This window comes from Leptonychotes weddellii, chromosome 4, assembly GCF_054177405.1.
Source record: "Leptonychotes weddellii isolate Sample4059 chromosome 4, ASM5417740v2, whole genome shotgun sequence".
Lineage (NCBI taxonomy): Eukaryota > Metazoa > Chordata > Mammalia > Carnivora > Phocidae > Leptonychotes > Leptonychotes weddellii.
Genome location: NC_138372.1, coordinates 17,168,998 through 17,310,915, shown reverse-complemented (window position 1 = coordinate 17,310,915; position 141,918 = coordinate 17,168,998). Strand labels below are relative to the sequence as shown.

General features: G+C 52.4%; 2 protein-coding genes and 1 long non-coding RNA gene across 3 annotated transcripts in view; 1 reads left to right on the top strand and 2 right to left on the bottom strand.

The window, feature by feature from the left end:
* Positions 1–31,183: 31,183 nt before the first annotated feature.
* Positions 31,184–91,620, top strand: RUNX3 (RUNX family transcription factor 3). Its single transcript, XM_081817769.1, has 6 exons — positions 31,184–31,255; positions 62,368–62,645; positions 64,504–64,660; positions 72,549–72,653; positions 83,283–83,441; positions 88,557–91,620. The coding sequence occupies exons 1-6, from the start codon at positions 31,192–31,194 to the stop codon at positions 89,084–89,086; spliced, it is 1,293 nt and encodes a 430-aa protein (XP_081673895.1). The 5' UTR covers positions 31,184–31,191; the 3' UTR covers positions 89,087–91,620.
* A 26,047-nt stretch (positions 91,621–117,667) lies between these two features.
* Positions 117,668–126,111, bottom strand: LOC145721205 (uncharacterized). Its single transcript, XR_014144738.1, has 2 exons — positions 125,956–126,111; positions 117,668–120,583 (listed from the first exon to the last, which is right to left on the bottom strand). It is a non-coding gene; the product is annotated as an uncharacterized LOC145721205 (long non-coding RNA).
* Positions 126,112–132,941: 6,830 nt separating this feature from the next.
* Positions 132,942–141,918, bottom strand: part of CLIC4 (chloride intracellular channel 4) — a 72,377-nt gene continuing 63,400 nt past the window's right edge. The window contains exons 5-6 of the mRNA XM_081817768.1: positions 137,206–137,387; positions 132,942–136,487 (exon numbers count right to left, since the gene is read on the bottom strand). Coding sequence (XP_081673894.1) covers positions 136,323–136,487; positions 137,206–137,387 — 347 coding nt within the window. The 3' untranslated portion in view covers positions 132,942–136,322. The remainder of the gene's footprint in view (positions 136,488–137,205; positions 137,388–141,918) is intronic.

The following is a 141,918-nucleotide window of genomic DNA, read 5'->3' as shown; positions in this document are numbered from 1 at the left end:
TGCTCCTGGCATGGGGATCAGGACATCTGGAAAGAGCTCTCCGACGTGCTGTGTGTCAAATGCAGGGCACTCCTCAACTCTGGGCCCTCGTTTCTTCATCTCTGAAGCGCAGGCATCAATCTGACAATCTAGGAGGCCCCCTGGGTTTAGATGCTCTGCCTTCCCAGGGACCAGGGCAGGGGCAACTCAGCTGGCATGGGTGGGAAGGTGGGGTGCCACACGAGGTCACAGGCAGGGAAGCTGGGGGTGGGGCCTGGGTGGTGGTGAGTGCAAGGCCCTGCTGTCTGCACACAGGGCATATCGCATCTGGGCACGGGAGGGCTCTGAGCTGTTCACAGCGGGTGCCTTCAGAGGAGAGCGGAGGGAGCTAGAAGACAGGGGCTGGTGGGGTCCCATAGCTGTCTTTGTAGCCGTCATCATCACTTCTTTCTTTGACCCCTGCCTGCCAGCTCTTTGCACTTGGTGAGTGCTCAAGAAATCGTGTTTTGAATGAACGAACGAATGAATGAACGAATGAATGTCCAGCCCAGCTCCCACCACAGCTGTGCAGAAACCAAAGTCCCCGGGACCTCCGAGATCTCCCAGGCCTGTTGTTTAGCCATCACCCCCCCTCCCCCCCCCGCTGCTCCTGCCTCCCCACCGTCTCAGCCTCCCCCGCCAGGCCTGGCACATGGGGGCCCCTGCAGGGCTTGCTCCCTTCCATGGGGTTATTCTCCCTTTCTCTGGCAGAGAACACCTGGTGTCTAAGCTGGGGGATGCCTGACGAGGAGGGGCTCAGAGTCCCCATGCTCCCCACCTCTCCCGCCCCCCACCTTGTGGTTTGCTTGCAGAGGAAGCAGCAGCTGGGCCCAAACACAAGGCTTAGAGATGTGCTTACTGGGGCCGTGTGGAAAGTTACAGCCACCACCACTGAGGTCTTTGAAGACCAAACTGTTTGTGTTCCCCACAGCTATTTGTGGCCAAGGCGCCCACCACCCCCCACACGCCCTGGCTCAGAGCTGGAGACTGAGCAGAACTCAGAGCACTGTGGCTATCCCCCAGCCAGCCCAGAACCCAGGCCAGACCGAGCCAGCCCGGAACTCAGCCCACCAAGCCAGCTTATCCTAAGCCAGACAAGCCAACCAACCCAACCTATCTAAGCTAGCCCAGTTCTACAAACCCAAGTGACCTATCCCATCCCACTAGCTCTACCCAACTAACTCTGCCCATGCCAAGCCAAACCAATCACCCAACCAACTAACCCAAGCCAAGTAATGAACTCAACCCATCTAACCAAGCCTAATTCAACCAACCAGACCAACTCAAGCAGCCCTACCCCACCCACCTGATCCAGCCCTCTTAATTAGTTAGCCAAACTCAACTGACCCATCCCAAGTCAGCCAACCCAACTTGCTATAGACTGAATGTTTTTCATCCCCCTTTGAATTCACACCCTGAAACCTAAATCATCGATGTGGTGGTATTTGGAGGTGGGGCCTTTGGGACATAATTAGGTCATGGGGGTGGAATTCTTATGATGGCATTAGTGCCCTTATAAAGGCACAAAGAGAGCAGAGCTTTCTCTCTCCACCTTGTGAGGATATAACAAGAAGATGGCCATCTGTAAACCAGGAAGAGGGCCTCCGCCAAGAACCTCACAGTGCCAGCACCTTGATCTTGGACTTCCAGCCTCCAGCACTGTGAGAAATAAATGTTTGTTGTTTAAGCACCCAGTCTATGGTGTTCTATTATAGCAGCCTAAGACTCAACTCAGTAGCCTAACACAACTAACCTAGCTGAGGCCAATTAACCAGCCAGATCCATCTAGACTAGCCCAAACCAACCCAACTCACCCAACCCAGCTGAATAAACCCAGCTAAATAAAGCCAGCCCAATATCCTAGCTCAACTATCACAATCCAACTCACTTTACCCAGCTCAAGCCAATCTAGTCCTCCTAATCCAAGGAGGAGTTAGTCCTCCTAATCCTCCTAACTCAATGCAACTCAACAAGCTATTTTCCCTAACCAGTCCAGTGTAACTAAGCCAACTCTACTAACTAGCCCAATCCAATTAACTCAGTTTAACTAATCTAGTTGAGCCCAGATAACCCAGCTGAACCTGACCTGGGTGGTGGGCCCATCTAACTCAAATCCACCTGGTTTAGGATAAATCCTCCTAATCTAGCTCGTTCCTGTTTAACCCAACCCCCTTCTAAACATACTACCCATGCTCTCGATAGAAGAGCAGTCCAGCTCAGTGAAGCAGGTGCTTTCTTTCTGTATTGAGCAAGGCCCTGAGGAATGTCATGAAGAAGACCGAGGTCCTGTCCTCAGGGAGCCCACAGTCTCCTGGAGTTTGGGAGGAGTTGGCGGCCCCCCTGCCATGGAGTGATCCTCCTGTTGTGGGGGCCTCCTCGAATCTGACCCAGGCCTGCAGCGTGGAGGAGCCTGCAGTCAGGGCTGTGGGAGCTCTTAACACCAGGAACTATGGCAGACATGCCCTGGGTGCGGGTCCTGAAGAAGCAGGGTTTAGACAGAAGGAAAAAGGAGGGAAGGCATTATGGGCAGTTGGGAGGACCAGAGCAAAGGCCAAGAGGTGGGGAAGCCCTGGGTCCTGCCTGATGAGGCTGAGCAGCCGGCTGTGCCCGGGGAGCTCTACGTGGGGGTGGGGGGTGGGGTGGGGACAGGAATGGAAGGGTGGGCCAGCATCAGAGCACAGAGGGCCCCAAGTGTTGCCTGGAGGATTGGATCTCTGTGTCTTGGGCAACAGGGAGTCAGGAAGGCTGCTGAGCAGGGTAGGGTCTGATCACACAAGTGCTTCAGAAGGTTCTTCTTCTTCTTCTTCTTCTTCTTCTTTTTTAACTTTTTAAAATTTTAAGTCGGCGCCACGCCCAATGTGGGGCTCAAACTCACAACCCCAAGATCAAGAGTCACATGCTGTACTGACTGAGCCAGCCAGGTGCCCCTGAAGGTTCTTAAAGAGTAGAGGGGAAGTGGGGAGGGAAAGGCTAGCCTGGGTCAGGAGGACTGAGGACGCCACAGGTGGAATGGAGGAGGAGATCCCAAGAGGGGAACCGCAGCAGAGAGGGGAGAGAGGAAGAAGGGAGGGAGGGAGGAAAGTCAAGGAAATGCGGGGAGAACAGAGAGAGAGCATGCATGTGAGGACATCAGCTTGCAAGGGCTCTTAAAGCTGTCTCAGCTCAGCATACCCCTTTTGCAGATGGGACGCTGAAGGCCAGAAACCAGAGTGTGTCCAGGGCTTGGGACCCAGCCCAGACCATCAGCCCAGTGTTCCGTGCCCAACAAATACTAGAGCCCAGTTCTGGGGGCCATCATAAGGACCCTATCTGAAGGCCCAGCTCCTGAGGTCCCCTTTCTGGAGGCCAGCCTTATCCCCATAGAAATAGCCAATGTCCCAGGGCCCAGTCCCTGACCCAATGGGGAGCTGTAGCCTTCTTAGGAGACAGGGGCAGGCCCCAGGGTTGGGGATTGGGTATCATGGGGCGTTTAGAAGGGAAGTTGCCAGGAGGGGTAGGAATGTGTGGATAGGGGGCAGTAACTGACACTCTGGGTGTGAAACAGACCAGTTATGCCCCCACAAGGGCCATGTCCACTCCACGAGCCCTCCCCGGGGAGTGCAATGTGCCCAGATAGGGGGGAATATTGTCACGTCCATCACTGAGGACAAAGCAGACTGTCTTGACTGATCATTGTTCTGACTTCCTCCTTTGACCCCTGGGGAAGCTGAGGCCCAGAGAGAGACAGAGACTTGCCTAAGGCCACACGGCAGGTCAACGTCAGAGGGGGACTAGAACCAGATGGATGACCCCAGCCCAGAACTGTGAGACCTGTGCTGCCAGGCTACTTACCAGAGGGAGATAGCAATGAGGTGAAGCACAAAGTTGCCAAAGCATGGGGGGTTGGACCTGAGCCCAGAAAGTGCCCCCTGGCCCCGGCCTCTTCCTCCCCACAAGCCAGGGCTTCCCAGCCTGCTCTGCAGTCTGCCATATACCAGCCGACTCTCCAAGCAAAGTGTTTCTGAAACTCAAAGGGAACTATTCCTGGCTCCAAATCCTCCACCCGCACGCATCTGCTAGGCTGAGTCCCATCGATTTCAGCTTTGGAGGAAAACAGCTGCTTTCGCCGTGCTGACAGCACCGATCAATAACAACAGCCCTGCCCCTCGCCAGGCCAGACAGGCTTGTGTGGCTGGGGGCAGGGGATCCATACCAGCCCAGAACCTTTGGATCTCGCCTGTCGCAGCTGTCTGCCTCCCTGCCACCATTAGGGAAGGGAGACCAGGAGATATACAGCCTACTGGTTTGAAGAGTGAGTCCCCAGGGGGGCAGCCAGGCTTTGGGGAGGAGAGGAATGGACAACATGGGACAGGGATTGAGTGTGGAGTGGTGCTAAGAGCCTAGCTGTTCCCAGAAGGTGGGAAGAGCACGGAGCATCTTTGAGAACATAGCCCGTTGATAGAGGAAAACTGAGTCTCAGAGAGGAGCCAAGGGCCATTGGGCCATCTGCCCATCTGGCCACATGTCAATGAGGTCGGAGCTGGACTCCCAGATCTGGGACGCAGCCCATTCTGCCTCCTTAAAACCAGAGCCAACCAGGAAACCATAAAGAGAGGCCACGAGCTGCCATCCTCACTCCAGGAGGACAGACATGCTCTCCCCTCCGGCTCCGTAGAGATGCTATAGCTAGTAGTCCAAGGACGTGGCCAGTGAATCAGACGCTTGGGCTCAAATCGCAGCTCGACCACTTATCTGCGGTGTGAACTTTTGGTGTCTCCATTCTCCTACCTGTACAATGGGGAATACGAGCGTTTCTCTCAGATGCATAGTGTTCAGATTGGCACTGGGTGCATAATGAAGCCCCGGTAAATGTTAGCGGGTATGATGACTTCTCAGCACTTGACAAATAACTGTTGAGTAAATAAATCAGAGGACCCCCCAAGATCACGGAGGGAGTCCGTGGCAGAACCAGGACCAAAATCAGGCTTCCTGACTCCTTGTTTCCTTTTATAAGAGGAGGAGAAAGATGCTGAGAAGGGTCAAGGAATTCATGCACAAACTTGCTTGGAGCAGTGACAAGCCCCCAGCAGATGGCAGACATCATGCTCACTGGGATCCTTCTGCCTGCACTGGGCTCTCCGTGGCCCAGCGTGGGTCACATGCCCACCCCCAAACCAATCAAGGAGGCCCTGGTGGCTAGGTCTGGACTAGGGGCTGCCGGGGGCGTGACCAGGTCCACCTGAGCCCCAGGAACCGGATGGGTCATGAAGCGGGACAGAGGCAACACCTTCATGCCCACAGTGCCTGGAATCTGAGCCACCAGGAAGGGCAAGAATAATAATCATTTCCATGGTTTCCAAGCGCTGCTCAAGGGATGTTCACACCCATCTTATCAGGTGGGGACTGTTAGTACCCCAAGTCTCAGATGAGGATTCCAGGGCAGCACAGGGAGGCTAAGAGCCCCTTAATGATGATGTCTGGGAGGACACTGTATGGAGAGTCCCGCCCAGGAGCTTCCTTGAATCTAGCTGAGAAACGTCACAACGTTCTCCTGTTCAATGCCCGTTAGAGGCGTGTAAATTCATGACGACAGCAGACACTGATTAAGCACTTACTATATACCAGGCGTTGTTTTAAGCACTTTTTACATATTAACTCACTGAATCCATGCAATACTCCTACGTGGTAGGTCCTATCATAAGCCCCACTTTACAGATTAGGAAACCGAGGCACGGAGAGGTTAAGTAATGTGCTTAAGGCCCCACAGCCAGTTACTGGAAGTCTCAATGGAATTTCAAGCACTCACGGTTTTGCCGCACAACAGGGTAGAACACCCCCCTCTGCTTCCTCCCGGTTGGACAGAGAGCTAATGGTACCTCCCGGCCACCTGCCTGCCAGGCCTGGGCGCCCCATGGGCCGCACTGTCTGAGGCTTGATTCCGGCTGACCTTGGCATTGGCTCCTCCAGGTCCACAGCCTGACCCTTGTTTTGCTCAGAAACCCCACACATCATTTCACACAGGAAATTCAACCTGGCCTTCTCACGTCCTGTTCTCAAGAAGAGGGGAAAAAAACCTGTAAAGTCAGTCACCGTGTTGTTTTTTAAACAGACTTTGAAATGTTTCCTGAGAGGGAGGGAGAGCTCGAGAAAAGGAGAGAGAGAGAGCCCCGCAGATAGAGGTGGGAGGGAAACCGTGTCAGAAGGACAAAGAACGAGAGAGAGAGAGACAGGACAAGGCGCTTCTGGGAGGCAGCCGGTGTGGGAAGCTTCAGGAGCAGCCGTGGGGCAAACCTGCGGGCCGGCGGGGTCCCCTGGCCCCCAGCTCCCCTCCACTTCCGCCCTGGGTGGAGGGAGGGAGCCGACTGACCTTGGCGGTGGCCGTGGCTGTGTGCTGGGCTCGCTTGTGGGAGGCCACTGTGACATACTCGGGAATTTCGCAGCTGGAAATCGGCCTCGGCGGGAGTATTTACACCACGGAAACTGGCCAACGGGACAAATCAGGACTTCTTTCCTTTTCTTTTCTTTCCTTTTTTTGTTCCTTTTATCTTTTCTGAAGAGCCAGGTTACCACCAACACACCACCTCCCTGGGGGTTCATTCCAGTCCTGACTCTTGATAGCTGAGTGACCTGGTCTTCTAGCACTCTGACCCTCAGTTTCCCCACCTGTGCTGTTAGAAGACAAATCCCCATCCCACAGGGCTGTTGGGGAACGGAACTCGGACTCCGCATGAAACACCTGCACACGGACACCAACTGACAGCCCCTTCTTCCCTGGGACAGCTCCGAAGCCCGACCCCCTTGGCCCTCTTCACGTCCCCTTTCGGGCTGAGGTTTCCCTGCTGGAGAAAAATGGATTTAAGCCTCACCCTCGTTCAGTAGGAAAGCACTGATCCTCCTGACGGGGGACACTGCTATGTTTCTAAGGCCTTTGCCATTTTAATGCAGTGTGTACTTACTGAGTTCTCTGTGAGCGCGGCATGGCAGGGAAGGGCATGGGAAGGGGATGGGGAGGCAAGAGGAAAAGATAGAGATTTCCTAGAGTCACAGGAAAGAGAGATGAGGTGGCATCCAGAAATGACTGGCACTAAGAAATGGATGACATGTGGCTCTGAAACATGGAAATCAGGGGAGGCTCCCAAGAAAGATCATATTTGAACTGGGTGGTCCTTCCTTCCCTCCCTCCCTTCCTTCCTCCTTTCCTTCCCTGCCCCCTCCCTTCCTTCCCTCCTTCCCTCCCTCCTGCCTTTTCTTCCCTTCCTACCTCTCTCCTTTCCTTCCTTCTTTCCTTCCTTCCGTCCTTCTTTCCTTCCTTCCTTCCTTCTTTCTTTCCTTCCTTCCTTCCTTCCTTCCTTCCTTCTTTCTTTCCTTCCTTCCTTCCTTCCTTCCTTCCTTCCTTCCTTCCTTCCTTCTTTCCTTCCTTCCTTCCTTCCTTCCTTCCTTCTTTCCTTCCTTCCTTCCTTCCTCTTTCTTCCCTTCTCCTCTCCCTCCATCCTTCACCCCTCCCTTTCATCATTCAATTATAATTTATTCATCCATCACTCATCATTCATCCGATATTTCCTGCCCTCCCACCCAGGCTAGGTGATGAGGACACAGGGAAACAACATGCCCGCCCTGGCCTCCAGGAGCTCACAGGCAAGCACAGAAGACAAACCCACAAGCAGCCACTTGCGGTGTGGTGTGGTCCCCTTCACAGGCCGGTGGGATTGCAACCGTGGGGACGGTGAGGGGGACATTCCAGGGAGCAGAGGTCTGGAGGCCTGGAGGTTGCACTAGGCAGAGCATGTTCAGACGTCGTGAGGAGCCCGAATGGCTGCAAGGGGCACAGGAGCTGGAAAGGGAAGTCAGGCCCTTGAGTACCTGAGGCAGGACACCTCTTCATCATCCCACGGCAGGAGCCGCTCCACGGACTGGCAGGATAAGGAGAGGAAGTGGGAGGAGGCGGGTCACTGGAGGCCAGGCTCCCCCACACCAGACTGCCTTCTGAGGAGCTAGGGAGCCGCCATCCCTCTGCAGCGGGTACCCGGGGCCTGGGTGCCCTCAGCATTTGTCCTCTTCCTCTGAAAACAACATCTGGGCTTTCTTAGAGGAACAGCCCCTCCTCCGTGCTCCCTCCAGATGCTTCTGCATCACCTCATCATGAGTCAGACCAGGTCACTCCTCTGCTCCCAATCCTCCAGTGGCTCCCAGCACCCTGGCAAGAGAAGGCCACCTCCAATGAGCTTCAGGCCCTACACAGTCTGGTCTCGTTACTCACCAACTGCCCCTTTCCTGCCCGCTGCCCCCAATAACCAGCTCCAGTCACACTGGTCTTCTCGCAGCTCCCAGATCAAGCCAGCCTGCTCCCACCTCAGGGCCTTTGCCTGTGCTGATCCTCTGCCTGAGATGAGTAAGGGCACAGCTCACACACTCGTTTCATTCAGGTCTCTGCTTGGATGTCCCCTCATCAGGGGGGGCTTCCTGACCCCCGAGTAACTTCCAGCCCGCTCATAGTCATCAGACGGGGGTCAGCGGGGAGCCAGCGGGAGGCGGTGAAGAACCCAGCATCAATCATGCCTGGATTGATGTAGTTCGGCCGCTTACCAGTGTGTGACCTTGGACATGTCACTTAACCTCCCTGCACCTCAGTTCCCTCACCAGTTAAATGGGATACGATCGCCTCTACCCTGCAGAGTTGCTGTAAAGACAGAATGAAATGAGACCATGCACTTGAAACCATTGTAGGATGCTTGACGCACGATGGACGCTCAGTACGGTTTGGCCGTGGTCTTGACCGCAGCTACTTGCGATAGGGCCCCAGCCTTGTCCTCCTGTGTGGGTTCCAGTCTCAGCTCTGCACACCCTGGATATGTGACCGTGGGGGAGTTATGTGACGCCTCTGGGCCCCCATGTTCCTTGCCTGCCAGAGGCAGTAGCCCCTGCCTCACAGGGCTCTCGTCGGGCTGGAAGTTAGGAGGGATGGTGGACACGAAACACGTGGCCTGTGCTCCGCACGTGGGAGGTGCCCATAGTTAACTGGGACACGTGACCCAATAGGGAGGGCCCAAGCTTACAGATGCCCGCGGTGGCTGGATTTGGGGCTAGCTAATGGTGCCTCAGCTGGCTGGAGCCATGGCTGGTCTTACACATTCATTCAACAAACGTTCACTGAGTATCTGTATGGGCTGGACACTGTTCTGCGTGCTGGGGACACAATAGAGAACAAGACAGGCAAAGACCCCAGCCTCTGTGGAGCTTTCATTTGTGGTAACAAGACGAAGTGTCAGAGGATACACGTCAAAGTGCTGGACATGGGTCCAAAGCATTGCAGGAAGAGGCTGGTCTGAGCTGTGGCGCACGGGGCAGGGACCCAGCCCTTGGAGATGCATTGACTGGGTGACATGACTGCTAAAATTGACACCGGAATTCTTTTTTTTTTTTTTAAGATTTTGTTTATTTATTTGACAGAGAGAGACACAGCGAGAGAGGGAACACAAGCAGGGGGAGTGGGAGGGGGAGAAGCAGGCTTCCCACGGAGCAGGGAGCCCGATGCAGGGCTCGATCCCAGGACCCTGGGACCATGACCTGAGCCGAAGGCAGACGCTTAATGACTGAGCCACCCAGGCGCCGACACCGGGATTCTTAACTGCATTACTAAAGGTAGGGCACCCAGAGGAAGAGGTGAGAGTCACCTTCTCCCCAGTAAGGCTCATACACACCCCCCAGTCCCCAGCAATAGGGAAGGTCTGGCTCATGAGTGGACCTCTGTGTCTGTGCTTGCTGCCACCCACTCTCGCTTCTTCTGTAAACACCACCTCTATTCTCTTTTGAGAACTCCCCAACACCCTCTCCCCCAACAAATACACACATACTTTCGGTCCATGTGATTTGAGTGAAAGTGACACCATTCCCCAGCTACGGAGATGAGCGTGTGACCCAAGTCTGACCCGTCAGGGCACAGGATCCTGCATCTAGCCACTGGCTTAGGGGAGAGCACATTACCCATGCCAAGCCAAAGAGAATCAGTCCTGGGACTTTGCCTAGAACTCTCAAGTTCGAGGCAACTGGAAGTCTTTTCCCTGGGATTACTAAACTGATAAAATGTAAAACTTTGGTTGCTGAAGGCCACTAAGGAAAAAGGCCTGCCTGAAAATGAGGCCAAGACAGAGAATAGCATTATGGAGAGCTGCAGAAGGAGAATAAGAGAGCCTGAGTCCTGATAATATTGCTTGAACTCCAGCCATGCCTGAAGCCATAACCCCCCGGAATTTTGCAGTTATATATGGGCCCACAATGAAGCCAGTTTGAGAGAGAGTTCCAATATGGAACTACAAGAGCCTTTACCAATACAATTCAGTCCCAGACAACCCGCTCGGAGAACTGTTGATCGACTGGATCACAACCAGAAAAAAGCAAGGATAGCAGGGGGTTCTTCTTGAAACCATGTTATTTGAGGAGCAGTTGAAGATGGGGTAAACTGGTGGCAAAGAACATGGGTTTTGGAGTCAGTGCAGGCCTCCTACTTGGCTCATATTCCTCAGGTAGCCTTAAGCAAGCCCCTTCACATCTCTGAGGGTCAGTTTCCTCCTCAGTAAAATGGGCACAATAACAGTGTCCCCCTCAAAGAGGCCAACATAAGATAACATGGGTAATGTGCTTGGCTCAGCATCTGGAGAACAGCCAATAGAGGAGCTGACTTAGAGGCCTGGAAGGCCTCAGAGTGGATGAGGGATTGGCATAGTGCTGGACTGGGGCAGGAAGGGGTGGGGGTGGCTAGAGGGCAGAATGGGGGCTGATGAGTGGAAGGATAGAGGCAGACTTCAGTTCAACATGATGAAGAACCTTCCCTTGTCAGAGGTAGCCAAAAATGGCATGGGCTGCCCTGATGGGTAATGAGCTCCCTGTCACTAGAGGTATGCAACCACTTGGAATGCTATAGAAGGGATTCAAGCATTGGGCAGAGGACTCCTGAGCTCCACGAGGGGTGAGGAGGAGTCATGAACCAGACTTCAGTTTTAGCCAAACTGCTTTCCAAGGGAATGTTTAAAGTTTTGTTCTACCTCCAACCCCCTTCAAATGAATCCCTAGGCTCCATCACGCTGGTGTGCTTTGTCTTCAGATCTGCAATTCCAATTTCAGGCTGATTCAGTTCCTTGGATCTGCCTCAAGGCAGGGAGCAAAAAATATGTAGGAACCATTGTCAGGCCATAGAAAGGAGGGCCACCTGGCCTTCTGGCCCAGTCAGAGTCCTAGCAGTTGGCTCAGGGAAAGTCACATCACCTGAGCCAAGCCAATGAAGGTCAATCCCAGAACTTGCTGAAATTATTGAAAAGGAAGCCCTCCCTTTCTGTGGTTTGCTAAGCTTAGACAATGTTAGAACTGCTGGCATCTTTCTTGGTGCCTCCTGAGGAGGGCCTGCTCATGAATGAAGCCAACACAGAGGAAAGGAGAACAGAGAGAGAAAGAGAGAGCACGTGAGAGATTTTAAAGGAACTGGCTCACTCTATGGTGCAGGCTGGCAAGTCCCGAATCTGCAGGGGGGGCCAGCAGGCTGAGACCCAGGGAAGAGTTGATGTTGCAGCTCCAAGTCCAAAGGCAGACCTCTGGCAGAATTCTCTCTTCCTCGGGGAAGTCAGTCTTTTTTCTCTTAAGGCCTTCAACTGATTGGATGAGGCCCACCACATTATGGAAGGTGATCGGCTTTACTCAAAGGCTACTAATTTAAATATTAGTGTCATCTAAAAACTATCTCCCCAACAACATCTAGACTAGTGTTTGACCAAATATCTGGGTCCTACGGCCTAGCCAAGTTGGCACATAGTATTAACCAACCCAGTTGGGTTTCTCTCACTTGAAATGGCCAAGAGTCCTGATGGGAGGCAGGGGGGACCAGGTGACCTTTCTGTGCTTCTCTCTAGCTCAGGCACTCCACCTGGAACAGAGGCAATGAATGAAAGGAGTGTCTTGGAAAGAGCACTGGATTGAAGAGCCAGACCTGAACACAAATTTCTTTTGTTATAAGAAAAAAAATAATGAAGAAGAAAGAGCAGGTTGAAATCAAAGTCAATGCAAAAACAGCAAACCACTCCTCTCTGCTTCTTCCAACACCCCATTGGGTGTTCTAGCTGGAAGTGCAAATCGTGGAGTAGAAACCCACAGATCCTGAACTCAGGAATGGCTCAGAGTAATCCCAACCCGGATACTTGTTTGCTGTGTGACCATGGGTTATTCCTTAGCCTCTCTGAGCCTCCGTTTCCTGACATGGAAAATAAAGACACCACATTATCATGCAAAGATTAAGGACGTGAGTATGTGAATTTTAAGGCCTGTATATAGTAAGTGCTTAATATATGCGAGCCAAATCTGAACAAGGTAGAAAAGCCACTGAACGCATTTACCAACACCCACGTCACCCAATACGCTGTGCCAGGCACTGAGGGAACACGAAGAAATGGAAGCTGACATCTTGGCTACGAAAAGCACAGAAGAGTAGAAGAATGAGGCTTGCAGCTGGGGACTTCCTGGAGGAGGGGCATTGAAGCGGAGCCATGAACAATGAGCTCGAGTTTGAAAAGCGCAGAGCTTATTTCTTCCTGGTCAGTGCAACATGTGTGATGAGAAACAGCAAGAGGGTTACCTGAAAGGCCTCCCTCCACCTCCAGGCTGAGGAGTGTGGAGGTGATGCTACCAGTCCTAGGGAGCTATAGGAGATTGTAGACCAGGAGAGGACCAGGCATTTTGCATCCAGTGGGGCTGAAGATTCACCCCAGCCCTGGCTCCAAGAGTGAGTGGCCTCTGCCCGCGCCGTCCCCAGGCTTCCCAGGGCCCAGCTGAGCAGTGAGAACCACGGAGGGAAGCAGACAGCAGCCGGCCCGTCTGACACCTCGACCACATACAAGACAAGAAGCTTATCTGATGTGCCTTAATGTGCAGAGCTGACAGAGCAGGCGAGGGAAGTGTCTTGATTTCTCTCTTGCTTCTGGCAGCTCTGCCTTGGAAATACCACCGTAGCCTCGCTGGTGGGCGCGGATGGGTATGGGGCTGTCATTACTCCCCACGGAGTGGCAGGCCCCAGAAGGACATGGGGCCCCATGCGCTCACACCATTAGAGAAGCCGGCTCTGAGATGCTGGGAAGATCTTTGTCTCTCCTCTGCATCGCACTGCCCGAAATCCCGCCACCTCAGCTGCCTCCCTTTGGCCTGCTTGGTCCACTCACCGGAATGCGGGGTGGAATGCCATGGATTGGGATTGGAAGCTGGGGGGCGGTGGGGGCGCGCAGAGAGAAGAGGGGAGGCTGGGAAGGTTGTTCTGTGGTCCAGGCCTCAGAGGGGTCATTGCTACTGCTTACTGGGCACAGATTCTGCTGGGGGAGAGGATGAGAAAGCATAAGGATTCGGGAACATGGGGGTCAGAAAGAAGTGGGCAGGGTACCGGGCAGACTGGGGCCCTGGGACTTTTGAAGCCAATCTCTGCCTTCTTTGGCCTAGAGTTCCCCCTGCCAAGCTTCCTGTGCTTCCAACCCCTCTCCTTACCACTCCAAACCTCACCACAGAGCCCCTGGGTCTCCCAGGCCATGGTTCACCAGCTCTCTGGAGAGTCAAGATCTTCAGGGGATTTCTTTTCCCACCTGCTCTGAATCTGGGTATCCCCAGAGGACACCGCCTCCCTGCAGCCCCCCAGGAGAGCCTACCCCATCCACTCCCCACTTCCAGATGCTGCCCCAGACAGTTCCCCACCTTGTCTCCCATTGAACTCTCTGCTCCTCTAGGTCATCCGCCTCCTCGTCCCCCCTCCCCAGTCCCCTGGTCACACCCTCCAGCCCTTCCAGCCCTTGGCTCCCGGAAGGCCATTTTCCTCTCTGCCCCAAACCTGAAAGGATGAATGAATCCATGAGTGGATGAGTGAATACGTGAACATGGTCTGGCTTCAGCCGCCTCTCCTGCCCTACCTCCAGCCCCACTCACCTGAAATCGTAGCTGCCCAGCATCCCGGCCCCCAAATCCAATGTCACATCTCAGATTCTCTCTACAGCATTTGCCAGCATAGATAACGCCTTCCTTCCAAACCTTCGCCTGGACCCCCTCTGTATTCCCAGTCACCTTTCTGATCTCCCCTTCCTCCCCGTCCCTCTGCACCCAGCTTCCTGCCCTTGGTCTGGATCTCTTCACACCCAACACTTCCACGGCCATGTGCGGGCAGGTGATGGTCAAAGTCCTCAGTCTTCTCTTGCGGGCTCCAGAGCTATACATCTACCCGCCTTCGACACTTCCTGCAGGAGACCTGCTCAGACATGGCGGGACCAACCCGAACCCTCACAAGTCTGGACTCCACAGGCTCCGCCTCGTGCCCCTACCACCATCCGCCCAGGCTCCCCGCCACAAACTCAGAGTCATTCTCCGCTCATTCACCCCAGCTTCCTCAATGCCTCTTGACTCCATTCCCCTACCCCCCACTTCTACATAGCCATGGTCCTATTTCTGGCCTTAGTGCCCCCTCTTGGACATCCCCCTGCCTCCGGGTGCCCCCTCACATCTCCCACCCAAACCCCTCCTCCAACCCAAGTAACTCTTCTCAAATGTAAATCAGAGCCTCCCCTTCCCTGCTCAATACCCTACCCAGTACCCTGCATGGCTCCCCATTGCTCACCCAGGGCTAAGCGCAAATGCTGTGCAAGGAACACCAGCTATGTCTTTAGAATCGACCCTTGCTGGGGCACTTGGGTGGTTCAGTGATTAAGCGGCTGCCTTCGGCTCAGCTCATGATCTTGGGGTCCTGGGATCGAGCCCCGCATCAAGCTCCCTGCTCAGCAGGGAGTCTGCTCCTCCCTCTCCCTCTGCCCGCAACCCCCCCCACCGCCCCGCCGCTTGTACTCTCTCTCTCTCTCAAATAAAATAAAATAAAGAATAAAAAAAGAATTGACCCTTGCCGCTGTGAAGACCACCTGTCCGCGATCCAGGCCCAGAGAGGATTGCCAGATAAGATACAGGGTGCCTAGTTAAATTTGAATTTCAGATAAACAATCAATCATTTTTTAGTATATCCCATGCAATATTTTGCATCCTGTATTTTTATTTGCCAAATCTGGCAACCATGGACTCAGAGCCAGCTCAAGCTGTTGACCCCCCTGCCTACCAATGGCCTTGACTGAGGGCTGCCTAGGTTGACCCTCGGCACGCCAGAGCCAACCTACTACATGGGAGGGCAGGGAGACGGGGGTCTTCTAACCGTTGTTCGGCATAGCCTCATCCTTGCTGCCACCTCAGCCCAGAGCACATTTCCCTGTGCCCACGTGCATTTGGCACCCCCCATCCTCCCCACCCCCCCCCACTCTCCACCCGTTTCCACATCTCACCTGCTGAGTGATCTCCCTGACCACCTACCCAATCCAGCCCCTCCCTCACTCTCTGTTCCTTTTCCTGCTCTGGTCTTCCAGAAGCGGGACCACACTTGGCCCAGAGCTCACTTAGGTTTGTTGCTCTTGACCATCTGTCTCCCCGATGAGGACCCAGCTCACTGTCCACCGTGAGTCTCAGAACTGAGATTTGTGCCTGGTACATCGTAGGTCTACTGGGCATGGAAAAAAGCAGTCCATCCTTCCATCCGGCTCACTGCCCCCAGGAGCCACGCGGGAGGTGATAGGATAGGTCTCCCAGGCTCCCTGAAACGAAGGGGCACCTCACAGAGCAGTGTGCACTTGCCAGACATTTCAAAGCGCAGGAGGGGTGGGGCTGGAAGGATCTTTGGAGGGCTGTCACATAAGGGTGGGTGGAAGCTGGGCTACAAATTTGGGAATCCGTGTTTTCACAAAACCCAAATGCACGTGGGTCACAGACGTCTGACCCCAAAACACCCATGTATTGAGACTCTTACTGCAGAGGCCCCTCCAGCACCTCGAGAACACGTTCCTGGGGCGATCATCCCCCAATTCAGGCCCAAATGTTTAGCCCTTCACAGGACAGCTCCTTTCTGTGACCGGGCCGTCCTCCTCTTAGCCTTTCTTTGGGTCCCAGGATCCTTCGGGAATTTTATGAGAGCTAGGGACCCTCTTCGTGGAAAACTCACATTTTCCATGACTTTGTGTGTGGTTTTCAGGACCCCTCCCGCCCCAGAGCTTCTGTACTCAGGGAAAGAATGCCTTTTGTAGGATAGGCCTATCCATGCAGGAGAAGATTGATGAACATTTAGGCATGGTGATGACATCTGGGGACAGAAAGGAGAGGAAAAGACACTGACTCAAGAGAAAGATGTGCCCCCAAATTCTGACAGTGTTTAATTCTGGGTAATAGGACTAGGGCAGTTACACATTATTTTCTTTGGTCTTTCCAACGGCTCAGCATTGAACTCTGATGACTTTTGTAGTCAGGGAGGGGAGGCGAGCATAACTAGAGGGAGAAAAGCAGATGGAGGGGCGACATAGTCCTGGGCCTGAGCAGGATTTCAGCCAGCAAGGGGTCTCAGCTGTGTGTCAGCTTTCTGGGGCTACTGAAACGACCACAAACTGGGGGGGCTTAAAACAACAGAAATGTATTCTCTCATGGTTCTGGAGGCCAGAAGTCCAAGACGAGTGTTGGCAGGGTCGTGCGTCTCCAGAAGCTCTAGAGGAGAGGCCTTCTGTGCCTTGTCCAGCTTCTGGGGGCCAACAGCGTTCCTTGACTTGGGGCCACATCCCTCCAATCTCTGCCTCTTCTTTTCTGTGTTACCTGCCCTTGCCTCGTTCTTATAAGGACACATATGACAGCAGTTAGGGCCACCTGGATGATCCCAGATAATTACTCATCTCAAAATCCTTAATTTAAATCACATCTGTTACCACATAAGGTCATAGTCACCCTTTTGCCATAGAAGGTAATATCACGGGTTCCGGAGATTAGGATGTGGACATATCTCTTTGGGGATCACTGCTCAACCCACGATAGCCAGGCTGGCCTGGGTGGGTAGCTGGGAAAATACCTGTTTCTCCGAGGATGCGGGGCCTCCAGGAAAGCCCTCGTGAGGGGTACTGGGGAGGGGGGCAGATTCAGAGGAGACAAGCTTATCTCGAGGGTGGTTGGGACAGGAACCCTGGGGCTAACCTTCACAGAGAGCCACCAACAGAGGCTGGTGAAGGGAGTGGCGGTGGGGATCACCATGCCGGTCTGTCCTTAGCGACAGGGCCTGCAGATTACATGCACCCCTGACCCCAGCCCTCCCTCCTCCATGAACTAGTTCTCCAGAGAAAACTATACAAATGCAACTCTGATCACGTCACACCCTTACCCCAAGACTTGTCAACACTCTCCTCACCCGTGGTTGCTTTCAAACCCACCTCCCACCAAGCCGGCCCCGGCCTGCCTGTTCAGCCTCTCCTCTCCTCCCTCTCAGCACCTTCCATCACCTCCTGAACCAGGCCAACCTCTTGTCCTCCTCTGTCCTTGGCCCAGCAAGCCCGCTCTACCCAGACCTCGTGCCCCACATGTGGGTCCACCCCCCCCAAAGTATAACTGTCACTGCCCCCGTGAAGACTTCATAACTAAAAGGAAATAATGCTCTGTGAACTTAATTATGGAATGTCTGTCTCCTCTGTCAGACTCTAAGTCCCGTGAGGGGAGAGATCAGACCTATTGTGTTCACTGCTGCATCCCCAGTCCCAGGCTTCTGGTGTGACACATAGTAAGTACACAAGACATAGTTGTTGAGTAAATGAAATGAATGTCTGGCCCAACTACCCAAGCTCCCTCTTCATCAGTGTTTCAGAAAAGCAGGGACATTTCGTTCGATCACGTGGTCATTCAACAAACATTCGTGGATGCCCGAGCTGGGAGCTGGGGACGCACTTCCTGTCTTCCAAAACTCAGACCGGCGGACGGGCCTGGACGCAAGGAGCAAATGCAGCTAGAAGCATGGAGAGGGCAAGGAGCAACTTCTCCGAGGACGAGGAACCGCGGCAGGGAGGAGGCGGGAGGTTAGGGCAGGGGCAAAGTCACTGTCATGGGAAGCAGCAGGGAGCTCTGGAAACACAGTGCGAGGTCTGGAAGGCTGGAGCGGGAGGAAAGGGGGGAAAGCCCAGGGCTTCCTGTCGGAAGTGGGAAGTCAGTAAAGGCTCAGGCAGGGTACCCACCGATTTCCCACCTATCTGGCTGACAGGTGAAGGGACCAGAGGCGCTATGAGGATTCTTTCCAAGGTAAAGTCACCAGTAAATGCAGAGCGGAGAGTGAGCCAGGATCCAGCGTGGGGACAGCGTGGATGGCAGTGCCATTCACAGAAGGGGGGAAAGTGTCTGATGGAGTCCCTTTGGGAGCTGTGACGTTTGCGTCGTCCGTGGGAGCTCTGAGTGGAACCTCTGGTAGGCAGGTGGCCACTTCCACATATATTGGTTACATTCCATTCCTCCCTCAGATCTGCTCTCCATCTCTCTCTACCTGCTCTGCACACCTGGGGGCTGACGCCAATGGCCTGCTTCGTCTGGGCTCTGTGCCCTCTGGCTTCCCGGCCCCTATGGGGCTCAGCCAGCGGGAGGCACCGGCAGGAGTGTTCCTTCCCCGGTCAGCCAGGGTTTGGGAAGTGTCTGCATTCCCTCCCTGAGTCATCCCCTCTACTAGGGATGTTGAGTTCCCGTACCATCTCCCCTCCCTGGTCCCTTCAGGCTGGAAGACGGCTTCCCACGGCTGCTAGAATCTGGGTATATTGGCATCCCAGGCTGGCTCCCTTAACCCTGCCCACACGTCCATAAAAAGCTGCTTCATTGAGGCCCCTCGGTTAGACCTTTGAGGGTACCATCCATCTCCTGCAGGATCCTGACTGATGCACTCTTACAGGGCATCAGTTTCTGGGTTCTTTATCTTGACTCCTTGGCCAGTTGTGCAGTCTTGTGCTGGTACCTCTCTGACTTCATGACCATAACATCCTAGATCCTGGTGTTTGGCAGAGCGACCCTCCCCTGATTGCTCCTCTTTACAGAATCATCTCGGCTTTTCCTGGCCATTTATTTTTCTACATGAGCTCTAGAAACAGTTTTTCAAGTTCTGTAAGAAAAAATCTTGTGGGGGTTTGGATGAGACTTGTTACTAATTAATTTATAAGTTAATTTGGGGAGTATTTGCTGCTTTTAAAAATTGAGTCTTCCCAAACACAAACAAGATACTCCAAACAAAATCTTCCCCACGAGTTAGAAAACAGAAAGGAGTGGATGAGAAGTATGCATTTACCTCCGCTTCCTAGCTATAGAGTGTTGTTGTTGGTTGGCTGGTGGTTGTGCGTTTTTTGGCTTTGAAGGTTTTTTAGGCCTGAGCCTACAAGGTCAAAGAGAATAGGAAAAAAGATAACAACAACAGAGTGTAGGAATCTGGAAAGCATCTGCGTGAGAAGTCACTGACTTGGCAGACCCAAGAGACCTGAATTCCCCATAGACAGAGCTCTGGGGAAAGCCAGGGAGCAGCTCAGCTTCTTACGTGGCAAAATAGCCAAAGAACCAGGGATTGGGCACAAAACATGTGTCTGGAAATGGGGGTAAGGAAGGGACTGAGAACAGCAGGACTATTTGAAAACCTGTAGGAAGTAGTTAGACCCTCAAATCCTCTCCCTCACCCCAGTGGAATCGTTGAGGCTTATTTTTTGGAGAGAGAAAAAAACAGAGGCTCTCTGGACAGGGAGGGACCAGCCACATAAAAGGCAGAAGCTACCACCCTGAAAATGAAGGATCAAGTGGACATAGTATATATGCATTTAGGAGCCTCTTGCCCCAGAACACTGGCAGCCACTCCAATATCCTCCAAGCACATTAGAAATGTCTACCCCACAGAATCTCAGCAGACTAAGGGGAAAGATCCAAAGACACTAAACAAGGAAATGATCAAGCCAGACTCCCTCTATATGAAATCTAGAGCCAGGCAGTCCCACACAATTATACAGAGCTTCCCATCAGAGTTTCCCCACTATTAAATAAAGCATATAGGCAAGGATCATCAGCCATATGAAGAAAGCCTCTACTGGGAAAGACGAGCCACCTCTGTCATGCCGCCTAAGTTCGACCCCAACGAGATCAAAGTCACGTGCCTGAGGTGCACTGGTGGTAACGTTGGGTGCCACATCTGCCCTGGCCCCAAAGATCGGCCCACAGGATCTGTCTCCAAAAAAGGTTGGTGATGACATCGCCAAGGCAACCGGTGATTGGAAGGGTCTAAGGATTACGGTGAAACTGACCATTCAGAACAGACAGGCCCAGATTGAAGTGGTACCTTCTGCCTCTGCCCTGATTATCAAAGCCCTCAAGGAACCACCAAGAGACAGAAAGAAGCAGAAAAAGATTAAGCACGGGGAAATATCACTTTTGATGAGATTGTCAATATCGCCCGACAGCTGCAACACCGATCTTTAGCCAGAGAACTCTCTGGAGCCATTAAAGAAATCCCGGGGACTGCCAGTCTGTGTGCTGCCATGTTGATGGCCACCACCCTCATGACATCGTAGATGACATCAACAGTGGTGCAGTGGAGTGCCCAGCTAGGTAACTACAAAGGGAAGTATTTCAATAAAGGATCATTTGACAAGCAAAAAAAAAAAAAAAAGTAACTTAAAGAAAGCACACTAGGCAGGGAGATCAAATCTTTTGAAAAAAATTCTATCATTACTATCCTCAGAGAGATAAGAGAAGGTACTACATCTATGCAATAAGAATACAGAGTTATGAAATGTAATCATTAGAACCCAAAAAGTACAAATTCAAATTACTATAACAGAAATGAGAAACTCAATAGAAACACTGAAAGAAAAAGTTATCTTCCCCCAAAAGACTAAAAAAACACAACAGGGGGGCGCCTGGGTGGCTCAGTCGTTAAGCGTCTGCCTTCAGCTCAGGTCATGATCCCAGGGTCCTGGGATCGAGTCCCGCATCGGGCTCCCTGCTCAGCGGGATGCCTGCTTCTCCCTCTCCCACTCCCCCTGCTTCTTTTCGCTCTCTCACTGTGTCTCTCTCTGTCAAATAAATAAAATCTTTAAAATAAAAAAAACCACAACACAAAGAAATAGAAAATAAGAATTTTAAAAGGTGTTAGAATCTTAAATAATTTAGAATTTTAGAAAGCTCAACAAAAAGAGAGAACAGTGAAAAAGAAAAAAGAAAAAATGATCAAAGAAAAATCCATGCAAACTACCTGGGAATGATCACCATGAATGTTCCGACCACAGGGCTGGTTAAACGTCCGGAACAATGGATGAAAATAGAACCACACAAAAGCACCTTATTGTAGAATTTCAGAACCCCTGGGACAAAGAGAATATCTTCAAAGCTTTTAGAGAGAGAAATAATAGGCTATTTTCAGAGATTAGAATGTCATCAGACTTATGAATAGCAGCACAAAAAGCAAAAAGACAATGGAAAAATATCTCTGAAAAGGAAAAGTTATTTCAAACATGATTTCAAACTACCCATAAAGTCTGACTGAAATTATAATCAAAAGTAACAAGCTCACAAATAAATCTACCTCCCATGTACCCTTTCTCAGGAAGCTACCAGAAGATGTTCTCCATCAAAAGGAGTAAACCAAGAAAGAGAAAGAATCCAGGAAACAAAGACTCCAGTGTAAGAGGGGCAAAGAGAATGAAAGTGAAAGAAGATGAGATAAGAGTGAAAGAAGATCCTAGGTTGACAGCTGAGCAGCAGGCTAGAGAGCAACCAGTCCAGACTAGAGCAGGTAGGGGGTTCCAGAAAAGAGGACTTCAAAAATCAAAATAAATAAAATACCTGTTGTTATTGAATTTCCTAGTAGGAGATTTGGACAACTCATGGAGAGTTTGGGGATGAATCAGTGGTAAGTACACAGAAAATTATGCAAATGAAAAGCTAAACAAACTACAACTCCAGGGAAAACAAAAAGCTGTACAAGCAAGGAAATGTAATCAAAACATACATATGACTCAGCTGTGAAAAAAGCATTTATCCAGTTGTAAAAAGGCAAATAGTAACAATTAAGCTAACTAAAATAACTATCCTGGGAGGATGGAAAGGGTGCATGGTAAAGAGAGGGCCAGATAGAAGGGAGCCAAATCCTCTTCCCTGGTGGAAGGTCAACAGGTAATGCCTAGAACTGAAAAATCACGATGAGCTTGGTTAGCATGGTTTTTTTGAGAAATAGAGTAAATACTAAAAGAAATAGCTAGAGGAGTTGGAAGTGGTTTCTCTAAGGAGTGGGAAGGAAAGTCTTTTAGAAACATTTGACTGTTTAAACTATGAGTATTTATAACTTTGAAGAAAAAAATAAAAGCTAAAATAAAAATAAAAAGATAGACAAAGCAGTCTTCTCTGGTGGAAATGGTGGAGAGAACAGACTCCCCCTTCCCCCATTCAGCCTAATCCTTGATACATCCTTCCTCGGGGGCACCCCAAGGTATTGCCTAGTCGGGGTTCCACCAGACACTATTTAAAAACCAAGGGCTCACAGCTGAAAAGTGGAATCTCAGGCCCTGGGACAAGTGGTGAGGGAGTGATTCTGAACCCCACCAACTTTCCCTGATATCATGGAAGTTTAGAAGGGTTGAGAGCGGATATGAATTAAGGTACAGCATGTGAAACAGTGAACCCTTGCCTATGAGCACTGAGAGATGCCTTAGAAATCACCTATCCAGTCTGAATAGATAGTTCCCCTACAGGACAGGTTGGCCTGAGGATGTTTTCTGGCCTTGAGTGAACTTTGCCCAGCGGAAGAAACGAGAATTGTTGGAGAGTCATTGTTCGTAGAACAACTCTCAACCAATGAGAGATTAGAGTCGGTGGATTCATACCCCAGCTCCCCGACCCCTGCGTAGCAGCTCCTCATGGTATTCCAGCCAGGTCCTCAGAGGACCCCCAGGTGCTCAGAGTGGCTGCTTGCCCTTGCACCTTGTGTGGATGGGCTGCCTCCCCTTCCTTGTGTCACTTTCCCTCGCTCATCCCTGCTTCCTGGGATCACTTCCCAGATACACTGCTTACACGTATTCCCGAGACTCAGGGTCTGTGTTTAGGGGAACTGAAACGAAGACAATTATCTCACCCCCTCCCTCCACCGATGAGGAGAAATGACCCAGGGAAGGAAAAGAACGTGTCTGATTTTACACAGCAAGTTACTTGCGGAGTCTGACATCACAGAAAGAGCATTAGGCTGTGAGTCACTTGTTGTAGATCTTGGCCTTAGCTACGTGGCCTAGGGCAAGTTCCTGCCCCTCTCTGAGCCTGGTTTCCCCAAGTGTCAGCCTCAGCCTGTAGCCCCACTGACTAGAGGGGCTTTCTCCTTACCTCAGAAAGCCCCTCTTTCTGCAACGCTGCCTGTTATGTACAAATGCTCAAAGCGCCCTAGTCTGAAGTCAAGAAAATGCACACACACAGTGACAAGGAAGCCACAGCCCTGGATGGTAGCTAATTCTCTAATTTCCTTGAGGGTTGCTGAAATTCCTGGGATGCTAGACCGGTGGCATACGAAATGCCCCACCATTTCCCAACCGCATAATGACACCCTCCTCCTTCCTTTTGCCTGGGTCAGCAAATTTGCTGGCCGGCACACCCCTGCAAATGGGGTCATTATGATCGAGAGAGGGAGAGAGAAAGGGAGCAAGATAGAGAGAGGAGGGAAATAACATTAAAGACCAAATCAGTTTTTAAACATTACAACCTGATCCTGGCTTCCCCTGGGGCCCAGCCCCCTCAAGGAGAGCATCAGGGGCTGGGAGCTGGGGGTAGCGTGGGAGGCAGGGGGATGGGGAGGGAGAAAAAGCTTCTGGAATTCCAACTCCACTTCTTCCGACTCTGCAAGCACAGAAGGGTCCCTTCTCCTCTGGGCCTCAGTTTCCTTCTCAGTACAATGGGAGTACCCCCCCACACACACACACACCCCACTTGTTGGAGGAGTAACCAAGGTCCCGGGTATCCAGAGGCAAGGGCCCGGGGTCAGAGAGCCTGGTCACGAACCCTGACCTTACCATTTCATATCCAGGTTATTGGGAGCAAGTTTATCAGTTTCTCTGAGCCTCTTCTGCTCAGCTGTAAAATGAGACTAAATCATGGTGAAATGGGCTGTCAGGGTTCAAATCCTGGTTCCACTCCTCTGAGCTGAATCTGAACAAGTCAGTGAACCCCTCTGAGTCTCAAGATCCTTATCTGTTCAATGGTCAGATTACTGTAAATTAAGTGAATTAATTTACAGAAGCTTCTTGGAAGAATGCCTGGCACATGGTAAGCGCTAGTTTATGATTATGGTTACAGTTGCTATTACCAGGTTTGTGGGGAGAATGTGCGAGAGTGAACAGGGGACAGGGGGCACAGGACCAGCCCAGACAAGCTCACTGAATGGGAAGTTGGTGCCCAACCTGTGGCCCTCCGAGGCCCCCCCTTGGCCAACCCTGTGGATGGGGGCACCCTTCCTGCCACCCTCCCACCCCACCCGTTGAGGAGTGCCCGCCTCCCGCCCCTTTGTGGTCACACAAAGCTGTCCCTCAGCAGGTCTAGGCCCCTGGCAGAGCTCTTTGATGCTAAAAATAGATTATTCCACTGAAAGACTCAGAGAAAAGATGGTTTTATGAGCCAAAAGGGGCTGCAGTTTGGGGTTTTCTTTCTTCCTTTGAGGGGCCCGGGATGCTGGGGGGGACAGCATCTTATGGGCAAGATTTTCCAGGCCTCAGAGGAACACAAGAGGCCACTGGGCTGACCAGCATCTCAGGGAGGATGTGCTGTGGCCGGAGTGATCTCCCCAGCACGCCCCATCCTGCAGCCTGGGACCCAGGCTCAGGCAGCCCTCTGCTGGGGACAAGCCCCTGGCAGCCAGGAGAGTCAGGGCCTCTCCCAGCGGGGCCTTGGCGGGACTGGGTGGTGGGAATCTGCTGGGGGCCCCAAGAACCAGGGGAAGGTTGTGAATCAGCCACATGCCCCCTCCTGCTGCCCACTCTGCCCTCCTCCTCTCCCCACCCCACCCCCACCCCGGTGGCTACCCAGGGCTCTCAGGCCCTTAGCAACTTACCTTGCCAAGTGCCTGCCACGTGCCCTTCCCAGGGGTCCCCCCTCACCTGCACACCCTGGGAAAGAGGGGCTTTGGTGAGGACGGTGAGGTGCTGATGAGACCAACTGACATCACAAGGGATGACTGGGAATCCCAAAGCTGGGATCTGAACCTGGTTCTTCTGACACCAGGTCCCCAGCACCTGGGCCTCCCCAGAGAGGACTTGAAGGAGAGAAGGGGGGTCAAGGGTTACAGGAGACATGGCAGCAGCATGCGTACAGTTGAATCCCCTTCTCACCCTGCGACCCTGTGAGGCCCTTCCTTCGGCGAGCCTCAGTGTCCCCGGCTATGAAACGGGGAGAACCATCTCTGCCTGGTTGGCTTTGTGCAGAGGTGGTAGTGGGATGGGGGATGGGGGAACGGCGGAGATCCTTTAGTTGAGGCCAGGGGACGCTCTCCCCAGAGAGTGGGGGAACAGCCCCTTCTGGGGTGGAATTCAGCCCGCGTTCTCCAACCCCACCCCAGGTGGCCAACCCGTCTGCGGGGTTCCAGTGTTCCTGCACCCAGTAGCGTCTGCCTTTGTAACACAGGACTTATGACCGAACTGTATCCGGACCCAAAGGTGCACTCATGGTAGAATTTCAGGCAGGAGGCAAAGCTTTGAGTAGAGCTGCTGGGGTCCTTGGTGAGGCAAATGCTGTGGCTAAAGACAGTCATAAAGTCCTCGGTGCCACTGAACCTATGGGACCGCCCAGCTGCCCAGGCGTGGCCGTGAGGGGTGCAGCGGAGGGGGGCCCGGGAGAAGGGGGCTGATGCAGGAAGGGGGAGGAAGACAGGGGAAGGGTTTGGTTCTGCAGGGGGCACCATGAGCAGTCTTTTGAAACGAACAACAGGAAAGAGAGGCTGAGGGTGGGGAGGGGAGAAGGAGCCCAGAAAGCGGGCGGAGGGCAGGGTGAGATTGAATCCTGCTTCCTCCACCTGCGAAGTGGGTGACCGTGGGCAGGTCTCTTCACCTCTCTGACTGCCCCCTGGAAACTGGGCATGGTTGGCTGGTCTGAGAGGCCACCACTGGAGACACCGTGCATAAAGCTCTCGGCACGTGCATCCTGAGTGGTAGGTTCTTAGCTACTGATCCTTTGGCTTGGCCTGGGTATCCTGGCCCCTGGGTGGGCTGCGTGGCCTGCAGGCCTCATCTTTTACCCTGAACATGGGCCTATGCTAGAGGAGGGTGTAGACCTGGCTGAGGTTGGAGGGAGTTGGGGGAGGAGGGCGGGGGAACCTTATCTTGATGTCTCTGTGCGGGAGGCCTGAAGGTGGAGAGCCCTGGGCAGCCTGCAGCAGGTATCACACTCCAGCACCTTCCTTGAGCCCAGCACTGTGATTTGCTGGTGGAAAACCAGAATTTGAACTCCAAGGCCAGTGCCTGCCTCAATTCCGCGGCCCATTTCATCCAAGCTGACTCCTAGAGGCTAGAACTTGGGGGTAATCCCTGGGATTGGTTTTTTCCTCATCAGAAAATCAAAGAGAGCCACCCCTATCCTGCAGGATATTGGGAAGGCCCCGTGGGTGCAGGGGCGTGCCATCTTTCTAAAGTTCCTAGACGGCCCACAGCCAGTGCTCCTGATTGGTGACATCACTCCCCAGTCACTGTAGCCCAAGGTTATAGCGAAAGTTTCAGCTCTGCACACAGGTTGAGAAAACAGATTTCATCACCGTTCATAGTAGGTACTTTCTTAACTAATTTCCATGTAACCAGCTCACGCAGTTCACTGGCATTTCTGCTGTTATATGCCAATCGATCCCCTTGGCTCACAGATCCCTTGCTGGAATCCACACCTTCTGCTCCCACCAACCCACTGAGCTGTCGACTTGCCAAACATCGGTTGGGTTTGTTCTCAAAACCATTTATGCCAGTTGGGTTTTCGTGGTTACAAAATGTCATTGGATATTATGCCAGTCTGGGGCCATTTTGCCCTCAGATCCATTCTACCCCCTTCCCCCATTAGGCTCTATAATGCAGGGCTCGGATTCCATTAAGTCAGCTGGTTCCGGCTCCACTCCACCAATAGGAGGCACTGGGAGGAGGTTAAAGGATGGGAGGAAGAGAGAGCCCCTTTGATATTTGTCTAGGGGGCATTGCCATAGTGGCTGAGTCCCCTCTGTGGCTCCAGCAAATTTGACTCTGTTGTACCACGCTCTGCTTCCGCAGGTCGGGGAGGGTGTGCTGGGAACGCCGCCTCTCCCTGCATCTCTCTTGCCAAAGGGTGGCAGTGACTTCCTGCTGCGGCCGATCTCGGGGCTCCTCACCACCATGGTTTGGCTTCTCAGCTCTTCCATCACCCGTGTTGCCAATAACCCCCCAATTAACTTTCCTCTGTTTCCAATACTCAAAGCAGCTTCTGTTTTCCTGATTGGACCCTCACTGATAGCAAGGCAATGTTATCAATGATACGATGCAAAACAGGAGTGACTCTTTCTAGGAAACTAGGTTGAACACCTTGGAAAGACTTGGCGAAGGCAAGTTGCTGAAAATAAATTGAATTTGGTAAGGGTGGGACATGGTAAAAGATTGGGGGAAATAGTAAAATTTAGATGCTACTGGATGCGGATTTCTTCGTAGGCATCTTGACACTCACATTCCACTTCAAAGAAGTCCAAACTGGAAATTGTAGGAGGTGCCTTCTGGGCTGGCTTAAGCCTGAAGACCAAGACGAAGACCATTTAATGCACATTTATACGATTAAAGTTAAAATAAAGGGTTTATGGCACATAAATCCTATTTTTTAATGATTCCCTTCCTCCACCAGATTTCTAGATTAACCTGATCTGATCGGTTCAGAGGCCTCAGATGTTTTTTTCAGTAGAGAACAAGAGGAAACTGCCTGCTGGGAGAGTGCACAGTTGGAGCTAAAGGAAGGGAATTTCAGGAACTGGGCAGCTCCTATGTGCCAGGTGCACTCCCAATATTTTCTCATTTAATCCTTCTTGCGATGGTGAGAAACGGATGCTGCAATTGGCCCCATCTTACAGGTGAGGAAGCAGGCTCAGAAGAATAGCCTCCGGCCCACAGTCTCACAGCTTCAGGAATATTCCAAAGGCAAGCCTCAGGAATGTTCTTTCTGCTTCCCCAGCAGCCTCCAGGGGTTCATTCAGGCTGGCATTCAGGCTTCCAAGGGGGCATGTGGAGATGATAAGCCTCTTTAGGGGTGGACCAAACCAGGCACCCAGGAACACAGTAAACCACCCGCTGTACAACGTGCCCCTGGGCCCAACACAGCCTCTCGCACCTCCTCCTATTCCTGGGCCTAGCCTCAGCTTCCCGGGGAAGGGGAAATCCCTCAGGGTGACCAAGTTACAGATTGCTATAGGGGGACCCACTTTTACACGTGGAAAAAACAGCGAAGCGTGGTAGGGTGGGCTGTTCGAAACTGGAGGTGGTGTTGGTAGATCGGAAACAACTCCTGGGCTGGGAAGCAGGGGACCAGGGTTCCACTGACTCACTGGGTAAGCTTGGGGGAGTCTCTGCCCCTCGGGGGACCTCAGTTTCCACTTCTGTTAAAGAGGGTCTTTCCTGCCATCTCTGTCTCTGATCTGTTTCACAATGTGGCAGACTCCAAAATGTTCCAAATGTAACCAGGGGGCCAGGGCCCCTTGGCAGGCTCCATGCTCCACTGACTCAAACAGCCCTGCGCAGGCCGGGCCGGCTGGTTGGCTCACGGTGGGGGCCGTCTGTCCTCCTATGTGACCGACGCTTCTCTACCTGTGCCTACTCATAACGGACCCCAGACTGCGTCACGGAGACTCTGGCAAGGAAACAATGTCTATGGTGCCCTCACCCGGGTGCCTGTCCCTGCGAGAAATGTGTTATCCCCATTTGACAGGGAAGGAAACTGAGGTCCAGAGAGGGGAAGTGACTTGCCCCAGGTCTTGCAGCTGGGATTCAGCAGAGCTGAGAGTGGAATTCAAATCTGACTCCAGAGCCCTGTGGCTTTTACCATAAACCTGCTTCCTCCCCGGACAAATGACAATCCACACCGCTACTACACCCACCCGCCGTTGAGGAACAAAAGACTGAGCCTGCACGGGGTTCCCAAGGAGGCCCAGGCAGCGAGTTTCCAAGGGCGTACTGCTCCCTGGTGACCAGTGTGGCTGTGGGCGGGAACCAGGCTCTCTGGGGCCCTGGACCAGCCCCTCCTCCTCCTGGATGCCCCTCCTGCTCCCTGTTGGCCTTCAGAGACCACCGTGAGTGTGAGGATGGTTTCCAGGGCCTGCCTCCAAGCTCAGGCTCCCTGGGAGAGGCCAGGGGGCAGTGCCCAGGCGGCAGAGAGCTTCCTGAAGTCTCAGGACTGAGCCCAGAGGGCACTGCAGGGTGCTGTGGGATTACAGCTGAGGCCAGGCTAGTAAATCAGAGGCTGGTGTTCTAATCCCACTCACAATACTCTGTGGCCTTTCACAAGCTGACTTCAACATCCTGGGCCTCAGTGTCTGACCTATGAAATGGGCAAGTAGAGCTTGCAAGGGAAACCGGGAAAGCCACCACACTCCACCTCCCACCCCGGCCCCCACCTAACCGGGCTTCTGGGGACAGAGTGTAGGACTGCATCATTTCCCATGTCTTTTCTTTTCTTTTTTTTTTTTTTAAAGATTTTATTTATTTATTTGAGAGAGAGAATGAGAGAGAGCACATGAGAAGGGGGAGGGTCAGAGGGAGAAGCAGACTCCCCGCCGAGCAGGGAGCCCGATGCGGGACTCGATCCAGGGACTCCAGGATCATGACCTGAGCTGAAGGCAGTCGCTTAACCAACTGAGCCACCCAGGCGCCCCTCCCATGTCTTTTCTACTTCAGAGTCCCTCTGAGCCTTGAACCTTCTGGGACAGGAAGGATTCCAAAAGTGTCCTGATAAAGGGTAATGGCAGGGGTGTGTTTGTTGGGAAGGGGGTGGGGGCGGGTGGGGACTGCCATGGAGGCAAGGAAGCCCAGACACACTTGGCTAAAATGGAGAACCCCAAGGAGATGAAAGTGGGCAAAATGAACAAAGGGCCTTGAATGCCAAACTCAGGGCTCAGAACCCAAGCTCCGCAGAGGGCTCCTTGGCACGGACGGCCCTGCTGCTGGCTTTCACCAGGGAGGCCTCAGTGGGCAGGCTGCACTGGGGTGATGCCACTTCATGTGTTTCCCTTTGTACTTAATCCCAGCTGCCGTAAAATCCCCCTGAAGTGCCACACATGTGGACGCTTCTCCCTGGCAACAGCGGTGGTGGACCATGGCAGGGAGTCAGCCGCAGCCCCGGGGCGGGGGGCATGGAGGGGAGCCCTACCACCCGCTGGTGGGTCTGGTGAGGGCCCTCGGGGCTCCCAGCCCGCCCAGGCCAACACTGGCCTTAATTAAAAATGAGTCTCCTTACAGGATCCAAACCACCGCCCAACCACCCCCTCCAACTGCTTTCAGTTCTGCTCCCGGGCCGCGTGCTGAGGCCAGCCCCACAAATAAAAACCATCACTTTTTCCCCCCCTCTCTTTCTCTCTCTCTCTCTCTCTCTTTTTTCTTTTTTCCAAAAAGGAGAGAAGCAGCCACAAAATCTTCTAAGAGGCTGTGACATCACAGCCCAGGTGACCCCAGCCCAGCCAATGGGCCAAGGCCGCGAGCTGGCTTCTTGCATCCTGTGAGCTGAGGTTGGGTTGACACTGTGAAGGCCTGGTCCCTCAACCACAGAACCACAAGGCCAGGCCCTCGGCCGCCTTCAGGGCCCTGCGCCGGCGCTGGTTGGCTCCTGATCCTCCCCACCCCCGGGCCGCCCTCGCACCCAGTGGAGCCCAGGCTCTGTCGGGGGTGAGCCTCATTCATTCATTCCCTGTGGCGCTGATGTTGGGCCTGGCTCTGCTCTCGCTGCCCTGTGAGCTCCTCCGCCCTGGCCCCTTCCCGCCATCTAATGATACACTCTGCATACGCTTCTGTTGAAAATTTGTGGCTAGACATTCCTGTGGGACTGGGAATCCAAATTCTTGGGTACAAACAGAAACTTACTTTCCTTGGGGATTTTTTTTCTCTCTCTCTCTCGCTCACACACGCACTCTCGCGTTCTTTCCTTTTTTCTTTTTCGTAGCAATAGGGGAAAAAAAAGAGACAAAACAAAACAAAAAAACAAACAAAAAGCGACACTACCACCCCCCTTTTATTTTCAAAAGTAGCTAGGAAAAAATAAAACGACAGCCAACCAAGTCAATCCTAAGCTAACCCCTGAAGGTCTGATTTCTTGCCTTCCTCAGAGAGGGGCATGGCCATGGCATCGAACAGCATCTTCGATTCCTTCCCGACCTACTCGCCAACCTTCATCCGCGGTGAGTAACGACTGCCCAGGGCCCTGGGCTGATCCTTTTGGGTGGGGAGCTGTGGCCAGGCCCCGGACGGCGTCCCTCCACCGACCACCCTGGCTGCCTTCAAGTGCATGGCCTGCCTCCCTAAATCCGCTGAGTCCTGAAAGTCTGAGGTGGGAAGAGGGGTTGGTGGCCTCCGTGGTCTCCTGGAGTGGACTTTTGTGGGACTTTTATCCTCAGTTGGTGGGGACAGTAAGTGGTGGGGGAAATGGATGCCACAAGACCTCAGCGGCCGACCTCGAAGGGTCCTGGGGTGGAGAGGACATGGAGGGTATCCTTGTGACCTGAGGCTTCCTGCCTCACTCCTGGTCCCTGCAGCCCCAGCCCCTGGCCCTCCACCCGAGCTCAGGCAGACACGGACTCCGGGACACACTCAGGTCTCCCAGAGCCAGGCCAGCCTCTGTCAAGATCCACGGATCTGGAGATCTTTCGGAGGACTGCTCCCAGAATTTCCAAGTCATCCTGGGCCGAGGGAAGCAGAGGGAGGAGAAGGAGGCTACAGGGTTTTGTGGAGAACTTGCAGAGCTCTGGGACACACCAAAGCTGGCTGAGCGTTGGGGGAGCAGGCCTGGGGAAGGTTTACAGATTTGGCCACAGGGGAGAAGAAAGTGTTTCTGGGTGGCTTTTGCCTCTATTCGTGGCCTAGAGCAACCCAGAGGTTTGCACTCCGTCCTTCAAAAAGGATAGGGTTCCTGGATCCCCCACTTGGAACCTCTGATGGAGGCTGGAACTCAGGGGGAGACTTCCTGCCTCTGCCTGGTTCTTAGGGCTGATGAGCCCTGGCCTCAGACAGCCCCCTGCTGCCTTCCTCTCCCTCGCCCCCCGGCGGGAGTCCAGATGGGGCTGTGGCACCTGAGCCTGGGGGTCCAGAGGCCCTGAGCTTGAGTCCCAGGTCAGTGGCTACCTTGCCCAGTGGCCTTAGGCAAGTAACGCAACCTCTCTGCGCCCCAAACGGAGGCCCCTCTGACTGTGACATTCTGATCGTCTGAGGCTGGGGATGGGCTGTGTATGAGGGCAGTGCCTCGGGGCTGTACACGGAGATAGGTTCTCCTCTAGAATAGAGGGGCTGAACGGGATCTAAAACTCCAAGGGCTGGCGGGGGCGGGGGGGCAGGTATGGTGTTGCCTTTCCTCAGCTGAGGTGGTCAGCTGAGATACAGAAGTTGGTCTGACTGTCTGCCTTTCTGTCCACTGGCCCGTTCCACTGCTGGCTAACAGAGTGACTCAGAGCCCGTCCTTGGGCGGCCAGCTCTGGGCAGGGACCAAAGTGCATTTGGGTGCTTATTGTTTAAAGGTTTCTGCAAGGGCTTATCTGAGGTGGGACCCCTTCCTCCTGTCTGGAGAGAAGCTGAGGCAGGCTATACAGCAGATGGGGACTTGGGGGGTGGGGGGCTGCCATCCCAAGGTGGATGCATTCCCGCCAAACCTGGTTGTGGCTGGTGACAAGCAACAGCCTCAGGTCTGGGAGCTGACAGCCGTGGCTCCTTCCTTCAAGCTGCTCCTATTATAACGCTATTCCCTTTGTAGTCCCCAGAGCTAATTAAAGGCAGTCTGTGGCAAGAAAATAAGAGTTTATAAAAACCATTTGCTGGGTCTTTGTAATCTGTGTTTCTCCCTCCATGAGCAAGATGGAGAAATGTACCATTTAAAACAAAGGAATCTTGGGAGACAAGACGAAGGAGCTGCCACCTAAGATGGGTTCCTGAGGCCATGGAGCCCCAGAGATGGTAGAGAGCAGCACAGAGTCTGAGCGAGAGGAGAGCTGGTGGCTTTGGGCTCAATATGCGCCCAGAGACAGGAGGCTGCTGGGCACAGCAGGCTGATTCCTGGTGGACAGAGACACAGATGTGCTTTGTAAGCCAGGGGCCGTGGGGACAGCTCCAGGTCTGGGGTCTGAGGGGTCTGTCCACACTGGCTGGCCCCTTCTCTCCTGCCCAACTCCATTCCCTATGTTCTGCTTATAGCACACTTACTTGGGGGATGTGTTGCCCGAGATTCACAGGGCTGCCACTGACAATTCTGTCCCCAGAGAGATCCAACCCCTGGGTGCTAAAATCCTGGGCTCTACACTGTCCTATGCGGGGTCCTTACCCTGTTCTGAGCCACAGATTTTTCTGGAGCCTCAGGAAACCTATAGAATCCTTCTCAGAGTCACACTTTTAAGTGCATAAAACCAAATCTGAAGGACTGTGCAGGAAACCAAATCTATGGAAATACGGTTATCAAACTATAAAAAAAGCAAGTGGTGAGACTGTGACCATGTGCCTCTGTCGTGACACACAGAGCACAGAGAGCTCAGGAGCTCCAGTAACGGCCACCACAAGGTGGTGACGAGGGTAAATGGTGTTTCCAGATCACCTGTGACAGCCCTAATGACACTGAAGAACATCTGTGATTTCAACCGGTGACAAAATCACTGTGGAAAGAGAAGCTGCATTTTAGTTGGAGGTTCGTGAAAGGAAACGTGTCACGTGTTCCCAGCCCAGTGCACAGACGTCCTGAATTCAGTGCAAGCAGGACCTCCAGGAGGCCATGCTGGCGGGGGGGCGGGGTCCTCAGGACCCCCACACGTCACCCTGGGGAGCTTTCAAACACATGCACTCCCAATTCCCAAAGGTACCTCAGTTCACTATGGGGAAGAGGTCTGGGAAGAGGGCGGAGAGCCATTCCCACCACGAAGTAGAGGGTGAGGAGGAAAGAGGGCAAGGCTCAACCCAGAAAGTTGGCAGACTGACGGCCGAGTTCCAGGCACCAAGATGGAAGGAGTGAGAGGGCACGGGGTCTCCTGGGGTGCCCCTGGCACCCCAGCAATTCTCCATTCTTCCGCCTCCTCCTCTGTGGGACTAGTCCCGCACAAGGGGTATTTATTCCTCTCTTTGACAAATGGAGACGCTGAGGCCTAATGGCTTTGACTCAGACATACTGCACGACTAGGGGCAAGTCCCTTCCTCTCTTTGGGCTTCAGTTTCCCCATCTGACAAACACAGGCAATGGCCTTGAGGATGCCCAAGGGCCCATCCACAGCTCTAAACTGCCCGTGAGGCCCTTCTCTGGGGCATCCCCCTCGCAGCACACCCCTTAACTGCACCCACGCGGGCAACAGTGCTCCCCACTGGAGTACCCTTCTGGGGAGGAAACTGGAGGAAATGGGCCTGAACTGCAACACGCAGGATTTAGGAGACCCTGGGGAGGCAAAGGTTTCCATTTATCTGGTAATCCCACAAAAACTTATCAGGGAGTAGAGTATGGAGATTCAAGCTCGGGCCCTGGATTCTGACTCTGCCCCTCGCTAACTGTGTAGCCTGGGGCAAGTCATTTCACCTCTCTGTACCTGTTTCCCCATCAGTAAAATGGGGATGATGATCACACCAAACTCACAGGGCTCTGGAGAGAATTAAATGAGCAGGGTGCCTGGCACAGAGTACAAGCCCAGTAAACATCCTCATTCTTATAATTTCCATGAGCCTGGCCTTGTGCTGGGATCTTGGATACAAGGGTGACTGGGTTAGGCTCTCTGCCCTTGAAGAGCTCAAGGTCAGGTGTGGGAAGAGATGAGTAAACTGAAAATTGCACTGGGGTGTGATCAGTGTTAAAAGGAGGGAAGAATGGGGGTCTAGAAGTTCAACGAAGGGGACTAGCCCACCTGGAGAAAGGGAGAATAATTCCCCTGGAGAAGTGACATTCAGGCTGGGTCTTGCAGGGTGAAGAAGTGACAAAGGGGGGAAAGAACCCCAAGAGAGAGAATGGCCTGGGGCAAAGGTGTGGAGACAGGAATAAGATGACTCTGGGCACCCTTGGGATGGCCCAGAGCGAGCGGAAGAGCTGAAGGACAGCCGGTCTGTCGGTCTGTCTGTCGGGCCACCTGTTGAGCCAAGATTCTCTCAGCAGTGGTTGGGTGGTTGGTCATTAGCTCCTCCCCTGAAGACGCCTGGGAGAAACGGAAAATGGCCTCTCAGGCATGAGGCAGGCAGGCCTGGGTGGAGGCAGGGGTTGGACAAAATGGCGCCAGGCAGCTCTAGCCCAGATGGTCTGACTCAGAGGTCACCGGACACAGAGGAAGCTGCCCAGACCAGAGAGGTCGGTCAGTGTCCTTTCCTAAACTCTGGGCAGTGGCCAACAACGAGGGACTCTCCTGGTTTCTGCACTGAAAGTCCCAAACCCCGGGCACCGCAGGACGGTTGGTCACCCTGAGTGGTGTGCCCACGGCGGTCTCCCCCGCCCCCGCCACCCCTGGGAGATGAACGGACTGACCAGACGGACCGCCAGCCATCCTGCGCCCACTATGGTGCTTGCCTGGCGCCCCGTCTGCTGGGCCCCTTTGACGGGGGCTCCCGAGGCCGCCCTGCACACACCCGTCTCCCCAGACCACCCTGTCTGTCCAAAGTGCCCCCCAGGGAGACATTCCTGGGAGCCCCCCACCCGCCACAGGGTCTGGGCGGGCATGAGCCGGCCCCACACAGTGGGACTGTGTGTCCAGGACTCACCCACGCCCACTACGGCAGCTGGCGGCCCCCAGCGGCCCCACTGGTCACATAGAGGGCCCATTGACGCCTGGGCCTTGAGGCCTGAGGTGGCCGCATCAAAGCTGAGGCTTGCTTGGTTGCCTGAGGGAGTGGGGGAGTTTATGCAGGGGAGGGGAGCTGGGAGAAGGATGCCCCTGAGCAACAGGGCCTGAAAACCTGACCTTCCAGAAGGCTCTGAGAGGCAGGGGAGAGCGGCATCCTCTGATCCCAGCCTTGCCTCTGAGCTAGTCCAGACTACTCAGTAGGTGGGGAAACTGAGGCCTGGGCTCAGAGTTTGGTTGGGGACAGGGGAGGGCCAGGCGGCCAAAACAGCAGTCCTTATTTCTGTCTCCCGGAGATGCCTCATCTGCAGGCCCGTTCTCAAATCCACCACCCAGGGTGTGCCCCCTGGTAGCTGGGGAGTCTCATCCCATCTTCAAAACGAGCTCAAACACCCCCTCTGCCAGGAGTCTTCCCCGGGACCACCTGCAACCACCAAAGAGCCTTGGCCTCCTCCAAGCTCTCAGTCCCAGGGCCAGCCTCAGTGCCCACCTTAGTGCTGAGTATCCTGCCTTACTTGGTGGAAGTAAAGGGAAAGAAGGAGGGAGGAAGGAAGGAAGGAAGGAAGGAAGGAAGGAAGGAAGGAAGGAAGGAAGGAAGGAAGGAAGAGCTTTAGCCCCTGGTGGAGCCCGGGCCCTCTGTCACTGGCCTTGAAATAGCACCTCCCAAAGGCAGCCCCCAACCCACCCCATGTGAGGGGGGGGACTGGGAATTGTGGGCCTGGGGTGGGAGTGAGACCCAGTCGTACCTTGAGAAGTTACAAGAACCAGAAACAGTGAGCCAATGCAGGAAAATATTGGAGCTGGCAGACAGTGCCACCTCTCATTAAATAGATGGGGAAACTGAGGCCCAAAGAGGAGTCTGGTCTTGTGTCAGGTCGAATTCAGCAGCAAGAAACCAAGTTTTCTTGTCTACCCAGCAACAGACCTTCCGCCTGGCACATAGCATAGGAGTAAGGCTGACCAGGTTTTTTTTTTTTTTTTTAAAGATTTTATTTATTTATTTGAGAGAGAGATAATGAGAGACAGAGAGCACGAGAGGGAAGAGGGTCAGAGGGAGAAGCAGACCCCCTGCTGAGCAGGGAGCCCGATGCGGGACTCGATCCCTGGACTCCAGGATCATGACCTGAGCCGAAGGCAGTCGCTTAACCAACTGAGCCACCCAGGTGCCCAAGGCTGACCAGGTTTGTGCTGTTGTGTAGGCAACGCGTTAATTCACCTCTCTGAGCTCAGTTTCCCCGTCTGTGAGATGGGGCTGGGAGCACCGACCTCCAAGGGAGCTTTCACGGAGTGAACGGGACCTGCTCTGGAGCCCCATGCATGGGCTGGTGGGCAGCAAGGGCTCACTCAGCAGTCTGTCCCAGGCTGGGCTAGGGCTAGACGCGCTGCGCCTCCAATTCTATCACTTGTCAAGGTAGGTGTTCTCAGGGCCAGAGACCGGTAAGCATGGAGGAGACTATAGAGAGACTGTGAGGCCCCTTGTCGAGGGCTCTCTGGGATGGTGGTGGAGAAGAGAGCGTTGTTTGGGGACAGGGCAACATAAAATGTGGTTACAAGCCCAGGCTGCAGCCGGGCACTGCCACTTCCCTGCTGTGTGGCCTTAGACAAAGCGCTTCAACTCTCCGAGCTCAGTTTCCTCATCTTTAAAATGGGGAGAACAAACAGTAGCCAATTCAAAGCTGGTTGGGTAGAGTCAATGAGAATATATATTATGTGCTTAACGTAGGGTCTGGTGTAGAGTCAAGCCGTCCATAAATGCTGGAAATTGTTGCTATTTAATGCCCCCACCCTCCACCCCCTGCCTCCTGGGAAACAGCCTGTCTGACTCTGAGCGGGACAAGGAAAGTGAGACAGCTGCTTGTCTCCTCTCAAGGCCCAGCTTACTGGCCACCACCACCCCCCACCCTCCCCACCCCCCGCAGATACCTCCCTGGATCCTTCCCCTGTCCCCTCCAGGCCTGGGGAGTGCCCTGCCCCACCCTCACTCACCGCCCCCCCCACACACACACACACTTGTGGAGAAGGACCACCCAGTGTTTCTTGCTAAATGGGTGGAGGAAAGGGAGGATGAATGGGCAAGCAATTGAATGAACCAGGACTGACCAGCCTGGGAGGTTTCCAGCGGGCCTCCTCACTTCCCCTTTGCCGGCTGGCTCATTCTTTGAAATGGCTTGCTGGTGGGAGCCTGAGCACTCCCGTCCAATCGGCACCACGGCGTGAAGGTTTAGGTTCCTCTTTGGGGTTTTCTTTTGCGTCTGGGAAGTGTTTTTGGCAAAAGGTTCAGACTTACATGTGGGCGGAAAGGGTGGATGCCCATAACTTACGATTTGCGGGGGTGACCAAAGTCGGCCCCCCTCAAAACATCCTTCACTGTGTGACCTGGTAACTAAAATTCCACCCTGATCACTCAGCTGCTCCTGGGAGCCCATCTGGGTCCCTATAGTCATGATACTTTGGAGCCAGTGGGTCCGCCTGGCCTGCTCACCTTTGTTTATTTTATTTTTTAAGTTTTTGTTTATTTAGATAATCTCTGCACCCAACGTGGGGCTCAAACTCATGACCCTGAGATCAAGAGTCTCACGCTCCACCACCTGAGCCAGCCAGGTGCACTCACCTTTGTTTAGAGGAGAGAGGTGGCTGGGTGCAGAGCAAGCAGAAGGTATTAAGGGAAGGGAAAACTCAGGGCTCTCAGATGGAAAACAGGGTGAAATGTAAGAGGGTGGAGAGGAGAGGAAAGGTTCATTTTGGTCATGCCCCTGCCTGAAACTCAACTTGCCTGGGTGCTCTGTGGCTGCGCACCAACACCCCCACAGCCCCAGGAAGTGCCCCCCACTCTGAGGATTTCCCTGTAGTCCTACCTCAGTGGACCTGAATCCTGTTCCCTGCCCATGCAGGAAGTATGGGGTGGGGGGGCAAAGCCCCTCCCAGGGTTCTGCACACCCTCCTATCTTAGGAAGATGTGTCAGGTCCAGAAAGGTTGGAGTGAGGAGCCCCATGTTGGGGGTGGCCCAGGGGTTCCCCCTACAGAGCAGCCATATACCTCCCCAAAGAGGAAAAGAAGCCAGATCTGAGCACAAGGCAGCTTTAGAAAAAAGACTGGAAGGAAAACACTAAAATGTCCTAGCTAATGCTACACAGTACAATTATGGCAGGGAGGCTTTGTCACTAATTATTTGGCAACTGAGTGTTTTCTAAACCTGTAAACACTGAGCTGGGCCTCCTACCGGCCTAGGCTGCAGCATGGGGCCAGCCTGCTCTTGCCAAGCCAGGCGCCGCTGGCCATCCCCCCCTTCCTCTTGCCAAATCACCATGTCTGTCATCTTCCTCCCGGGCCCTACCTCCATAGGATGTAGAGGAAGGATCTGCCCTGGGCTGGGCAGAGCCGTGCATACAGCAGGTACTCAGGAAATGCTCGTGGCCTACATTGTGGTCCCAATCTGGAGACAGTTTTCCTGGAATGCCCAGGGCTTGGGATGTGATGCGGACCAGTTGGAGCCGCTGATCTTTCAATGGACGTTTATTGAGCATCGACTGTATGCATGCCACACACTCTTCTGGGAACTGGGGATACAGGAGCAAACAAAAGGCAAAGATCCCTACCCCCGCCCCCACCCCGGAGCCGATGTTCTAGTGACAAGTGGAAAGAGTTCACCTCTGGAAAATGCCCCAGGGAGATAGGCCAGCACCCCTCTGGTCTATGCCTTTCCTATCTATGCAGAATTTCAGCCTTCTGGGACTTCCATAAATGCTCCCATGAGCCCATTAAATCTTCATCACAGCTATCCCTACCTCCGTTGCAGAAATGAATACATAAGCAGACTCAGTAATGGTATGACCAACTGAAAGTAGCATTTAGGAGGAGAAAGGCAATGAAGAAGGGATATGGGACTCACATTTGTTGATGACTTACTGTGTGCCAGGCCCTGTGTGGTTCCTTTGCAAGAGTATCTCATTTCACTTCATCTCTACAGTAATCCATGTAGTAGGGGTTATTGTTATTATAGATGGGGAAACTGAGGCTCAGCAAAGGGATGGGACTCACCCAAGGTCATGCAGCTAGTAGCCCAAATGCATGTTAGAACCTGTCTGTCATCAAAGCCAGCCCAACAAAGCTCTTCCTTCTACCTGGCAGACATCTCTTCTTCTTGAAGGCCCAGGAACTTACCACCTCCATGGAGCCCTCCCTGACACCCCCAGGCAAAGTGATTTATATCCTCCTCTATGCAACCAACGCACCTCTAGGCCCTTCTCAAATAATTCCAGACGGCTTCGCAGGAAGGGTAGAGTCTGAGATGAGTAGGTCTGGGAAGGAAGGAACATTGGTGGTCCAGGCAAAATTAATGGTGTGGGCTAAGGGATAGAAGAAGGATCACAGAGAAACGGTTTCTTAGAGATGGGAGAGCTTGTGGGTCTTGTGGAGAGGTTGAGGGAGAAGAGGCTGGAGGGGAGGTGGGCCAGGCCTAGAGGTCAGGCATGGTGTTCAAAGCAGGGAATCCAGGCAGGATCCAAGCTGAGCAGTGATGTGGGACAGAGCATCCCATGACGCACCGGGCCGCCTCTGAAATAGGCCAGCGTAGACGTGCACCTTGAGCGCGGATATGTGTGTGAACAGAGACCACAGGGGCCCTCCCGCACCCACTCGCAAGCCCTATTTTTGTCACTCTCCAGACACACATCTGAGAGATCGAAGCATACTTGTTCTCAGGCACGTAGAGTGAGTGCTCCATGGATGGGCACGTCTGTGGTCTGAGGAGGACAAGGGCACTGGTTCAGAGCCGTCGAAACTCGACCCATCCCGGGGAGAATCCCAGCACCGGGCCGGTGACAATTTGCAGGGCACGGCACAAAAGGAAAACGTAGGGCCCCCTGCACAAAAATCATAAGGAATTTCAGGATGGCAACCACAGAATATTAAACCAAGCACGGGCTTCTTCTAAGCAAGGCACCGTGAGCAACTGCATGGTTTGGGTGCCCAGGAAGCTGGCCCGGCTTAGAACAGCCCTAGGCTTGGGGCTGGGGGGGTTGCGCCTAAGAATAAACCTCTGTCTGCCTTTCCTTCTTTTGTGTTTTATTCCTTGGACTTGTGCAGGCTCCCACTCTCCATGAGTCCACAATTTAAGAAATACTACTACCAATAAATTAAGCCTAGGGTAAGATCATACCTTGAAGCTTTTAGAAGCAGCAAGAACTAATTAGGGAAAACACGAATCCATCAACATCCCCACCCCACCTGCATTTTATGTTGTAGATCTCCTGAAGGATCTAGGAAATTTAAAAATAAACTCTAATCTCAACACCCAGAGAGAAAACCATATTCCAGACTATTTTTCCCTGCATCTGGTGTTTACCTCTGGAGTTACCTCTTCTCTCCGTGGGTGAGGCCAGGCGGAGACATACAACATATCCAGGAACCTCATCAGGAATGTTAATAATCATGATGCGTGTACATCAGGCTATGTCTAGGAAGAGACTAGTGTAGCTCTGTCCAACAGAACTTTCTGTGATGATGGAAATGTCCTAGGTCTGTGTCACTCAATGCTGTAGCCCCTCGTCGCATGTGAATATACGCACAGTCTGTCCCTAAAATGTGCCCACCCAGTCCGCAACTAGCACAACTGAGGGACTAAATTTTTAATCTTATTTCATTTTAATTATTTTAATTTAAATAGCCACATGGGCACGATAGCTACCTTGTTGGGCCATGCAGATGTAGGAGAGCTTTATCTCTTGGAATGAGATTATGGACTTTTTCTTTTTCCAAATCAAAATGTTTGAAAAATCTTATACACAACAAGCATGGATTGCTTTTGTCATCAGAAAAAAGCTACTAAAGATTTTAAAATTTGTAATACATTCAATGTATGGGGGGGTACACTTCAGATTTTTAAAAGCAAATCACTGGGGAAGATTGATCCTGGCAGAATGAGATCTATTTTTACTTTTCCTATCAATGTTCAGAAAAAGAATGTGAGGTTTAGAATCAGAAGCTGTGGGTTTGTCTCCCGGATCCGCCACTTACTGGCTGTGTGGCCACTTAACCTCCCTGAGCCTCAATTTCCTCATCTGTGAGATGGGGATATTGACACTACTGACCTCCCGAGGCTGCTGTGGGGACTGAACCAGGCAGCAAAGGGGAGTGCACAGGGGACCCGCGGAGCAAGGGAAGAGCTTTAGTGCAGATGATTTCTGCAGGGGTGGAACCGCGCCTCTCTGTGAGGGGCATTACTCACAGTTCTCGCTCGCTCGGCTCTGTCTGCCATTTCCTAGAAACCAGGAAATGAGGGGGGCATCTCCCACTGTGTGTTCAGCAGATGGTGCCAGGTGTTGAGCAGAAATAAAGGGGCTCTGTGACCAAACAAGACTGGGGAAGGCTGTGTCAAACCATGTTCAACAGAGTATTATGCTGAAGGACTTTTCAGAGCCTTTAATATGCTAAGGAACAGGCTCCTTCTCAGGCTGGTGTGCTGAGGAACCCACTTTGGGAAAAGCTGTTCAATTCACCCTGGCTACAGGCCCCGTGGGGGCAGGGAATTATCTTTTTCAAGGACAGAGGAAATTGTTTAAGACTTGAAAGAGAAATTAGCTGGATCCTCAGTGCAGAAAGGAAAATACAAAATTGGAATTAATAAATGCATTATTGTCTAGGAAATAAAATTATAACAACTCAACTCTTAAGTAGTTATAATATTAGCAGCAAACACTTGCATATAGCTCTTACTAATGCCAGGCGTGATGTGCTTTACATATCTCTGCTCATTGAATCCTCACAACCCTATGAGACAAACACTATTACTAAGTCAGTTTTATAGATGAAGAAACTGAAGGCCAGAGAGGTTAATCCACCTGCCCAAGGTCACCCAGCTGGGGTTCCACCCCAGGGAGCCCGCATCTGGAGCCTGTGTACCTCGTCACAGCACCGTAGCTTTGAGCTAATCGAGGTATTCTCAATGGAGGAACATTCCGTCGCTTCCACTGGTCCCCTTCCTGGGAAGAACTGGTAGCACTTCCGCCAGCCTGGTCGATCAGAACCACTTTCTTGCTGGGTGAGTCAACACTGGGCTTCAGTTTTCTCATCTGAGAAATGGGTCACTTGTCACCTGAGGACCAAAGAGGGGAGATTTGTAAAGAACAGTGCACGGTCCATTCAGAAGGCACTTGATGTATGGTGGCCCTTTTTCACCAGGGCATTGACTGAGGCCCAGAGAGGGCAAGGAACGACATGGTCGAAATTGAGCTTGGAAAGCACTCCAAAAAAGCCGGGCCAGAATCCCATGGCCCAAGCAAAGGGCTTCTTTCTCATCTGGCTAGGGCCTGTGTTATCCTTCTCGTGACGGCACTGTGAGCACCTTGGTGGGGGCCTCTCCCTCTGGGTTCCTCTCCCCGGGCCCCCAGCTCCCCTAGGGGTCCGTCCTACCGAGTCCAGATTCTGTTTGATCTAGCATCATGCCCGAGCCTACTGGCCTGGGCATCTTGCAGAAGTCCCCTGGAATTCCCTCCTCAGGTGCCCCATGCGGGGGGGAGGGGCATGCACACACACCTGCCTCTGCCCGTTTAGGGACCCCCATGCTTGCCTGCTGCTCATTCCTCTGCCCTGACTCACCCCTGAAATTGACTGCGAGTGTTGGGCTCGGCACTTTCCATACATCACAACCCTACGGGGTCAGTATTTCGCCCAGAGGAGGAACGTGAGAAATGAAGGCACTTGTCTAAGGTCACGTCGTTTAGGAGCAGTATAGCAGGGCTTCAAAACCAGGCTCTGCCCACCCCTTCGACAGGCAAAGCCCAGTGCAGGAAAGGCAGTTCCCGAACACCCACGCGATCTGCTACTCACCCCCACACTTCCCCTGCTCCCATGCATGTCAGGGGCTTTGTTGCTGGGGTGGGAGTTGGGTGGTTGACCCTCATATCCGAGCTGGGTCCTTCCCTCAGGCTGGGCCGGCTTCTCAGGCTGCAACCCAAGGGGGGAGCACAGGGCTCTGAGCTCAGAAGGGGCTCCCGCACTTGGGTTAATGCTCTGCAGCTGCCATCTTGAAATTCTTATTTCATCTTGAATTTCATCTTTGGATTTGTGCTTTGTAAGTGAAGTTGGATGAGACAGAGGAGCATGCGGGGACTTGGGGCCTGGGCTCAGGCAGGCCAGGCGTGAGTGTGGGCATGGGGAGGACAGGTGCACATGACCCACACACCAAGGTTTTGGCGGGGAGCGGATGTCTATGAGGGTCTGCACTCACCCCACAGTGTCCCCATGTCCAGGGGAGTGCAACATTAAATAGCAAATACAAACATCATGACAAGTCAAGAGATGCCATGGAAGAAATCTAGGAGCTTTCAACAGGGATCCTATATGTTCCGCAAGTTAGGTAGCTGGCCCTGCCTGAGGACTGGGGGAACATGTGCAGTCCCCAAAGATACAGCGTGGGTGGCAAGGGAGCCCAGACCCATGCTGCTTTTTTCCCACGTGAGAGGAGTGGCAATTCCTCGGGTCGTCTCCTGGGGCATCCTGGGCTTTGTCAGGAAGAGAAGACCCAGTCCAAGGGCCTGGGGACGTGCAATTCCTTCCAGTGACTGAACTGAGTTGGGCATTTCTGCCTGGGACTGCTCGAGGGTACGCACCAGCTCAGACTCCCGGGGCAGTCCCGTACCCTGAGCAGAGGCTCGCCTCCCAGCTAAGCGCAAGAGGGGATCTGGACTTCCGTGCCCTCCCTGGCTGGACCAGGCCCCAGGCCAACACTCAGCCCCCTGCCCCAGGGAGGCTTGGACCAGAAGAGTGGGCCAGAGGTGGTGGGTGGGCTCCTGATGGCTTCCCTACCCACCTGGACAGTGGGCCGGTCAGACAGACACCTGACCTGGGCTTTTAGATACATCACGGCTGATGAAAAGCTCATAGTGGCCCCTACTGACTGGGGGAGGCAGGACTAGGCTCAGTCAGTGACATCCTGAACTTGTGATCAAGCTGTGCTCAAGGTTGGGGCTCAGTTTGTGCCCATTCAGGGAGCTCAGACGAGGGTCTTGGATGTCTTGTTCACAGCCGAGCCCCCAGTGCTGAGCTAGATCTAACTCATAGGATGGGCTCAGGAAATACAGCTGGAGGAATGAATGAGTAAACACAGTCTGCTCAGGGAGCCCAGCCCTGGACCCTGAGAAGATCTGAACTTTCAAATCAGCCAGACCTGGCATCTTTGCTCTGCCGCTCCCTCCCGTACGGCTAGTTGCCTTCGCTTTTGCTCAGTTTCTTCATCTGCACAATAGGGAGAATGACAGCACAGAGAATTTACTAAGACAATATTTCAAGTGCTCAGCTCCGCCCGTAGCCCATGTGAAACGCTCAGTGTGTGAGAATTAATACCATTATATTAATGCTCAGAGTTTTCTCTCTGGCTCTCAGATCTCAGGCCTCCGCATTTTTTGAGTGTTTTTCTATAGTTTCCAATTTTTTCCAATGTGCTCATATTAGAGCTGACCCTTGAACAACACGGGTTTGAACTTCAAGAATCCGCTTATACGTGGATTTTTTTTCCCCATAAATACAGCACAGCACTGTAAAAGTATTTTCTCTTCCTTCTGATTTTCCTGGTAACATTTCCTTTTCTCCAGCTTACTTTATCGTATAGAATTCACGTGACATACAAAAAATTAACCAACAGTTTATGCTATCAGTAAGGCTTCCGGTCAATAGTAACTAAGTTTTGGGGAAGTCGATGCTGCACAGGGGTCAGCGCCCCAACCCTCACATTGTTCCAGGGTCAAAACCAGTTTTATCACAGGGGCGGGTGTGTGTTGTGTGACGGACCCAATCGATGCTGTGTCTTAACAGCATTGTTTTACACAGACAATAAATGAAAGGAGGCAAGTCAGAGTCAGCTTCTGTCACGTATCCCCTGGGGTCCCAGCCTCTGGAGGCCCTGACAACATTTGAGGCCCTGTGCCCCCACTCTGGGCATGCACCCCTGCCCTGCATGCGCCCCTCCCCCCATTCATTAGCCTTCAGGTCAGACCAGTACCAGCGAGGGGTTCTGGGTAGGACCTGTGGGTGTGGTGGGGCCTCCGTCACAGCTCAACAAAGCCCGGCCTCCACCTTAGGCCCCGGCACTCGCCCCACCCCCACCGTGCACCTAGGAACATGCACATGCTCACACAAGCAAACATGCAAGAGAGGCCACACCCCCTACAACAGACACCCGGACTTTTCAGGAACCCCTGCCCGTGGGGACCAAGGGACACCTGGTGATGTGGTCTGAGGGAGGCCGCAGGGGAAGCTGCTTTACCCCTACCCAGGCTGGTCCTGCTTCTCTGGCCAGGAAGTCCCTCCTCTTCCTGGGAGTCCCCAGACACCTGCCAGTGGCCCCTGTCCAGTGGACTGGTGCTTGAGGGACAAGGCCTCACGGGGAACCCAGGACTGACGGCACAGGGTAGAGGCCCCGGCCCAGAACAAGGTTTCCCGGCTGAGAGAGGCCTCAGAGATGCCTACAGGGGACCCATCATCTGACAGGTGGGGAAACTGAGGCCAAGACAGGGAGGGGCTGCCCAGGGTCCTCAGGAAGGTGGCAGTGGGGGAGGTGGCCTAGCCCCATGGCCGTGCACCGCAGAGGCGGCAGCAAGGAAGGCAGGCTCTGGGTGGTTCAGCTTCCCCACACATCTCCCTGGGGCCATGTGGGGGCCTTCCAGCTCCAGCGGTCTGATCTTCTGGGAGCTCTGGAAGGCTTCAGGGAGCTCCAGGTGAAGTCCACACAGCTCCCTGGGTGGTGGGGGAAAGAGGATGCAAATAGGAAGGGGCCCTAGGGACCTGGGTTAACCCCCTGAACTCATTTCTGGCCTCTTCTTCCTGTGGGTCAGTTAAAAAATAGCCTCCCATCTGCCAGGGCTGGGGGTGGGGGGGCGGGCTCCATCTGGGGCTGTTCGGGTCCCCCTAGCCTAGTACTCAGACCTGCTCACTCCAACACCGCCCCCCCGCCCCCAAGACCAGGCTGGGCTGTCTGTGGCGAGGTGGCCCATCTGACGAGTTCTTTCTCCCTTTGACTCAGCACTGAGTATCACCACCACTCTGCTGAAGCAGTCGCAAGCCCAGGGGGCTGTCGTCTGAGTCTCTGCCCGCCCATTTTATAGATGGAGAGGGTGAGGCGAGGCACGGTGGCATCAGGACATAGGGCAGGATCTGTCCACCAGCTTCTAGGCCAAAGCCCTGCCCTTGCTTCCCAGGGATGCTGGACTGTGCCCCCCTCAGGGAGCAGGCAGCAGGAATAGTGGGGCAGGGTCTTTGCGTCCCCAGATTAGAAAGCCCACCGTTCCCTGGAGCAGAATCGGCAGTCTACCTGGGTGTGGCCCCGGGAAGATGGGACAGTCAGCCTCACCTGGAGTCAGGCTGACCTGAGGCCGATCCCAGGTGCCCTGTTTCTCTGCTCTGTGACCTCAGCCAGGCCACTTAGTTCTCAGACCCTCAGGATCCTCATCCGTAAGATGGAAGACAGCCATGCCTGCCCTGGAGAGTACTTGTGAGGACACACGAAGATGCACAGGGCCTGGTATGTGGTGAGCTCAGGTAGCAAATTATTAACAAGTATGAGGTCTACACACGCCTGAGGTCACAAGCACCCTCAGACTGTGGTCATCTGTGAGGCTGTTCTGGTTGGAGCTGAGTATCTGGGATGGAAACCATAAGCCTTAGACCATAATGTGGACAAATGGCTGAGTAAATGGGTATTTTCAGCCCAGTGGAACTGGCTGGCTCAGAACTGGTCCTAAGGGAGGAATCTGGGATGGACCTAAGATGTGCATACCAGGGTGTTCCCGGCAGTGTCTTCATAACAAATGCACAAACACCCGAAAGGGCCAGCCACGAGGGAACACTACGGTGGTCCAGCGGGGAAGCGGGGGTGTCTTCACACTCCCCCTCCCCGTCCCCCATGCCCAACAGCACAGACACATGCCCTGCCAATGGGGAGGGGATTTAATGAGCAGGGCAGGAAACATACACAATGTATGGGTGCGTTTCATAAGCAGGTTGAAAACAGCATGTAATATATGTTCCCAATGTTAGAAAAGAAAAGGAGGTCGGGGGAGGAGAGAAGAAATTAAATCTATACGTACAGTAGGAGCACCAGAGGGCTAAAAACCAAAATGTTAACAATTGTTCTGGGTGGCAGGATTATGGGTGGTTTTAATTTTCTTCTTCGTAATTTTATTATTTTCCAATTTTTCTTGAATGAATGTGTATTATTCTTATAATCAAAAAAAAGTGTGTTTTAAGAGATGGAGTGGGGGGATTAGAGAGTGTTCTTGTCCTTTAATAGACTCTAAAACTGAAGCCCAGTGTGAAAAAGATGAATATTCATTCATTCGCTCATCCATCCATTCATTCCCTCACTTACTTATTCACTCATCCATTCATTCATTCATTCACTCATCTATCCATCCATCCATCCATCCATCCATCCATCCATCCATCCATCCATTTTCAAATGCTTCTAGACACCTCCCTAGAGCCAGGGTCTAAGCTTCACAGCCAAAGGGCTTAAGGTGACCCATCTCTGATCTCAGGGAGGTCACAGTCTGGGGCAGAAAAGGACATGATGGCAAGTCCTTACGATGCCTTCAGACAAGGGACCACAGGAGTAGTGAAGAGAGGGGGGCCAGGGCATCCTGGGAGCATCAGAGATGGTCTCACAATGAAGGGAAATTAGGACAGGGCTTTGGTGCACACGCAGGAGTTCTGGAGTTCCAGAATGGGGGAGGGTACCACTCGCAAAGGCATCATGGGCTATATGAGAGAAGATCTACTCTGTGTGGGAAAGTGTGTCAGGAGATGAAGCTAGAATGTTCTGTGAGCCAGGTTCTTCAGCGGCTTTGAATTGCCTGGCTGTGCCACTCAGTGGTCGCATGACTCTGAGCAAGCTGCGAAACCTCCTGGGCCTCAGTTTCCTCACCTGGAAAATGAGCTAACGACCTCATCAGGTTACCGCAAGAACCACGCTAGGCAACAACTGTAACGCACTCAGAACAGTACCAGGTGTGTAGACAGGGCTATAACACGGTTCGCCTTGATTATTTGCTATTATTTACACTTTATCCTGGAGGCATTCTGGAAACCAAAATGTTCTTAAGCTAAAAATTAACGCTAATTCATTCATGTATGGATTTCATTCATTTGCCAGATGTCTATTGAGACCCTTGTATATACCCAAGCGTGTTTTTAGGCACTGGGGGTAGAGTTGCCAGGCCAAATACAGGACACCCAGATTATCTGAGTTTCAGACAAATAAAGAATTGCAATATTTGGGATAACTTTATATGAGAAAAGTGTCTGTCGTTGGTCTGAAATACAACTTAACTGGATGCTCTGTATTTTCATTTGCTCAATCTGGCGACTCTAACTGGAAATGCAACACCAGGTGAAAAAACAAAACCCTTCCCTCCTGGGGGGGACATTCTATGGGGGAGAAGAGACAATTCATAAGTAGAGGCATAATTTCTCAGGCAAGGATAAAGGTGCGGAAGAAGTTTAAATCAAGGAACAGGGCTGTATTGATTTCCTAGTGCTGCTATAACAAATTACCACAAATTTCGTGGCTTAAAACAACACGCATGTCTCATCTTACAGTTCTGGGGGGTCAGAAGTCCTACATGAGTCTCACTGGGTTAAGATCAAGGTGTAGGCAGGGCTGTGTTTCTTTCTGGAGGCTCTGGGAGAATCCATTTCCTCGCCTTGTTGGGCTTCTAAAGGCCACCCGCTTTCCTTGGATGGTGGCTCCTGTCAATTTTCCATGTCACATTACCACTGACTGTCCTCTCCTGCCTCCCTCTTCCACTTCTACAAGGGCCCTTGTGAAAAATTGGGCCCACCGAGAAAGTCCGGGATAAGCTCCCCATCTTGAAGTCCTTAACCTTCATCACACCTGCAAACTCCCTTTTGCTGTGTAACGTCACATGTTATTGGTTAGAGGGCTTGGGATGTGGATATCTTTGGGCGCCATTATTCTGCCATTATTGAAGCACAGGGGCTCAGAGAAGGCTTTTCACAGAGGGTGACAGGGACCTGAATGAGGTGGTGAGCGGACCATGCAGACAGAATGTGAGGGGCTCTCCAGGGAGAGGGAACCCTATGTGCAAATGCCCTGCAGTGGGGGTAGGATTGGTATTTAAGGACCAGCAAGGAAGCTAGTGTGGCTGGATACAGGGAGGGAGCAGGTGGAAAGAGATGAGGATGGAGAGATGGAATGGGGGGCCGGCCGTGCAGAATCCCAAAGAGCTAATCCCTCCCCCACTCCTGGCCTTCAATTCCCCAAACCCTGTCCCTAACACCATCCTGCTCTGCTAAGCTGACAGCCACTCCAAGAATACTCGCATTAAAGACCAAACTCCTCCCGGAAGGATTGTAGGATTAGAAGGAAAGTTTCCCTGCAGCATGAGGGATTCAAGTTAAATGTTTAGAAGAACTTCCTGTGTGCTAACAGGAAACGGTCAGTTACCTGCCAGAAAGTTTGGTAACATGTGGGAGACTAGGTCTTGACTGAGGGTCAAAGGGGCCAAGTGCCCCAGGACCCCACATTCAGGGACCAGCCAAGCTCCCAAGGTGAGTGGTGAGTCCTGACCTTGACCACTGGCCATACTGTGACCTCAGGAAGCCACGTCCCCTCCCCAGCCCTGTTTCTCCAACACAAGAGAGTTGGACTCAAGGATCTTCAAGGTCCTCCCAGGGTTGACCAGCTGTAATTCCCACACCCTAAGACTCTCTGACTTTAGGGATCGTATATTCTAGGACAAAAACCTCATAACTGTGTGACCGCAGACAGGTTCGCCTACCCTGCTGAGCCTCAGTCTGGGCACTGTAAGTGGGGGTGACTGCAGAGCCCACCTCCTCAGGCGGAGTGATGGAGCACACAGGCAGCACTCAATGTGAGCTCCAGGGACAAGGATTCTAACGTCACTCTCAGGGCCTCAAGTCTGTGACCCTGTCTCCAAGAGCCTGACATTTGCCGGCTGTGGAATTTCAAGTCTCCAGGAACCCCCGCCCCCCCAGCAACTGCCAGCGTGCCCCCAACGCCCTGGCCTCCCCCATGTGCTGGGTGGCAGGCCCACCCCATGACCACATGAAAAGCCATTCCCCCAGGGTGTCCCCACACCTGGGAAAACCGGCAGCCTGCCCGGCACTGGCCCCGCCTGGTGGCTGGAACACCGGGCAAGATCAATGAAGCCAGGCTGGGCTCCCAGTGCAGCCACCTTGTTCCAATCAGGGCTGGGCGCCTTCCGCTCCGGACCCCCGCCCGGCCCCGAGCTGCTGCCCCTCCCGGGCCCTGCCCAGCAGCCCACGTTTCCAGCCCCGTGACCCTGGAGAAACGGTGCCCACTGCCTGACTCCCCTCTGGCTGCAGGCTGCCCAGACCTGGGCGTTGAAGAACCAGCTGGCCGATGGGGCGGCCAGAGGAGGACCAGGGCCCTGGGGTAGGGGCCAGGTCTGGTCCTGGCATTCGGGCATCAAGCCATAGAAGCCCCTCCCACCTGCAGCCTCAGTTTCCTCCGCTGCACGTCGGGCTACTACAAGTCACCCCATCTGGTTTTGGGGGCCGTTGTGAGAAAAGCAGAAGAGACAGGAGGCAGAAAGTGTTTTAGGAAATGTGGACATGCCCGGTACAGAGGAAGGGGGAGAAAGCAGGTGGGAGAAGCCAGTTCTCCCTTCCTCCATCTGGGTCCTTCTCAGCCGCCAGGTCTTGGCTCGGATGTCACCTCCTCTGAGAGACCCTCACTGAACACCTGCTCTAAAGTATGGGTGACCATCTCCTCCCCCTACACACCCACCCAGTCATCTTCCATCCCCTAGTCTTCGTCTGTTTTATCCAACATCCCAAGATGCTATCAAATATTGGCGTTTGTCTGTTTACCTCCTTGTTTATCTTCTGCCTTCCCCGCCGAATCAAAGCTGCATGGAGCTGCTGCCTGTTTTGTCCATACCTGTACCCCCCGCACCTAAAACAACCACCGGCACGTAGGCTGGAGGTACACAATGAGTGGTTGCTGACCGAGCAAATCTAGAGCCTCCTCCCCGTCTGCTTCTCATTTCTCCTCTTCCTGTCCATCCCAGCTCCCCGCATCGGGCACAGGTCTCCCTGAGGACAGGACTGGGAACATTTTCCCCTGCACTCCTATGGATGGGGCCAGGCCTCTGTGAGCTGAAGGAGCTTCACATCATCAAGCCCAGCCCTGATTTGACTGAGCCTCCAAGATGGGGCAGTAAGAGGGCCCAGCTCCCACCGTAGGTCTGAGCACCTTCTAGGATCCCCTTCCAGAAGCCCCCTCAGGTGCAGCCAGAGACACACAGGTGCTAAACGTCACATTCTTGCCAGTGACAAATGCATGCCAACAGTAAATGACAAAGAGTGCCCAGTGTTTGAGCCTGTGGCCTAGACATGCCAGGCAGGGATTTATGAGCCTGCTCAGGTCTCTGTTTGGCTCTGCCTACATCCTCAGCACCTCCCCGAGGACCATGGGCCTGGTAGGCAAGGAGGGTAGGTAGGCTGGCGTCACTCCGGGAGCAGATCTCCCTGGCCGCACCCCCCAACACCAGCCATCCAGCCCTGCTGGCCTTTGGTCTCTCGGGGTCACCTGTGGACCCTGGGCCACTGCTCTGTCTTGCTTCCATGGTGTCTACGCTCCCTGTGTAGCCAGCCCAGGCAGCCCAGGCTGCCGGGTGCAAAGTTCAGCTCCCACATTTACCTGTGGGGTGAACTGGAGCAAGTGACTAACCTTCCTGTGCCTCAGTTTTTCTAGTGTTATAATGGGGATGATGACAGGGGGCCCAACACATAAGGTGGCCATAAGAATTAAATGAAATAATACCTGTAAAGCATAGATAACATTCTTTATTATAATTGAGGGTCCCGGGTTCCTGGGGTGAGCAAAGCACAATTTCAGCATCAATAGAGCTTGGTTCAAATCCCAGCTCTGCCGCTTCCTGGCTTCCTCAGTCAAGTTCAGTTCCTCGCCCATAAGGAGGCCCAGTGACACATATCTGGAGGACTACTGGTAAGATTTAAGGAGCTCAGTAGGGAGCATGCTCAGCGGGGTCTGGGGACCCAGAAATGCCCCATGTGGGAGTGCTGCCATGAGGAGGATGGCTTCAGAGGCCACCAGATCATTTGGCTGAGATTGAGCTGGAAGATAGGACAATCTTGTTGAAACAGTGATCTGGTCGAGAATAAACATTCCCCAGTTTTGACACACCATGGGCAGTTTTGCAACCATATACAAATGTAAGCATTTTTGTCCATTTTTTTTTTAGAGCTTTGGTGGGGGTGGGGAGGAGCTTTTTCTATTTTTTCCCCTTTGCTTTTCTTTTACAATGTTTTATTGTAAAATATAGTAACAGAAGAGTATATAAAATATAAATATTGCTTAAAAAATAATAATAAGACAGACATCCAGAATAAATGATAAAACAGAAGCCACTTAGCTGTGGCTTCCAGACCTGGACACTTAGGGCCTGACAGGCTGAGGTGGACTGGGGAGCAGGAGAGGAGGGACAAGACCAAGCCTGGGCCTTCAAAAGGCTTGTGTAGGGGAGAGCTGGGCCAGTGGGCAGGAACTCAGAGTCAGGTCCAGCTGCCAGTGAGCCTCCTATGTGACCCTGAGCATGTCTCTGACCTCTCCTGGACCTCAGGAGCCCCAGAACTGTCCTAGCTTAACATGGAATTCTAGAACATTGAAGATGGACAGTCCTCCTGAGGATCAAGTGTGGCCCAATGCACTTAGCTCCCTGATGAGGTGTCTGATGCCCAGAGAGGGAAGGGACTTATCCAGAGTCACCCACCAAGAAACAAGGGGACGGCTTCCCTGGAGCCAGCAGCCAGGTCCATGAGCCTTGGGCCTAGCCCAGGTTATAGGTCATGATCGTCTTTAGGCTCCCTTCAGGCCCAGTTTTCCAGGATTCATTGAGGACTGGGACTCCTTTGAGTTGATCAGGACATAGGGTGCAACTGCTTCCCCAACCAGGGAGGGTGGCAGAGGGAAACTGGAGCACGAAAGAGTGGAGGAAGCCACAGAGAAGAACTTTCAGGTGTTTAGAACTCAGCACTGGCGAGGGGTGGGGGAGGCCAGGACTCCAGCTACATCCCCGGCCAGACTGGAGACAGTGACCCACATAGAGAGCTAACACATTTACAAGCCGAACAAACAACTATAAAACCGGGACACCCCCCACCCCAGCCGTCTGGATGCAGTCCCCATCCCTATCGCACAGCATGGTACGGAGTGCTCCACTAGCCACTGGGCATGCGCCTGAGCACCCTCACTTCTCTGGCCTCTGTTATCCCTTCTGTTATTTGGAAAAAAAAAAAAAAAAAAAAGCTTGACCACGTGCATCGCCACCCCCACGGAGCATGGTGAAAATGAAATATTGCAGCCCGCGGAGTGGTTCAGACACTGGCTTTGGAGGGAGAGGGACCCGATTCCAAATCCAGGCTTCCTTGCCACGTGGAACACTCTCTGAGTCTCAGCTGCCACATCTGCGCAATCCACACGATTGTTCTAAAGTTCATCTCGGATAATGTCGGCAAAGTAGGTGCTCAAAAAGAGATGACTCCCCAGGCCAGGGGAGATGTTGCCATTGGCTGGTGGGGTGACTTGTGGGCAGGACTGCTTACCTAATTTGGGGGGGCTCGGTGCAAAATGAAAATGCAGGCCCTTTGTTCAAAAAGTCTGAAGGATTTCGAGGCAGTGAAGGCAGAGCAGGAGATCAGGCACAGGCCCTTCTGCAGGCAGGACATGGGGTTACAGGCCTGGGGAAGCCAGCCCTGCCAATGGGGCATGGGGGGCGCCGCGGAAGCCCAGCTCAGGTGGAGGGGCTGAGGCCCTTCCCCTGGGGCTCCCACCGCCTCTCCCCGGGGCTGCAGCTGGGATCCCGACCGCCGGGCCCTGCCACTCTCGTGGCCACGGGAAGCAGCATAAAAGACCGGTTCTCCACCTCGTTCTGCCCCGTTTTTATCTCATGCCATGCATACAGTACATAGTTGATTTCTTTCCGCAAAGGGCTGCGCTTTTTTTCTTTTCCAAGGGCGACACTGGAAAGCCATGTGGCTTTTATTGCTGGCAGGAATGTCTGAGGCGTTCCTTCACCACCACATGAAATGGAGCCGTAATCTTCATCTGCGTAAGGCCAAAGCCCCCGGTCGCCTCAGAGCCATCAGCCTCTGAGATTAATTAAGGCTTCACAAGGACTGACAGCCATTAGGACCTTTTGGGGGAGGTGGAAAATCCCTAATGGGACTGGGTGGGCGGTGGGGTGAGGAGGGCCCACCACAGGGAGGAAGGCACCCTGGACCAGAATCAATGAGAGAGGGTGGGATGGGGTTCCAGACTCAGCCCTTGGCCTGGGCAGTGACTTAGAAGGAGACCCTTTCCCTCCCTGGGCCTCAGTTCTGCCACTTGACAAACGGGAGATTTGGATATGATATCTCAGAGCCCTGTTGAGGCTGACTTTCTAAAATTCTGAATCCTGCCCACAAGTTTCATGCCAGGATTCTAATTCTCTTCCATGACTAACTTCAAGCATCTGATTCTGGTCCATGAGAACAGAGTGTGGGGCCAGGCTGCCTGGTTGGAATCCCGGCTCCATAGTTGCCCAGCTGTGTGCCCTTGGGCAAGTTTACATCTTCAGTTCTCTCACCTATAGAATGGCACTGATGCTGTACCTCCCCAATAAGGGTCCTGTGAGGCACAAATGAGCACAAAGTGTGGGATTAGGCCTGGCATGCCAGACTTAACCGTAGTCAGTAATGATTAATAGAGCTCAAGATTCTAATCCCATGGTTCCAGTTCAATTCCAAATATTGGTTTTGGACTGGCGGCTATTCTTGCCATCTGATTAAGGCTTGGAGATGTTTTGGACCTGAATATCCTCCCGTCTTTCCTCCACTGTAGGGAGTATGAGAGGTGACAGCCACAGAGGAGCCCTCTCCCTCCCTGACTGCCAGAGCTGAAGCCCCTTCCTGGGCCGGGGAAAGAGTATGCCCTTTCCAGAACCCTCCTGGGCTCCGAGTTACCCAGGTCCCTCTCACCAGTCTCTGTCCCCTGCCCCCCACCAACGAAGAATCCTCTGATTTGATGACTCTGCCAGCAGGGAGTTCTGCACCGGCCCGCTGATGTGGCCGGAGAGTCCCGGGCACTCTGACCAGCCAGCAGAGCAGAGACAGTCTGGATCAAGGAATCCTGTTGAAACAAGGGCCCTCCGGTTCTGAGGCCCAGAGTGGGGAAGCTCTTTACTCTCTGAGCCTCAATTTCCCCATCTGTAAAATGGAGAGAATAAAAGATGCTGCAGAAGCCCCTTGAGGGTTAGCCGTAATTGAGGTGAAACTCCCAGCACACAACAGGACTCCAACTAATTAGGGAAATTATTAGTCATAGACCAAAGGGCTCTACCAGAATTATTTCCCTCTTTCATAAATGACCAAAGTGAGGAGCAGGGAGGGCAGTAGGAAGACCAGACCCCTTGACGGGAGCCGAAACCAGAGCCCGCTTCCCTGATGGGGTCTGCCTCCTCGCCCCTGGCCAGGCACATGCTGAGACCACCTCTCTCCATCCTTCTCTCCTGTCTCTCCAATTCCCCAAGCTGAGTGCCCTCTCAGGAGGACCTACAGGGGAGTTGGGGGTGGAGGTCCAGGGCTTCGCAAAAGAGGGAGTCAGTGCCACCTGAGGAGGTGGGAGGTGAGGAAAGGGGCCCCTTGGACTCGACCCCAAAGTCACAGTGAAACCTACCTGGGGGTCCACGGGGAGCCAGCCTCGTGCCTCCAGGGACCGTGGAAGCTCACTCCTACCGTTCCGATGGGGATGCTGAAGACCTAAGGGAGACACACAGACTCTGGCATCTCCCCTGGAGCAATGGGTGTTCACGGTCTCATCTGTACGTGAGGCACTGGGGGACCATCGTGCGGGTCCGGGTGGATGTCAGGGGTGGCTGTCCGCCCACCTTGCTTTTGGTCGCACCATGCTGCCCGCTGGCCTTGCCAGGGCTTAGGCCCAAGTCTTGCCTCTTCCTTAGTGAAACAGGTCAAGTCTCTCCCGCTTTCTGGGCCTCAGTGTTCCCATCTGTCCCACTGGGGACTACAGCGGAGTCTACCTTCTCACAGGCAGGTTCTGAGGCCGGAGGCGAGCATGAGGTGGGTAAGCCTCAGCAGACCACCTGTGCAGCCCCTTTCAGCCTCCCAACCTGGGTTGGAAGGTTCTGCTGATTTCCACACCTGTGGCTATTTCACCAGGTCTACGGCCTCCCCACCCCACCCTCTGCTGGCTCCATCACCGTCGTGATCACTAACGTTTATTGAGCACTTTCAATATCTAGACGCCCGCTCCTCCCAATGTTTTACTCAACCAGTGCAGGGGTGCATAATCAGGTGGTGCCTCTGATCACCAAATTTTGCGTCCGATCAGGCTTTAACCCCACTCTGGTTCTCCCTAACCCAGAAAATATTGAGCAATATTTCTCTTTGTTTCGATGGGCATAACACCTACGCCCACACGATTGCTGGGATGGCATGAAAGCCTGCACTTAAAGCCCAGACACAGGGCCTGGGCACGGGACTACCTCGGCAGTCCCCCCTGTTGCTGTTCCTCCCCTTCCCCCGACCCCGCCAGGGTTCGGAGGAGGCTCCGCGAGTTGCAAAAGTGACACATGCAGTCAGCGGGAGAGGCAGTAGCTGTGCTCTAACCACAGGGCTCTCTCCAGCTCCCCCGCCCTCCCCTCACAGTCTGGCCCTTTCCAAAAAAAAAAAAAAAAGCCACCCTGTAATTTGAGAAGCACACTTGTCCTTCTGCACATTCGGGAGCCTTCCAGAGAGGCTACCCACAAGGAATTCTCTGGGGTAAGGGCCCCCAACCCTGCCAGCAACAACCCCTTGACCATATTGTTGTTTTTCTTCATGACCCTTTCTCACTAATTTTTATGTGTATGTGTGTGTATAAAAATATATATGTATAAACACAAATATCTGAAATCGGGATGCATGCAAGGCTTGGTTTAACTAGCAGTATTTTCTTCCTTTTTCTTTCACATGGAGCGATTGATGGCATTTTAGATGTGGTGAAACACCATGCTCCTCCCCTCCTGGAGGGAGTCTAATCCTCTGGATTGTGAAATGGAGCGATCAGAACCACCTCCATTCACGGAAGGGGAAACTGAGGCTCACTGAGGGACAGACATGTCCCATCTTAAGTTCCAGGCCACCAGGCAGGAGGGCTTCACCAGAGTGAGGGTGTGGAGGCCAGGCTGGAAGAAATCATTAACTTCTAGAAGACAGTCCTCTGCTAGTAACTGGACTGGGGCTCCCAGGAGACTTGGGATAGAGGGAACGCAAGCCTCCTTGGGGATGGGGAGGTGGCTAACAGTGTCAGCTGAGGCCCAGAGAGTGTCTGTCTGTAGGAGGCTAGGGGGTGGGGGCCAGTGGATTTCCAGCGAGGGTCTAAGAGCCTAGGGGAAAGAAGGTGAGTCTTCTTAAGGTCCAGGCTCAGGTAGCCCTGTGATGGTTGCTGGAAAACCCTCCCGCAAGCCGCCTCTGCCTAGAGGCAGGTCACAGACAGACCTTACCTCCCCCAGGCAGCCCCTAGGCGAACCAAGGAGGGTGCAGGATAGCCATGGACTAGGCTCTGAGTCCTGGAAGCTTTGAACATGAGAATTGGATATTTCACAAATGGGAAGTATGAGGCCCACAAAGAGGAAGAGACTTGCCAAAGGCCCCCGACAAGGGGGAGGCCTTATTTTTTCAGTGTGATACCAAGTGATAGCTTGCACGGCTGGAGCACCCCCTATGTGTCAGGCCTGTGCTAAACACCTTACACACATTTCCGTGAGGAGGCCACTATCATTTGCCCTCCTTTGCGGATGAAACAGACAAGGGTCAGAGAGGTTTTAAGCAATTTTCCCTAGATCACGGGTAGGTGGTGGAAGAAGGCAAACTGAGGCAGTGGAACTGCAGATCCAGGCCCCTTCCACAACCAGTGAACTTCTTAGGTTTTCCATGCTACATATGTCCTGTGTCTGGCACACTTGGGGGATCCTCACCTCTCCCCAGGCACCAGACTCTTGAGGAATCAGACCTGCCCTTGTAAGCTCTCTGGCCTGTGGGGAGACACATGCAGGTACCTTACTACTACCATCACTTTTAGGGTGCACTCCTAGACCCCCTCAAGTGGCCAGAGGAGAGCACCCTGACACAGGGTCATTTTGACCCCATGGATCCCACTCCCAGGGGCAAAGGATGCTGGTGGGGGGGGGGGAAGTGGCCCCCAGATCCTGAGTTCTGTGGGCCCCAGGTTGGGTCCCTGCTTACCCAACTCTGGGCCAAGGTAGGCCCAGACCTCCTGGCTTCCTCAGCCTGCTGTGGACAATTTGGGCTGCTCTTAGGTGGGAGCGTTTCAAGAGAAAGCAGATTTGTACACCAGTCCACTAGAAGAGGGAAAGGAGGTGGCTAGCCATGGAAAACAGGGAAGGAAGAGGGTATCCACGTGTCCCACGTAAGGGAGTGGGAGCTGTCCAACTGTCTCTCGAAATGGTAAAAAGAAAACAGAAAGAGAGAGAGGTGACCCTAGGTTCATTGGTCAGGGATGGGGAGGATGTAAGTTAGCCATAGGTAGAAACTGGGAATTTCTGGCCTGTTCTTCTGTGTGTCCTCCTCAGCCTCTGGCCCCTCAGGATGGGACAGGAGAGGACTGTGCATTTCTGGCAAGGAGAACTTTCTGTGGGTCGGAGGGCACAGAGACCGTCGGGTGCCAGAGATGCCAGGGCAGTGGGCATCTGTGTCCATCAGGGGCAGGCAGGTAGGGCAGCCTTTGGTCTGACACAAAGCCATTGGCTTATCCTGTCCGCATAGATGGTGAGGAATCGTCTGGAACGTCTGTCCAGGAAGGGCAGTTCATAGGAGGCAGGCCGTTGCGCCTGGACGCGGGACCGAAGCTGGCACACGTCTGTGGGCAGGGCCTGGCCGGGCAACTCCGCGGCGGGCAGAGTGCAGGCGCCAACTAGCGGTGGCTCCCGAAACTGCTCCCGGCCCGGCGGGCCCCGGCGACCGCAGGCTGGAGACCCAAGCGTCCCCTGGTTCCCGCGCCCACACGCCCACACGCAGTGAGCACCCTCCCGAGGCCTGGACCTCGCCGGATCCTGTGCCAGGTGCCGAGACCCACAGGAACCGCATTTTCAGGATGCCCGTTTGTGAACCCGCCGTAGGATGAGGGAGAAATCGGGCGGAGGGACAAGTAAGGGCACGGGTGCAAACCGAAACCACTAGACGAATCGAATTTACAAACCCAGACACATTGGGTCCTGGCCCCACAGCCGCTCCAGGGCCACACGCGTCGCTCCCCCTCCCCGGTCCCGGGCGGTACCTGGCCACAACTTGGTGGGCCTTTTGGCGGGAAGCTCCCAGAGGTCGGACGCGCCAAGGCCCTGGTGCCTCGTTTTCTTCTGGTTCCGCCGCTACAGCCAGCGCTCCCGAGAGAGCAGGGGCCTTGGCCCCGGCGATCTGCAACTCCGAGATGCAGGCTCTATAAAAAGATCCCGTAGGGCCCTTCGCTGTCCCTGCCTTCGAAATGGCCCGAGGGGCTGACGTGACGCTACGACAGGGGCAGGGACCAGCCCTGCAGGTGGTCGAGGTTGGGCCAGAGCCGGCCCGCCCTGAAGCGCACGCGGGGCTTGAATTCGTTGCGCAACGACGAAATGGCGCGCACTGGGCCGGGGTCAGATCTGGGGCGCGATCTTGCGGCCAACTTCGGACCCTATCCTTCTTCCCTTCTGAGGCTCGGAATCTGTCGTGCTGCACCTGTCAAGCGCCCGGAACAACGAACATTCAGCCCAGTCTCCGAGACGGCGGGGAGACTCGGCGCGAGCCCGTCGGTTCCCTAGACTCCAGGGAGCCCATCTGGGGCGACAATCCAGAATGAATGGGGGCTGGATTTTTGCAGTTCCCCTCCCCGCTGTAGCTTGTCCTTAGGCCTAGGAGGCGGGAGAAGCCAGGATTGTTTGCGGTGAAGCCCTGGGAGTCGCTGGGCCGCGCGGGCGGGAGTGGGAGCGACGGTGCCTCCGCGGAGCGGTCTGCGTCCCTGCGACGCGTCCGGAGCACACCGCCCCGTAAGACGGAGGCATGGGCCCTCGGGGAGCCAGTCTGCATCCACACGGAGGAAAAAAATTGCCTCCTCTGGAAGCCCGGGGGCCCTTAGCTTGGCAGCCATCCTCGCGTTCGCCGCACGCTGGTCTTCCTGCCCGCGTCCTCTTGCACGATGCAGGACCGTGGCTATATGCGCGGGGCAAAAATCAGGGGGAAACACTCGCGTTTTCCAGGCCCCATCGTGTTTTTCAAAGAATCACAGGCCGCCACAACGAAGAACGACGAAGCAAGGCCTGCACGGTCCTGAAAGTTGCTTTGGGGGGAGCGGAGAGGAACGGGGTTTGTCACCCGCAAGCCAGATTCCAGCCCGCGGGGGACACCCGTCTGTCCCCGGTTGGCAACGGGGCCAACGAGGTCGGGCCCAAAGCCGCGCTGTGCTGGGAGCTGCAGAGGCGGCTGCTGGTGGTGGGATCTCGTGTGCGGTGGGAGCTCTTGGGCGGAAATAATTGGCGGGACGGCGGGGGGCGCCGGGCACCGGGTGAGAAACCTCTTTGGGGCAGCTCCCCGCTCGATGTTGCCGGCCTTGGAGACCCCGCGTCCCTCAGCTAAGAGTGCAGGCATCAGAGGCCGAAAGCAGCCAGAGCGGGGAAGGCCCACAGCCACCGGCAGCGGGGAAAGGGCGCGAGAAGGGGAGCCGCCGCCCAGGAGACAGCCGCAAAGGAGCCCTCTGTAGGGCCCGGGCGTTTTAACCACAGTTCTAGCATTGACCCCCGGGCCCCCGAACTTTCGAGGAGCCCTGGGCTAACGCGCCGGGCCCCCGACCCGGGCGTCCTCCCCGGGGCGGGGCCTTCCGCCCCTCCCCGTTGGGCGGCCTTCGGCGGTCCCCGTTCCTCCCCCACGAGCGCGGCCGAGGTGCCGGCGATGGGGGCTCCGATTGGCTGCGCGACGCGTCGCTCGGGCCGGCCCCGCCCCCGCGGGCCCCGGGGTACTAGCCCCGCGCGGGCCGGCGCGGCGCCGCCACTTGATTCTCGAGGATTTGTTCTGGGGCTGCGGCCGCGCAGTCAGTGGGGCGGCCGCGAGCGGGCCGCGGGGGCGGGAGGCGGCGGCGGCAGCACAGCCCGCGCGGGCCCCGCCGCGGCGGAGGCAGACGTCCCGCCGCGAGGGGCGGCCGCAAGCGGGCCGCGAGCCTAGGATGCGGGACTAGCGGGCAAGGCTTGCGCGCGGCCGTCGGGGCAGCGAGGCCTCGCTGCGGGCGGGCCCCGGCGGGGCGTCCCCGGGCGCCGCCCCCTGCGCCCTGAGGCCGCGGCCCGGCTGCTTCTGCTTTCCCGCTTCTCGCGGCAGCGGCGGCCGAGGAGGCGCCCGCGCCGGCCGCCCCCGGGGGAGCCGCGCCGCCGCCGCCCGCCCGGCGCCCTGACGGCCGCTGTTATGCGTATTCCTGTAGACCCGAGCACCAGCCGCCGCTTCACACCTCCCTCCACGGCCTTCCCCTGCGGCGGCGGCGGCGGCGGCAGCAGCGGCAAGATGGGCGAGAACAGCGGCGCGCTGAGCGCGCAGGCGGCCGTGGGGCCGGGCGGTCGCGCCCGGCCGGAGGTGCGCTCGATGGTGGACGTGCTGGCGGACCACGCGGGCGAGCTCGTGCGCACCGACAGCCCCAACTTCCTCTGCTCTGTGCTGCCCTCGCACTGGCGCTGCAACAAGACGCTGCCCGTCGCGTTCAAGGTGAGTGCGGGGCCCGGGGCGGGCGGACACTGGCCCTGGGGATCCGGGCGTCTCAGCTGCAGGAGCCAGGGCCCCGGCAAGGGAAGGGAGGGGACGTGCCCGCTACCCCGCTTAGAGAGCCCAGCGGCCGGGCCCGGGGCGCTTTCGGTCTCGCTGCGCGCTCCGCCCGGGGACTTTGGCGTTCCCTCTCGGATGCACCGGCACGGATGGCTTTTAGGGGGGTTGCTCCCTCCACCTTCGGGGAGCCCTGCTGAAAGACGTTGATGAGGAAACGGGCGGATGGGGCTTCGCTCCTCTCCAGACCGGATCCCTCCGACACAGCCTTGCAGGCAAAGGGGAAGAAGAGCCCCGGGACCAGGGCGAGGACACCGGAGGTGGGGTGCGGAGGGTGGATAGGGCCTACCCTCCACTGCCGGCACCCCTCCTCCTGCACCGCTTCAGAAACACTTCCTGCTCACACCCTCAACCACTGGCTTCTGAAATTTTACACCGGGCGACTCTAGGGCTGAGAAGGGGGGCACCGAACCCTAAACGTTTGCGGCGGGAATCCCGAAATGGGGGGCGCCCCCACTCCTGGCAGCCCCCAGTCATTCAGAGGATCTTTTTCTCTTTGCTAGGGAGTAGGCGACTGTTTCATTTTCATTTTTTTAAGGGGGCAGCGAGATGAAACGAAAACGCCTTGGTTTTCCCCTAAACCTCTCACAGCTGCCGTGAGAAAGGGCAGGGCAGGAAGGGCCAGCGGCTGGGGGTGGCGGGTGCCCGAGGTGGCTGGAAACAGCGGCTTCTGGCAGCTGAGGCCGTCCTTGCTCCCATTAAGAGGACTCCAAATTGGAAAAAAAAAAAAAAAAAGGATGAGTGGCTCTTGGAGGTCTCCCGGGTGACATCTTAAAATGCCAGTGGGGAAAATCTCCCGGGGAGGAGGGGGAGGGGCAGGCCGTGTGACTTTAATCCTCAGATCGGAGGTTTTACTGTCACTTGGAGCTTAAAAGGAATCTTTGAAATTAAAAGAAGACAGGATGTTGACAGGAAATCTGGCCTTTTTAATCAGACCCCAAACATTTTCTCCTTGAAATTTTTACCATCTGGATCCCTAGTCCCTGCACGCGGTGGCCACGTTTAAATGGCTGTGACTACATTTGCAGTGTGATTCCTTTTCAAAAGGCATCTGCCTCTACACACTGCTTGGGGTCGGGGAGACCGTATGGGGGGGGCCATCTCCACCCCCGTCCTGCAATTCCCAGCAGGTGCATCCTTCTGCTATCGAAAGCCCCTCTCTCACTTTAAAGAGGTTTTCTGTACAACCCCTCTCAAGACACCGTTTTGTTTTGCATTTTGCATTTTCTCTGCATAACGAATTCCGACTCTGCAGAGGCCAGCAAACTGGGCCCAGGCCACATTTCAGGGCCAAATTTCATACCCCAAACGGCTCTTGCATTAATTGAGCATGGGGAGCAGTCCCGTTATTATTGTTGTTGATACTATTTTTACTTAGAGGTTTGGTTGCTAGGAGCATGTTGATTCCTCTTTTGCTCAGGCCCGAGGAAAGAGGGGAACTACACCCCAGACCATAGTGATAGAGCTCATTCACAGCTCTCGCTCAGATTTCATTGCAAGGATGATTTCTCAGGACTTGGCTTAACCAGTTGATCTAGGATTTGGGTGTGGAAGGCGGAAATTTTGGCTTCTTATTTTTGTTATTTGGGGGGGAAGGTGTCCGTTGTGTTTAAGCCTCTTCTCCGCTTTGCCTTTGAGAAATCCTGCAGTGTGCCTGAGACCTAGGGGAGCTGCCCGGCCCCTCCCCGCCTCTCCCTGGCCTCCCCTACCTTTCTAAGCTGTCCCCCTGCCCCTGTGCCTTCAGGTGGTGGCGCTGGGGGATGTGCCTGATGGAACAGTGGTGACCGTGATGGCTGGCAATGATGAGAATTACTCTGCGGAGCTGCGTAATGCCTCGGCAGTCATGAAGAACCAGGTGGCCAGGTTCAACGACCTTCGCTTCGTGGGCCGCAGTGGGCGAGGTGAGCAGCAGGGAGTCTGCGCACCCTGACACCAGCAATGGCAGAGGTCTGGGAATGAAGCTGAGAGCAAGCCCTTGGGGTCCCAAATGGGAGCCCCAGAAACAAGTCCCTAGGCCTGGCTTGGTCTCAAACAGCCATTTGGAGCCCCATGGGGGTGTCACAAAACCCTTGGAGGATGCGAGTCCTTCGCCAGAAAAAGACACAATTTGCTCCCAGTTTCTGGGGTTTACTAACTCTCGAAGCTGTCCGTGTCACCCCTCTTTCCCGGTGGAGTATTCTGGCCTCATAAAAGATGCTAGGAGGAGATCATGGATTAAGGAGCTCGAAGGGGGACCTCGTAGGTCTTTTGTGGCAAGTGGGCTTAGCGGCCGGTTTAGACGAATGGCTGGTCTGCAGGGGCCCAAGCACCCCAGCCACTCTCCCCTAGGGGCTGGGATCTCCCAGAGCTTCAAGCTTTGAGCAAGCTTTGAGGCTGCCTCTCCCCAGCTGTGGTCTCCCCAAGCCACAGTTTCCCCAGCCCTTGAGCCTTAAGGTGGTTTAGAAGAGACACGAATGCGGTGCAGGCTGCAGTCCCCCACCTCAGAATCAAGGCCGGTGTGCCCCCCCTTCCCCCCCCCCCCCGCCTGTGTGATCAGCCTCTGGCGGGAGGAAGGCAGGCAGGACCAGCCACCACTGCGGGTGCCCCCCACCCCGGGGCTCTTGAGTGAGAGGCTGCTGGGACCTGAAACCCACCATCACTTCTGGGTGGGGAAGTCCTAGAAACTCTGCCCCAGCGAAATGGAGGCTTGAGGACTCGCTGGCCCTTTAAGACCAGCCTGCTGAAAAGCGGGGAGTGCCCTTCCCAAGACCCAGCCTGCCCTTCCAGCTTAGTTAAGAAAGTAAGCTAGGTTCCCTCTGCCCCCAGTTTCGACAGAGGCTGAGGCAGAATTGTACTTTTCATCACCAATAAACAAGACCTTTTCAAGGTTTTAGTTCGCTCCGAGCCGCCAGCCCTGCTCAGCAACGGGCATCTGGGCACCATTTTTTCCTTTCCAACCGTTCAATGTATACATACAAATGTCAAACATATTTTGACTTTTCAGCATTAATTAAAACCAGGGCATTATTTGCATGTAATAACTGTTTACTTGTTACTTTTTATGAAACTGAAATAGTTTACATTCTTTCAAACATTTCCTGTTCCTGTTGGCTCCCTTCCCCACGCACAGATTTCTTTCAAACGTTGCCCTTAACTGGTTGCAGGTTGATGGATGGAAAATGTTTGCTTTTATGAATTAAGCTTTCATTGCTGCTCCTAATTAGTCTCCAAGCCCCTTTTGTCATCCCCAGTCTCTCCAGCCTTTTGCAACTTAATCCCAGCCGCAGCCCTGAGTGGAGAGTCACTAGCCACCGGTCGGTGGCTCGCTGGGATGCAGCTTGACTTTGGGACGGTGGCCAGGTGTGCAGGCCCAGGTGGCGTGAGGATGGGGCCGGCGGGGGCGGGGGGGGCGGTGCAGGGAGGCGCGCTGTAGCTGCAGGCCCTGGTGAAGCAGGCAGAAGGGAAGGTCCATCCCGGGAGCCCAGCAAGGCATCAGGAACATGGCACCTTACTCCCTGTCCTGGGAGGTGAGATCGAGAAAGAGAAGATACGGTGATTCCCTGAGTGACCAAGGGCATGGCTGGCCGGCTGGCCTTTCTGCCCCATAAAGTGATTTCTTTGTGGCATTTATGCCCATGGACCTGTACTCACCCTGCAGGGCTTTAGGGGAGAGAGGTGGGTTTGCAAAGCATCATTTAGCGGGTGCTCTTGAAGCAGGCGAGGCTGAGGCTGGGGTTGTGGCTCTGGAAGATGCAGGAGGCTGAGTTTATAAATCGTTCTCACCGCCCTTCTCCCATCAGTCTCACTGGTCCTGGGGCAGGGGGAGGGGGGGTGGGCAGGAAGGGGCCTGAGTGGGAGCTCCAATACCTGGGGACTTGACAAAACTTTCAGACCTCAGAGGCTCATGGTATTGAACAATCTGGGCTCCACTACCAGCCCACCTGGATTTCAGTCCCAGCTCTGCCGGTGACTTGCTGGATGACATGGGGCAAATGGCTTAACCTCTCTGTGCTTCAGTTTCCGCAGCTGTATAATGGGGACAATAATGACCTGAGATTTTATGAGGATTAAGGAAATCCTGAGATTTTATAAGGATTAAGGAAATTGGCACCACTGTATTACTTGGCACATATTGAGAGTTGGATCCAGGTTACAGATTTTGTTACTTCAAATGCCTGCGACTGGAGGAGATCTTTGAAGTCCCTTTGAGTGGTGTAGTCACTGATTCTGTGATTATGGTGCGGTTTGGGCGGGGGCGGGGGAAACCCAGAAGGTGTGAATTGTGGAGTGGGAGAAGTGGAGGCGGTTGGCAGTGAGAAGGAGGGCGCAGGGGTCGTGTGGCCCGCAGCGGCCCGTCTGCCGTGCCCATGCTGCCCATTGGGAAATTCCCACCGAGAGGGCAAATCAGTGATTGATCCAGACAGTGGGGCACTTCAGGAGTTGGGACAGGTTGGAGTTTGGGACCCAGAGCCTTTCCCTGGCCCTCCGACTTCTGCCAAGACCAAGAAGCCAGATGGAAACTTCTGTTTGTTTCCTTGCCTTTTATTCCTTGATGCCATCTTAATTCCAGGAAGATAGGTTTCCACGGAGGATATAGACACACCACCACCACAGAGCCCTCACGATAAGCCTGAAGGTGGGACCCAAGGCAAAGGAGGGAAAGAAAGCAAGTTGTTGGTGTCTCCAGCAATTAGGCCCCAGGTTCCCACCCCACCAGATGTAGTGCCTTTCTTACAACAAATATTCTACAATGCACCCTTCGCTGTCCTACAGTGAAATGTGTAACTAATGGAACCTACCTACTTACGTGCAGTTTCAAAATCCATAGAAGTCCATAGCTATAATGGAGAACAAAGGGGAAAGGGATTTATGATAAAATATCCATCTGAATATATAAATGTGGGGCGAGACCGCACTGAGGTGAGCGGGTGCCTGCCCCCCTGGCAGAAGCCCCGGGAGTGCCACGGCAGACCTCCAGCTGGGCGTGCAGGACTCAGAGTCCACTGCCATCGATGACATGGTCTTCTGAAGTGGTGAACAATGCTTGGCAAAGTTCTGAACAAAGTTTCAGGGGTGGGGGGAGAAAAAGAACTGTCTTCCATCCTGGAAAATTCAACAGATACTAAAAGTGTGCAAAAATCCTTTGCTTTATTTTATGTAAAATTGATTTAGGCTCATGGCTCAGAGAATCTTTGTAACAAGTGTTTCACACCCAGGAGGAACGACTACCTGGGTGCGCTGTACGGTGCTGGACGTCTGTGTCCTCCGCCCCCCACGCCCCCTCTCTGGGACCACATACCACAAATTCCAAAAATGTCCTCTAGGAGGCAGCCTAGGTGAAAGTGAAAACAGCATGAGTTCTGGAACTGTCATTAGCTGGTTAAAAAGAAATCATAGTAGGTAGAGCGAGATTTGAGGTGAGATGTGTGGGTGCAGCCTACAGGCTTCTTGACCAATGTCGAGAAAACCCAGAGGTCCCCTGACACGTGTCCCCCACCTGCTGTCCATGAAGCCCCCGTGGTGGGGGTTTATGACACGACAACCCAGGCTGAGGGGGACAGAGACTGGCCCAGAGCCACACTGCCAAAGGCGGCTGTAAGTGTTGATTGGTCCAGGGGCCCTGGGTCCTGCGAGATTGTCTGGGGTCACCTAGGGCCCCGAGGGGTGGCTGTTTCCAGACTAGGACTTCTCCCCTCCAGCCGGGCCCAGCCCTGGGAGTGCCTTGATTTGCAGTTCCTGGACTTCTGGCTGATGGCAGGTTTGCCAGGGGTTCCTGCACAAAATCCTCCACCTTCTCTGTCATCTCAGCTTCCTGCCCTGAGACAGGGAGAGATGGGAAGATGGGTTCACCACCAGGTAGAGAGAGAGAGGTGAGGGGCACTCAGGGGGACAGCTTTCCCCCACCCCTTGTTCGGGGACCCCCCGCCTCCCATGGTACCTGACACGTGCCCCTCCCTTCCACTCCTGCTCCCAGGTCCCGGCCCCTGCCTTTTGTCCTTCTCCCTCCCTCCTCCCTTTGGGCACCTGGGAAGGGTGGTGCCAGGCCTGGAAAGTGAGAGGAAACTGTAGAGGAGGGCTGATGGCCTCAGGGGTAGTTTGTGGTTTGCTGCCTGGTGAGAGTGGGGGCTTCTCACTCCCCAGGAGCAGGTCCTTAGTATGGGGTTGGGAGAGGGGCAGGCTCCAGCACATTCTAACCTTTCTGGCCCTGCCTAGATACTTTTGACCTGGATGACTCATTGCCCCTCTGTGAGTCTCAGTGTTCCCATCTGTAAAATGGAAATGGTTGTCTCTCCCATAATGCATTTAACAAACATTTCTTGAGCGCCTGTTATGTGCCGGATGCTGTCCTAGGGGCTGGGGACACAGCAGTGAACAAGACAGAAGTTCTGGTGCCCAGGGAGTTTACCATCTAGAAGAGGGAGACAAAAGAAAATAAACAAGTAGAGGAATTGCCGAAAGTAATAAGCACAATGGGGGAGGTTTGAGCAGGGAGGTTGGGAGTGGGAAGGTCTCTGATGCTTCACATTGAGCTGCTTAACCTTTTTTTTTTTTTTTTACCCCATGGGCCACTTGACAGTTTCAGAATAATGTGTTTTAAAGAATAAAATAAAATACAAAGGATTACAATGGAAACCAATTATAATAAAACAGAGTTAGCAAAATGTCTAAAAAAATTGGGATAAATGTGCTCTTTTAGTAGTGTATTAAATAATAAGATGTGGCAGTGGGTCTGATGATGACCGTGATTTTGAAGTTGTGACGAGCATAAAAGATATTTAGAGAAATATGCAATGTCTGTAATGTGATATGTAAATATCTGTGACGTCTGTTGGTGACAAGGTCACAGGGACTTCTATAATACCTCTGTGGTTTGTTGCCCACGGTCATACTTGAGGGAGATGCTAAACTGTAGCCAGAGGTTAGAGACAATACAATTGTCTCCTTTTCTCCTGTCCCTGTTCACAGGGCCCACTTAATCCTAAGAAGGAGCCCTGGATGCCAAGTTTAAAATGCCTGCTTTAGATAAAGGGGACAGAGAGGGCTTCACTGAGGAGGTGACTTTTCAGTGGAGACCTGAGGGAAATGAGGGAGACACAGGAGCACTTCAGTAATTGGGGCCCATCTGGCCCAGCACCTGGCAGTGTCTAGGAGGTGATGGAAGCAGCAGAGGCCCAGGGACCCCCCCCACCCCCTGCCTACCCGGGAAAGTGCCCGGCTGGCAGGGGAGGGAGGAGTCAGGGGAAAAATGACCAAAGAGGGAGGGATGGCAGATCCCAGGAAGGGGAGGTGGGCAGGGAGCCTGAGGCCACCTGCCTGGCATTTCCCTAGACCTTCTGCACTTTCAGTTTCCAGAAACCATGGAAAGTGCCCCTGTGGTCTGAGAGTGAGGGGTTCGATTTCCTCTGACCCAGGACTCCAGGGGCAGGTGCTGTGTGCATTTCCATCCCGGCCTCCAGTGTACTGGCTCAGGAAAATTCTTCCAGAGAGGCCCCACCCTGCCCCAGTTTGAGTCACACCTCGATTTAAACCAACCCCTGGTGTCTCAGAAGCCCTGGGGTTCCGTGGTGTGGCCCTGGAAGCCTGGCTGGTTTACTTTTGTTCTGGATTCTCCTGTTTCCGGGACTTGAGTTTTCACATGATCACCGGACCCAGCCCGGCAAAGAGAACCACAAGCTCTCCTTCCCTGCCCTGAGTTTTCATCTCCTGCCTGTGAAGGGGGGTAGCAAGACTGCCTGCCCACCTTGGAGAGTTGCCGGGAGTGCAGGGAAAACAGAGGGGTCCCCATGGGCAGCCTCCCTCAGTTGCCCACCCTGACCCAGCCCTGGCGGACACAGGTGCACTGAGCCATTGGGCCTCTGCCCTTAGGGAGTCCCTGGATCGATAAATGGGGCCCAGAGATAGGGATGCTCAGAAGCAGAGAAGGAGGAGGCCAAGCTTAGGAGACGAGCAAAGCCCCCCGCCCCGCCACCCAGCGCCCCAGCCTCCCCAATCTCATACTGTGTGGGGGCTTTGATGCTGATAAGAAGAAGACAAGAGAGAAGGGACTCCTACTTCACTGAAGGTGCTGGGAGAATTGGGTTGCCCTTATCTTTCCCTTATACCACACCCACCAGTTAAACCCCAGAAGAATCAAGGAATTAAAGGTAGAAGGTAGGGAGAACGCTGTTTATCTAAGGTAAACCTTATCTGCTTGTTACATGGGGAACCGTGCCTGAACATGAAACACTAGGAGAAATCACCAACAGGAGGAAGAACTGAAAATGCTAAACAGCTCCGTATCAGAAGGCAGAATGTAAAGGCCACTGAGCTGAGAAACTGGTTGCCACAAAGAGGGTGGGGAAGTGCTAATAGGTTAACACAGGCTGATTTCTAAAAGGCACTAGAACGCGAATAAGGAAAGCGTAAAGGAACACGAAGCGATAATTTGTGTTGGGTTGGGAAGACCATAATCATATAAAAAGTTTCAGTCTCACTAGGCATGCAGAGCGGCAGATGAAGTCGGGAGCAGGTAGATCTTCCACCTTGATAGGCGGCCATGCTGCCGATGGCCGCGTGCTGAGTGGGGGCGGTCACGGTCACAGTGACTCTGGAGGAGCATCCTCTCACTTGAGAGATCAATGCCCCTGAATGCGTCCCAGCCCTCTGATGCGATGAAATCACTCACCACTTCTTGGAATCTGTTCTAAGGAAATAAGCAGAGATGGAGACAAAGATTTTTATAAACAAAAGGTCATTTTCGTTTTATTTTAAATGGTAAAAAAAAAAATTATTATTTTAAAGGTTTTTCCTCTCTTAGGAATTTTGAATGGAGACTTTGGAGCCAAATGTCTATCTAAAAATAGAACAGAGTTCTGGAAATAACAGTTACGTCTACAAATGAAATGTCGGCAGCTCCCCAATCAGCCCACTTTCAGCGCCCCCCCAGGGGGCCTCCAGGAGGAGGCTGCAGGGGCAGCAGCAGGGAGTAAGGAGGCAGATAAAGAAAAGACGAGGCTTCTGTGGGTTGAAGTATTTTGCAGCCATTAAAAATGAAGTTTGTGAAGGATTTTTAATGACATCAGAAAGTGCTTATGATGTGAGGTTAAATGAAGAAAAACAAAACCGGGGTATGAAGATATGTATTTTGGGATCCTTGCCATTCTGTAAACACACATACCCACCCAAAAGGGGTTAGAGCAGAAAACACCCAAATGTTAAGTGTTTATCTCTGGCTAGTGGAACTGTGGGTGATTTTTCTGTGTTCCCCAAATTTTTTATAAAGTTCATAATTTACTTCCAGGAAAAAAATACGTATTTTTTTAAAAGATTTTATTTATTTGTTTGAGAGAGAGAGAGAGCATGAGCAGGAGTGGGGGGAGAGGCAGAGGGAGAGGGAGAAGCAGACTCCCCGTTGAGCAGGGAGCCTAACCCATGACCCCAGGATCGTGATCTGAGCCGAAGGCAGATGTTTAACTGGCTGAGCCACCCAGGTGCCCCCCAAATATGTATTTTATACATATTTTTATAAATACACGGGGTGCTCCCCACCCCAAAATCATGAGGGTCTCTGGGTAGAAGGAATGGCACAAAGGCCAGGAAGCAGGGAGAAAATAGCAGGGTGCCCAGAGCATGGGGTGGGGGAAGATGATAAAGTTGGTGCCAGACCTCCCGAGGCCTTGAATGCCAAGACCAGCAGGTAGAACTTCACCCAGAGCCCCATCTTCTGCCCAGGTTCAAAGGAGAGAGATCTGCCCCTTCTGGAAGGGAGAACAGGGTATCATTAATAGCTCCAGGTGCCAACCTTCTGCCTTTATTTTCCACTCCCCCCAGGGAAGAGTTTCACACTGACCATCACCGTGTTCACCAACCCCACCCAAGTGGCCACCTACCACCGAGCCATCAAGGTGACCGTGGATGGACCCCGGGAACCCAGACGTAAGTGCCAGAGTCACTGAGCCCCCTGGGTGGGGGAAGAGAGCCCCACATGTGGTGGAGAGGGCAGCAGCCAAGGTCAGATAGATGGCACTGGGTCCCTGGAGCTCTCCTGTGGGGGATCGCAGTCCTGGGCTCTACATCCCAACACGCACTGTGTGCCTGCCAGCAACCCCTGAACCCTCTGTGCTTAGCCCTGGACTGCTGGAGGCCAGCGAGGATGCTGGGAGGGGAAGAGGCAGAATTAGCTTGACCCCCTTCCCTGTGGGATGCCTGCCCATGGAAAGGGGGGCGGTGTGGATGGGCCGCTAAGGGAGTATGGATTTGCAGTTTGCATCTGTTAAGGAAAGTCTTCAGGGATGGAAAAAGCTTCAGATAGGGTATTGGTGAGGGGAGGGGGGGTCAGGCCAGGTTTGCTCTACTCCACCCCAGCTTCCTCTGCCAGGGGCTGAGGGAGGGAGCCATCAAAAACAGGAGTTGGTCTGGCTGTGAGGCCAGATCCGCTCCTTGGAAACTTTCTTTGGATCTCAGTATGTGACTTAAGTCACACAGAGCCCAGGCACTCTGACCCCAAAACCTACACTCAGGAATGCAGATTTGATTCTGCAAATATTTATTGAGCACCTACTATGTGCAGGGGGTCCTGACGTGTGCTTTTTAACATCAGAGACACTTGTGTTTAATTGCTTCTGCCTGCTGAAGGACCCCCAGTTTGCAGATTTAGATTAGGGAAATTGGAGGGAGGGGCAGTTGCCACAGAGTGGGCCAGAGGTTTATGTTCACTGAATGAATGAATGAATGAATGAATGAAACTGAGAACCAGCTGGCCATCTCTGGACTGGCTGCTTTCTGACCAGGGTCCTGACCAGAGTGCTTTCATGGACCACCCCCGGATTTGCGACCTGCTCAGTGTGGGGCATTGAGAGCTACCCTGTCTTGCTCTTTAGGATAGTGACCCTTTGCAGTTTGGAAAACCCTCTCACATTTATTATCTCATGGGATCCTTGTGACAGCAGAGCCAAAGGGTCACCCCAGTTCCAGTGAGGAGAGAATCCAGGCCAGGGGACATTGAGAACCTGCCAGGGCCTCCCACAGTCTGCTGAGAGGTGCCCTGTCTTCCTAAGACAGTCTGGGATTTCTATTCTAAGCTGGGTGGACTTGGGGCAGGAAGACAGAATGGGGACCTGAGCCCAGGAGGCTCAGAACAAGGGTGTGGCTATGCCAGGGTGTCGTCAGTGAGGGCCACCCAGGCCTGGCCGTGGGCTGGCCCCTTCCTTCTTGGGAATCAGGCCGGCCTGGCTCCCCATCTAGCCAATTCCTGGGCCATGAGGCTCACAGGCGGGCATCTGCTCTGGCCATATTCCTGTTGGGATTGGACTTGGATGGGTCCATGCCCCTGGCCTTGGGCTTCATAGCCCTGGACAAGTTGTGTCTTCTTTTTGGCCTCAGTTTTGTCATCTGTGAACTGGGTCAGTGATCCCAAGAGTCTCAGGGGGTGATGTTTAGGAAGCCCTTGTGAGCCGTAGGCCATCATGATGCAGAGAGCAGATCCTGAGCCAGCCCGCCCGGTTGAGGGACCTCGGGCAAGTTGCTGGCCTCTCTGGGCCTCAGCCCCTCCTCCCGGAAGTGGGGTGATACCACCCACGCTGCAGGCCTAGAGATCAGTGACAGCATGTGGATAGCATCTGGCGGTGGCAGAGGGAAGGGTCCTGGTGAGTCACTGGATTCATGGTGTCCTGTTATCCCCAGTACCTGGCCACTGCCATGCATTCCCACCACCACCACCATTAGTGGATGGTGACCCTCTCTTGGTCAGCAGCAGGATGGCTGCTGAGAAACCGAAGCCATGGCCATAGAGGTATAAAGGAGGTGACATGCCACTCTGTCTCTAGGGGCCGAATCGGGATGGACAGGAGCCACGGTTGGGCTCAATGTGATGCTGCAATGCTTAGCAGCCACTCCACAAAGCACCCAGTCCGTAGAGGCATGCGAGCAGGGGGTCCCGGAGCTTGCTAGGAACGTTCCCTGGGGGGCCCAGCAATGCCTGGAATCCCACAGGGCGTCCACGTCCAGCCCCGCTCGTCCCAGAGCCGCCCACCCTCCCCCTTGAGGCCCCTGGATGAGGATAGAGGCTCAGCTCTCCTGTGGGAGCCCCCAGTTCGAATCCTCTGCCTACTCCTCTCCCCTGGGGTCCCCCGGACCTGAGACAGCCCTTCTGGGGGGTGAGCTGATGGGGGAGGGTGACACAGGACAAGGCAGTAGAGGCCAGAGGGAGACGAGGCAGCAAGAGGAAGGAAAGGAAGCTGGGCCAGGGGACAGGCTGGAGTCGGAGGCTAGGCTGGCTCCGCGACCTAAGGCAGATGGCGCCCCTCTCTGGGCCTTGGCACGGGCCAGACCCATGGGTTTAAAGAGACTTGTTCAGACAAAATCTTAGCAGAAGCTGATTTCTGAAAAAGAGCAGCTGTGGGAGGGGGCGGCTCTGCAGGCCGCCCGTGCTGAGGACCTGCTGGCTTCTGCCCCCGCCCACCCCAGCCTGCGGGTCAGGCCTCACCAGCACCCTGGCCTCTAACCCTGACCTGGCCTTCAGTCTGTGACCTTGAACAAGTCCTCTTCCTTTCTGGGCCTCTCTGTCCCCACCTATATGAGGTAAGAGGCCAGCTGCTGGCTGCCAGGCATTCCCCACGTGCCAGGCCTGGTGCAAAGTCCCCGTTAACGGGCCCTCAGCCACCCCAGGAGGGGACAGGCCAGGAGGCAGAGCCCCTGGCCCAAGGGTGAGCTTCAGTGCCCCCCACGGGCTCCAGTCTAGGACTCAGAGAAGTGAGGGCCACTTGGAAGGGCCTTCCCACCTCCCTGTGCTCATCTATAAAATGTGGGGACGATAGTAGCTCTCAGCATCTGCCCTGTGGGGTCGTCCTGAGTGGTAAAGGAGCTGGTAGCTGCCCAGCCCCGCCGGAAGTACCAAACCCTCATGGATGATCACAGGATTTCCTTTCTGGGCTTTTCTACTGCTTGCTGACTCCCAACCCCATGTGAGGCCTAAGCCTCCTGTGGAGTGGGGTGGGAGTAGGGGCTGGTTCTGGGAGCCAAGGAGTGGGAGTCTACAGATCCCTGAGGCCCAGCTGTGGATTCTGTGGCTGGGTCGTTCCCCTCTGGTGCCCTGCAGAGCATGCCCGATCTGCAGCCAGGTGGCTGGCTGGGTTTGAAGGCTGGCTTGGTGGCTTCCTGCCTGTGTGGCCTTGGTTTCTGAGGTTCTCAATGCTGGTGTCCCTCATAGTCACTGGGGGCTGGTTAAAAAAGCAGGTGGCTGAGCAGGATCCAGGATTCAGGCAGGAGGCAGTCCAGTGCCTAGCAATTCTGGCATGGACCGTGGTTTAAGAACCACTCACCCCATCTTCCAGGCTTAGCAGGTGCTGGTACCTGAAAGGGTAGGACCCAAGTTCTTAATCCTGCCTGGGGCAAAGGGGGGCAGTTCAGGCATCTTGCCTGTGGGCCCTTTCTTCCCAAAAATGTACATGGAATGATTTCAGCAAATATTTTCCCGGGCACCTTTCATGTGTCTGGCACTGTTCTAGAAGCTGGGGATGCCACAGTGAACCCAGTAGACAGGCTCCGGGGAAAGATGGTAAACAGCGGGGTCACCACGACCCACAGGGCCCCACCTGCTCTGTGCTCATTACCCCCTGCCTTCCTCTCTGACATCCTTGGCCTCACTCACCCCACTCTGGCCACCCCAGCCTCCTGGCTGGTCTTCCAACTGGCCAGCCACATCCCTGCCTCAGGGCCTTTGCACTGCTATTCTCTCTCCCTGGAATACTCCTCCCCAGACACCCCCGGATACATGGCTTGCTCTTTCCCACCCCGAATGAAGGCTTTACTCTAACTTCTCAGCGAGCCCTCCCCTGACATGTTGTTTCAAATCATACACACCCCCACCCCCACCCACACTTACCAGCCTTGATTTTACCTAGAGCCCTGATTACCTTCCAAGATGCTATAGCGTTCACTCATTTATTTCTCATCTCCCCTTACCGGTGCTTATGCTCCATGGGGCAGAGGTTCTTTCCTCTGCTTTGCCAGATGCTGGCCGGGACCCCAAAATACAGACATGAGCACTTAGGAGGTACTCAGTAACTGTTTGTTGAATAAATGAAGTAAGCAAATGATTAGCTGACTTAATTTCAGGTAGTGAGAAGTCTTAGGAAGAGAAACAGAGCTGGGGGGAGGGGTGGAGAGTGCACGGATGGGACATGGGCAGGGAGCAGATCCAGGTGGGCGCCTCTTAAAGAGGTGACATTTGACCAGAGAGGTCTGAAGGAAGTGAGCACAGAGCCAGTGGTTGCTGGGGGCCCCAGACAGCATGGGCAGGAGAAGTGACCCTAACTAAGCCTGTCTCTGGGCCTTTGAGGGTCCTCAAGTTGCCCCAGTTTCGTTCGCAGCTCCAGGTGTGGGGAGGCAGAGGGATGCCCGGGTTGCAGAGAGGCAACGGCTTCTGGCCCCCGGCTCCCAGGATCCCCTTGATCCCCAGGGGAGTGCACCCAGCAGGAGGGAAGGGGTTAACCTCAGACCTCCCGGCTTCCCCTGATCAACCCCAGGCCGATGGAAGCCCCACTTGCAGCCCTGGGAGGGAGCCGCTTGCCTCCCTGCCCGCTGGCCCCCCGCCAGCCCATTTCCCTGCCCAGCCACCGACCAGCTTTCATCTGCTCACAGGGGGCCGATTCAAGGCGGACCACCCGGGGCCCAGCACCCGCCTGCGAGTCCGCGCGGTTGTTAAGAGTCGGGTGTAAATCTCCTGACAGGCCACAGAGCGGGCCTCGGGCCCGGGTGCCCCACCCCACGGCTGGGCGGACAGCGGCTGCTGTGTCTGCGTTGTGACCGCACCAGGGCCCGGCCAGGCGGCCGAGTGGCTTCAGACGGGTGAAGGCCCCGCCACGGGGGCCCACATTGTTCCCGGCAGCCGATGCTCTTCCTGAGCCCTGCCCAGCTCTGCTTCTCCCTGTTCCCCGTCCCCTTTGCCTCCTGTCCCTCCCCCACCCCGCTGAGGCTGAGCTGGTCTCTTGCCAGTGGAGCCTCAGTACCCGTCAACATAGCACTCCTCTCTTGGAGGTCTTGGGAAGCCAAGACCTGAGCTGCCAAGCTTCATGCAGCATGCTGACCATTCCAGGTTTGACCTGACCTCGTGCCTCCACTTTCCCACCTGTAAAATGGGGGCACTGGTCGCAGCCTCTCGGAGGGCTGTGGCCCTTGTAGATGACATGCACGGCCCACCTAGCACAGTGCCTGGCCCATCGGAGATGGTTGCCAGTCTCATCACGGGGGCTGGTGTTGGGCCAGCGTGAAGGCAGGAGGATGGCCCCGCTGGTTCCCCCAGAAGCACCAGGTACCTGGTAGGTGCGGGGACCCCATGCTGGCCCAGCTGGTGGTGATGAAGGATGCCCTGGGACTGGCGGTAAGGGAGCCCCCAACCAAAACCTGGCCCTTGTCCTCTGCCTCCAGCACTGGGTGACCCTGGGTGAATCACCCAGTCTGGCTGGGCCGCAGCATTCATTCCCCTTCTTCTGATCCTCCTCAAACATCTGCGAGGCTGGGCACACTCACTGTGTAGACCAGTAAGGAAGAACTGTGGAGCCCAGAATACCTTCCTTGAGGGCCAAGGCCAGACTGCCCACCTTGCCCATCTAATTCCTGCAGCATGTCCACACGCCCTCGGGAGTCAGAATGGGATCTCCATTTTACAGATGAGACAGCTGGAGCCCCGAGGGGGAGAGTGACCTACCCCTGATCACCAGTGGGTGAGAGCTGGCTCGTACAGGCCTGGGCCACTGGGACCCGCCCTTCCACAAGTGAGGGTTCCAGCACGAAGGGAGGCGGTGTTGCAGGGGTGTGCTGATCTGAGCCCAGCTCCTGGAGGCTGACAGGTAGCCCAGGCCAGGTGTGGTGGGCCCAGGTGGGACCTTACTCAGGTGGTCCCCATCCTCCCTGCAAAGTGCTTTCCTTTTAAACACTTGGGGTCTGTCCTGCAGCTCATCCTCCCCTCGGGGGCTAGACAGTAGGGAAACCACATTGCAGGTGTGGCAGCTGAGGCCCAGAGGAGGAGAAGGGCTTGGTGGGTGAGAGCAAAGCATGGTTAGAGAGCTGGACTCTCAGCCCTGAGCCTCAGAGCAGGGCAGGGCTCCTGGGGGAGTCCGCTGAGACCCTCTCCTCTTCTCCCCAGGCCCACCCTCCTGGGCCTGCAGAGAGCCGGTCTGGGCCCTGGGCCTGGGCTGGGCCCTAACACCCCTTGTCTGGAGGCCCTGATGATCAAAACCCAGGCCCCTTTCTAGCAGGATGGCCTCCAGGAAGAGAAGATGGCCTCAAGCCATCTGCGTGACCTCAGGCATGTCGCTGACCCTCAACCAGCCTCCACTTCCTCACCTGCAGAATAGGGACAGTGCAGGGTGAAGCCAGGCAGGGCATGTGGACGACTTAGACGCTGGAGTGGAGGAAGCGTTCCGTGAGTTCTGGCGGCTGGTTTTACTTCCGGTCGTGCTAGCTCCTGCTGGGGGCCTGTGGAGGTGCTGCAGAGGCTCGGTGCGGGGACGGGGGGGGGGGTCTGCCTGCAGGGGAGAGGCCCTTGGGGTGAGCCCCGAGCGACAGGGAAGCGTTCGTGGCAGGGGCTCCCCCTGCGCCGTGGCTCTGAGGTGTGAGGGACTACCTGAGAAACGCCGGGAAGAGCAGCACAAGAGGAGGTGGGTGGTGGGGGCTGAGCCGTGCGGTCGAGGCAGCCCTGCCTTCTCTCCTTCTGGAGGCCCTCAGATGGCCAGGGGCTGAGCTTTGTAAGCGTCAGCCGGAGACTTTCAGAGCTAGAGGGGCCTCCGTGAGCAAGCTGTGCGGAGGGGAAACTGAGGCACGGTGTGACAGGGCTGGGCCCCAGGTGGCCACGTGAGCGGGGCCAGAGCTCCCAGCCCGCTCCCGCTGTGGGTGGCCAAATGAAAGAGGTCTATTCTGTAGGCCCATCTCTCCTCGGGCACAGGAAGTTCCGTTCTGCTCCAAATGTGACAGCCGGAGCCCTGTGGCTCGGAGACTCTCTGGCGCCCTGGCCACGTGGAGCCACCTCAGCTTCCCTTGGCCCCTCCCTGGCAGTGGCCCCGGAGTCCCACAGCGGCAAGGAGGCAAGTCGCAGAGTGCTGTTAGAGCAGCCCTGCTCCAGGAAGCGTGGCCCTGGCGAAGCAGAGCCCCCTATGGTGGGGGGCGTGCTCTCGGGCCAGATGACCTGATTTCTACCCCAAACCAACCGCTTGGCGCACATCTCAGCTGGAAGCCTCAGTAGCCCCACCTGGACAGTGGGAGCAAAAAGGAGACTGTCAGGAGGAAGAACATTCCGTGGACTTGGCCTCGGGGGTCTGCACGCCGGTGTTGGCTCTGCCGTCCCGGCTTTGTGTCCAACTCACCACCGCGGCCCCGGCGTCCCGGTCTCTGACGTGGGCATGATAATCCTGCCTCCCGGGGCATGCGCTGGGGTACAAGTGGCCCGTGTGGCCGGGGCGCATTCGGAGACCTTGTTTGGCCGCGAAGGGGACACCGCGGCTTGCGGGGGGGCGGGGACTCGGGTGAGGCCACGGGGCGCACAGGTGGCAGGCCCGTCCTTGAGCCCACGCTGGCTGGGAACCCCGCCCTCCTTCCACTGGGCTGCGGGCGCGCGTGTGAACACTTGGTATACGGCGTGACTCAGAGACAGGACTTCGTCCCCCAGTGACGGTAACGACAAGGCCTGAGGTTTTGCAGCTGTCCTGGCAGCGCCCCGTTGGCTCACGTCAAGCTTGTGGTTGACTGAGACACCCAGAATCTCTGCACCCAAGCTGCTCGCAGGTCAGTCTGCAGTCCCCCCACGTCTATCCGGCCGACTTCCTGCCTGTTGAGATTGTTCTGAATTCGTTTGTCCCCCAGCTTGTCCACATCACCCCGCCATTTTCAGGGGCCACCACAGCCGTGTCAACAACATGTCTTCCAAGGCCCCTCGGGGCTGAGCCCCGAGACACGCCCCTAGAGACCACCTCCCGAGGGGTCTCTGTTAAGCAGTCCTCAGTTGGCTAAAGTTACCCAACCCACCAGAAAATGAAATCTCAAACTTTGAGGTTGCAAACTGGCAGCCCGTGAGCAGGACACATCCTACAGGTTGGTTTGGGGGTTTGGGGGTTTTTTCTTTTTCTTTTTTGGCAGTGTTGGAATTAATCGCCAACATGTAAAGATTTCACATCAAAGCAGGTTTCTTCTGGTAAACGGGAAGCTCTGGCCACACTGGGCCCACCCACATCAGGGCACTGGCCAGCTGGACCGGGTGGCACCTACCCCTTCTGCAAGGCACACCCTCTCCAGTCTGCCCCACTCCCCAACCATCCCATGTGCCTCACTTACGGGACTTGCCTGGCCCCCACAGGCATCAGAGTCTGCAGCCCCAGCTCCAGCTCAAGTCACCCCAGCCTCCATTTGCCCCCTTACCAATGGTCCTGGGAGGCAGCCCAGGGGGGCCTGGCTGGAAGCCGAGTGTTCTCATCCCAGCTGACAGTGTCCCTTGGGCTCCAGGCCTCGGGCGTCCTCCGAGGAGAAAGTGGGTTCCCTGCTTCTTGATGACTTGCTGAGCCCACTGTGGCTCCCAGGACTACAGGTTCATCTCTAAGAGCACTGGGATGCCCATCTGAGGCAGGGATGGGCAGGGAGCCTGGGCATGTCTGGTGCCAGAATCCATTGCATCCCCATTTTGAAAATCAGAAATCAAACCCATTTTGAGGCCTCCAACTCTGTTTCCTCATTCCCAAGGGCAGTCACTAGTCGTTTCATGCTTTTCTAGGCCCCCAGCATGTTTCCAGGCCTCAGGAAGAACAGTGAGGGTTTCTATTTTCCCTCCCACCTACTTCTCTCTTCTCTCCTTGTCAATCCAGAAAACCCGGCATGTCACTGCGGACCCGAGGACTCAGGCAAGCCTTGCCTCTCCCTTAGCTGCTCCCCATGCTTCTCCAAGGGATCCCAGATCCAGGGCATCCTTCTCCCTTCCTCACTGTGTGACTGAGGGCAAGCCTCTGCACCTCTCTGAGCTGCAATTCTCTTTGTAAAAAGAGAACCTGGCCGCCCTGTTTGCATGGCCTCCTGCCTCAGGGTCGGGGTCTGGTGGAGAGGAACGGTCCAGCCTCAGATGTTAGGCTAATGGCTGGTGTCTGGCTGATCAGCCCATTCTAGTGTCTGTGCTGGAGAAATCCCCAGACACAAAGAGGTGTGAGGAGGGTGGTTCTGGAGAGTACCGCATGTGAATAGCAGAGGAAATGTGAGAACAGCCTAATCATCCATCCTAGAGGATGAGGGGCTGAGTGAGCTGTGGCCTCTGGGGCTGTGACTTGCTGGTCGAGGGACATCTGCTGGCTAGTGGCCGGTCCTCCTCCTCCTCGCTGTGCCCTCACTGTGCCCCAGGGGGGGCTCCCAAGGTGTAGCGGGAACTGCGCTGTTACCACGGGGCTGGGTTACTCCCCCCATTTTACAGATCAGGAAACTGAGGTGGGACTCTGGGATGTGCTCCTGGAAAAGCGAGCTAGAGAATGACAAACCAGGCTGAGAACGTTCAAGAGGTACTGTGAGAAACTTGCTCCATGTTTTCCATGCTGTGACACCAAAAAAGGCTGGAAAGAAAGACCACCAAACTGACCACGTGGGGGCTTCTGGGGAGGGGTTTAGGGTGGGTCAAAGGAGCCATTAGCCTGACCTGTAATTCTGTAATGCTTTTATTTTTGTAGCGGTTCATGTGTTGGCTTGTGAAATATAAAATGAATAATTGAAAAAGGGAGGGGGAGTCCCCGCAAGCTTGACGTCATTCGGAAGCCGTGAGGGTAGCCTCAGCTAGGCCGCAGAGACAGGGGCGTGGCAGCCCGACCCTGCCCACACCCCCGGGGCCCGGGAGACGAAGCTGGGGCCCCTCGTGAGTGGGCCCCAGCAGAGAAGTCATGGGAAATGCTAACAGTTTGTCTAGGTGTGATGCCCCAAGCCAGGGGTGCTGGTCCCCTGTCCCCAGCTTCCAGTCAGAGGCGGGAGCTCAGCCCCGACCAGAAGTGCCCCAGGCCTCTTCTCATCCCAGCGGATTTTCCCTTCTGTCGAAGGCCTTCCGGGAGAGGAGAAGCGCGCCCTGGGGGTCCCAGGGTGGCTCAGGGCTGGAGCAGCCGGTTGTCACACTGCAGGACCACCTCCCGCTATTCTTGTAGATGTGGGGAGTGGGGGGGTTCTGGGACACTGGGAGGCAGAGGGTGGCAGCACTCCTGGGTTCTCTCCCTAGTCCCACAGGAGCCTCCTTGAGCCACTTTTCACAGGCCTGCTGCCTCAGTTTCCCCTTCTGCACAGTGGGTTGTAGAGGTTCAGGTAGAAGCGCGTGTATTCCTACTCAAGCAGGCAGGGGTGAGACAGACCATCATGGCAGCCCCAAGACAGCACATCGTGGCCACTCTCTGTCCAGAAAGCCTGTGGGAACCTCAGCCAAGAGGTTGGTAGTCACCTGAGGATTGTCCCTGCAGAGGTCTCAGGTTGGACCTCAGGGAGAACCTCCCAGCAGAGTGAGGCATTTCTGTCCCCCTGAGACTCTCGGGAACCAGCTGCTGATGGGCTCCCCATGCTCTGCAGGGCACCGGCAGAAGCTGGAGGACCAGACCAAGCCATTCCCTGACCGCTTCGGGGACCTGGAACGGCTGCGCATGCGGGTGACCCCGAGCACGCCCAGTCCCCGTGGCTCAATCAGCACCACCAGCCACTATAGCAGCCAGGCCCAGACCCCCATCCAAGGTACGGCACAGGGGGAGCCGGGGTGCGGGGGGTGGAGGGGGGGTGGACGGGACCCTGGACGCGGTCCTGCCTCTCCAGACCAAAGGCTCATTTGAAGGTCATTCACTGCACTGCCTTGTTTGATGAAAGAGGGCGCTCGCTCTTGCTCATTGGCTCCTACAGATGTTTCTTGGGGATACTGTGTGCCCAGACCTGGGCTAGGCCCTTCATTCATTCACTCAGCAAACATGTACAGACGCCTACCACGTGCCACGCGCGGGATCAGCATGAATAGACACAGGCCCTGCCTCCAGGAACTCACGGTCTCCTGAGGGACATGGGTATTAATCTCATAGTGTACCCGTTAAAATTGGGGCATGACTTATCTAAGGAGCCTGTGGACCCCACGCGCCCCCTCCTGAGCCACCCGAAAGAGGGGCAGTGGTGGATGCCTCTGCCCAGGGCTGGGGCGACATTCTGAGGCCACGACAGCACTCGGGCAGCGTTTGTAAACAGCAAAGCGATGGTGCAGCCCTGGACCCACACAGCATTTCCTGGGGAAAGTCCCCCGTTGGCCCAGAGACTTCTCCCAAACAGAGAAGACGAGGGCGGCCTCTCAGCTGAGGCCCCAGACAGCGTCTGTGTGCCCACTGCCTGGGGGGACGCGGCCGGCACGAGGAGGCCTTGCAGAGGAGATGCATGCCTGGCCCGGGGCAGGTCCATACGTGGCCCAGTGAGGAGCATCTCCTCCGTTTTCCGGGCCCTCTCAGCCAGCAGGCTGGGGCACAGGAGCCTGTGTGTGATGGGCCCTTGGACCAGGTGGGGCAGAGAGCCCTCGTCCGAAGTGCCGAGAGTGGCCATTCCTGCAGGGCCTGCTTACAACCCATCTAGCAGAGGAGTGAACTGAGGCCCAAGAGATTAAGAGCCACTCTTGGGTCACAGAGCCCATCGATGACCAGGTCCGAAGTCCCCCCACACACCTGCTCCCAGGAACTTCCTGCACTTCTGAGGGTGCAGACAAGGGGGCCCCAAGCAGGAAGAGCCCGGGGTGGGGTGCGAGCTGACCCCCTTCTCCATGCTCCAGGACGGGCTTGGGGCTTACTGGGGCCCTCCGCTAAGGGAGGCCTTGCCCCCAGCCCTTGCCACCTGCGCCAGGCGTGTTGCAGTGGCCGGGGTCTTGATACGGCCTCGCAGCATGAAGAGACGGTCCCCTTCTTTTCCGGGATAGGAAGCTTCTGCTCTTGGCCTTGCTGAGCCCCCAAGGTGAGGAGAGACCCGTGGGCTAGTGAGTTTGAGGCAGTCAGTGGTTCTGAGCCCCGGGGGGCCTGCGCATGGGGGTCTGACCTCAAGAGACCGGGAGAGGTAATCTGCTGTCCAGGTTCCTGTCCGCCCCTGCCCGAAAGCTGTCCCTGCTCCCATCTCCCCCAGGCCAGCCCTTGTCAAGGCACACTGGCCTGACACGCCAGGCCTTTCCCTGCCATGGGCACAGCTGGGGCCCAGGGGGTATTGGAGCCCGGCCTGGGAGCCCCAGATTCTAGAAGGTGAGGGTGAACAATGGCTTCCTGTGCAGCAGCTCCCATGGAAGGAACACCTACCTCTCCCCTGCCACAGGTGACGGACACGGCTTAGAAATCGGTGCCTACAGAGCCTGAGGCAAGCCTACCCGCCCCCTGTCCGACCACTAAGGGCCGGGCCAGAATCCCTACCTCCACCCTGGGCCTGGGAGGAGAGGAGGCTGGGCCTGTATGGGGTGTGGCTGACCCAGTCCTTCCCCTTCTGCAGCATCCTGAGGCAGGGCCCCCAGGCCCTCCCTCCACACCCACGGGCAGCCTGTGTGGCCCTCTGCCCCAGCCAGCTCTCCCCCTTCCGGGGCCTGTGCTCTCCGGAGTGAACTTTGCCATCAGGTGGACCTGGCTAGGGATCCAGCTCTGCCAGGCCCCGGCTGTGATCTCAGGCAGATTACTTCACCTCTCTGAACCTCAGTATTCTCATCTGTAATGTGGGAAGAAGAGGGGTGTTGGCGGGGCCGGGTTTGGGGCCCCCTCATTGGCATTCCCCCTGTGGTGGGATGAGCCTCTGCCCTCAGACTCTATCCTGGGGATCCCCCTCAGGGCACCCCACCATCACTTCTGTCGATGCCCCTTAATAGCTTTGACCCCCTGGCTTTGGTCACTAGTAAGCAGTGCCGAGACCCCGACCCCTCCAGACGCCAGCCCCCGGCCCCCTCGGCTGTGGCTGCCCACGGTGGGGGCTTCTCGCAGCTCAAAGGCCTCATTCAGCCACCATGCAGCAGCTGGGGCAATTTGGAGAAGAAAATAAACATTTCCTTCCAGTGTTGGGATTGGCTGCTCCTCAGCCGACCAGCTCGGGTTTCCTGGGGCTACTGGGTTGGGGGTGCGGGGTAGCAGCCACAGGGGTGCTGAGGGCAGGCCCTCCCCCACCACCCAGGCAGTGAGGCAGGAGAGGACAGTGGCAGTCTGGGTGAGCCCAGCTCAGAGCCCACAGCCCATGGGAACTTCAAGGGCCACACGCACCAGGCCCGGGTCCACCTTGCACGGCCCTGGGCTTCCTGGGCCCTGTGCTTCCTGGGCTGCAGCCCTGCTGTCACGTTCTGGGGTCCCTGCTTGGGTTTCCTTTGTTTGGAGGATGGGGCTCCCATCGCGTGGGCGGCACTCACTTCCTGGGCTCAGAGTGGGGGTGTCAACCTTGTGCTTGGCTCTGCTCGGGGAGCCAGGCGCTGTCCACAAGGCCTTCTGCCCTGGTGTGCTGAGCTGAGGCGGGGAGCCAGGCACCTCTGACCCCTTACACCCCAGGGCAGCACTGACCCGCCAGGGGCCCTGTTAGAATACTAGATGTTCCAGAAGGCCCCAGTCATCCGTCGCCTTGACCCCCCCCCCCCCATCCACCCACCTGGAGTCTGGGAGCGTTGTTGCATTCTGATTCACAGTCAGGACCAGAACCAGAGCCTGCTAAGGCAACACCCCCAGTGGAGTCAGGAAGGTCCCAAAGCCCTGAGAAGTTACAGGTGTCACTTGAGGTCACACAGCACCTCAGGCAGATCTGGGGAAACTAGAGGCCTGAGGGGACCTGCAGCTCGCCACCCTTAGCCAAGCCTCAGAGCAGGCAGGGCCCACGTAGAGCTGGCCACGTGACAGGGACAGGTCTCTCTCTGAGTCCTATTTGGTGGGGGTAGCACAGAGGGGTTGGGGCCAGACAGACTTGCCCTCGGGACCACCACTGGGGGATCATCCACCTCTCTACTGCTGCCCAGAGTCACCCCCTCGGCCAGGGTACAAGGAAAGCCCAGGGTCAGGGACCCCCCTTTGCAGGGCCCTGCACGGGCCAGTTCTCTCGGGTGCTCAGAGCAAGAGGTGCTCCAGCCGGTGCACAGTGCAAACCCTCATTGGAGCCTCTACTCTGTGTGGGTCTAAGCACTTCACATGTAGGAACTAATTTAACCCCTAGCAACTGTTACTGCCTGTATTTTTCATGTGGGAAGATATGCACAGAGAGGTTAGGTGACTTGCCCAAGGACACACAACCAGTAAGTGTCAGACAACCAGGATACACACAACACACAACCAGGATAAGTGCCGTGCTGGGCTGCCTCAGAGACAGGACAGCTACCTGTCAGGCCCATTCCAGAGCTCAGAACCTGAGCCCTAGGATTCTGTGCCAGGTCGTGTGCTGTGTGACCCTTAGGCAAGCGCCTCACCCTCTCTAGGCCTGAGTTTTCCTACTGAAGGGGTTAGACTCAATCCTGAAGCCCCTTTGAATGCTGAGGTTCAGGGGGTCTGTGACTGCAAGAGTAGGGCGCAGAGGCTGAGAGGCTCTTGTCTGGGAGTCCAGTGAGGACCCATACCTGCAGGAACTAGGGCAGGGCCTGGGCTGGACGCCGGGTCCCTCCATGTGAAGGCGCGTTCGGCCCACCAAGCCCCTCCGGCTGCCGTCTCGCTTTGCTGCTGAGCCAGGTGAAGGTGGCGTCTCTTCCCTGTCTGGCCCCCGGTCAGCCTCAGCCCACAGGACAGCCCTGGGGACACAGGCCCACAGTGAGGGACAGACAGCGGCTGTGGAGCCAGCCCCCACAACACCAGCAGGAGCTCCTGGAAGCTACCTGAGCCCCACCTGGGCAGGAGAGGTGCACACACCCAGCAGCAGGGAGCCGAAAGCAGAGGCCTTGGGATGAGCTCCAGTCCTTCCTTTGCAAAATTAGGAAAATCAGTCTCTCACTCTGCGCCTCAGTTTCCTTATCTGTAAAAGCATGCTCCAGCTCCCAAGCTCAGAGCACCATTGGAGACTCTCTTCATACCCACAGTCTTACCAGTTATTAACAGCGAGGGAGGAAGGCAGAAGCTGTTCCTCACACCCCCAGCAGCCCAGGTGGGCCCACCTTCATGCCCTGGACAGGCTTCTGCACTGCTAGGCTGTAAAGAGGACTCCATGAGGAGAAGGGAAAGTCCTCCCCCTTCTCCACGTGCCCACAGAGGCCTCCAAGGCCACCCATGGCCCAGGCACCTGCTCTCACCTGCCTCCCAGGTGGGGCCGCATTCCGAGCCGGGCAGACTCCAGCCTGCAAGCAGCCCAGGGCAGTAAGAGCGGAGGCAGATCTAGAAGCAGGGATTCCCCGCAATTGGCCGGTGAACCAGAGTCCCGACGCTTCATTCTTTTTTTTTTTTTTTTTTTTTTTAATTATTCGGGGCGCCTGGGTGGCTCAGTCATTAAGTGTCTGCCTTCGGCCCAGGCCATGATCCCGGGATCCTGGGATCGAGTCCCGTGTCGGGCTCCCTCCTTGTGAGCCTGCTTCTCCCTCTCCCATTCCCCGTGCTGTGCTAGCTCTCTATCAAATAAATAAATAAAATCTTTAAAAAAAGAAAAAGATTTGTTTATTTGAGAGAGAGAAAGAGCACACGTGCTCAGCGGGGACGGGCAGAGAGGGAGTCTTAAGCAGATTCCCTGCTGAACATGGAGCCCCGCGCAGGGCTCGATCTCACAACCCTGGGATCATGACCTGAGCCGAAACGGAGCCGGGCGCCCCACCAATGGGCCACCCAGGCGCCCCTCCCAAGGTCGTTCTTGAAGAGGCCCCCCTGGGGTGCTGTCAGACTGTGGCTGACTGTCCCCCTTGCTGTCCCCCAGGCACCTCGGACTTGAACCCTTTCTCCGACCCCCGCCAGTTTGACCGCTCCTTCCCGGCGCTGCAGACGTTCACGGAGAGCCGCTTCCCGGACCCCAGGATGCATTACCCGGGCGCCATGTCGGCCGCCTTCCCCTACAGCGCGACGCCCTCGGGCGGCCTCAGCGTGGCCAGCATGCCGGCCACCAGCCGCTTCCACCACACCTACCTCCCGCCGCCCTACCCAGGGGCCCCGCAGAACCAGAGCGGGCCCTTCCAGGCCAACCCGTCCCCCTACCACCTCTACTACGGCGCATCCTCCGGCTCCTACCAGTTCTCCATGGTGGCCGGCAGCAGCAGCGGGGGCGACCGCTCCCCCACCCGCATGCTGGCCTCCTGCACCAGCAGCGCGTCTGTCGCCGCCGGCAACCTCATGAACCCCAGCCTGGGCGGCCAGAGCGACAGCGTGGAGGCGGACGGCAGCCACAGCAACTCCCCCACCGCCCTGAGCACGCCGGGCCGCATGGACGAGGCCGTGTGGCGGCCCTACTGACCCCCCGCCCTCCCCCGGCTCCAGGCGGACTGCTCCCGACGGAGGCAGGGACCCCACGAACCTTCCCGGCAAGTGGCTGGCCCGGCTCGGAGGCTCGGGGCAGGAATGGGACTTATGCTCCGGGCCAATCACGGGCCCAGGGTCCACGAGTTCCTGGGGCCCGGAGCTGGTGGGTGGCTCTGAGAGCATCTAGTCCGGCCACGTCGTTGTACAGATAGGTAGGGACCTCCCTCAGGCCGCTGGCCTATAGCTCAGATCCTCATCTCATCCCACGTGCCTGTGGGAAGGTAGCCTCCTGCCACCTCCCCTGGAATAACCTGGCTGTCCCCAGCCGTGCCCGGTGCTATCACAGGGCCCAGGTCCCCTGGGGGCAGAGACCATCTGTTCCAGAGAGAGGTGGCATTTGCCCACATGGCCTGCGTCTGACCCACGGGGCCCTGGAAAGACCTCCCCACCCCCTCCCCTTCCTCAGAGACCCTGTTACCCCGTGGGCCCAGCCCTCCCTCAGCATTTATGCAAACTGACTCAGAACTGGAAGGTCTCCCCGCCCCTGAGAGGGTTTCCCCTCGTTGTATAGATGGGGACGGGACCCATCCAGAGGCCCTAGGAAGAGATGGGATGAGAAGACCCCCAAGCCAGTTGCCCCCCGCCCCACCCAGCTCTGCTTCCCTAGAGTTCCTAACAGCTGAAAGCCTCCCACCCTGTCCCAGCTGTCTGCGGGTCCCAAGCCCCAGAGACTAGCCAATGGCAGCGGGTCCCTAAAACCAGGAAAAACACCTGCAGACAGGTGCACTTTACCAGCCCAAGGTGTTCACCCTCTCTTCTCTTGGTGGAGGGCCAGGGATCCCCCTTCCCCCGCCTCCTTGGCTGGTCTCAGAATTGCCATTTTTGGAAAGAGCACAGGGACCAGAGAGGTCCTAGCAGAAGGCATCGGGGTGAGGGGTCACGGGGTCAGATTTCAGCAACCCTGTCCCACCTCGGTCCAGCCAAGTTGGGGGTTGCACACCCCCAACCCCCAGCCCTGTGGGCAGGCCCGGCCAGATCTTCCAGCCTTTGACAGCACTCCACCTTGAACCAGTCTGTGCTCCAAAAGCAGGCTTGAACAAAAACCAGTTTTTAGAATGAGAAGCATCAAACATTTTCAAACCCACGGTCTCTTAGAGGTAAAGCCCTACAGTAGTGACCAGCAGCCCCTCTGCCTTCAGAGAGCATGGCACTGTAAGGCCTTCCGGCGTCCTACCAACTTCCAGCCGAAGGCCCACGTTGGTGGGGACCCAAGGGAGCCCCAGGCGACGCTAGAGCTCACATCTGCGGCTCGCAGACATTTGCCCAAGAGGAATTGGAGAGGTGGGGAGCCGCGGCTGCGGGGCGGCGGGACCGAAGGGCTGGCCAGCCTCGGCGCAGCACCCCTGTCCTCAGGGGGGAGGCGTTGCCCCTTTAGTTTGCAGATGGGAAAGCAGGACCTGCCCAGGGGTTCAGGCTGCACAGATGCTCATGTCTGAGTTTAGTTCTAAAAAGGCGCAAGTGGAAAGGACAAGAAGACCCGTAAGGGCTAGACAGCGTGTGGTTTTCAGCCATCGTTTCAGCCACATCCTCTGTGGATGTGACAACCTGCCCTCCGTCCTTGTCGTCTCTGTGATAGCTCTCGGCCTGCCGTGCCACCCCCGACCTGTAACAGCAACCAGATGACGCGCACCGGATACGCACTCCAGCGAGCTAGGAAGTCCTTGTGGTGATCTCACTCAAACCCCTCCCGCTGCAGTTTCTCTGGTCCTGTCCTCACTGGAAAAAGCAGTCTCCGTCTCTTCAAGATAGCTGCTGGGGTGTCCTGCTGATTCCCTGCACCCAGGGGGGCTCCCCACCCCTTCTCAGGAAGCAGCTACAAATCCATTGCCCTGGTACCTCCCTCACGCCTGTTCTCTGTGGTTGCAGACTGGCCCCAGGCCTGCAGGGGAGGCACCCTGGGGTCCCCAGTGCCCAGCACTTTGTAGCCCCACTCCGGATTACTAGCCCTTCCTGATAGCCAAGGCCTGGTAGGGGCAGAGACAGGAAATAAATGGATCTCCTCCCCGCCCCCGCCGACTAAAAGCGATGACAGCCATGCCGAGTCTGTTTTTAAGGCCCATAGTGGGTACAAACGGCTCGGGCTGCTAGGAATGGGTCCTTACTTACAAGGCTGCTTTAAAGTTGTCCTCGGCGAACACACTGATTTAGAAAGCACAAGGAAACGGAGGGGTTTTGATACCATATTACTGTAAGCTTGGTGGTGGTGGGTACAGAGCCTTTGTGACATATTGTCATGTCGAGGTGGTAATACCTGCCACACACACATCTTCAGTGAAACCGTCCCAGAGCTGGGAAGGGGGGGAGGGGTGGAAACTGCTTTGCACTATAATTTGCTTAGTGTGTTTGTTTTCAATGCACAACTTGCTGTACAGTAAACTGTCTGTCTTCTGTACTATTTAACTGTAAAATGGAATTTTGACTGATTTGTTACAATAATATAACTCTTGAGATGTGTTGAAGGATCCCAATGCCAGACTTCTAGGGCTGTGTGTATGGGGTTGGAAGCCGGCGGGGTGGGGGTGGGGGGCTCTCCGACCGTGGCCAAGGAGGAACAGGGCAGGGCCTGGGGACAGGAACAGGACTAAACCCACTGCTTTGGAGACCTCCAGCCCCTTGGCCTCCCTGCATCCAGCTCCATCAGTAATGACCACGGGAACCGCTCTGGGCAAGTGCGGCCTCCTCCTGGTGTGGCTGGAACCCCAGAGGGACATCAGACAGGTCTTCATGGTGCCACCACGACTCACAAGTAGCCCGAAGGAGCAGTGTACCCCACCTTGTTCCCCAGGCTCGGAGTGGGGCGGGGGCAGAGGCGGGTGGAGGGAGCACAGCCTCGGGGAGCACCCCGCCCCGGGGCCTGTGTTTGCTGGGCCCACAGCAGTTTAGCAGCAGATCAGAACTACAAAGCAGGCAGCTGGGTCAGCTCCCCCCGTTTGCAGATGAGGCAGTAAAGGTGCAAAGACAGGGTGTCACCTGGCCTCCCATCTCCCCAGAGATGTTTGTGGCTGACGGCGGGCGCTGTGCGTGTGACTGCCCGGGGACCTGTCTCGGTGCCTGCCAGCGAAGAGGCCCGGCCGCCCGTGCCTGTCCAGGTGGGACCCGAGGGGGTGAATTCTCACAGAACAGACCTTATTCTCTAATGAAAATACTTCAAAACTAATCCCAAGACTTTGCCCCTTTCCGTTAGGTCGGTCTGCCTGAAACTCAACACCCGACAGGAAGTTTCCCTTTCCTCGGCCTAAACCCTTGATCTGGGCCCCTGCCCCCACAGCACCCGTTGGGCCCCAGGGGCGGCAGGCTGTCTCCCAGCAAGCCCCCAACCCCAGCTGCAGAATTTCTGAGTGTGCTCGGGTGGCGTCTGCCTGGCATGAGCAGGGCTGGTCCTGGACAGGCCAACACTCTGCTTCCAGAAATGGGTTGAGTTGGGGTCACTTTGTAGGCAATCGTGGACATTAGGAGGGGACTACAGTTCAAGCCCCTGCGCCCCAGCCACACTTTGGTGCCACGGCTGCTGGGAGAGGAGCTGTGACCTCTAGAGCCCCTGACTCAAAGCTCCATCGCCTTCCCCCAGCAGGCACGGACCAGCGTACCCAGTGCATCCAAGACGAGAACTGAGGCGGGAAGAAGTCCTGGGACTGGGCCCCCCGGGGGGGGGGGGAGGGGGGGGGTGCGGGGGGATCACAGAGCTTGAGGGTTGTAACCACAGTGGCCTGCAGGTGGCAGCAGATGGGGAGCATGCAAGGTCCCCTCAGGGTGGTAGTTCAGTGGGACTTCCTAATCTTGGGAGCTTCATCCTCAGAAGGGCCTGGGAAATGTCTGGGTTGGAAGAACGATTTGCTTTCCCCCTTTAGCTGTGTGGCAGTGGGTGGTCCCTGTCCCCCTCTGAGCTTCCTTTTTTTTTTTTTTTTTAAAGATTTTTTATTTATTTATTTGACAGAAAGAGACCCAGCGAGAGAGGGAACACAAGCAGGGGGAGTGGGAGAGGGAGAAGCAGGCTCCCCGCGGAGCAGGGAGCCCGATGCGGGGCTCGATCCCAGGACCCTGGGACCATGACCTGAGCCGAAGGCAGACGCTTAACGACTGAGCCACCCAGGCGCCCCCCGCTCCGAGCTTCCTTTTCTATTCATACTTCTATTCTATACTGTGTCCGAGTACCTGTGCGTGAGTGGAATCACAGGTCCCATGATCACTAAAGGCCCCGCTTTGGGACAGCCGTTTACTTGGCTTGAGGGAAAGTTTGACATCCCTAGTTCGGTAACCCCAGAGTCCTGGAGCCCTGGCCAGGCGCCCCCACCTCCCCTGAGCTGCCATCAGGAGCTCAGGACGTGAAGCAGTCCGTCCAGGATGAAGAGGCCATTTTGTCCCAGAGTCTGGGAGCCCGTTGGCCTCCAGAATTCCATTTTGGAGGCTCCAGGAGTTGCTCTGGGCTGGGCGGGGCCTACAGTCTCACCAAACCCCACGCCCGCCCCACAGCCTGTGTGTGGCTGGCCTGGCCATAGGCTGAGAGCGGCAGTGCAGGCCTTGGGGCTCCCAGAGGTGGCCTCCTGGGCACAGGGCTGTGCTGAGCACCTCCTGAAAGGGGATGTGGCCCCCAGACAAAGCACTGCCCCTCGGAGCAGTCCTGCAACTGCAGGGCTTCCGGCCATAGGGAAGCTCTGGCTTGTATTCTGAGAGGGACGTCCCGGCAGGATTTTATGGCCCGAGACAGTGACACGTGCCCAAGGGGAATATTGTGAGGGTCTCAGAAGACTCCTGGGGGGCCAGCAGGGGGTATTCCGGGGAGGATCAGGGTTAGACGCAGACCCCATAAACACAGGCACCCAGGTTCCCCCCTCCCCCCGCCGGCATGGCCCAGGGGCAGCTCTCAGCCACACCACGTACCCGCTTGGCCACGTGAGCAGGGAATGGCACCTCAGTGGGTCGGTTCGTTTTGGGGTCGTAAATGAAATGAGCTGTCAAACAAATGGGGGTGGGGGCAGCCAGAGTGAAAGAATGAACTGTTCCTTGCGGAAACCCGGAGTGCCCCCATTCCTCCCCACGAGGGCCAGGGAGCTGGAAGGGGGAGGGGCCGCACCCCCCAACATCCGCATCCACACCTGTGTGGTCCAGCGGCTAGAGGAGCCTGGAGGGCCGGATTCCAGGCTTCCTATTTTTAGTTTTGCAGCTAAACTCATGCTGTTTTATGTATTTATATTGACCCGTGGAGAAAGCCTGCCCTGAGCCCGGCCAGGAGGAAGGCTTCAGGGGAATGGGGAGTAGAACAGCCCCAGAGCCAGTTTTCTGGAGCCACTTTGTGCCCACGCCGACTGCTGGAAACAGTTGTGGCCTCGCTGGTGTCCTAATGGGTGGCAGCTGTCTGGGCCACACCACCCCACGCTGCTCTTTCGGCCTGATGTCTGCAAGGCCTTGGCCAGGGTTCTTCACTCATTCGCCAAACATAGACCCATGCCCCACCGTACCAGCAGCTGCCAGACAGCAAGAAGAAATGGCAAATAAGTCACAGCCATGCTCTTGAGGAGCACACAGGGCTGACAGGCAGGAAAGCAGGTGTGCTGACCCATGGGCTACATGGTGTGGATGAGACAAGATGGAAAGATCAGGAAATTCACCTGGCAGAGATGCGGCAGCTGGGCCGCATCTAAGCATCTAAGCAGAGGGCACCGCCTGTGCACAGGCCTGAAGGACGGGAGCTGGGCAGTGGGGAAAGCAGAGCAACATCAACAGGATGGGGAGACAGGGGGGCCCAGGTCACAGGGGCCGGCAGCCAGTCGGAGGGGATTTGGTTCTGCAGACACTGGGGAGCCAAGCTGAGGTGTGGCGGCACATTCAGATAGGTGTGTGTTGGAGGGGATAGCACCGTGGTGGCGTGCAATGTGGGCTGCAAGCAGGTGCAGAGACCTGTTCACAAGCTACTGCAATGGTCCAGGCAGAGGAGGGCAGAGCCTGTGCACAATGGCAGGAGGAGGAGCAAAGCGTTCCTAAGGCACTTTTAACACTGAAGTCACAGGAAGGACCCAGGACCTAAACCTCAGCTCTGTTTTTCTCGGTTTCTCAGGGTTATAGCCTCTAAAGGAGCCACCGGAGACAAGGTTGCAATAAGAGTTTTTGTTATTGACAGCTGTGCAAAAACAACAGCCCTGCCCTCTCCCTGACCCCCCACCCCACAGGTTGTCCTGCCTCATGACAACCACCTGACCACCACACCCAAGGCCACAGGCAGCCTCTCAGACTAAAGCATTCAGGGCTCAGAGTCTGGTCCAGCCACCGCACTCTCCTCTGTGGCCTGAAGATATAATAGTTACAAGACCTTGAGTTTGAGGTTCCCAAGTTCTATGTATTACAAATTGTAAAACCACATTTTAAAATTACACTAAATAACAGGGTGCTGGGTGGCTCAGCCAGTTAGGCATCTGACTCTTGGTTTTGGCTCAGGTCATCATCTCAGGGTCGTGAGATCAAGCCCTGAGTCGGGCTCTGTGCTGGGTGTGGAGCCTGCTTAAGAGTCTGTCTCAAAAATAAATAAATAAATAAACAAATGAAAAAACTACTCTAAATAATACATAGTCACGGGAGAGAAGGGAGATAATACAGATCACCAAAAAGAGCACAAGAAAAATCACCCACAATCCCACCCCTCCAAAGATAAGCATTGTTAATATTTTCAGTGTTTTTGTTCCCCCATCCAGAACTCTATTTTCTATAAATATGTACTTTTCCAGGAATAAACATTTTTCTAGCCAGTTATACATTGTATAACAGTATATCAATTAATGCATTTTAAAGATAGAAACAAAAGTAATCTAGAATGAAATCACTGAAAGGATGGGGTTATAACTGTTTTCCGTATTCTTCTTTATATTTTTTGGTGTTTTCCAAAGTTCTCCAAAATGAGCACATTTGTCAGGGGGATCATATATTATTAAATTTCTAGACCCTAAATATGCAAGCAGAGGAGTTCAAGATTGGGTTTGGACCGAAGCTTTTGACATTAGCTGAGGCATCGCCTCTTCCAGAGAGCCTTCCTTGATAACCCCGTGCTAGGTTTGGTGCCTTCTCTGTGCATTTATCTTTGAAATAATAACAACAACAGCTAATACTGTTTGCCAAATATTTTGCCATTTTTAACTCAGCTCATTAAGGTGTATACTATCACTATCCCCATTTTACAGATGAGGAAACTGAGGACCAAGAACAGAATTCCCCCCCAATTCTAGTGAGGGCAGAGCAATACCTGAGAAGGTTGTTTGCTCCCCATCAGCTGAAGGTATTGGAAACTCAAAGTAAGAACTGACTTCAGGGAAAAGGCGCTATTTCCTGCACACCTGGGTTTGTGCCCCATGGCTTGTACTTGCATAAAGACTGATCATCAAAGGGAAAAAGAAAGGAAAAAGAAATCATTTTCTAATTTTTGGTCTTTTCTTTTAAAAAGTAGAAGCAGATGGGGCACCTGGGTGGCTCAGTCGGTTAAGCGTCTGCCTTCAGCTCAGGTCGTGATCCCGGGGTCCTGGGACCGAGTCCCACATTGGGCTCCCTGTTCAACAGGGTGTCTGCTTCTCCCCCTGCTTGTGCTCTCTCTCAAATAAATAAAAAATAAAATAAGAAGCAGAAGCAGAAAGGACTCAAGGTTTTATGGCCTTTTCTCTGCTTCTGAGAGTGATGTGTCTGCCTTTCTGGGTTGTGATTCTGAGAGTCACAAAGCAGGAAATCCAAAGACGGAAATCCGTGTCTCTGCACCCTCTGGTGACCCCCCAGTCCATCCTTCCCCATTCCGAGAGGACGCCCCGTGAACGAGGCCTCCCTGGAGGCGGGCCACGGGGCTCACTCCCCCAGGACCCGCACACAGGGGGGCTATCTGCCGAGGTGGCCGTCTCGCCCTGCCTCACACAAGTTCTATTTCTTTTTCCATGAAAACAAGTCAGTCCTAAATCACCAACGCCTGAAATTAGAAAAATACGAGGCCCATATCATCATAAAACAATTTTAACACGGCGGGGCCCTCCTGGTGGCAGGAGGGGTGGCCAAGAGCTCCATGGCGGCCCCTTCCAGTTGCAGCCCCTGGAAATGCTCAGAGGGATGCGAAATTTGGTTTTCATTAGCAGCGAATGTGAGGAGTTCTGTCGCTCTGAATGGACCTTTGATTCTGGCTGGCGGTGGAATCTTTCCAGGGCCCAGTGAGTTTTGTTTTGTTTTGTGTTTTTTTCACAGAAAATGGGCCAGGCCCTCCTCGCTTATATCTCCCTGGACTACACGGGGATTGGGCAACACCCCAACCTCTTGACTTCTAAAGTCAACAGCTGGGGCGGGCAAGAGAGGCACGGAGACCATTCGGCTTTATTGACTCTGAGGTTTTATTAAAAATGTTATGTTTCCTTGAGGTCTGCGCCAGACCCAACAAGAAGCCCGGCCAGTGAGGGGCTGGCCCGGGCCGAGGGGATTTTCAGCACCTGGAAGACAGCCGGCCTTGACCTGGTTTCTCCCACCCCCATGACCCCCAGGAATGGCCTTCGCTTTAGAATCTCCGCAGAAAACCCCAATTCTTCCCTTCTGTCCACTTTAAGTGACAGAACATCGGCCTGCTCTTTTACTCATTCGCTGGATGTTGGTTCAGCACCTCCGGGCGTGCTGGGTGCCCGAGAACCAGCTGTGGAGGCACCGGGGTCCCAGGCCCTCGGACCGGAGGGACGCCGCGAGCGAATCTGTCCCCTGGTTTCAGAGAGTAATAGGGGCTGTAAAAAATAAAGTAGGAGAGTGAGCGGGAGGAAGACTGGGAGCCGGGAGGGTCCCTCTGAGGAGGGGACAGCACGGGACCGCCCGATCTCAGCTGCTGGGCTTGCTGCCGTCTCTCCAGCGGGCACACCCGCAAAGCCGTTGGCCCTGACAAGGCAGGGGCCGCAGAACAGCTTCCTGGCCCTGCCCGGGGGCTCTGTTAAGGCCCTGTTCCCCATCAGATCATGGCCAGCGACGGTCTTAGCTCCGGTTCCCAGAGGCAGATCCAGAGGTAGGGATCTGTGGGTCGTGGGCTTTCAGGAGTGGGATGAGGGAAGGGGGACAGAGCAAGGGGAGAGAGCTAATTGGTGAGGTCTTTGGGCTGGAGACTGGCCTCACTCTGGTCTCCCAGGGGCCTCTGGAGCATGAACGGCACCACTGAGGTGCCCCCTCCCCACCGAGAGCCAGCCTTTTGGACTCCAGTGTCGGTCAGCCAGACTGTGGCTTGCCGATCCCCAGGAGAGACGGAACCTCCCTGGTAAGATCCCTACTATTGGGCAGAGAGCAGGTCTCCAGAGAAAGGGGCAGATGTGCACTGTTAGCAGCCAACACTCACGCAATGTCTACATGATGGACCTGGGTGATGTCCGTGGAATGTCAAGATTATCGAGGACATTATAGTGGAAGCTTCTGGAAAGTTACCCACATCCCCTTCATAGGCCAATGCCCCCCTTCCCCTGCTGCTGTGAATCTGGGGAGCAGGAAGGGGCAAGACCATGTGTGCCAGAGGGTAGAAGATAAACCTCATGAAGATTCAGGGGTCCATCATGTTGATGAAGATATCAAGGACCCAAGGGGCTGAGGCACACCTTGTCTCACCTCTGAGACAAAACACATGTTGTACCTTTCCTCTTCTACCATGCAGGAGACAAAAAAAAAAGCGCCCCCCACCAAGATATGTCCATGTCCTAATCCCTGAAACCTGTAGATATTAACCTTATTTGGAAAAAATGGGTCTTTAAGGATCTCAAGATGAGGATATCATCTTGGGTTATCTGAGCAGGTCCCAAATCCAATGACAAATGTCCTTATAAGAGATACACAGAGAAGAGGAGGAAGCAATGTGCCAACAGAGGCAGAGATTGGAGTAATGAAGCCACAGGCCAATGAATATCTGGAGCCACCAGGGGCTAGAGAAGGCAAAGAATGGATTCTCCCCTGGAGCCTTCAGAGGAAACATGGCCCTGCCGATACCTTGATTTCAGGCTTCTGACCTCTAGAACTTGGAGGGAATCTATTGTTTAAAGGCACCCTCTTTGGCCTCTTTGAATTTGGAAGCAGCATATACCACACTTGGGAATAATACTCTGACCTATTTATTAAGTGATTAGAATGCTAGTGGGTGCTTTTAATTGTGTTAAAATACACATAACATAAAATTTACCATCTTAACCACTTTAAGTCTACCTTAGCCATCTTAAGTGGCATTAAATATATTCACACTGTTGTGTGACCATCGCCACCATTCATCTCCAGAACTCTACATCTTGTCAAAATGAAACTCTATCCCCATTAAACAATAACTCCCCAACTCCTGGCAATCACCATTCTACTTTCTGTCTCTATGATCTTGACTATTCTAAGTGCCTCATATAAGTGAAATTACAAAGTGCATGTACTTTTGTGACTGGTTGATTTCACTTAGAATAACGTCCTCAGGTTCATCCACATTGACATATGACAGGATTTCCTTCTTTCTTAAGGCTGGATATTATTCTGTTGTATGGATACACATTATGCTCATTCATTCATCCGTTGATGGACACTTGGGTTGCTTCCATGTTCTAGCGACCGTGAATAACGCTGCTATGAACATGAGTGTACAAATATCTCCTCAAACACTGCCTTTCATTCTTCGGGGTACATACCCAGAAATGAAATGGCTGGATTATATGGTAGTCCTGTTTTTAATGTTTTGAGGAGCCGCCATACTGTTCTCCACAGCAGCCTCCCCACTTTCCATCCCCGCCAACAGTTCAATTTCTCTACATCCTCACTGACATTTGTCAGAGAAAGCTTTCAGCTTTGAGATGAAGAGAGAGACGACTCTGCCAAGGTCCAAGCTATGATGCCCTGCTCTTCAAGCCACACAACCAAGAAGATTCCACAGGGCAAGAGCAGGATATTGGGCGAAGTCATTGGCAAACCTGGTAGAAGGGGGTGCTAGTGCAGACCCTTAGGGTTGTCAGCAGCAGAGAACGACTCTTCTTTTGAAAAACAGTGTTTGGCCTGCTACTGGATCCTAAGAAAGACTGAGCACCTGGGACAGGAAGCAGCTCTACTACCTGAGCTTCCAAACTGAGCTAGGGATTATCAGATCCACCAGGTCATAAGGGTAGGAGGGCATAGCAGCAACCCCGTATAGACTAGAAATCGTATACCACTTGGAATCAGGACTGGGCAGATCCGGAGGATCCAGGTAAGTGAAGAGGTGCATCAGACCCCCCTCCCCATGTCATCTGCTTCTGTCGTCCCTATCTCTATCCCTAGACACACGCCTCATGGTCACAGTTCTCTACAGTCACCTGTCAGAGGAGCAAAGGACTCAGGTTTGGTTCATGGGCTGGCACACAGACTATGAGCAGTACATCTGTTCACCCCCTTCATATGGAGGAAGAAGTGCTCCATGTCAGCGCTAACGCCCAGGCTCAGGTGCAGGCTGTTAGAAGCAGAACCACACAGGAGGCTCTCAGAAATGGAGTGTCAGCTATAGCCTTTTCCCAGTTATGCCCTTGGCATTGCCTGGTGCCACGGATTGCATAGTCTCCCCTCCAAAATTCATGTCCTTCCTGGAACCTCAGAATGAGAACTTACCTGGAAATAGGATCACTACAGATGTAATTAGTTAAGATTAAGTCATACTGGGGTCGGGCGGGCTTTTAATCCAATGGTGTCCTTATAAGAGGAGAAGACACGGAGACAGAAACACAGGGAGAAGACCAGAGGCTGGAGTGATGTTCTGCAAGTCAAGGAACACCAAGGATTGCCAGCCACTACCAGAAGCCAGGAGAAAGGCATGGAAGAGACTTTCCCTCAGAGCCTCCAGAAAGAAACAACTCCGAGGGCACTTCAGTCTTGGACTTCCAGCCTTCAGTCTGTGAGAGAATACATTTCTGGTATTTTATGCCACCCAGGGTGTGGCACTTCGTTATGATAGTTCTAGGAAATGAATACACCTGGAACCGTGTGGGTGATGGAAAGATGGGCAACACATGGAGCCACTCGGCTTGGGCAGGGAGGCCAAAAGGCCCGCACTGTCATCTTTTGGCCAGAGAGACTTGGAAAGGTTCTTATGTTCCAAAAGCAAAATGAGAAAAGGAAAAACCACACATTTCCACCAACTTTCAGGAGGTGAGGACTGCCACCCCACCCAATGGGAACTTGGGTCCAGGATGTGGACAGAAGTGTCATTAGTCCAGGCAAGAAAACATATCCAAATGCTCTTGAGGTTGTTTTTGGAACTGCATTTGGCCAGATGGGAGAGGTGCTGGGCCAAGGTCCAGTTAGGGGAAGAGGAGGGAGCAGCCGGGTACTGGGTGAGCAAGTGAGGGAGATCACTCCTCTTTACTCCCAGAGACCCCTTGTTCATAGATGTAGGTCTAGGAAAAGCAGAGAAGGGGAAACCTGGCTGGGGTCTTGCCAAGTTGCCCCTCTGGGTAGGAGACCAGTGGCCATATCACCTCGTCCTGGCATCTTTTAGCGAACAGAGCATGTCCTCAGGGCAGAGGAAATCCTTAAGGAGCAAGAATCCACTAGAAACATCTCACTCAAGTACCACCTTCCCACTTTTTGCTATATCAGCTACACTAGTATTTTACTTGACATTTTTCTTTAAAACATTGTCTCTTTCTAGTCTCTTCAACAAATGGTGCTGGGACAATTGGACATCCACATGAAAAAAATGAGTTTCGACCCCTACCTCACACCATATACAAAAATCAACTCAAAATGGATCAAAGACCTAAATGTAAACACTGAAGCAATAAAACTCTCAGAAGAAAACAAACGGGTTGGGGCACCTGGGTGGCTCAGTCGGTTGAGAATCCCACTCTTGATTTCAGCTCAGGCCATGATCTCAGGGTCATGGGATTGAACCCTGTGTTAGGCTCCATGTTCAGCACAGAATCTGCTTGTCCCTCTCCTTCTGCTCCTCCCCCCACTCACGTTCTCTCTTTTTCTCTCTCTCAAATAAATAAATAAATAATTTAAAAATAAATAAATAAAAATCTTGAAAAAAAGAAAACAGAAAACATAGGGGTTAAATCTTCATGACCTTGAATTCTTAGATATGACACGAAAGCCCAAACAACAAAAGAAAAAATAGATAAATTGGACTTCATCAAAATAAAAAAAAAAAATTGTGCGGCAAAAGACACTATTGACAGAGTCCAAAGACAACCTACAGAATGGGAGAAAATAGTTGCAAATCATATATCTGATATACAAGATTAATATCCAGAATATATAGAGAACTCCTAAACTCAACAAAAAAAAAGATAAAAATTCAATTCAAAAATAAACAAAGGACTTAAATAGACATCTCTCCAAAGATGATATGCAAATGGCCAGCAAGTACATGAAGATGCTCAACATCACTAATTATGAGGGAAATGCAAATCAAAAGTGCAATGAGATACCACTTCACATCCACTAGAACGGCTACAATTAAAGGGGAAAAAATAAGGAAATAGCAAATGTTGGCAAGGATGTTGAAGGAATTAGAACCTTCATATACTGCTGGTGGGAATTTAAAATGGTTCAGCCACTTTGGAAAACAGTCGGCCAGTTCCTCAGAAAGTTATACACAGAGTTACCACATGACCCAGCAATTCTAATGCTAGATATATACCCAAAAGAATGGAAAATAGGTGTTCCAACAAGTACTTGTACACAAATATTCCCAGGAGCACTCTTCACAATAGCCACAAAGCGGAAACAACCCAAGCCCATCAGTGGGTGAATGGGTAAACAAAATGTGGTCTATCCATACAACGGAATATTACTCAGCCACACAAAGGAATGAAGGACTGACACATGCCATAACATGGATAAACCTTGCAAACAAACATGATGCTCAGAGAAACAAAAGACCACAAGTTATAGGATTCCATTTATATGCAATGTCCGGAATAGGCAAACCCATAGAGATGGAGAGTAGATGAGAGGTTGCTAGGGGCTGGGAGAGGGGGTGATGCACAGTGACTGCTGAAAGGTACAACGTTGCTTTGGAGGCAATGATCATATGAGTGGTAATGATCGCATAACCTCATGACTATACTAAGAACCACTGAATGGTACACCTTATAAAAGGGTTAATTGTATGGTGTAGGAATGATAGCTTTTTTAAAAAAAATCGTCTTCCAGTCTGGACATGTTGGGGACCAAGCCGCACGACCGAGGCTTTTGCTCTTTATGGTAACAGTACCTACCTCACAGGCCTGGTGGGCAGACTCGTGAGCTCATGCCGTGATTTGCAAATGTTAGCTTTCAGCAGAACCTTCTGGAGCACTTGTCAAAGACAAACTACTAGCCACATCCCCAGGGTTTCAGATTCAGCAGGGGCCCAAGATTTTGCATTTCCGGCAAGTTCCAGAGGGATGCTGACACTGCTGGTCTGTGGCCCACACTTTGAGAAGCACTGAAGGGATTCATGCAAAGTGCTCTGTGTCCGGCCCCAGAGCAAGGACTCAAATAGCACGTGAGTCCTGACTTCTCTGAAGGGGTCACATGAGTCATGTTCTCAAGCCCGCAGAGCTCCTGCAGAGCCATTTTGCGTGGTCATCTCAAGTGCCCCTGTGGATTTGATAGAGAAGTGACTTTCTCCAGGGCAGTGAGACGGGCCTTCAGGATGAAGTCTCTCCATCCCTGCTCTGTCATCGGCTCACTCATCCAAATATATCCCGGGCACTGGCCCCATGTCAGGGGCGTGCTGGGCTCTGAGGGAGCCCAGGGGTGATTAAAAGCCAGTCGCAGAAGGTCACGGCTGGGTGGAGAAGACCACGCTGATCCTGAAACAGTCATCACAGAGGTGTGTCCGAGGTGCCACCCCATAAGTGTACACTTTGAGCAATCCCCAGAGACGTCCAGAAGCAGGCTGGTGGCAACGCCGAGATTTCCTGCAGGGTTCGGGTTCTCTTTCCAGCTCAGGGCTGACCCCAGAGAAGCAGGCAGACCCCGCTCGCCCAGGGGTGGGGTGCCCCGTGAGATCGCTGGCCTCCAGGGAACGCAGGCACATCTTTATAGGCTCAATCGCCAAGACGAGCTGCTTCTCAAAGGAAACCGGAAAGGAAGACATTCAGAAGGGTAATAGTGCTCAGTATTTCAGCGGTTCTAAGAGGCGCCATTTTTCACATTTTACTATCTCTGAAAACTGGGGTGTGTCTTACCAGAGCTGTTGGCCAGGGGCCCTCTGGATGGAGTTCTTAAGCCAAGCATCTCTCTAGTATGGGTTTCTGTGGCTTGGGAAAAAAAAAATCCTGGAGACAGTACAGGAGTATTCTTTGCCTCTAGGAACCAGACAGCTGTGGGTACAGGGCAGGGGAGGTGGGCAAGCAGACGTGTTTAGCAGCATTCTTCCTGTGGGAGTGAAAAGTGGGGAGCACTGCACAATGCAGAGCCCGTGGAGGGGCCATCAGTCCACCTATGGATTCTTGGAAGTAAAGCTGCTTCAGAATGGTTAGCTTGTGGCAGAGGGATTAGGGAGAGCATAAAGTTTGCCTTCTAGGGGGTGCTGGAAATCTCTTTCCTAAACCCAGTGGTAGTTCAATACTGTGCTGGTAAACTGGTCCCTGAGGGAGAAAAAAAGCCCAGAACTGTAGCATTTGCCAGTTTCCATGGTGTAAATATTCCCAGGATGGCTGATTTTGAACAATAAACAGTTTAAAAGCGGGTTTGCAAAATTCCTAAATATTTAACAATCAGCCCACTAGTGATCACAGATGTATATTTACATGGATAAAAACTCATCAGATATACTTATGATTTGTGCACTTTATTATATGTAAGCTTTTGCTGAATAAAATGCATTTAAAAACGGAAAGAGAGAGAGAGAGATCACCAACACTTGCTGACACAGAGGACAATATTGTTTAAAAAAGCACAGGTAGGGGCGCCTGGGTGGCTCAGTCGGTTAAGCGTCTGCCTTCGGCTCAGGTCATGATCCCAGGGTCCTGGGATCGAGCCCCGCATCGGGTTCCCTCCTCGGCGGGAAGCCTGCTTCTCCCTCTCCCACTCCCCCTGCTTGTGTTCCCTCTCTCGCTGTGTCTCTCTCTGTCAAATAAATAAATAAAATCTTTAAAAAAAAAAAAAAGCACAGGCATTGGTCACTCTGACTCAGAGTCAGATTTTGAATGTGACGAAGTACATTTTCGTGTAAATTTCGTATCATTTTATTTTCATATAAATGTTCCTTTTATGTATGTACAAGAGTGATATATGTACGTTATGCACCTAAATCTAGAGGAGCTTTTTTATTAAGTGTGAAATAAAAAAAGTCTAAGTGATAAGAAAGTATTGTCTTAGCCTAATTGACAGCATTTTTATTTCCTATGGCATATAAAATAGTGGTGTGTCTGTATGCAGTGATGTCATAGATTTGTTGAGATATAACAAGGCATTTTTGCTCAGTTTTACAGCTGTTCTCAAGAGTTGGCTAGAACACTGGACCAGCAATTAAGAGATGGGTCTGGATTTGCTGCTCTGTGACCTTGGGCAAGTCAGCTATCCTCTCGGAGCTTCAAGTTCCCTACTTCTAGAATAGGAATAATAACGCTACCCACCTCCCACGGCTGCATCGCGTGGTTTAGCACGGTGCTTCAGGGACACGTGCTAAGAGTTCAGCCAAGGGCTGCAAACCGTTGCTGCTGTCATTTCTTAGACTCTCTGAACCCTCATCTGTCAAATAAGCCCCTAGGTTTGCTGGGAAGATCCAATGAGCTAATGTGTATAAACAGGCTCTGCAAACTGGAACGTGCTGTGCTCACAAAAAGGACTGTTAAGAACAGTCTAAAGATTGTGAGCAGTACACATGGGAAACACATCAGGGCCGCGAAACCGTGATGGGTCACGTCGCCCAAGGAAAAGAGCCGAAAAGGGAACCGCGAAAACAGCGCCTCAAGACTCAAACCCCACTTCCACACATGGAAACATCTGTCAATCTGTGGTTAGAGCCGCCGGCCCAGCCAGGCCGCTTGGTCATTTCAGAATGGAGAAGTGGCCATGGGAACGGCATCCTCGTCTGCGAGGGGCTGACGTAGGGGCTGGGACAGAGGGTGGGGGGCGAGGCACCAGAAGCTGAACCGAAAACGTCTCAGTGAGGCAGTCGCACCCCCTGCCCAGCTGTGCTGTGACAAGACCACGTGGCCCACGGCTAAGGAACGTGGCCTTCCCAGCCAGAAGAAGCTGGGTTCAAATCCCAGCTCTGCGCAGATCCTCCAGCTGAAAACTGCGGACTAATCATAGCTACTTTCAGGATCATTGGGAGGATTAAGTTAGATCACGTCCACAAAGCTCTGGTAGGCTCGGCACACTGGAGCGTCTCTGTAATGTGATGCCACCCAAGGCCATCAGTCTCTGTGCCCCCGGTGAATCAGGGGGGCCAGACGTGGAAATCCACGTTTACCGTGACGTGGTTAGTGCAGAACAGAGAACAAAGTCTGAGGTGCTATAGAAGGGCACAGGGTGTGCCAGAAGTTTCCTGGAAGAGCTCCATCTCATCAGATGGGTAATTAGCCAAGCAGTGGAGGGTGGGAAGGGCTTTCCTGGCAGATACGAGAGCGTGAGCAAAGCCAGGAGGCTTGAGGCAGCCAACTGTCCTACTACACAAAGGGCTGATGCTCTGAAGACGGATCCCTTGGTTTAGGGGGGGAGTCACAGGGAAATTTCTTCCTTATTCTGAGCCAACGTTCATACTCAGCTGGCAACGAAGTGGACTGTTGCTGCTCCTTCCAGAGCTTGAGAGTGAGCTCCCCAACACCCGAAGCATTTAAGGACAAGTCATCACAGGGCCAGTCCCAGGCCTCTCGCCTCCAACACCTTCCTTCCTGTGTGGCAGGGGGCCGGTGTCTGTGGGCTGCATGTCCCAGACCCCCTTGCCAGTGGGTTGTCAGCGCGGTTCCGGTCAGGCAAGGCAGGGTCTGGGGAGACGGAAGAGGGGGATAGAGACAGAAGCTGGCATCTTCCTCCTCAAGCGAGATGGCCGGCAGCAGCTGCATCCCCGCCGTGGTCCAGCTCCCACCCAGCAGCCTCCGCCTGGCACCAGGCAGCCCGGGCTTCCAGGCTCTGCTGACCCCACCACCCCAGGGCAGAGCACCCAACTGCAATCAAGGGCATCCCCTTGATTGCTCCCTCCATCCCCACAGCACCAGCTCCCTCCATCCCCAGGGCACCAGCTAATCTCTGGGCTGACTCATCATCCCCTCTTCGGCTCTCAGCTCTCCCCTGACCTGTGGAATGAACTCCCTGTGTAAGTCTCTCTGTCTGAAATGGCTAGCGTGTTTCTGTTTCTTGGTTGGACCCTAAATGACAGAAGACCCTCCTGCGGTCATGTGACAGGACTTCAAGTCATCGACGGGAGGCCGATCCGGAAGGGCCTTTGTAAGGTCCTTTGAGACTCTCGCCTAGCCATCCACGGCCCCCATCTCGTCCCAGCGCCGCTTCTCTCTGAGGGGGCCACAGGCAGGCCAGCCCCACACAGACAGGTCCTCGAACAGAAACCGAACCCCCAGCCCCAACCCCAACCACCGGAGAAGTCCAAGAGCCCTTCCATGGTTACCCAGAGCGGAGAGAGTCAGCTCCAGATCACAAGGAAGAATTGCACAGAGAGCTGGAGAAGGGTCCTCTCGCCGCACTTTTAGAGACTGGGTCCTGCTTGCAGGCAGGCAAGGCCTCCTCTACCCCCTGGGCCGGCATCCCCATTTGAGGGTGAGGAAACGGGCCCAGAGAGGGAAAGTGACTTTTTTGGAATTCCCAGCGGGGGAGCAGCAGAGCTGGGGCCGGAACCCAGGTGTCCCGGCTCCTGGCCCGGTGCTCTTTTCCCTCCTGCGTTATCGGGTTCACCGACGGGACTGTGCACCCGCTTGATTGCAGTTGGGTCCAGCCAATGGGCTCTGGTCCAGCCAGCCCATTTCGGGATGTTTCCTACACGGACCTGAGGGCATCTGGGCAGTGGGAGGCCTGCAGCCTTGTCTAAAAGTGAAAAGCTAAGGGTGACCTAAGTGTCATCAGCAGGAGGTTAGTCACAAGCGTGGCCTGCCCACCCCTTGTGGCCCTGGGCAGCCACGAGACCGTACACGGGATGATCTCGGCCCGTGGCATTTCCACAGGGGAGCCCACGTTAAGGTGTGCGTAGAGAACTCTGAGCAGGGGTCAGTGTTGGGGTGGGACAGGGGTCTGCACTGGAAATAACGTGCTTTTCACTTGAAACCCATCATGCTGCTTGTGTGCTGGCCTCGGGCACACCATTGTTCTAAGAATAGTTAATAAAGTTGTCTTTAATATGTCACTTAAAACATAAGGAAAGAAATGGGTTGGGGCTCTATGTGCTAACATGGAAACATCACCCCGATAAATGAGCTATCTGTGTAGTGTGCCCTCTTGGGGGAAAAAAAAATACTTATTTACATATAGAAGGAAAAAAATGCCCGGAAGGAACAACACCAAACTGTCGACACAGGTTAAGATTTGGGGAGGAGGAGAGGAGAAAAGGACACTGCTTTTTACTTTATCCACTTCTGAACTGTTTCACATTTTTTGTGATGAACTTGTTTTATTTTATAATTAAAAGAAAAGAGGAAAAAACCACATTTTCAGTTACAAATGCCTATGGTTGGCTGGGGTCTCCTGTGGTCTTCCTGGCACATGGCAGACTCAGCCTGACCCTCCTCTGACTAAGGGAGGAAGGGAGGCAGGCTAGGAGCCCCACCTTTATGTTGCAGAAAGCTGGGCCTTTTAGGATGCCAGAGAAAGATAAGAGCGAAGGGGAGCCGTGGCATCAGTTAAGTCCACCCCATAAAAGGAAACTGCTGAAGGTCCCTGTGTCTTATCTGCATTCTGTACCCAGAGTCTGTGTTCAGGCCTGCAGGGTGGAAGGATCCGGACAAATAAGAAGGTTGGGAGGTGGGAGGGAAGAAACGTGGGGCACCTGGAGCATCAGGAGGGATGGCTAGAGGGACCAGAGAGGAGACCAAGGCGGCTGGAACTTGCCTGTGGATTAGATGTGTGATGTGCTCCATGCGGTCCCAAGAGAAAGGGCTGGACTCCATGGGAGGAGACCCCCAGTACATAAAGCTGGACTCCGTTATCAGAAAGAACTGGCAGTTGAGAAAGAGCAGTGAAGCTGGAGGCATAACATGTCCTGATTTCAAAGCTACAGTCATCAAAACAGTGTAGTATTGATGTAAAAACAGACACACAGATCAATGGAACACAATGGGGATCCCAGAAATAAACCCACACATACATGGTCAATAGAAACAAAATAAAAAGATGACCTACTGAGTGGAAGAAAATATTTGCAAATCATATATCTGATAAGAGGTTAGTATCCAAAATATATAAAGAACTCCTACAACTCAATAGCAAAAAACCAAACAATCCAATTTGAAAAAATGGGCAGAGGAACTGAATAGACATTTTCCCAAAGAAGTTATCCAGATGGCCAATAGGCTCCTGAAAAGATGCTCAAGATCACTCATCATCAGGGTCTTGCAAATCAAGATCACAATGAGATATCACTTTACACCTGTCAGAATGGTTATTATCAAAAAGACAGGAAATAACAAGTGTGGGGGAGGATTTGGAGAAAAGGGAACCTTTGCACACTGTTGGTGGGAATGCAAATTGGCGCAGCTACGGTGGAAAACAGTATGGAGGTTCCTCAAAAAATTAAAAATACAACTACCACATGATCCAGTAATTCCACTTCTGGGTATTTATCTGAAGAAAATGAGAACGCTAGTTTAAAAAAAAAGATATCTGCACTCCTAGTTCTTTGCAGCACGATTTACAATAGTCAAGATATGGAAAATAAGCTGAGTGTCCATTGACGGACGAATGGATAAAGACGATGTGATCTATATATACAAGGGAATCTTATTCAGCCATAACAAAGAGGGAAATGTTGCCATTTGCAACAACATGGATGGACCTTGAGGGTTAAGTGAAATAAGCCAGACAGAGAAAGACAACCACTGTATGATCTCTCTTACATATGGAATCTAAAAAAATACTAAAATACAAAAAACAACCGAACTCACACATACAGAGAACAGATTGGCAGTGCCAGAGGTTGGGGGTGGGAGCGGGTGAAATGGGTGAAGGGGGTCAAAAGGTACAAACTTCCAGTTATAAAATAACCAAGTCATGGGGATGTGATGTACGGCATGGCGACTACCGTTAATAATATCACATTGCATATTTGAAAACTGCCAAGAGACTAGATCTTGAAAGTTCTCATCACAAGAAAAAAATTGTAGCTACGTGCGGTGACAGATGCTAACGAGACTTACTGAGGTGATCATCTGCAATCTATACAGAGATCGAATCATTATGTTCTACACCTGAAACTAACATAATGTGGTATGTCAATTATGCCTCAATTTTTTTTAAAAAGTTAAAAAAGAAAAAAAGAGCTGCCAATAGACCAACCTGAGATCAGATGAGCTGCCTAGAGAGTAAGTGTCCTGTCATGGGAGGAGATCAAGCAGAGGCTGGGCACTGGCCAGCAGGACACCGTAAAGGTGATTCAATCGCAGGACGGAGGGGTGGATTCTCTGACATCCAGAGTCTGTGATCTTGGGACAGGGGGACCCAGCACTGGGACAGCCCAGTTCACTGAGTTCTCACTATGGGCCCAGCACTGTGCAAAGGGTCCTTCCAACTCTAGAGCCGCAAGCCTCGCAGCAAGGCCGAGGGCGGGGTACCCCTGCTCCCCTGTTCCACAGGTGAGGAAAGGGCTCCGGGGGCCAGGCCTTTCAGTGTCACACCCGTCGCCCTCCTGAGCCTCAGGTGCTCCAGTCAGCAAGGCCCGCCTCTCACTGGCTTCCCCTTCCCTGAGAGGACACTTCGCCAGTCTCTCCAGCTCTCTCTGTTCTCATAAAATACACATTGCCTTAAATTGGCACAACTGTGTTGTGCTGAATTTTTTAGTATTCTATCTTACTTTAAATTTGAAAAAAAAAAATTTAACCCCTCAAAAAGGCGACAAGAAAAACACAATAAACTCCCATGTCCCTTTCACCTAGATTCACCAATTATTAACGTTTTGCTGTATGTTCTCTCTCTCCACGTACCAGTATACTTGATTTTGGGCGGACCCATATGGACGTCCGCTGCACACATGGGGACCCTTCACCCCTCGATGTCGCGGGCGCCTCCGGAGAACAAGGACGTCGTGTTACATAACCCGGGACAGCGATCACATTCGGGAGAGTTCACACGACACAACACTGTTCCCTGACATACAGTCCACATTCCTTCCACCAACTGTCCCAACACTGTCCTGTCTGTCATTTTTCCATGTGCGTGTTTCTAGACATGGGTTCTCATTCCCATCCCTGCTTCTTCTGCTCAGCCCACAACGTGGGATCCCTGTGTGTCCCTGCGGGCACACGGCCACCTTGCCTCCAGCTGTGGCACGCCCTCCCCACCCCCCAGCAAGGGACACCTGCCACAGACAAGGCTGTGCAGGACGTCGTCCTACCTGTCCCCTAGACCAGCGCTGCTCGGACTTAGCTCACAAATGACCTGCGGCTCTTGTGAGGGGGCAGAGTCTGATTTGGTAGGACTGCAGTGGAGCCTGGAAATCTGCATTTCTGACCCACTCCCAGGAGACGCTGACACTGCTAGTCCACCCCTGGAGCAGTGAAGCCCCTTTGTGCTTGCTTTTGCGGCGGGCAGGAGGTGGGGGTTGGACCAGGGGCACGATTGCCGTGTCTTGGAGCTTGTGGACTTCATCGTCACAGAGCACGGCCACTCTGAGCTCTGCGATGGCTGTCCCTTGTCTGGGCCCCCACGGAGGCTCAAGCTCTGCTGTCTCCTTCGTCTGCCCCCCAGACTCCCCTTCCTCCCCACGATGTGACCAAGGAGGGCAACTGAAGCGGCAGTTTCCTGTGGCCAACACGAATCTCTCTGTCCCCCGAGCTGTGCCAGCACCTGGAAGGCTGGTTCCAGCCCTCTGGGCAAGCCCCGGACCCCTCGCAGAGAACAGCATCTGGTCTGCAAATGAATATGCCTGGAGCTGAGCACCTGTTATCACCGGAGTCACAGACCTCGTCCAGCTGCCCTGCCTTAAGCTGGCTTCTGCTTTACAGCCAAGGAAACAGAGGCACAGAGAGGTGGTGCCACTTGCCCGATGCTGCACAGCCAGAAAGATGGGAAGATGGGAATCAGAAGGACAAAGCCAACGACCGGGGGAGCTTAAAAGTGAAAATACCTTCAATCAGACCAATTGCAGTGGGGAGAAAATGACATTTCTAGGAAGATCCATTTTGCTAAGGCTCATGGTCAGTGAATGGGCACTGGACCTTTGGGGGTTTTTTGAGGATGCGGGATCTCTGGGTTGAGCAGGCCAACCCCTGCGTGTGGGGTACTGGAGGCAGCCTCAAGAGCCGTTCTGGAAATGTGTCCCTGAGCCTCTGTGGTCCAGCTCCAGGCACCTGCCTGGCCTGCCCACGCCTCCCTGCACCTTTGGACCTCAGGGCTCCTGTCGCCCCCTTGCTGCCCCCTGCTTTCCTCCCATGCCCCGTTCCTGCCCGTTAATCGCACCCCCCCATCTTCCCGTCAGGGCCAGACGCATGAGGGGCTCAGGCAGGTGCCTTATCCCGCCCCTGAGGGGCCCTGCCCGGGGACCCCTCCTGCTTTCTCGCCTGCCCATCCAGGCTGGGAAGCTCTCTCTGTTCCAAGAAAAGGACCCATGTCCTCAAGCATGTACACAGGCACCACCCAACGGACCCTCTGCCAGGGTGGGGACCATGAGTCACATCAGCAGCCCTGGGAAAGCCACCTACCATCTTCCCTGTGTCTCGACGCCTCGAGCCCTGCAGATTCCAGCCCTGGCCTCCTTTGGTCCCTCAGCCAGACCCGCTCTTCCCTTCCTCAAGGCTGTCCCTCTATTTATGACAGGTGTCCTAAAGAGCTTCAGCCATGGACCTCTTACATCCCAGCCTCTGTCCAGATGTCACCTGCCCAGAGAGGCCTTCCCGGGCCCAGCCACACCAGCGCCCCACTGCGTCGCCCTCGCCACCGCCCTCCGAACTCTCTCACTGCCTTCCCGGCTGACCGTCCGGCTCCGACCCCTGGAAAGTCACCTCCAGGGACCACGACCTTGTCTGTCATGCTTGCCGGAAAGAGGCCTAGCAGGAAGCAGGTCCATTACGGATGCTCATTTCTGCTCTTCACAGTTTACCCGCTGTTTGTGTTTCCACCACATGCTCAATCCACACAGACCTGAAAGGTAGTTTCTCGCCCCTTCCAAGATGAGCAAGCTGAGGCCCCGAGAAGTAAAGGGACTTGCCTGAGGTCGCTTAGCCAGGAAGTGGCTCAGCTGGGACACAAACCCAGGCCTTTCTGACGCCAAACATCTTGTGATGTGTAAGTTTGGTCCCTGTGAACACATTCTTCGGGCTGATGCCCCCCTTGTGCAAAGACAGCACCCTGGATCCCTGCCCGCCCAGTGGCTGTTGTGACCAATGTCCATTTAGGGACCAACAAGTCCCCACGGGGGTCAGGCGTCTGCGGCCGCCTTTGCTGGGCCGCACGGGAGCTGGGCCACTCACCTCTCAGGCTTCGGCTTCCTCATCTGTAAAATGGGCATCATCATAATCCTCACAGCCCGCTACAGAGTTCCATACATGGAGTCTATTATTAATGTTATGTTATTTGTATGTGTATATGTTCAGTACAGAAGTAGAACCCCAGTACATTTCTGTCACCAAAAAAATAATAAAACACTGCAAATAAAGGGACAAACTAAAGCTCCAAAAGGTAAAGACACCTGCCCGAGGTCACACAGGAGGAAGGAGCGGGACCACATCCCAAAGCAGGATCTTCCAGCTCCGGGATGGCTCAAGCCATGTCTTCTGGGATCAAAGGCCCACCTGGGGACAGACCGCCCAGCACAGCTTCCGTCTTTTCGTTCATTCATTCACTCCTTCATTCAACCTTTGTGAAGGGCAGGCCTCCTGCTGTGTTAGAGCTTCCAGCAGCGCCTGACATTCTAGAAGGGGGCATGAGAAAGGGACAGCTGCTCCGGGACGTGCCAGTCCCATGAGTCCTGCCGGGAGACAGATTCGGAGAAGAAGAGAGGGGGATCATCATGTCTAGACTGCTTATAGTTTTAGAGGCAAACACATTTCTCCCGTTACTATAAAGAAAAAACCCCCAGCCAGAGGAAGTCCACAGGCAGAGGGGAAGCAGGGTGAAGCCCAATGAGAAACCGAGGGGCTTTGCGAGGCCTGAAGCGCCCGGGATCCAGCATGGATGCCCGGGCACTCAGATCGAGAAAGGGTCAAACGGGGGGCGCGGGGAGCTGTCAGCCGTGCTCAGGGCCCATTAAAAAAGCCCCCGAACCCGAGGGTCATTTCCTCCTGCACAGTGGATGTATTATTTTATATATCTGGCCAAACACAGGGGAGAAATGCAGGCTCTGCGGCCAGGGGCCGAGAGAGAGAGGAGAAAAGAAAACAAGGTGAAGTGGAGTTTTATGAGAGGCACTAAATCCCCTCGCACGAGGAATCACACGGGCTGCTAACGAGGACGACTCCGGAAAGTCTAGGGGACCGAGTTAGGGGAGACGCAGGTGATGGGAGAGAGGTGGGTAAAAATGCACGTGCGTCTGTGCACATTCGTGCACACACGCATGCGTGCACATGTATGCACACAGAAAGAGAGCCGTGCTGGGAAGAAAGACATCAGGGGAAGAAAGCAAACCCTACAAGGTAGAGCTCTGGAACCATCCCAAGAAGAGCCCTTTCACGTAGAACCTTCCATGCTCTGGGACCGTGGGCAATGAGGGAGAAGAGAGGATGCCACTGTTGGGGGGATGCCCCTCTGGGCTCCCGCAGACCACCCAGAGTCATGGTCACCTGCAGGGAGCCCGGTCTCACTTCCTGTCCCCCACTGTCCCCTTCTCGGGCCCGGGAGCTGAGTCTGGTATAAGACATAGTCTCTCTCTCTCACACACACACACACACATGCACACACTCATACTCATTTACACACACATGACGTTAATTCCTTTTCCTTTGGGTGGATGGAGGGAGCTTCTGGAGCAACCATTGAAAGGGCCTCCGTGTTCTCCAAAACTGCCAGCTCCCCGCCCGCTTGGGCTGCAGTAAGAGACCGCTTTTCCCCCCACGTGGAGTTGTGGGAGGGCCCAGTGATGCTTATAAGCACTTAGCACTGTCCCTGGTACAGTGCCGGTAAATGGGAGGCATGCTTTTTCTTTTTTTGTTTGTTTTTGTTTGGGAGGGAGGGGCCGAGGGAGAGAGAGAATCTTAAGCAGGCTCCACGGCCAGCACGGAGTCCGATTCGGGGCTTGATCTCACGACTCTGAGATCATGACGTGAGCCGCAACCAAGAGTCAGAGGTTCAACAGATTGAGCCACCCAGGCGCCCTGGCATTATTTTTCTTTTTATCATTGGCAGTGACCTTGGGAGGGCCTGTGCCAAGGAGATGGGAAGGGAAAAAGCAATGAGGAAGCCGGGGCAGGAGTGGTCAGGGAGCAGCGAAGGGTAAGGGTCTGCTGTGGGGTTAGGTCTCGTGCAATTGAGGGATCCAGTGTCACTATGCGCCACCCAGACTGACAGTCAGAAATGGAGACTGGGGGTGCATGACGGCGAGGACAACGGGGACAGCGCGTCCACTGCTGAGCATGGGGGAGGGGAAATGCGGGTTCTGTCACCAGGCGGAGGGATGAAGGTGGCCTGGAGAGATGCCTGGTGTCCACTCAGTTGTGCCCTGCCTCAAACTGTGACTCTGAGCTCGCCACTGGCCACTCCATTTCCTCTCTGGGAGTCTGGGGACCCCATCTCCGCACAGATCTCTGGCTCAGTCTGCCATTACCCACCGTGCTTTCCAGCAGCGCTCCCCTCGCCCATGGCCAGCCCCCGCCTCCCCTCCAAGCCTCCACAGCTGGGGGCCACAGCCAAGAATTTCGGCAAAGTGCCTCACCCTCCAAACAAACAAACCAGAAGGAGGCACGGCCTAAGTGTCTTTTTGGTCCGCTGCCTGATCTTGAAGCCCTGCCTGATTTCTTTCAGGCCCAGCTGTAGAAAACACAACCTTTATCTAACAACTGAGAAACAGCCCTGAGTTCTGATGTGGGTTGCAGCGAGACGTTTGTCCTGGACAAAGGTAATCTGGCAAACCTCCCAGCCCTTCCGAGCACCCACCCATCCAAACTGTGGAGGCTCTTAGTGAATTTGTCGAAGTTAGCGACAGGTTCTTCCAGAAGGGAGTGCCAGTCTGAGCCCGCAGAACGTGTGCCAACGTCTGGGCAGGGGTGCAGTAAATTGCCCATTGTCTGAGGGACGGCCTGTGAGGTGGCCTCAGAATCTGCTCCCAGACCACACTCCCCTACTTCTTTCGGGAACATGAGCCGGAGGCTTCAGGATCCCCTGACTCGGCTGCCAGCTCCTATAACCCCTCCAGGCCCAAGCCGACCGTCACGGCCAGGGTAGGGGGAGCCCAGGGTGAGTCTTGTTCCCCAGCCCATCCCAGGTTGCTCAGCTGGCAGGGTGATCAGGACGCCTGGGTGTCCATGTGGGCCACGCCCAACCACACCCCCCCTCCTGCCAGCCATCCCCTGCATCTGACGCTGCAGGGACAGGGAGTGACAGGACTGGGCCCTGCGTTGCCTGAGTCACAAATTCCCGATGCCTTCCTGACCCCCCCATTTAGCCTTCAGGTGACTCGACTTCTGCCTTGGGGACTTAGGCTGGCAAGCAGCCCCCAGTAGTGACAGTGGCTGGATTTGCACGTGCTCTTGCCACCCAGTGGTTCTCAATGGGGCAGGATGGGGGGCACATCGGGTACACCCCTGGGGGAGGGGGAGGGACCGACTGCTCAGCGCCCACCTCCGACCCACTACTCGGAATCTCCAAAGCCCTGGCATCCCCTGCATTAGGCTCCCAGGCCCCTGACAATTGCATTGTGGGGCACAATTCTTCAGGCTTAATCCCAAGAGCCGGAAGACCCAGGACGGAGCCCCGACTCAGCCCCTTATGAGCTGTGTAAACTTGAGCACGTAACTGAACCTCTCTGAGCCTGTCTTCTCATCCCTAAAGTGAGGGTGATACTGGCACCTCCTCCACAGGGGGCATGAAGAAAATACGGGAGCACTCCCTACGGCCCTCGGCACAGGGCTCGGCGCAGAGTGAACTCTCAGTAAATACCGGCGGTCAGTACTGCTGTTGCCACGAGGCGGAGAGCCTGCTGTTAAGACTGCCCTGCCTGCTCTCGGGCCACGGTCCCTATCTGCCCTTTTTCACTAGCCAAAATATACCCCTCCCCGTCAGGGCCGCCACGGGTGGTTGCACGGCTCGTACACTGCACAAAGTGCTGTCGCTGGAATTGGGGCTGAAGTCCCACCTGACTGCGCACCGGCACGTGAGCGGTACCCACAAGAGACACATTTTCTAATCTGCCCCAAAGCGCCACACAAGCTGTCTCTACCTGACAGGCCGCGGCAGGAAGAGAACAGTGATCCGCTGGTTTGTAAAACTGTATAGATATATATATATTTGGAGGACAACTTGAGGAATCGGAAAATCAGTTTATTATTCGTTGAGATTAGAACATTATAATTAATTTTCTTAGGCTGGATTATTTAGGAGTGATGTGTCATGACGTTTACAACTTCCTTTGAAATGTTTCAGACAAAATATATAGATACAGATGTCCATACAGATACAGAGAAATATAGATATGGAGAAATAATGTACATAAGCAAACAAATATGGCCAAATGTCAACAGCTATTATAACCAGGTACTAAGTATGGAGAATAGTTGGGCTATTCTTTTTTTTTTTCAAAGATTTTATTTATTTATTTATTTGAGAGAGAGAGAAAGAGAGAGCACGCACACACAAGCGGGGGGAGGGGCAGAGGGAGAGAGAGAATCCCAAGCAGACTCTGCAATGAGCGCAGAGCCCGACACGGGGCTCGATCCCACAACCCCAAGATCATGACCTGAGCCAAAACCAAGAGTCGGTTGCTCAGCCAAACAAGCCACCCAGGGGCCCCTGTTGGACTATTCTTGCATCTTTTCTGTACATCTGATGGTTTTCATAATAAAATTACGAACTATTTTGATTTTACTCATAATTTTTGTAAAGGAAATGGTGAGAAAGGGGTCCCGGGGCCAGCTGAATTCTCTCTATCCTCCCCCCAGCCTGCACAGTCGTCTTCCTTTCCAAGAGAGACCCTCCCGGGCAGGCCCTTGCCTGCTTCGGGCGTGTGGGGAGCATCCTCCCAGGGTGACACGTTAGAACCACTCAGAATCCAGTGCCCAGAAGGGCAGACAACCACCGCCTCTGACTCGGTCCTCCCAGAGGAGCGCCGACGGACTCACAGCTCTGTCCCCTGCGCATCCTCCCCCTAGGGAGCCTCCTTTGGGAGTAAGAACATCCTTCCTGCGCTTTGTATAGTCGAAGAAACTGGAAATCGCGTAATTGTCCACGAGGAGAGGACTAGAAGCATAAATCGAACAGCTGTGGGTCTGCGCGTCCAGACACCAAGGTAGGCCTATGACAGTCCAAGGGAGAAAGCAAGCTGCAGAGCAACCTGCATGATTTGTTGTTTCTAAAAGAAAACCCTAGATACATATGATCACTGTGTATGCCTAGAGAAAGATCTGGAAGGTGGCCCACTGAACTGTTCACAGTGGTTACTTCAGGAGAGTGAGAGTAGGTGGAGGAAGAGAACTTTCACTTTCATGTCAAACACATCTGCATTTTGGGGATCGGTTCACAATTCTCAAGAGCACACCTCGGAGCCCTCACTGGTTTCACTAACGCTCACATAGCACCTACTGTGTGTCGAGCGCTGTTCTAGGGACCTCGTGCCGATTAATGCATTTAATCCACACGTCATTTCCATCATCTTTCCCGATTTAGAGATGAGGGAGGCACAGAGCAGTTACATAACTTGCCTGAGGTCACACAGCCAGTAAGTGGTGGTGCTGGGATGTGAACCTCTGCCGTCTCTCTCTAGCCACAGTGCCACCAGTGGATCATGTCCCCTCAGAGGCCTCGTTGTGCCCTCCCAGAGGGCTTGCGTGCCCGACTCAGGTACTCTAAGGGCAGCTGAGGAGGCCGACCTGAGCTGGCCCAGGTCCCAACGCGATCCGGGGCTGGTAGGAGGTTTGTCCTCTTCTTTTCTAAGAGGGAAGCCATGAGGGCACCAGAGAAATAACGAGGGTGTACTCTGGGTAAGGCCCTGCAAGCTCCAAAGCCCTTTATTCTTCCCATACATCTCTGGCGTCACACAATGTTGGTCCTGAAAATCAAGGCCCTTCTGCTCCTTTGACAGATGAGGGAACTGAGGCCCAGAGACAGGGAGAGCCCCGCGTCTGGTGGAGTTTGGTCAGGGCCTTTCAGGGCGAGAGGGGAGAAGAAAGCCCCATCCTGTTGTCCAGGCTTTCCCTGTCTTGCTCTCTGTGGGTGGTGAGGACCGTGCCTTGAGTCCCGTGGGCCTCCCGTTGGCCGCCAAAGGGGAGGCCCTCTCCAGGACACCCCTCACGGCTGGGACCCCATAGTTCCCACGAACCCTCATCCTCGGCGTCACTGGGGCCTGGACAGAGGTGTCACACTGCCCCAGAGCCACACCTTAGAATTCTGAGAATAAGAAGTGGCCTAACACCCCAGAGGAGACACACCCAGATGTTCGCAGGGGCAGATCTGGGGCGTGAAATCGCAGGGTAATGTTTATTTCCTTCTTTGTACTTTCCCACACTTTCCAAATTTTTATTTGGTGAACATGCATCACTATTATAATTAGGCAAAGAATACTATACTTTTTTTTTCCTCCAGGAGAAACCAAGGACGTATCACAGGACGTATTTCAGCCAGTGAGCGTAAACTATGTGACACTTGCTAAACTAAGAAGAGGACATGGGAGAGGGAGAGAGCCAGAGAACCAACATTTGTTGGGCGCCTACTACGTGAGGTTCTAGGAATGCTACGTCCATGATGCCTGTAATCTTCACAACCGTCCTGGGCGTTTGGTGTTATGATCCCCATTTTATAGGTGGATATACTGCAGCCTTCCCTTGAGGTGGCAGAAAATGCAATTTCTAAACCAGTTTGGTCGTAATACATCCAGAGGATCTACCATCTCGTGCCTCTTAGAGAAGAGGCATCGGTTCTTCACGATACAGGCGCCCCACCAGGCACCACTGTGTTGTAGCCCAGAAGTGACCACTGTCCATCACTTGCCATTTTCTTGATGACGGAGGGTCATTTTATGTCCCGCGGGCAAAGTTTGGTAGATAAAGCTGAAGTGGCCTCAGTCTACCATTTGGATGCCCGCAGCGCTGAAGACCAGGACCATCCTTCCAGAAGCAATGGATGACAGTGGCGGAAGAGCTGGAAGCAGGGTACGGTCTTTTGACTCGGGAATTCCATCCCCGGCGATGGATTCCTAAGAACTACTTCAGCAGAAGTAGGAAGCTGTAGGCATAAAGAAGTTTGTGTCAATATTAACTGCAACCGCAAATGCCGTATAATCCAACAAGGTGACAGCAGACTCTATAAACAGTGATCTTCGGCAACAGGGAAAGAGTTTCTCCATACGTGGTGGCCGACGCCCACAAGGCCCCACAAAGGCCCTGCCTCCTTCTAGTCACACGCTGGTGAGGCCCCGTCTCATGCTGACTAGGGCTGACCTGGTGACCCGTGGGCCATGGTGGGAGGGACCACAGGCGGCTTTCAAGGAGGGATCGTGAAAGACGTTGCCCCTTTCACCTCAGTCTCTTGATCACTCCTTCGGGGGAAGCCGGCCACCATGTCATGAAGAAACGCAAGCCCCACGACCGAGAGGCCCAGGTGGAGAGGCGCTGAGGCCTCCCGCCAACAGCCACGCGAGCGCGCCATCTTGGGAATGGAGACCCCGGAGCCCCAGTCAAGCCCTCCGACGCCACAGCCCTGCCTGACGTCTCAAGTGCAACCTCATGAAAGACCATGAGGTAGAACCGCCAGCTGAGCTGCTCCCGAAATTCTTAACCCACAGAAACGCCGAGAGAGTAATAAGTGCTGTGGCTGGGTGTCCACGAAGCTGGAAAGAGATCCTGGCCAGGCCAAGGACATCGGCTCTCATCGTCTTCTTGGTCCTTGACCTTTCCCCAAAACCCCTCCATGAAATGCTTTGATCACAAAAAAAAAAAAAAAAATTAAAATTAATGAATAAATGTTGTCATTTTAAGTCATTAGGTTTGGGGGTAACTTGTTCCACAGTGGTGGATAGACGATGCCCCATGCAATGGAATGCCATGCAGCAAGGAACGTGAAGGAACATCTGCTGCATACAACATATGGCAATGTGGGGGAACTTCACAATGCTGAGCAAAAGAAGCCAGATAGCAGAGGACATTCTTTGTGATTTTACTGATAAAGAGGTCAGAAACACTCAAAACTGGGGCGCCTGGCTGGTTCAGCCGGTGGAGCACGTGACTCTTGATCTCAGAGTTGTGAGTTCGAGTCCCAGGTCTGGTGTAGAGAGGACTTAAATAAATAAGTAAATAAAACTTAAAAACAACACCATCAACAACAACTCTTGGGCGCCTGGGTGGCTTAGTCGGTTAAGCGTCTGCCTTCGGCTCAGGTCATGATCCCAGGGTCCTGGGATCGAGCCCCACATCGGGCTCCCTGCTCAGTGGAGAGTCTGCTACTCCTTCTCCCTCTGCTGCTCCCCCTGCTTGTGCTCTCTCTATGTCTGTCTGTCTGTCTGTCTCTCTGTCAAATAAATAAAAAATAAAATCTTAAAAAAATGAAAATGAAAATTAAAAAAAAAAACACTCAAAATTAATCTATGCTATCAGGGTAGTGGTTCCCTGTGAGAGGGGGAGGTTAGCGACTGGGGCCAGTCAGGAGGGGGCCCCCAGGTGCTGATAATGGTCTACTTCTCGATCCGGGGGTTGTTTAGTTCAGATCATGGGTGCGTTTAGTGTGCAAAATTTCATCAAGCTGTGCATTCGTTACTAGTCTGTATATACACCCTATTTCAATACAAAATGTTTTAAAATGACCATTTTACATGCACTGTATAAAATCTAGACACCTGTGGCCAGGCTCTGGTCAGTGACATGGGAGAGCCTGTACGAGGATCTACGTCCTACAGCACGCACACGCTCTGGAAGGCGGGGGGGAAAGAACCGGAAATGTTTGCGTTGGGGTGCAGGGATTCCTGGCCATCCTTACATCTTTATTTCATTTGCCATCTTTACATCTTTAAGTATTTCCTCTAAGAATGTATTATACTTTCTTTTCAAAGGAAGGAACGAAAGGGCCAAGAGGTAAAATACATCTCTGTAGGGTGTCTAACCAGAAACTACGATCTAGTCTTCTAAGGAGTAAGCTTTTAATTCACCGAAAATCTGACCACCCAGATGAACTCCTTCCCAGAGATTTTACAAATAGCTCAAGTGTGGTTTCTCTAGCAGAATCGGTTATGGCAACTACCATTTACGTTAAAGGCAGAGAAGTGAAGGCCTGCTCCCAAGGTTCACAGAACTGCCTGGACTAGGGAGGGCGAGAGAAGGTGTCACAACGTTGTGGGCAAAAAGAGCAAGAAGTTATCACTTTGCTGTGAAGAAAGAGGGAAATCTGCAGCCCTGGGAGATCCTTCCCAGTGCTGATAGTAACAGAATCAGAGCAGAAACATCACCCTCCAATCCCAGAATGGCTGCAGACTCACAAGGAAGAGGAGAGAGTTCTCAAGTTTTACTGAGCTATGAACTTTGGGCTTCCCGTAAGAGCTTTCCAGAATAGGTTCCATATTGGTCACAGCGAACCTCAGATGTTCTAATATTCAGGTCTCATCCTGAAGACACAGAATCTTTTCTTGCAGCCCCTTCCCTATGTCTTCTCTCAGCTTGGAAACTATCAGTGGCTCCCCTGTCTGGAACCCTACAGCACAGCCTTAAAAAGCGTCCCTGATCTGTCCCCAAACTACAAGTCCAATCCGGGCACCCACAGTTGCCTCACCTCTGGCCTCCAGGCCAAGGCCCCATTGTATCCCTCACCTGGGAACTCCCTTCCCCAACTGCCCTGTGCACAGGGAAGGGCTTTCTAAGCTTCAAAGCTGTGGAAGAAACCACAAAGGAAATGTTTGACAGATCCGTGCTACAAAAAAACAAAAAATTCCAGTGTGATTAAAAAATACAAGCAAAATTAAAAGACAAGCAACTGGAAAGAATGTTTGCAGCAAATACCACAGACAGATGGTTAGAACCCTTAATTTATGAAGAACCCACATAAATCAATAAAAAAAAACACACAAAGATGCTCATGGATAAAAAGGCAAAAGACATAATAAGAAATAAATATAAGTGGCCAGTAAACACTTGGAGGGGAAAAAGGATGCTCCATCTGTCTAAAAGGCCAAAGAAATGCAAATAACAGTAAGATGCCACGAAGTTAGCAAAGACACTGCTCGAGATGGCATCCACCGCAGTGCTGGGGTTGGGGGGGCTGGGGTTGTAAACCAGTGTGATATTTCTGGCAAGCCATTTGATGATATTTATCAAAAGCCTGAAAAATGTTCCTACTCTCTGTCCATATAACTTTTTAAGCCATTTCCTAGAAACTTTCCGGCAAATAACTTGGTGATACGTGTCAATCCTCTTAAGAGGTTCATACTTCTGGTTCACATTTCTGATTATTTTCTCCAAAACATGGAAGTTGAATGACGGTCAACGATGTACGCACAGAGATACCCATTGCGATGTAAATGTGTGATAACAGAAAGCTGGAAACAACCTAAACACCCCTCAGCCGGGGAATCAGTGAGTCAATTATGATGCATCCATGTGATGGAAAGCATTAGGCAAATAGCCTTATAATAATCGAGAGTTCCAGATGATGAGGGAAATGCTTATGATATGATAGATTTGTAATGGAAAGTAAGCTGTAAAATTCTTAAAGAAAAAAAAAATCCTAGCCAATAGGTGGGAAAACACACCATGAATGGGGGTTGCCTCTGGTGGTGAATTCGGGGGAAATTTGTGTATGTGCTTCTTTACTTTTTTCTGTACTTTCCAAACTTTTTACAGTGAGCAGAATCACTTTGATAATCGTTTAAATGGTTAAAAACCTTTTATGAGTTTATTCTCCTTGATATACTGTTGATTTTCCTAGTGAAAAGCAATTTTCCCTTTTCAAGTCGTCGCAAGGTAGGTTCCATAAATATGCACGAGTGAAGGAATGAACAGAGCTTTTAAGTCTCTTGTGAATCGTTTCTCACCTTCTGCTTTTATTGCCTGGTTATTTGTGTTTATGTCTTTTCTCCCTTGTGATCTTGGAAGCTCCTGGAAGGCAGAAATCATGTGTCTCCATTTATTCGTGATCAGCCAGGGCCTTGTGCCCAGGAGGCACTCAGTGTTACTTTTTTAATGAATGGAGCATCTGATATAGTTAAGTGTGTTTTAACAGATTAAGATTGTGGATCCCAAGGATTATTTGTTAAACCCATTCTTTATGAAGTCAGGGAACTCCCTGAGAGTCAAGCAGAAGGGATCAAGATGTGGTTCCAGGGGCCACTGTGCCCCTACCTGGTGGCCCTCCAATTGTCTAGTCCCTAGAACACTGTCCTAGGGGTCCCCATACTGCAACTAATTAACTAAGGGGCCGTGGGCAAGTCACTCATCCTTAGTTCGTTCCTGGATGAGCCAAGGGTGCTGGAGTTATTTCCAGCTTGCTGGTCACCATGAGTTCTGAAAAGCATCTGATAATGAAAGTTGGCTCAGAATATCAAGTTGGCAGGTATCTTAAGAACACTGTAGAATTTTTCTTAAAAAAAAAAAAAAAGTCTCCCTGGATAATCAAATCAATACTATGCACCAGTGACTTGGGCTCCATTTCACTTTATGTACATTTTTTGTCTTTAGGTCCAATTTTAAAAATAATTAAAATAGGCAACCTTAAGATTCTGCTAAGGACCATCCCTATCTTGAAGCATGTGTAGAGATGAAGAATGATCTCTCTGCAGTCAACCATTTAGGAGAAGGACAGGACATCGTTGACCTAACAGTGTTGCCAGTGAAGGAAGGGAAGGGAGAGATACCCTGGCTTTTCTTCTGCCCCTCCCTGGATGGGGAACCCTTCCACGCCGCCTCAGCAGCAGGACGATTTTGCTGGCTTACAGTGACCTCTGCAGACAGCAGCGAGTTGCACATCTAGCTCTGAGCCAAGGAGGTAGGGAGGCCCCCGTCGCTCTCCCCCGGCTCCCGGAGGCCCCCTCTCATCGGACAGGACACCTCCTCCAAAGCACGAGGTGCACTCGGTACTTAGTGTTGGAAAGGCTCAGCGCTGGACCCAGCACACGGCACCTGACTGCGCCCCGGAGCTGGAGCTGGAGCTGGGCCGGGTACAGCCCTGCGCCCCCTGGAAGAGTCGAATTGGGGAGCTCCGGGCGGCCCCACCGCTGGGCCGAGAAATCAGCCTTGCTGAGTCCCCACTTGAGCCTCTCCCAACCCAGCGCCATAGGTAAATTCCGGAGCCAGACGGGCCTCTATCACCTTCCTGGGCACGTGGCCTGGGGCAAAGTATTGAACATTTCTGTGCTTAAACTTATCTTAAAAAAAAAAAAAATGGGGTTAATAATCATCCCTACCTAATAGATTGTTGACCAGATTAAAAGATCTGAAACATTTTATTTACATATAAATCAAGACATTTTATATATTTATATGTACGTTATATATAAGCTTAACACAGTAACTGGCACATGGTGTTTCCTGAAAATTATTACTCTTATTTGAGGAAGTCAGAGAAAGAAGGATTACTTGAAAAAAATCGAGGAATGCGCGTTCTCACTGTATACAAACCAGAATGAGGACTGCGTCGCCGGCCGTCGTTCTCCCGAAGGACCCCCTCCCCGGGGGGCTCCCCTCACCGGATGCCACTCCTCCTGCCGGGGCCGCGGCCGGGCCTGGAACGGTGCCCCCTCCCGGGGACGACGGCGTCCCGCCGCGCTCCGCGAGGACCCCTCCTGCGGGGGGCCTGCCCCGCGCCCCGGTCCTGCGCCCTCGCCGTCCCCCCGCGCCCCCGCCCTGCGCCCGCGCCGTCCCCCGCAGGGCTCGGGGAGCCGGGTCCCCGCGGCGGGGACCCGCGGCGGCCGCGTTGCTGGCCCTCCCTGCAGCCGCCTGCCGCTGGGACCGGCTGCGGCCGTCGCGGCCAGGCGCTCCCCGCGGCCACCCCCCCTCCCCGCCCCGCGAGGGCGCGCGGAGGAGCCGGACTGTGCGGGGAGCCGAAGCCCGCGGGCCGCCTCGCCTCCCGGCAGCGGGTCCCCCTCCCCGGCGCGGAGGCGCGGGTGAGAGCGGCCGTTCGGCACCGGAAGGAGGGGAGGAGGCCGGAGGTGCCTTCGCCGCGCGCGGCAGCCCTGACAGATCTGATAAAGAGGAAGGAAGCCCGCGAGGCTGCCGAGCCGAGCTGACGGCTCCCCAAACTGACGAGGGTCTGCAGCTGTCACGGCCGTTTGCAGCCGCGGGAGCCACAGCAGGGGAGCCTGCGCCCCCTGCCGGTCATTTTTAGAACCGCACGCAACGGGCGAAACGAAAGTCAGCCAGGGCGAGGCTAATGCTTGCCGCAGAGCGAGGTGGTGAGCCTTCCGGGAGGAGGCAGGGCCTGTCCGGGCCTGGGCCCTCTACCTTCTGCTCCTCGCCAGGGACCTGCCCCCGAGAACAGACAAGAATAGAATTGCTTCCGCTGGAGCTCGGCTGGCCTGGCCACCCAGTGACCTTGGCCGGCAGGGGTTGGGCCACCAAGTCCACCCTAGTAAAAGCAGAAACACTTGGGCAGATTGCAGAACACGATCTGCATATTGCTCCATGCCTTGGGCTTGAACTTTGGCTCTGAACTTAATAGCTGTGTGACCTTGAGCAACTTTCTTAACTCCCTGTGCATCAATTTCTTCATCCATAAAATGGGAATCATAGTTTCCATCTCACAGGATTGTTAGGGAGACTGAGTTAATATATGTAAAGTGCTTAGCATAGTTCCTGGCATATAATAAGCCCATATGTTAAAATTTTTTTCAATTTCAGTGTAGGTCTTAGTCTTATTTTGCACTTGCTATATAATTGGTTCCTCATTCTGGGGATTCTCTTGCTGTCTTTCAGTCCGTTTCTAATTTAATTCTACTGTGGTCAGAGAACATACTTTGTATTATTTCATTTCTTTGAAATTTATTGAGACTTGCTTTATGGGCCAGCATATGGTCTACTTTGCTAAAAGTTCCTGTGTACTTGAAAAGAATGTGCATTCTGCTGTTGTTGGATATAGTGTTCCAGTGTCAATCACGTCAAGTTGGTTAAGTGAGTTATTCAAATTCCTTAGTGCGTGTTTGGGGAGGGAAGGGTGCTTTTTTTTTCTTCTGTTTTTCTATCAGTTACTGAGTGAGCTATGTTAAAAATCTCTAATTACGATGGTGTATCTGTTTCTCCTTCTGGCTTAACGTTTGCTCTATGTATTCAAGACTGTTATCAGATGCATATAAATTTAGGACTGTTGTATCGTCCTAGTAAATAAGCTTTTCATTACAAAAGGACATTATAAATGTCCTATATTATAAAATGTCCTTCTCTTCAGCTCTAGTAATACTTCTTGCCTCAAAGCCTGCTTTGTATGATAAATGGTTACATCTGCTTTCCTTTGATTTACTGTGTCCACAGATTGACTGTTCCATCATTTAATTTCAGCCTTTCCGTATCCTTATAGTTGGGTTCTTCTGCATGTCATATATTGGGGTTTGATTTTTTTTTATCATTCAACACTGACTTTTCATCAGATTGTTTAGTCCACTTATACTTAATAGAAGTACTAATGGTGTATGGTTTATGGCTAACCTTTTGCTTTGTTTGTTTTCAGTTTGTCCTATCCTTTGTTCCTTTAGTCCTCTTGTCCTTTCTTTGGGATTCATTGGATTTTTTTTTTTTAACTCCTTTCCCCTTGAACCTTAGATTTTTAAGTTATTTGTTCTTGTAATTATCGTAATAGCTACCCTAGACATTGCAATATTTATTATAGTTTTCTTAAATTAGTACTTTTACCACTTGCCAGATAAAGATCCTACAAGTACTTAACTCCACTTACTTTCCTACACTTACACCAATGTTATATATTCATAATACATAACTACTGTTATATATTCCACATTGTATATTTTCCTCCATTATATTTTACTTCTGTAAGCCAGTTACATGTTCCACAAAATGTACTTCCACAGAATATAAATATGTAAATGTTTACTTCCACAGAAATAAAATATACAACAGTGCATGTCTTCAAGACATTATTGTTGCTGTTTAAATAATCAATATGCTTTTACATTTGCCTACAGATTTTATCTTTGCCATTGCTTTTTATTCTCCCTTCTGATTCTGTACCTCAATCTGGGGGTCATTTTCCTTTGGGCTGAAGTACTTCCTTCGGTATCTTCCTTAGCACTGGTTTGCTAGTGCCGAATTATCTGGTTTTGTCTGTCTGAAAATGCCCTTTTTGACTTAGCTTGTGAGAATACTTTCACTAAGTATGGAATTCTCCATTGGTAAGCTTTTCTCTTTATTTTATTTATTTGACAGAGAGAGACACAGCGAGAGAGGGAACACAAGCAGCGGGAGTGGGAGAGGGAGAAGCAGGCTTCCCGCCAAGCAGGGAACCCGATGCGGGGCTCGATCGCAGGACCCTGGGATCATGACCTGAGTTGAAGGCAGACGCTTAACGACTGAGCCACCCAGGCACCCCAGGTTTTTTCTTTTCTTTTTAGCAGTTTAAAGATTCCCCTGTCTTCTGTCTTCCAATGTCTCTGCTGAAAAGTCAACCATTAGTTTTATTGTTACTCCTTCAAAGGTTATGGGTCATTCTTCTCTGGATGTCTTTAGGATTTTCTCTGTCTTTGGTTTTCAGCAGTTTGACTATGACATTCTTAGGTGTGGTCTGTTTTTATTCCATATGGAGCTTGCTGAGGCTTATGAACCTGTGGTTTGATGTCAACAGTTTTTTTTTTTTAAAGATTTTATTTATTTATTTGAGACAGAGAGAATGAGAGAGAGAGAGCACATGAAAGGGGGGAGGGTCAGAGGGAGAAGCAGGCTCCCTGCCGAGCAGGGAGCCCCATGTGGGACTCGATCCAGGGACTCCAGGATCATGACCTGAGCCGAAGGCAGTCGCTTAACCAACTGAGCCACCCAGGCGCCCCTGATGTCAACAGTTTTGAGAAAATTCTCACCCATTATTTCACTAAATACTGCTTCTGCCCCATTATGTTTCTGTCTGTGACTTTAGTTACACATATCTTTATATTGCATTCCTTGTCTCCTATGCTTTTCTTGTAGATTTTTGTTTTGTTTTTGCATTCTTTTTACTGTCTTTGCTTCAGTTTGGATTTTTTATGTTGACCTACCTTCAAGCACTAATCTTGTCTTCTGCTGTGTCCATCTTGCTGTTAAGCCCATAAAATGGATTAATTTCAGATTTGTGCTTTTCAGCTATTTAAAAAAAAAAAAACCTTATTAAGGCATAATTTACAAACTGTAGAATTCACCCATTTTAGGTGAACCCAAATGGTTTATAGAAAAGTCTTTTCTTTTTCCTTTTTCCCTCTTAATAATATATTTTGGAAAGGGGCGCTTGGGTGGCTCATTCAGTTAAACATCTGATTTTGGCTCAGGTCATGATCTCAGGGTCCTGGGATCAAGCCCCATGTTGGGCTCCACGCTCAGTGGGGAGTCTGCTTCTCCATCTCTCTTTCCCTCTCCCCCAGCCCCTCCCCCCTCTCATGTTCTCTCTTGCTCTCAATCTTTTTTTTTAAAGGAATATATTTTGGATGACATTTAATTTTTTTTTTAAAGATTTTATTTATTTATTTGAAAGATAGAGACATAGCAAGAGAGGGAACACAAGCAGGGGGAGTGGGAGAGGGAGAAGCAGGCTTCCCGCCGAGCAGGGAGCTCGATGCGGGGCTCGATCCCAAGACCCTGGGATCATGACCTGAGCTGAAGGCAGACGCTTAACCAACTGAGCCACCCAGGCGCCCCTAAATTGAATTGTAATTCAAACACAAAGGAAATCCACATCACTAATTTCGCCAATTAACCTGTCAATATACTGATTATCCAAAACTTCAGCATGGCAGAGCTGCCTCTATGCAATTTTTAAGAATTGAGATATATACCATAAAATTCACCCTTATAAAGTACACAATTCAGGGGCGCCTGGGTGGCTCAGATGGTTAAGCGTCTGCCTTCGGCTCAGGACATTGTCTCCAGGTCCTGGGATAAGCCCCACATTGGGCTCCCTGCTTAGCAGGGAGTCTGCTTCTCCCTCTTCCTCTCCCCACTGCTCCTGCTGTCTCAAATGAATAAAAAATTCTTAAAGAAAAAAAAGTACACAATTTAGTGGTTTTTTTGTATTTTAGTATTCACCAAGTTGAATAACCATCACCATTACTTAGTTCTGGAACATTTTCATCACCCCAAGAAGGAACCACATACTCAGCAGCAGTCACTCCCCATTCTTTCCTCCCCCAACTCCTGGCAACCCACTAATTTGTCAGTCTCTATAAGATTTCCCTATTCTGGAAATTTCATATAAATGGAATCATATGTAACCTTTTGTGACTGGCTTCTTTTACTGAGCAGGTTTTCAAGCTTCTCGTATTGTACCTTGTGTCTGTACTTTTTTTATGGCTGAATAGTATCCCATTATATGCATATATGGAAAGATTTTTTATTTTTTTTACCCATTCATCTGTTGACATCTGGGTTGCTTCCAATTTTTTTGGCTACTGTAACAGTGAAATGAGCATCCATGTACAAGATGTGTGGACAAAGTTTTATTTCTCCTGGTTATAAACCTAAAAGTGGAATTGCTGGGTCATATGACTCCTCTATGTTTAACTTTTTGAAGAACTGCCAGACTTGTAATCCCATGTGGCTGCACCATTTTACATTCCCACCAGCAATGTATGAGAGTTCCGATTTCTCCACATCACTGCCCATATTTAATAATTGTCTTCTTGATAGCCATACTAGACAGGGTTTGTGTGTGTGTGTGTGTGTGTGGTTTTAATTTACATTTCCCTAATGACTAATGTTAAGCTTCTTTTATGTGTCTACTGGCCATCTGTGTATCTTCTTTGAAGAGGTATCTATTCAAATCTTTGCTCATTCATTATTCAGTTATAAGAATTCTTTATGTATTCTGGACACTAGACCCTTATCTATAATCCATATTTAGAACAGATCCATCATCCCAAAATAATCCCTTATGCTTGTTAGCAATTCCCACTCCTGCCCCCAGTGCCAGGCAACCATTATGCTGCTTTCTGTGTGTTTTGGGTAAACTCCTCCTGCTAATGAAATCTTGTCTCCTAAATATGGTGAGATTATGGGAGATTTCATTCTGCCTTTTGGAAGCCCTGGGCTTAGCTTCTAGGATGCCATGTACAGCTCTGGAATTCAGCAAATGTCCTGTGAGAAAACCAGTCATGTATTTGGGGTCCCCAGGTTTCCAGTGTGCCCTGTAACCAAGAGTCTTGTGATTTTCTTTTCCCCAGCAGACCCCTCTGCTGGGCCAAACCCAATCCTCAGTCTCAGGCCTGGAATCAGCAAATGCCCCCCAGGGAAGAAAATGGCCAAACCACCAGTCCACCTCAGAAAGGCTTCCTTCTCTGAAATTCCAATTCATTTAGTCCTTACTGCTTCCAGTTTTCTGAAATAAAATAAAATATTATTTTGGTGTTTATGTTATTTGCAGTATGACTGTTGTGTTGCTGTGACCCACTATATCCTACCCAATAATTACTGTAAACTTTTAAGTCTTTATATCTTGTCAGGCAAGTTTCCTAGGTTTCCCTCCCTTCTCCAAATATATATGGGCTATACAGGGGCATAATTCTTCCATATGAATTTTTAAAATGCATTTGTCTAGTTCTGTCTCTCACACACACACACACACACAATTGAGATTTTGTTGAAAAACCTATTGAATTTATAAATTACCTGAGACAGAATTAAAACTTTTAATTAAGAGTCTTAAGCTCCCTATCCATAAACATGGTATACCTAACCATTGAGCAAATTTCTATTAGGTCCTTTGATAATATTTTGTACTTTTCTTATAAAGGAATTGCATTTTTTATTAGATTTGATCTAAGATTAATAAATTAATAAAAAGATTAGTTTATCTTTTAAAGCATTTTATTTTTTAGAATAGGTAATATATGTTACAAATTTCTCAAAGCTCTCATTTTCCTCAGTCACCCAGGTTTTGTCCAGAAGAAATGTCATCCAATGTTACTAGCTTATTAATTTTAATATGGTTAATATTCATATATTTTTTCAATATTTTACCTAGTAATCTGGCTGAATTTTCTTATTATTTCTGATAGATTATTTTGGATTTCCTTTATGTATATGCATCATCTGCAAAGAGCAACCATTTGGTCACTTCTTTTCCATTCCCTATTCTAAGGATTTTACTGCATTAACTAGGATGCTTCTAATAAAGTAGCTGTAAAAAGTAGCTGAATAATAGCTGTGACAGAAGGCAATCCTGTCTTATTCCTGGCTTTAATGGAAGGGCTTTTGTTTCATATTTACATTTGAAATTTGCTGTAGGTTCCTGGCAGATGGCTTTTCAGGTTAAAAAATTTTTGCCTTTGGCCCTACTTTGCTAAGAATGAGAATCATGAAAGTTTTTATCAAATTATTTTATGCACCTACTGAGATGACCATATGATTTTTTCCCCTTTAATCTATTAAATGTGTTGAGTCACCCACTCATGGAAAAAAAGTAGTCTCAAGTAAAACACTTTTACCCCAGGTTGTTATTTATTTTCATGATGGGGGGAAAAAAGAACCTTTTATGATAGTGAAAATATACTTTATTTTTTTAATACAATAGCTGCCAGCAATATACTGGTTCTAGAGAGAGAAAAGAAAATACAAGCATTCTGTAATAAGCTTTCATTTGCCTTTTCAAGTAATTCTAAAGAAAATACTCCAATTCTGTTCAACATTAGGACTTAGGGAGTTGAAATTATTTTCCATGATAAAAATATAATTTCGACAAGCTCCGATCTTGATCATTTGTAAAGGATGGAATAAAAAAAAGCCCATTTAGGATATCAATAATGAATGCTTCCCTCTCTGAATCAAATGCTGATTACAACCAGTGTAAGAAAATGGTTAATCAATAAACGATGAAATGTGTATCAAAATGTTTATGAAAAAATACATTGCTATTTCTTCTCATTTTTTACCTTGTAGGTATTTCTTAAATGGATATTTTAAATGTACAGAAACAAAAGCTATCTACATAACTCTAGAAAGATCCAAAACTCAACCGATGTTAAAATGCCTAAATTCTAGAGTTGATCAACTTAGTGAAGAATAAATGTCAGAAATCTCTTAATTGTACACAGATTGCTCAAGAGTTTAAAAATATTGTGTAAGCTGAGTTATCAAGAAATCAAACCTAGTATGATTTTCATCACAAAAGTCAATGCTCTTTATAAAAGATAGCAGAGGGGTATAGAAAATCTGCACCTACATTAAAAAAAAAAAAAAAGGAAGTTATATCAACTGAAATAGTAAAGAGCTTTCCAACTGTTCAACACAAAAACTTCTCAGAATTCCTTGGAAAACAGTGAGAGTTTCCATTCAGACTCTAATCTTGTTGAGGTGGAACAGAAGGGGTTTACATTAAGGGGGAAATGATTTAGTAGTTGTAGAAATAGTATCAGATGATCTGCATTATGTCAGTTTATAAACTACATGAACTGCCATGAAAACTTCTATGCCCTAAAATCTCCCAACATTTTAAGCTATGATCTTTCCACAAGTATAAAATGGGGGGAAAAAATCATGTTCTGGGATCATCCTTTTTCCTAGCTTTTGTCCATTTGCCAATCTCAATTTCATCTATCTTCCCTGATAAAGTAATAATAAGATCTGTCTTTCTACATCAAAATCGTAACAGACAGACCTGCCTTCCTTGGACATCTAGTCAGACAGCCAAGTAAAATCATGGGATAAATTTTAAAAAGACAATGAAGAGAATAAATATCCAAAGTGAAAGTAGTTCACGACTGAATTTCAGAATGTGGTTTTCATCCCTCTGTTTTGAGAAATGTACCTCTGTCCTCATTAGCCCCTCTATTCTGCACCACTTAGTCCCCTGCTCACTGGAAAGAACAGACCCTTCTCTTGAATCTTTTTCATACTTTGAGAGCCAGGAGGCGAGGTTCAGTATCACCTGAATGCCAAGTTACTACTATTTTAAAGGGAGGTGAGAAGTGGTGATGGCTGCCTGTGTCCTGGAGCACACGTGACATTTTCTCCCACCGAAGCTACTGCTATAGAACTTCCCGGCGATAACCTGAGTGCTTTTCTTGCAACCAGATAAGTCATCATCCAATATTTAATTAAAGGTGGGTGCCCAAATTTTTTATCAGCAGTAAGGAGTTCTAAGAAAGGCAAGGCAAAGAAACCTCCCTGAGCCAAATGGATACAATACGGAGCTTATCTTTCTATACCAAGGTAATTACAGACTGATAGGTTAAAAAATGCAGTATATGCTTATAAAAATCAGGCTGCTTCCCTAATGCCAGTGATTACTAAATGTTAACACACCAAACGGGGGAAAACATTGCCATTTGAAAGCAATAATGTAAATTTCCAAAAACAGCCTATGAGAAATAGCACTTCTTAAACAAGTTACATATAAAAAATTACCAAAAATGTATGATAGTTACAACTATGGTCTTTGGAGCAGTAGTACTTAGACAGTCCATTTTCAAAAAATGAATAAATACGTAGCAAACTTTTGTTTTATTTTTACCAAGTTCATCCTCCCTTGTTAGAGCACAAATCATTCCTGGTTTAGGACTTCCAATTTTTTAAAAAAACAAACATGCAGAGTGCTATTCCTCAATGTGGCTTTAGAAAAATTTAATTGAAGGAAGTACAATGATTGAGATTAGGCAAAACTGCAGTAAATATGTACTCACCATAACAACTATAATTTAGTTCCAAAGGAGTTAGCCATGCTCTCTACCCAAAGTTTAAGAGTCAACGGGGGTTGAATGGGAAAGCTGGTGATGGCTGTTTTATCTTGTTTTTAATACACGATGGAAAAGGCATTCTTTAGGTTATCCATATTAATTAAATATGCTTCAGAAACAAAATTCTGCTTGACATTTTGACAAACCCACCCTACATTCCTTAGGTTATTATCTGTGTTAATTTTTACATTACAAGTCATACTGCTATCGCTAAATCAACTAAATATCAGTTTATGTAGTGTTACTCAAAAGATCTACAGACAGCAAGGTCTACGCTTACCTAAAAAGGAGCTTTTTAAAATAAAGGAGGAAAGCAATAAGGTTCCAAAAGAATGGCACTGGGCAAAACACACACAAAAAGCAACACATTCAGACAGAGTAGCAGGTGCCCATAGGTTTTTCTCAGATAGATGAAATGCTTTGAGGAAGATCTTGAGAACATCATCCCTCTCTCTGAACTTGTAGCTCCTACACAGTGTCCGATGTTGTAACTGGTATGAAGGGTAAATGCTTTTAGGCAAAAGTAAAAATCCATGTACAAAGTAAAACAGCAAGATCTGTAGTGACTTTCTGTGGAAGGCTCTCTTCACTGGTGGTGACACACCCAGGACAGACTGAATTGAGACAGAGCATTCTGATACAGTAGCAATCCTTTCATATACTCTTACTAAATATTATACAATCCCCAAAATACATAAATGTTCCTTGTACCATGCATTGTGCACCAGTTTTCGGCTGACTGATGAAGTCGTGGGTACTATTTTAACAGCTACACATTGGCCCTCCGAAGTTCTGCCCTCAGTCCACAGGGAACAGACACGACGGTGAGGGCTCCGGAGGGACGGCAGTCTACCTCTAGAGTGAAGAGTGTGGCGGAGTGTCTCCGGATTAGAGGAGAGGAGGGTACGGGGCAGGGGAGGGAGACAGGATAAAGTGTTTTAACATAATACTGCTTAGGAGTGTATATTTAAAGATAGCTACTATACCTTGTCTAGCCTTTGTCCTAATCTTGAGTAACTGCACGTTCATGCAAAATAAAATTTCTACTTTATAGGAACAGGAGCAGTCTGTTAGGAAAAGCATATCCTTAGGGGAAGATGCAAAGACATCTCTCTCAGAAGGGATATTTTACTTGGTAAGTCTTTTGGCTACATCACTATAGGCTATTTCAACCTCCTTATCACTGGGACAGGTATTGGTAAACTCATCCCTACTATGTGCATTAGTTAAGTATCTCCAGATGCCAGTCATTCCTTTTGGAATATCAAAGTTGCGGTATTTTTTGGCCACCACCTGAAATACAAAGAGATCAAAAGTTAACATTTATTTTCCATGACTTGTAAACCAGACTTATGTCTAATTCTGTGAATCTCTGAGAACTGCTTCTATTTGAGAAGTCACCTTCATTCTAACTAGAGTTTTAAATAATGACAAGGACCGCAAAGTACATCTGAACTTCAGTAATGTGACAGGGATTGCAAACGCCTGCCCTGGTGACCCAGAGAGACAGCCAGGTGTAATCTCCGGGTAAATACTTCAAGGCACACACATGATTTTACATCTCTGTTTTCCTTGGTCTTGATCTTTATCACAACTAGTGTTTACTACTATTCTATTTAGCGCAGTGTCTTATACAATAAATGCTCAGTAAATATTTCTTTGCCTTATATAGAAATAACCAGGTGATCACACAACAGAATCTGACAACGTAAGTCAATGTAGCAAACTCCAATTCAAAGTTACCTGCTACATTTTTGAATTTTTATACAGTCACCAAAAAAAAAAAAAAAAATTCTTTCTCATATGCCTCAATTTTAAGACATAATTTTCCATTTTGTTAACTCGAGGGTATTCCAACTGTTGCCTAAATAGTATTAAGTTATACTGTTTGGGGTTCCTAGGCATATACCAGATCAAAAAAAAAAAAATTTATAGACAAAGAAAGTGCTATCTTAGTACACAGAGAATACCCGGTCTAACGGTGATGTCACACCACATCCTGCAGGCCTACCTTGACAATGTGCAGTTTGGGAAGCAGGTTGCAATCAGCTAATGTCATTTCATTGCCATCCAGAAATTTACGTGTAGAAAACTTAATGTCCTCCATACTATTCTCATCAATTTCATCAGGGAGGGGAGAATTCAGATATTCATCCAGTTTCTGTAGGGTTTTCAGGAGACCCCTCTCCAGTGCTGAAAGAAAGATGGGGATACTGTAAGAAGGAAAACCACCCAAGTCCCGAAGTAGAAGCATTACTCTTTCGGTCAATAACTATTTTATCAACTGCTTACTCTGACATGAGGCACTGTAGAACAGGACAGACAAGGTTCCTGCTCTCCTGGAGCTTCTTTACATGGGGCAAGGGATGAGACAAGTACATTTGTTCAGGTAAGCACAGAAATGAGCATGACCGTTTCAGAAACTGGAATCTGTAAAAACTCAATAACTAAATGTCCCACTTAAAAACACACTATGGCCCAATACAGTGGATGTTTAAACTAGAAAAATTGGTGAGAAAAGGCAAACCTATTAATTCAAGTCTAGGGAAGAAAATCTTGCCAAGACAGAGATTCTTGCCCTGAATTTTGATGCCTGTTTCCCCAGGAATATTTGGATTTATCACCAAGAAACACGTTAAGATACTCCGATACAGACAATCCAAGCAGAAAGCCTGAAGTTTTTGCACTGTCTTGTAATACACAAGAAGTCAAGAATAGCACTATTTTATAATAACACGGAAAACACAGACGTCAGATTAGAGAGTTCAATTTACAAAAGTGCATCAGGGGGCTCTTCACCCCAATAGATTAAGATGTTATGACTGTTATAATTCAGAGACGAGTGGGACAGAGCCACCCCTGTGTACCTGGAAAGTCAAGGTTAGTGACCTTTAGCAGAGGGGGTGGGAAGGTCGTTAGATACACATACGGACTAACAGCAGACCAGTCTTCTGCTACCCTTATCCTTTACCTTCCCAGGCCGCCTTCACCCTCCACCCTCTGAATGCACAAGCTCACATTGGTGACCACAGTGCTTGGCCATAAAACATACATATCATGAGGTGACAACCAATACAGTTATAAGTTTGAATAAATTTGGTTCCATTAGAGAAAAAGACAAAAGTTTTATATGCTGCGTATTAGATATTTCACCAGATATTAGATATTTCACCAGCAACGTAAGTATGTCCTAACCCAAAACCTCTTCTTCCAAATTGCTCCCACCCATTCATTCTTGGCAGTGCCCCGCCCCCTGCAGTGCAGACAACAGATGGCAGATAAGGGGCTAGATAAGGGGCTGTGGGTATAAAAAGGAGTAAGTGGATTTTGGAGGTACTTAGGCGATAAAAACCAACAGAGCTTGGAAGCAAAACTGAATATGGAAAGAGGATAGATGTTTTCAACAAAATACAGACGTGAGCTCCTACTACATGCCAACTCTTATTCTAAGCATCGTTAAATTCACTCTTGAACAAAGCAGTTTGAGTTTACATTTTGGGGAGTGGGCATAGTACAGAGAAACGGCCAACAAACTATTCCCAGGGTAAAGGCTGGTATCATTTGCTGAAACATTTACCTGCCTAGAGAAGCAGGTTCAGGGGGTGCGGACAAGAGTTCAGTATGTGCTGCCTGTGAGGTGAGTTGTCTGTGAGACCTCAGAGTAGGAGCTGGGCTACAGTGTCTGGAACAGTCTGGGCTGGAGCAGTATGGCTGGGAATCCTGAGAACATAAATGAACACCGAAACCACGGAAGCGAAGGACAGGCGGGGGGTCCAGGGTAGCACCCTAAGGAACATCATCTGTGGTGTTGTGCAAGGCAGATCAGCCATTTTCGTTGTTACCTAGCATTCCACTATATGACTATATAAGAAATATTCATCCATCCTGTAAATGGGGTCTGTGTTGTTTACGGTTTGAGGCTCATGACTAATCGTGGAACAAACATTCTTGGACATATCTTTTTGGTGCACATTTGTTCATATTCCACTCAAAAATGGAGTTGTGGGTTACTGGGTATACCTGTGTTCAGGTTTAGTAGAAACTGCAATCAACTTGCCAAGTTCAACACAACAAAGAGCAGTGCAGTGACATCGCAGTGACTTCACATCTTCAACACCACTCGGTGCTGTCAGTCTCTTCAGTTTTAGCCATTCGGGAGGATGACAAATTAGGTTTAACACCTTTTCATATTTACCGACTATTTGGATATCCTCTTTTTGTAAAGTGCCGTTTGTTCATTTTTCATCGCATAGCCTGTCTTATTTGTAGGAGTTCTCTATAAATTACAGATGCAAGCCCTTTGTGGTAATACGTATCACATATTCCTTCACCCTTTCCACTCCCTTAATGGTGACTTTTTATGAACAGAAGTTACTAAACCTAATGTCCAATTAATCAATTTTGTTTCTTCCAAACAAACTTCCAGTGCTTCATCCAGATTAAGAAATCTTACCTACCCCTAAATTATGAAGATATCCTCCATTATCTTCTAGATATTGTGTATTATTTACCATTCACATTTATATCTACAATCCACTTAGAAATGGTTTTTGTGTAGGTGTGAGATAGGGGTATTTTCTTGACTCCATATTCTGTTCCATTGTTCTGTTTGTCTATCCTAGTATTAGTACCACACTGTTTTAACTACTATCCCTTTGTAAGTCTTGATATCAGGTAATTTAAGTCTCTCTTCAATTTCCTTAATAAATTTTAGAATTAGCATGTCAATTTACACACACACGTGCATGCATGCATGCACAGAAAACCGGCTGGGCTTTTCAATAATTCACAGATTCAACAGAACCCCAACTTGAGAACTGGCATCTTTACAATACTGAGGCTTCCAATCTATCAATACCACTTATTTAAATCTTTAAAACATCTCTTTCAGTGACTTATGTTTCCTGTGTAGAGGCTTTGACCATCTTTTATTGGATTTATTCCTAAATACCTGACTTTTTAATATCTGACATTTTGATGGTGTAAATATTTTTGCATGTTTTCTATTGTTTGTTGCCAGCATGTAAAAATACAACTGATTCTTATAATGGCCTCATATCCAGGAACCTTGCTCTTTCATTTTTTTATTCTTACAGTTTATCTGTAGATTCCTTTGGATTTTCTACATACACAATTATATTGCTTAAGAATAATGACAAATTTGTTCCTTCCTTTACAATTCTCATACCTTTTATTTCTTTTTCTTGCCTATCGTACTGGCCAAGACCTTCACTACAATGCTGAATAGAAGTGGTGATAGTGAGCACCACTTCCTAGTTCCGAGTCTCAAAGGAAACCGAAATTTCACTAGTTCCCTATTACATTTGATATTTGCTATAGCTTTTTTGGTAGATTCTTTCTGTCAAATTAAGGCAGTTCCCTGCTACATCTAGTTTGTTAAGACATATATATATATATATGTATGTATATATCATTTTACCATAAGTTATCAAATTTTATCAAGTACTTTTTCTGCTTCTACTGAAATGTTATTTTTCTCCTTTATGCTATTAATTTATACAGATATTTTAATGTTTAAACAATCTTCTGTTCCTGACTTAAACCCCACTTGGTTGTATTATCTTTTCTCATATTGCTGGATTAGATATATTTTATTTAGACTTTTGCATCTATGTTTGGGAGAGACTGGCCTGAAACCATCTTTCTTTTGATGTTCTTGTGTGGTCTGAGTGTCAAGGTTGACCTCAAAAAGCAAGCTGGGAAGTACCTTCCTGTCTTCTGTTCCCTGCAAGACTATGTGCAACACCGATGTTACTTCTTCCCCAAATGCTTCTGGTGCATTGGTGGAGCTATCTGGATCTGGAATTTTTTTTTTTTATGAAATGGTTTTTAATTACAGACATAAGACTATTTACATTTTATGCCCTCCTATAGTAATTTTGTTACACTATACTTTCTGTAAATTTAACCAACAGTGTTTTCAAATTTATAAGCATAAAATTTTTCATAATATCCTCTAAAAATCACCTCAATGTAAGATCTGTAACAATCTTTTATTCCTAATATTGGTTATTGCTGCCTTTCTCACTTTTCTGGATTTTTCTTGTCAAGGATTTATTAATTTTTATTTATTAGACTTTTCGTGGAACTAACTTTTAGCCTCACTGACCCTCTGTCATGTTTGTTTCTTATTTCAAGGAAATCTGCTGGTTAGTATTTCCTTTCTTCTACTTTCTTGGGTTTAATTTGCTGATCTTTTTCTACCTAAACCCCTGAGGTGGAGACCGTCAGACTTCCAATCCTTTTTTTTTAAGATTTTTATTTATTTGACAGAGAGAGACACAGCGAGAGAGGGAACACAAGCAGGGGGAGTGGGAGAGGGAGAAGGAGGCTTCCCAAAGAGCAGGGAGCCCAATGCAGGGCTCGATCCCAGGACCTCGGGATCAGGACCTGAGCCAAAGGCAGATGCTTAACGACTGAGCCACCCAGGCGTCCCTCCAATCTTTTTTTCTAACATAAGCACTTAGAGGTATCAGTTCCCCTCTAAGCACATTGTTTGCCATATCACATAAATTTAGACCTGCTGTCTTTCATAATTTTATTTTTCTTCAGCCCACAGATTACTAGAAACGTACTGCTAAGTTTTCAAAGATGTAGAAATTTTCTAGCTGTGATTTTGTCACTGATCTCTAGCTTCTTTTCTTTATAGTCAGAAAAAAATATTCTGTATGATTTCAATTCCCATTTTTTGGAAAATCTTTCA

Bases quoted from the DNA above. Each gene is read 5' to 3' on its own strand.
- RUNX3 (XM_081817769.1), top strand. From the start codon at position 31,192: ATGGCCATGGCATCGAACAGCATCTTCGATTCCTTCCCGACCTACTCG. The intron at 31,256-62,367 runs GTGAGTAACGAC...GTATTCCTGTAG, and splicing joins CTCGCCAACCTTCATCCGCG to ACCCGAGCACCAGCCGCCGC. The intron at 62,646-64,503 runs GTGAGTGCGGGG...CTGTGCCTTCAG, and splicing joins CGCTGCCCGTCGCGTTCAAG to GTGGTGGCGCTGGGGGATGT.